Source organism: Calonectris borealis, chromosome 3, assembly GCF_964195595.1.
Source record: "Calonectris borealis chromosome 3, bCalBor7.hap1.2, whole genome shotgun sequence".
NCBI classification, from domain to species: Eukaryota; Metazoa; Chordata; class Aves; order Procellariiformes; family Procellariidae; genus Calonectris; species Calonectris borealis.
This window is the reverse complement of record NC_134314.1, coordinates 126,481,119-126,625,297: the sequence shown is the minus strand read 5'-3', so window position 1 is coordinate 126,625,297 and position 144,179 is coordinate 126,481,119. Positions and strand designations below refer to the sequence as shown.

General features: G+C 41.2%; 1 protein-coding gene across 4 annotated transcripts; it reads left to right on the top strand.

The window, feature by feature from the left end:
• The first annotated feature begins 61,793 nt into the window (after positions 1–61,793).
• CCDC85A (coiled-coil domain containing 85A) lies at positions 61,794–142,760 on the top strand. 4 transcript variants are annotated; one of them, XM_075147782.1, is made up of 7 exons: positions 61,794–62,565; positions 65,243–66,158; positions 125,800–125,876; positions 135,349–135,473; positions 137,887–137,896; positions 138,484–138,567; positions 142,561–142,760. In XM_075147782.1, exons 1-7 carry the CDS (start codon positions 62,347–62,349, stop codon positions 142,648–142,650), a joined length of 1,521 nt encoding a protein of 506 aa, XP_075003883.1. In that variant the 5' UTR covers positions 61,794–62,346; the 3' UTR covers positions 142,651–142,760. The 4 variants fall into 4 exon arrangements, with proteins under 4 accessions (XP_075003883.1, XP_075003884.1, XP_075003885.1 ...); XM_075147783.1 differs by lacking the exons at positions 137,887–137,896; positions 138,484–138,567 and having other exon boundaries at positions 135,349–135,468; XM_075147784.1 differs by lacking the exons at positions 135,349–135,473; positions 137,887–137,896 and having other exon boundaries at positions 125,800–125,880; positions 138,479–138,578.
• Positions 142,761–144,179: the final 1,419 nt, after the last annotated feature.

Here is a 144,179-nt window from a genome sequence, read left to right as displayed (position 1 = left end):
ATAATGCAATAAAATGTACGAAGAGATTAAAATTTTGTTTGTTGATCTTAAAATTGGAAATCTAAAATTAAGCACAGCGTTTCTGCTGCGCTGGATGAAGATGGAGGTAAAAATATTTATGACTTGTTGCTCAAATTATTGTTTGCTAAAGAAAATCACCCTGTACAAGCTGTTATTGCTCTCTTTTCTGGAAAGATTAGTGGAATATCAATCTCGGGTCTTCAGGCTGAGCTCAAGGCAAAACCTACTTTTTTCCAAACCAGATAACACTCAAGGCTGCTGTCAGTTATTCAGCATTGCTTACTGAGCAGCTCCAGAGATGAGCTGTTAGATGTTAGAGTTTCTGCTGAACAACTATTGTGATATTGAACAGCTGTGGACCTGGTGGGTCCACGACTTTCAGAAACCTACACTACTCGGAAGAAATAACACATTCACTCATCTCCTCCTGCAGTGGAAACCAACCCTCATCATCCTACACTCCATAATTTAATTTCCCTCAGGATGTAACTTCCTCTAAATATAGGGATAATCTTCGTCCATCTCTTACCTCTTGGTGTGTTCTGCTTGAATGACTCCATAGCTGCTGCAGTGCAGAATAGAGAGCAGAGCTCTGCAGCGCAGGGTGGAGAGAAGAATTGTCCTCGTAAACACTGCCATGTGAGTGAGGACTGTGCCAAACTCTGCGGGCAGTTGTTATGTGCCTATCTCGTGTACAGACCTTCAGCGGTATCTGTAAGTACATTATGAACAAATCTTCCCAATTAAGACTCCTAATCTGAGGAATAGTTTTGGAGAAGAAACTTGGAGTTAATATTCAACCTGGTTATGCTTCCTTTCACCTTTCTTCATTTGAATGACGTCCAGTTTAATTGCAAAGTTAAAATGTGCTACCCTCAGAACAAAATTACTTTACTATGAGGTAAATAATGTTGAGGAGAAATGGTAATGTTGGTTGTTTTCATTTAACATACCAAGTGGAATATCACAATTCATTTAGGTAATAGACTGCTACAAAGACTAATTAGAAACTGTGAAAGTCAGGAATCATAAGGAGTAGTGAATCTTCTAATTAGCCGGGATTTAAAAGCTGACAGAAAATCAAGATGCTGAGGGCCACAGGGTGGAAGAAAGTACTTGTCGTGGGTGAACCGCTAAATGCCGTGCCAGGGTACGTGGTTTTCCTGCGTGTGCTTTTCCTGGTGACATTCAAATAAACACACAGATACCACAGTCCACTTGCTATCTGCCTTTATGGCTTAAGGGGTTAAGCAGAAAAGATAGCTTATGAGACTAACATTGATGTCTTTCTCCTTTACCTGTTGTAAGAGAGAGTTATCCAGTCTGGGACATTACAGCTCTCATGTTGTTTATGGGATAGACCTTGAAAGAATGAAGTGGGAATGATGGAGGAGCAGTGTATCCTGTTGCTCCCTGTGTGTCGGGCGGGCATCCTAGACCTCTGTGATCTGCACTCCGGTCAAATAAATGCCAGGAAAAGCCTAAGTCAGTCTTGAGAAGGTTCAGGAACAAACATCCTTTCAATTAAGCACAAGCTTGTGATAGGCAGAGATTGCAGTAGTCAGTCCCAAGGCAGGTTATAAATATTTACTAGTCTTACTATGAAATGGGAAATTATTAATGAAGATTGGGTATTTCTGAGATAAGGTGAACTTCTCAGCTTGTTTTATTTGCATGTTTTCCAGTTTTACCATTTGGGAAACCTATTTAGCTTTTCTTTATGATACTTTGGGTACCACAGTTTTTCTTTCAGCTCCAAGACAGGTTTCCTAGCTGTTTTTTTCCACTGTGCTAGCAGTGACCATCTGCAAATGTGTATGCAGATGGATCTGTGTATTTCTGATTAAGAGCTACAAGATAAAAAATGTGTCTTTTAGTTTGAGCACCATTAACCATGCTTTTTGAAAGCACAGGTTAAATGCATCAGCTCTACACTACAGTTGGAATATACTTATCTTCGTATGACTAATACAACAGTACTTTTTATATAAAATATATTTAATACTTTAGGAGAAGTGTATTGCTATTGAGTGTATGGTATTGAGTGTCTCTCTGCTCAGAGAGACACTGTTTCTGATAAAGAGAGAGAGCTGTTTCTAATAAAAAGTTAGAGTGGTTCACTTCAGCCTTCTACTTGTATATGGCCAGTTGACATTTTGGGTCCAAATTTGGAGAAGCAGTTTAAAGCTTTGCTTTTTTGTTTTCAGAAAGCCTGTTCTACACTATTCAAAATAAGGTATTATTCCTAAAAACATGAGTTGGTTATAGAATTTGTGATAGAGAAGTCAACACACCTGAGGGAACCAATGGGAAAGAGAGAGTTTAAGAGTAGTCATGGAAATTACAATGACCAGGGAGGCTCTTGAAGATCAAAAAGCTAATGGACAGTCGCACTCACGGCTCACATTGTAACAAGAAGCTTTCAGCTGGTCATCCTCAGTCTTCCAGAGGTGCAGCTACTGGCCAGTGTAGGTCATATTTAGCAGCCTGCATCTGCAGCATAGGAAGGGTATGCTGTGCGGGAACTGGTGCTCACACATGCACGTACTTTGGTTAGTGTCCCAGCAGGTCATCTTTCTTTCCTCCCTATGTTATAGAAAATTTTTTTTTTTTCCTTCAGTGTTGCGGAAAATATTTTTCAAACTTTTGCAAAGCCTTTTTAGCTTGAGAGGTCTCTGCTGTCTGAAGACTTGAAAAGCTTTAAACTTAAGGTGTCCCACTCTGGGAAATATTTGCACTCAGAGGTTGAGAGCAGACATTATAGGAGAAGTTGGTGAAATGTGTGAAACATCAGAAAACAGCTTCAACATTTTGGGGTTTCCAGTTGTTCTTTTCACCTAAAACCTATGTAATTTTGGAGCTAAGTGAGCACAAACAGATTAACAAAGGAAGGCTGTATTTTGGAGAGGAGTGCATGTTTTTGAGGACTAGGTAGTTTTCAGAGATGCTGTTTTTCAGTCTCTGCTCATTATAAAACAATAGAAGCCCAAGAGGAAGATTTCAAAGCACAAAAATAACTGTCTATGCAGTCAGTCTTCTCCAAGTCTCTGCCATTTTCAGTCATTGTAGATGCAAAGTGTATCCAAATAACCATTTACAAATCATTAGTGATTGTGGTACCCTACTGCAGATTTGCCAAAGGAAAAGGCAGCTGAAATTTGTATTTTAGTAGTAGTTTTTTCCATTTCTGTCTTTTAAATCTATAAAAATGCTTGTAGCAATGTCATATCACTGTGGCTTTTAATTATTCAATACCAAGTATGAAAGCCTGCATTTGGCCATAAGAATGTTAAGTGAATAAAATTTTAATTTTAATACATTTTAAATTAATGATGAAAAAAGAGTGAATAAATGTTCCTTGGCTCTCTGGCCTGCCAATGTCAGCACTTTGTGGCCCTAGTCGTTGTTTATGTGTCCTAAGGAAGCAGGTTAATCTAGGACAGCTGTCTGAATTTGTCTGGGACTTCCCTGGATTTTTTAATCTAGCCCTGGATGTTTACGGGTTCTCCTGAAAGCCCAAATTTTTCAAAACAGATGGGACAGTAGGACTTCTACCACTACAGACATTTGCAGAGAAGTGCCCTCAACTCCTGTGTCTGTCCTGCTCTGTGTCAACTCTTGTATGCTGATGCCTTCCAGCAGGGTGGAAGGGAAAGGGATCGTGAACACTTCTCTTAACTTGAGTGAGAGTGAAAATTTGGGAAATTTAGAATGCATGGATCATTAATAGCTGGAAATTCCTAATTTCCTCACAGAAGAAAGACCTGCTGCTCCTTCCCAGACTGTAGAATTTACGTGGTGGAAATCTGATGCTAGTGAAACCTGGCCATTGGTAGTCTGTGCCTTTTTGCTGTGCGGGACCGACACACTTCCTAGTCACAATCAGAAAAAGATAAATGGAAATTCCCTTTCCAACAAATTTAGCATCTTAATTAATTTAGTGACGTGTAAGATTATGGAGTTAAGAACAAATTGTAACAATGTGGTTGCTATATAGAGTCATTTCATAATGGAATTAAGATTGAGTGGCTTTAACAAATAGCTTTTCATAACATAGTATATTTGGTTCTCTTACACATATATGTTACAGATGTAAGTTATATATGAAAGTCTAACTCTTGGATTCCTGTGTTTGAAGCTCGCTCTTGGTGGATAGCCCCTATAACGCATTTATCCTTAATTTAATGATATTGTCTGTAGTCCTGTTTAACATGATTTCTATTTGGGAATTAATATTTCAGCCTTTGAAGGTAGCGGTTGCTGTACCTGGGAAAGTGTAACTTCTGAACAAAGAAAGAACTGCCCTTGTTAAAACTGGAGAGAAGGTTTCTGAGGTCCTTTGGCTCACCACCAGTGTGCTGTGTGTAGCGCAGATGGTTAAACAGTGTTACAAGGCTAGAGTCTGATAATTCTGTTTTATGATCGTCTATATGTCTACCACCTCTTTGATGTGAAAGTGGTGTAGCAAGTATTCAATAATTTACATACTGTACAGTATAGCCAAATATAAATGATGCATTATTCTTCCATTTAGCCCCATTTGAATTGATTGATTACCAAATCTTCCATTTATCATTTATCAGCGTTGTGATTATTTATAACTTTTGCTGAGTTTACAAAGTAATGCATCAATCAAGAAGCTGAGTTGCACTTCCCTGATTTATAATGGATATTTTAATGATCAGTACCTGATCCTTTTATTGTTTATTTATTTCATTTTGTCAACATTGAGCTTGAAAAGGGAAGCTAGAAGATAGGAAGCTAAAGCTAAAGCTGAGAAAAATGACACCCCCCTTTTTTTTCCCCTTTCTTTGCATTATTGACTTTTACTATTGTAATATTTACTTAAAAGCGTACCACAAAAAGGAAAAACAATGCTGTTAATTTTAGTAATGAGATCAATGGTGCCTGGGAAGCCACTGGGGACATTCAGTTTCTAGTGGAGAGAGGAGCAGAGCATTCTGCCTGGCCGTGAGCGCTGGTGCAGGGGCTGCGAGTCGGGGCACGCCAACTTCCAATGGTCCAGGTGGCACTTGTACCTGGAGACCCGCCAAAGACCCCGAGACCCAGCCTGTGCGCCTCCAGTCCTGATGCCTGGTGATCTGAATCAGTAGTGGAGATGGGCACTGCTGGTGGGCATCCCTGGGACAGACGAGCATGCCACTGCGGGAGGAAGAGACTGGATTGGGGCCAGGTGGTTAGTGCCGCCTGGGCCAAAGCCCTGTGGAGGAAGACAGCAGGGCATCTTTCCATTTTCCTCCTACCTGTGCTGACTTGTAACAGCTGACCATGGCTGAGGTTTCACTTACTCTGAGACGTTGTGATTTTTTTATGGACTACATCTCTTGTGAGCTGTTTTACAATTTGAGTGCATTTCCACTCTTTAAGTAGGGCGAGAGCCAAACATGTTATGCTGGAGACACTGCCCGCTTTCCTTCCCCCAAATCCATGCAAAATCCTTATCTACCCCAATCGTCTCCCTGGCTTTCTCTGCACTTCAGGCTAGGGTTTCTCTCCTCCGTCCCCACCACGCACCTGATCTGATGGCTATTCCACGGGAAGCTCAAGGAAGGAGCCAGGCCTGATAGACTGAGCACTAACATCTTCCCTAGATCAAACCTCTAATCCCAATTCATTCTTTTGAGTGAAGCAAGTGACATCAGTGATGAATTTGAGGCTAGTGAAACAGAGAATATGGGGGTGCTGGCTCCCTAAAAATTTCTTATTTGAGTTGGAATATTGTTAAGATTCGTTGAATAGAGAAAGCACAGAATAGGTCCTTTTTGGCTCTTGATAGCTTTCATGTTTAATCACTATGCAGCCTTTTGTGGTTTGGGCTCATCTAATTGCTTTTTTGTTAAAAATTACACTAATGGTCAGTGGCACAACTGAAGAGTGTGGAGATGTACGTGGTGTATAGCTCGCTGGGCTTTTACCCTATCTGCTATCCTTATTAACATTTGCTCTGCTAAAAAAAAGAAGATTGAACATAAAAAACTGAAGGTCGGCCATACAGTTGTCTCAATAGCAATCTGTGTGACTTTAACCCTGTTGAGGAAAAGTAATTACCCTTTGGCTTCTGATGACCTCAACTAACCTTTGTTGAAGGACCAGAGAAAATAAAGGCTGACCAACAGCCTGCCCTTCCTGCCCTGTGGTTAACCCGCTCTGGGAATGAAGAACACCATCAACAATAGAACGTGAAAATGTTGCCATGGAAATATCATTGGAAGAAGAAACAAAAATCTATTACAATTAATAGTGTTTTATTAGGTGACTCCTATAGAACTGTTTAATCCATGGAAGTTGCTCTATCTTAAGATCTGGGGTCAGAAAATTTCAGGAGGAATAAAAGAGGGAGGGAGAGGGTACCTCTTTAAAAATTCAAGAGCTGTTGACAGAGCTGGGATGGTTTGCATGAGATAAAAGAATCGGTTAGATGTTGCACACTGTAAGTATGGGAAATGATAGCAAAGAATAAATGCAATTACAGTAATTGCAAATGATAACAGCCAGCTATCCAACTGGTTAGAAAGTGTATTGATACACAAATATTTTGGTTTTGTTATATGGCAAATCACAAGGGTCATTTATCTTTTCATATTTTTTTCACGATGCTAAGGCCTTGCCTAGAGAACACCAGGTTATTTGCAGAGGGTGTGCTGCTTTTGTGTGTCTGGCATTTTCAAAATCAGGTCCTATAATGCTTTTGTTTTGTTTTTTTTCTCTCCTTTTACTGTTTATTAAATTTGACACCTTGCGATACATATTACATTTCTGTAAAATTCACGGGTCTACTTCGGTTTGTGTTAGGCTGAATCTATGCTGTTCGTTACCTCCAGTAACTGGTAGTTTCAGCTGGAGCTGACAGTACCGCACATTTTCAGAAGTAGTTTAGTAGTTTCTAACAAATATTGATGGTTCTTTGACCAGACAAAGACAAAAAATTGTGAAGATATAAAAAATCTACATGTTGCTGATTTACAGTGTTCCAGTTTCTAGAGCATGATAAAGCATTTCAATTAAGTAAATTCTGTTACGTTTCCTTATTCATGTGACAAATTACAATACTTTAATTAATGTAGGAAAAAGTTTAAATGTGTCTTTCTATATCTGTGTACCTAAACAATTTTAAATTACCAGATTGCTTTTAAGAGAAATAAGAAATTTTAGCAGGTTTGTTTTAACACGTATTACACAGTTGTGTATGCATGTATTTTCTGGTATTGAAAATGAATTCAAAATACCACATTTGTTACAACACATCTTTTAAGAATGTTGCACAAAGACATACACCAGCTTCCTTTTTTTGGTTTGTTCCCAAAGCACAAATATTTAAAATACTAGGAAGATATCAACTGAAATACTTTCATTGGTGTTACTGATAATCTCACAGTTAGTGTAAATGGGGGAAGTCTGTGCCCTAACTGTATATTTCTTCTAATAACAGCTGAAAGCATGCTAAGGAAATGAGTTGCAGTAAACATCATATTAAAATATTTTCCTTCTTTTAAAATGGTGAATAAGCTTTTTTTTCTCCAGTATTTTTATGTGTCAGCTTCTATTAATACAGCTGTGGATTTTCACCATGAGAGTACTCTTCAAATATATTTTCAAATGGTAATTTGAAAAGAGAACATAGTATGCTGGATAGAAGCAAACATTTATTTGTGCATGAAAAAGACTTCCACGTGAAACATTTAAGTAATTTTCTGTATTGCAAATATGATAATATTCTTAATCTTTTCCTAATTGTAACAATATTATTCCATTTTTAAAGTTTGTTTGACATTTGAAATTTTTGAGCACAGAGTGCACGATATCTGGATGCCGAATTACAGTAGTGCCTTTTGTTTATAAAATGTAAACTTCTCTGTTGCTTTAAAATGAACTGTCTGCTGCTATATTCGTTTACAGCTGTCTGAACACTTAAAATGGCTTTGGTCAGATTTCTTTAACTACAGAAGCTTCTATTTCAAGTTATCAAAACAGTGTAGGTCCAGGATCAAGGCAATGTGCTTTCATTAATTTTCAACAATAATTTCCATGTCACTGGCTTCAAATCATTGTTTGCTCGTATAACTCACCTGGTCGTGGTGCTGTGGAGAACTATTACCTGTTTCGTTGACTGTTTCACTTTTTCCCTTGGGCTGGTGCCAAGATTTTCATGTTATTCCCTCTCCATTTCCAAATGCTCTAGGTCCATGGCATTCTGGCTGAAGCTCAGAACAAAAGTCAAGAAAGTCCATCATCATCCATGGAGTTTCTGTTGCTGTGTTTATTGAAGAGAGAGAGAAAGGAGGAGGAGGAGGAGAATTACAATGTGTTGTTCAAAGGTAAGCATATTGATAACCTGCTCTGTTCTCAGTACTTTGAGGAGTTTGAGAAATCCCTTTAAATTATGCACATCATATTATTTCTACGTTAGAAGTCGTTGTTAAGATGTCTTCACTTGTGGATTGTGTTCTCTCATGCTTTAGTTGGTACATAGGCTACATCTTTTTCTATTTTAGCCTAACATAATTCTAAGGCCTTAGAAATGCTTTAATTTATCAAGATTTTAATTTGTGGGATTAATAAAGATAGAGGACTGAGGGATCTAGGAACTGTTGTTGAGTGTTTGCCACAAGAAGAATTTTCTGACTGAATTAGTAATGAGCTGTATATACTTATTCTGCTTTATAACATGTTTCATACTCTTTCATTCTCTGAAATATACTGTTGTCTGCCATTGTCAACTGAATGGGAAATTAAATACAAACTCGATAGGGTATTATTTTACTGCATCACTGTTATTTTGATATGTCCATACACGTGTATGTTATGTTATGTTAACCATAGTATAACTTATATAAAAGAACTAGGTAGGTAATATCAAAGCAAAATAGTCAGAAATATTTTTAATTCAAATGCAAAGTCTGGTTACATGCAATCACATTCTTTAGAAAACAAAAAACTATTCATAATTAAATTAAATTTTGTTCGTATGTTCATTGATATTTTCACCATAAAACATACAAATGTAGTTTGGTAGCTAATGATTAATCTCGCTAGCATATTATCATACATATGTTGTGGAAAGTGGAATTATTTCTGTGTTATTCTGACCTGATAAATTCACAGACATCTATAAAACGCAAGGCTTTTAAACATACCACAATTCTTAAAGCTTTAATTGATCTAACATTGCATAACTGGTGTATTTAACTAGTGGCCTCCTATTGTTCTATAGCATTATCTAAAAATACTATGCCTTTCAAGAGAAAGACTGACAATACCAAGGTTTAAATGTTGTATAAATGTTATAGGGAGAAAAGAGAATTGATTCAGTCATTGGTGGTAATTGCGGCAGAAATATTAATTGTAAGAAGATTACTTCATGGCAAACTACAATATTGAAAGTACTGAACGAACATCTGATTCTCAAAAATGTAAATACAGTCTGAATATCCAAGGCATTGCAAAAATGTTTACGGATTATTTTAGCAATTTGCACAAACTACAGAGGAGGTATTTTTAATAAAATAGTATGACATTTCTGCAGCAAATTACTGTCACTTTAAAGTAATCTACTAGATATTTATTAATAGTACAGCAATAAAGCATTGAATATAGTTTGGATAAGTGTTTATTGGTAGCCTACGTCACACAAACAGATAAGTAAATTTTATCTTGATGGTTTTGTTTTTAAATCAACAGCAGTATTAGATATCCTAAAAGTTACCACAGTCATTAAATACCTTATAGTGCTGTATCCCTGGTAATCCAATTTACAAAACTATATTCTCAGCAGAAACTCCTGGGGTATACAGTAGTTCTCTTCAGTAAGCCCTTCCTGCTTTTTCTTGTCATGAAGCAGTGATGGTACATTTTTATCCTGTTGATAATTTGACTCTCTTTAAACTATTTCTTGTTGACCCACTGGATTGGTCTTTATTAGGGTGGAGGTAGCTGGAAGACTGAAGGACTGCAGACCATATATCATTCTTCCTCTTTTACTGTACCTTAATATTCAACATAGCATCATTATTCTGAGGCAAAAAGAGAAAAGCTGGTCCATCATATATTCCACACATTGCTAGTCTTTCCTCTAGGTCCTGCAGTGCTAGAGAGGGGGATTATTGCTGCAGAAAAAAAAAATCTGGCCATAGTGTAGGAATAATCACTGCAGTCCAGCTCACCCCCACACCTCTCTTTCTCTCTCTCTCTCCTTCTCTCTCTCTCCCTCTGTTTGAGGCCCCAGCTGATTCAGTCTGCATCCATCCATACATAAATCATTGCCCTTATTCTATTGGTTACATGGTACATGGCAAGTATTGATTTTTTCCGTTGCCTCATTGCTGGAGAACCCATGGTTTTTGTGAGACTGAAAATGCAAAATTTTTTGCTGGAGATCTTGTCAAGGTACAAAAATGACAAGCGAGGAGGGTGCTATTTTAAGGTTTGTGTGACTTAAAAATCTTCACCTTCTCTGTTCTACTCTACATTTGCCTGTGTCCCAAAAAGTCGTGGCTTGTTTAATCACTACTGCTTTAGGTAGGCTTACTGGCTAAGCAGCCGGAGAATAAGCAGCCGGAAGCAGGGCCTGGCCGTTCTGAGGAAGGCATTGCTTAATTATTAAAAGTTTAATTATCTTCTGAAACATTAACAGAAAGATAAAGGGTAATATGAAAATAATGCCATTTTAAGGGAAGAAACAAATCCTAGGCACAAGATGATAATATGCTGTAGACAAATGGACATTTGTTTCCTTTCTGCATAACACAGAGGTATAATATTGTGCTTAATTCTTGAGGTAGGTCTTCGTAGCATTTTGAAACATATTTGCTAACCCTTTATCAGTATGATTGCTGTATCGAGTTAATTTTTCTCAACATTCAAAGCTGCCTGAAAATGTCTCACAAAAGGTGGCACCTTGTTTCCTCAAAAAAGTGTTTTTGAGGAAAAGGAAGACTGGGTTATGAGACAGATTATGAGATGTTCTCCTTCAGTAATAGAGAATTCCCTGGTATAAGACTCTGTCTTACTAAAAGCCTGATCCAAAACGTACTGGACTCAACAGGAGTCTTTTCATTGACTCTGTAGGTGCTGGATCAGCTTCAGATTACACAGAAGCCAGTATTTTCCTTTTTTTGGATACCGCCACTTTCCCCCACTTTGAAGAAGAGGTGAAATGGGCTAGGATGGGTGGTTTATAGATGGGTGTAGAATATTATTATATTTAGTCTGATCACATCTTTTAACACTTTTAAATGAGGTGTATGCAAATGCGTGTATATTTTCTTTAATGCAACATCTGACCTGTGCCTACCCCATGTCATTCCCAATTACTGTATTTTGCTTCTGTGCTTTTTTGCATTTGAAAGCCACTGCCCATTCTTCTTTTTACCTACACTACCTTTAGACTGCAGTCTTTCACCAAATGTTGAGTGGACTCCATTTAAGTCATTTTACCTGACCTCTGCCAATTGCACATCCAAAGCAGGTGATATTTTCTATCTGCTGTTTGCGTGCAAATCAAATACCTTAAACAGTAATACAGCTTTAGAGCTTTTGTGTTTCTGGGGCTGTAGAAATTGAGCATAAAGCTGAACTTATCAATAAGAAATCCCAGCCAGACACCTTCACTTGCTACATGGCACACACAGGAGCTGAAAACGTAGCGTGCCGCTGGCCCTCTAGTTGAGAACCAGGGCTGGACCGTTCAACCAGCCCTTCCCTGAGCTGGCTCCACTCCTGCACTGACCAAAACCTTGGGTCATGCTGGAGTGAGCCACCTCCCCCATGTTTGACGGGGGCAATTGCTTCCTTACTAATGCACTTATTTTCTCCAAATGTGTGTTGCAAGTGTTTTGAATATGTAACTTAAAAAAAGTAAGACTGGCAGAAACATGAATTTTGGATTCAAAGTTAATTCATATCATTTTTTTTTAGGAAAAAGGGCAGGACATTGCCATCATCAAATGAGCTTCTTGCTTCACCAGAAATGTAGTGTCACTGAAAAATGTGCCTTTTGTCTCACTGTAAACCATATTTTTTCTGTTGTTTCTGTATACGTACAGGCCAGATCTTCATTATATTCAATAGTAATTTTTGTAGTAATTGAAATGGGAACACTTCTTTTGTAATCTTTGTGACAGTGACTGTGTACAAAAGGGTTTGTTACATGTCTGTGTATTACTCATTCAAACCAATTCGCAGGTTTAAGTTCACTCCTTTAACCTTTATTAGTAAAAAAGAAGGGTTATTTGGCTAGCTGAGGTATCCTTTATCAGCATAGTACCAGTGGTTCAGTGGTCATAACACAAAGAAAAGACACTGAAGAAATACTAGTCTAAATTTGAACATTACCAAGTGTGTTTCATCAGTTTCTTATAGAGTATCAGGACAGAAAAAGCTTTCAGAATTTGTCCCCATTTCCCAAGCTTTTAGGACTCATCTTCTCTAGGGGCATGGTTCCCTTATATATGTTTCCTTGGAGCCACCTAGCTTGAAGTTCGGGCATTCACAAGGCAATTGGCTTATCTATGTTAAACTAGTCTTGCTGTAGTCTGTCCTCTTCCAGCAAAGTGTCTTTGCATCACAGCTCAGGGTGTTTCGGTTGAAAGCTTGGCAGACACGGCACACACACAGAAATACTTTATGTACATGCTCCTCACCATCACCATTCTTTGCGGTTTTCTTTTCCTTTGAGATGCTGCGTTGTGTTTTCCGTCAGTCTTTTGTGTATAAGGATGGATGCTCTGCTCAGTGTAACCAGCACACGTGCATCGCACTCGCCAGTCCCCGCAGTACCGACTCAGGTACCGGCTGAGGTGGGTTTTTAGTATGGTGTGAGGAATTCACTTGTTACTGGTCAAAGGAATAAGGCAAATCTGAACGTGCTAAACTCACTGACAGTGAGGCAAGAATTGGTCTTATTCACTGGGGTTTTGTAGCAGAACTGGCTGCACAAATCATTCCTGAAAGTTCCTCTGCATGATGCCAGATTGGTAGCTCTTGAAAGCTTAATGATGCCATATCATAGGTGATTGTGTGAGGGTCTGGACAAGGCAACACCTTAGATTTCTTCCCCTTGAAAGGAACATCAGTCACTCGAGAGCCCTGTAACAGTCCTTCCAGTGTGTCTGGGAAGTCGTCCCAACATTGCTGGTTGTTTCCAGAAAGAAAGTGGAATATAGACAGCATGATCCCAGAGCATGGACCAACACGTCATCCTCCTCCAGGTATTATGGGAGAGGCCATGCCCAATGCTCTGCCAGAAGGTGGGAAGATAAAAGAAGTGTGATGGGATTTTCTTCATGCTGGTCAGAGACCCCTAGAAAGAGGAGTCAGCTACTCCCTGGGCTACTGTCACTGCCTTTGGTGGCCACTTATGCTTGCTGATAGAGACATGTAGGTGGATGCACTAATTTTGTGGACAGCTACACCATGCTCCTAACCCAAAGTCCATGCTGAACCTTTGCTGTGCACCCAGCAGCCAAACCCTAATCATAACCCTTTTCTGTCCTGCTTTGCAATGGCAAGATGGGGTGAATGCAGCCAATTCAGCCAACTTCTTTTTGCATATCTCTTTTGGAGGAAAGTGATGTTGATTTATTAATTTCCTTGAAGATGGACATGAGGAGTAATAAATAACACTGACAAGAGGTAGAAAGGATTTTTCCTGTAGCAACCAACAATAATATCTTTGTTGAAAATACAAATGAAAAGAACAGAAAATTGCAAAGCGTGTTTGTGTAAGATAGAGCTGAAGCAGTCAGGGACATTAACCGTTCCCTGAGCAGAGAGGGCAGAGCAGCTGCCCTTTTCCCCGTGACGGAAAGCCATCAGCCCACCCCAGGAGCCAGCCCACACTGCTCCGCACGGGGTCACACACAAATACCGCATCCGGAGTTAGGACGAGCTGCTGACAGCCGGCGCCAAGCTAACCCGGTCTCTCTCTCACCCATCGCCAGTGACTTGCCATCCCCACTGTGCACAGCTGTATCTCTGCTAATGAAACATCAGAAAATTATGACTCTGTTGGGCAAGAGCAGACTTTCATCCTCAAAGGCCTTCATAAATAAGGTTGTGATGTAGAAAAATAAGGCTTGCTGGTATCTCCATTTCATAGGTGAAGAAATAAAGGAACATCAAGAGCTGGCATTGAAGCTGAGATCATGTTCGAGAGTTCCTGCTTGTGACACGCATGTGGGAAAAATTGCTAAAGAACCGTGCGTACATGTGGAAGTTTGACCCCTATAGTGCTGCCAAGGGTGGCGAGGTCTTCGGTGGTTTGCTTAGCAAGCATTAGTCACAAAAGCACCTGGCTCAGCTCAAACCTGAATGTTGCATTTTCTTAAAAATAAAAAAAAACCAACCAAACCAAAAAAAGGAAGTAAATAGGAACACAAAGTCCTTTTTGCAAGAGGGCCTGCTTCTTTTTCTGTTTTCCTCAGCCTGTTATTATGTAAATCACTCTCTTATACCCAGCAAATTAACTACACCCGCTGCAACATGCTGTAGGAAGTCCGTTGTAGATGTATCCATTTAAATAGGAGCGGCATATAGTGCCACTTCATTTAAACTATGCTGAATGCTGCATAAGATCCTAGAAAAGTTATTCAGCAATAATTTTAAATCCCATCCCTGGGAAGAACAAAAAAAAAAAAAGAGCTTTGGACTATACAGTTGAAGCCTGTAGTTGCAATAAAATCCAGGAAAAGGTTATTTTACCTGAATTTATCGCTTAGCAACCGAGAATCTACCTCCTGAGATTGCAGTTCGTGGGTTACCAAGTAACTGGCTGTGACAATTACCAAACAGCTGTCCCAGGAATCTACATAGCCTTTAACCTCCGTCAGCTGAAAGATGGGCTGATGACAGCTAACAAACAATAGAAACACACCCTAATATTTTATTTAAGAGCTGAGGGAAGCCACAGCTGTATGGATCATTCAGCCAGCTGGATTTAACTGCTTCAAACTGCGTGTCCTGTCTTCAAGAAACTGCTCTATAGCCATGCTGTGTGCTTAAAGATGCATTTGGGTCTTTATCCTCCAAACTTCGTGTCAAATAATTGAATCCAAACTATCGGGATAGGTTTTGCTATTGTGCGGAATGGTAAGCAGCTAATTATCAAGTGGGATTTTTATTTATGCAGCGAGTGATTTACAAAATTTTCCCATTAATTAATTGTGTTCATCTTGGGTTTTTCTGAATGTAGCTGTTCCACTGATTATCAGTGAGGGGGAGAATATTAAATATCAAAGTAATAAAGGAGTAATTTAGAATGAGAGAAAAAGCATAATTAAGACTGGTAAGATAAAATTAAGGAAAAAACAATACTGAGCTTGGATATTGAGAAGACCTTCTTAATAACGAGGTGCATTATGTCTGGGGGTGGTTTCTTGAAGGAAACAAGGGAAACTACCATCAGCAATGTGTGAAAGTAAGCTGGAAACAGAAAAAAACACTGGAAGTGTTAGATATACTAATGCAGGTGTCAGCTCTGAGCAGTGGCAATTGTGCTTTTTTTTTTTTCTCCCCTGCCATTTTCACTTTCTGTGATTTTATAATGTTACAAATAGCAGTCAGCAAACTTGCAGCAAATTGCAAATGCAACATTTTTTGCTGGTGTTTTAGATGCCCTGAGCCTGGAGAGATTTATGGACATGCCTTCTTCTACAAGTTCTGAGTGGCTCCTTTTAGTTTAAAATAGAAACAGGAAAAAGGTTTTTGGAAGTTAAGGGCCCCGTTCACATTTACAAATCCCAGGCATGCAAGCTGTGGCTGAAATGGCAGCAAGCTCAGTTTGTCCCTGCAGGCTCGGTGCAGGTATCCGGGGCAGAGCGTTTGGACATCAGCTGTGTCTTGCTACTGCTAGTCTTCCTTTAGCGTATTCTAGTTGAGATATTATAAACTGCCCTGCTACACTCTCTTTTTTTTTTTCTTCCCCCCGCCCCCCCTCGTTTTTTTCTTTCTTTACTTTTTCCCCTGGCATGTTTCATACGCCACAATAGTAAGAACTGGCTCAGAAAATTCTTCACCAGATTTCCACTGGCAACAAGTTCACAAAGGAAATTTTCCCCTGGCCATTTGTGGCCAGAAGCCTCCTCCTTGGCACTGGAGGATTCTTTAACTGGCTGGTCAAATTAGCCTAGATTTAATTTGGCTACCTCTGGATTTTTTACATCATTTTTAAAGCAAAATTGATAACATTTACCCTTTCACTGCACACAACTGTAATAACTTTTCAGATACTCAGGCTATAGAGGGATGTTTGGTTCCTGAAATAGGTTAAAAAAAAAAACATAGCCGCATCAGCATCATTTCTACTGATAAAGGGACATCTCTCATGGCATGAGAGTGTTCCGCTGCACTTACAGACAGCTTTCAGATTGAGTCCATGCTGTCCTGCAAGAAGGAGGTGTTGAGGACTGCGACACACCTGCAGGTACCAGTACACACCTGCTTCTGTTGAGCAGAAGTGTGCAATGAGCTGTCAGCAATAACACCTTTTCCCTCAGAACTTAAATTACACCTTTTTACTATCAGTTGATTCAAAGTGAGTGATGATGAACATGTGAATGCTTAGAAAATGAGCAAAGACCTTGGAAATATTTATTAAAAAAACCCTGAAGCATAATCTCTTGATGATATTAATGACTTGTCATTGCCATCATTACAATGTCTTTACATATCTGCTGTGGACATTTGGCCAGGCTTGTAAACTCTGTTAACTGAGATGTCTGAGGGAAGCGGCACCGTGGTCGTAAGCAAGTCGGTGCATTTTTGGGGAGAGCAGAACGGGTCTCAAACTTGTCACTGCCCGGAGGGTGGTTCCTTTGCTGCTTTCATGTATCCCTTGAGCTAAGTACCAAAGGTGCTTTCACTCCTAAGCGGATTATTGGCTTATTTGGGTATCAAGGGCAGGGTAGGAGATCACAGCAACTGTCTTGCTTGCACCCTGTTCTGCTCATCATTTGTCTCCATGGTGGAATTTGATACAGGAGGGCTTTGCTGGGACATTCTCTTGAAACATCTGTCTCTTGATGACAGATCACAGTTGTCCTGTTTTCTGGCTGGTAGTTGGTTGGTTACGTTGACAGATGTTGCAATGATTCTTTTGGCAATATTCTGTTGTGCTGACTGTTCAAACAGGAAATTCATCTTTTAGTATTTGCACATGTTAAATGTTTGTTTTAGTAGGAATCGGCTCTGACAGCAGGCTGGTCAAACAGTGTATTTTTTGGAGCAGCAAACTCTGGAATTCTCAAAGTCCTCATCGTCCCGTAGGTCTGCTGGTGCTCGGCTTGGAGCCCTGCTCCCTGAAATACCACAGGACTGACTTTTGAGGAGAGGAGACGTGAGCTTTTGAGCTCCAGGTTGCTGCTGTTTCAACTCTTTTGGTGATGGGTGCCTGTGTGTGCTTGATGGCACTCGGTTCAAATCATACCATGGTACGGCACTTTGGGAGACTTCGTAAGGTTTGTGGTATGACAGAGTCTGTGCTGTCATTGTTCTCCCTTTAGTTTCTGAAGATTTGGTTTACTGAGCTGGCCTCTTTTCTAATGTTAACACAAGTGAACAGGAAGGTGGTTGTGGCTTGTGCTATACAGTAGAAAGTGAGGACATGCTCAGGAAATACGGCAAGAAGTGCTTTCCTCCTCGCAAGGACTAGCTGGAGAACTTCATCTGAGGAATTTAAATCTCCAACTAAATCTCTATTTGGTGATAATCCCATTTCAGATGACTGCTTTTTGACCTTGGTAGGCAGCTTCTTTGAAGGACAGTCTGCAAATGCTGGTGTGATTTAATGTGATATATTTTAACTTGTTTCCTCAAGGTTCATCAAACAAAATTGTGTGGACTATTTATTTGAGAGCTGAAAGTGGCTGGTTCGTTGTATGCAGCAGCATTAGGGATACCCTGGCTAAGACCTGTTGTTCTGTCTGTCAGAAGTAGTTTGTAAGATGTCAGAAGTTACAACATTTTCAGCACAGACAGCTTGCTTAAATAAGTAAAGACAAGCACATTATGAGAAGTAGCCACATGCAGACTTCTGGTGCATACGGTGGAGGAAAGGTTTAATCTGGTCAAGACCTCTCCAGACCCCTTCACCGTCACTTAGTAGGTGAGAAACAAGTGGCTGAAAGTCGCATGTGAAAGCTGCTTTGTGTCTTGCCAGACTTTTGGAAATACTTCAGAGCTACAGCTATTTTGAGTAATGGAGCTTGGAAGTGGAAAAAGGCTTTGTGGCAAGCCTAGCATATGCATTTCTGAGAAACACATTCGGTTCCTATATGGTTATTTTTGTGTAATTTGACAGGAAAAAACTAATGGTGAGGAGAACATGCTCAGGTGAGTCCGATTACAACACATGTGTATTTGCAATGTCTGCATTTGCACACAAAAGTTATACAATTGCATGAATAACTGTGTGCTTGTATAACAAAAATGTTTACTGATTTCTGCTTACAACAGTTTAGGTACAAAATACATGCTACTCATGAATTTATAAGAAAACCAGAGAATTTAGCTAGTGAGTCTTTGAAAATGTTACACCTGCAAGAAGGTAGAAGAATCCTTGAGAATCCAGTAGTGATTAGGAAATACAGTGAAATATATCCTTCAAAAACTGACATTTATGTATTCTGACATTTGGAGTGATGTTGTCAGTTTGGAACTTGCATTGATTGTTCACCAATTAGTTGAATTTTGAACATACGTGGGTTTTGAAGCTTTAGCATCTTGCATGTTTTTACAATTTTACTGATCACCAGGATTTTAGATGCTATCTTGATTTATTATTTTTCTTCTCAAATGCACTCATCCTAATCTCTCAGTAACAACACTGGTTCTGGAAGGGGCACACTCTTTCCAAAAGAAACTCAGAGGTGTTTTCATATATGTTGGGTGAAAGTGCATTGCAGGAAAAGGCACTGTCTTTTAACAAAGTTTAGTTTTAAGCACAAAATAATCAGGATTTGGATGTTATTAAAGTAACATTTTTGTGAAAAGGAACTGGATTTATAAAAATGAACCAACTCTTCAGCCAGACCCATTATGAATTGCAAAAGCAGCTGGGAGATTTGGCCAGAAAATCAAGGTTGGGGTTTTTTTCCTTCGTCAGAGTTTGTAAGATATTTGGAGGGACATAACATTTATTTCTTATTTCTCTGAGTTTCAGTCCAGGCCTTGGAAAAACCCATCTGACAGTGAGTTTGTTTGTATATTTTACATTTTTTCCCTAAGTATGCTAGGCTCATTAGCAAACCTTGGAAAAGGCATGCTTTGTTAAAGTTAATATGGAAAACAAGATACTAAGGGCTCAAATCTGTCTCCAGAATATAAATATGCATAGCTTCCTTTGGACCAGATTTTGACCGCAGTTATACTGGAACCCTTGTTTCAGGGAGAGTTACAAATGTGCGTTTGCTAGGAAATGCTGCTCCTTCAACAAATTTCCTAACAGTGGTCGCTAAGTTTACGCCTACAGGATATGCACATCTACATACAGAATGACTGCAGTGCATCCAAAATAGCTGCGTAGCACCGTATGGCATGAATAGGACATCACTTATTGCTGGGTGGGAGATACTTGCCCAGCAGATACAGTGCAGGAGGCGTGCGGACATCAAGGCTGTCCCGAATCCTCTTCTGTGCCAGGAGAAGGCCCGTGCTCCATTTCCTTTCTGACCCGCAGCGCTGGCCAGCAGCGAGCAGGCACAGGGAGTGAATAGTCTACCGCTGGCTATGGGCTCATTCCTCCCTGGAAAAGTTTCCTGTTCCTGTGGATCAAGGGAAAACAAATAATTTTTCCTTGCTTTACATGGAGCAGTTCGTTTGGTTGTGGTTTCGCCTCTAGCAGCATAGAGTACTCTACTGCTACACATAACAAAGACGTGGCAACGACAGCTTAACACTGACCGGGCTGTTTTACTTCATCCAATAACCAGTATGTGACACTGTATAAATACTATAGGATCCCCTCTGGCGTGGGGACCAAAGAAGACACTGCTCAGAATTATGCTTCAAAGACTTGAATGAGTAATAAAATTATGTCTGTGACATTGGATGAAGCAGTCATCTTTAGCTGAGCATCTTCATTTTTATGATAATTTTTTAATTAAAAGATTGGATTTGAGAAGTTTTTATGTATTAAACATCTGTCTAAGCACCGCTTAACCAGTTGGCACAAGGTGGATGTATCCTCATTAGTCAGAATTTATACCTCCCTATTAAGCCAAAGTCATTCCTATTTGCTATCATTATACTAAGCTGGGTCCTTTGGTGATCTCCTAATTCCAAAAGTACAATGGCCAAATAAGCCTTGATTAAGGCGGTCACTGTTTTTAAGCCAAGCATATGGTAACGCTAGAGAATGTAAAGAGAGCAGAGCTGCAACGATACTGGAGAACTTGGGATATCTTGAATTGCTGCTTGAGAAAAATACAGTTTCTTGAGGCAGGGCGTAAATTTTTTCATCTGAAACGTGCTCTGGAGCTCAAGTCTCCCCAGACTATGACATTTACTTGTTCTTGAGCTAACAGCCAGAAGAGTACTTACATGAATCTGAGCATGACACCAGGTGACACCTGTTTTGATTGCTGAAATATTTAAGGCTGCTGTGGTACCATGTGGCAAACTCTGTAAAATAATTTTGATTATACGCTGTTCTGGCTGTAAGTAGTATTTATTATATTCTATCTGTGGTAGCAGAAACATTTTCATTTTTACAGAATTTTATTTTTGTCAAGTTCATCAGCTTTATCCATTACTCTTTATCTGAAATCACCTTTTGTAGCATCATTTAGTTGCACTGCAGATAGCAATATTCTCTTTCTGATATTAAAGAAGAGCTAGATGAATGCTAAAAACTCTCAGGTAATCTGCTTTTGTGCGTGTCCGTAGCAATTTTAAAAGGTGGAATGGTGTCTTTTTTTATTCTTCATTATCTCTGTTTTGTGCACCAAAATTACATTTAGTTCAGTATAGCTACGTATCAACTTTTTAACCTTCATGAGCATATGCGTTTTATTATAGTTTTCACTTACAAGATTAAATGTTACGTCTTGCATATTGCAGTAGTGCAGCGGTGTGCCATTTTAGCATTTGGTGGTATTTGCTAGAAGAGCAATCCTTTTCCTACTGGAGGAGGCTGGTAGGAGAAAACTATTTTCCTGTATGCACAGACTTGCTGAGCAGCTCTGAAGTTGCAGGTGAGTAGCTCTTTTAACGGAGCGTTTTAACAAACTAGTAGGAGGACTCCCTGGAGCTCTGGGACCAGCAGAATTTGCCTTCCACTTTCCTCTCATGTCCACTTTGGCTGGAGCTAAAGCAAAGCGGACTGTTTTAAGAGTAGAAGGAGCATATATTAAGTGTGCAGACAGTAGAAGGAATGGTCTGCCTAAGTATCTGCTCAAATATTTTGGGAACCTTCTGTGTATTTGATTAAACCTTCCAGTAGTCAGCAAAGCTCGTCATGAATGCACGTGCAGCAAATCATTCATTACTTCTGGGCTTCACAGTCTTAGAGAACAGTCTGCCTCACTGCATTCGTACGCAGTACTGCATCTGAACTTGGATAACTGAAACCCAACATTTCTGGAATAAGCAAATTTCTGAGTTAACTGTCAGCTCTGTCTTCAGCTATCTGTCTGTGACTTACACTGTTCCTAGCCTTCTCTGAGGCACTAGTGTCTTTATTTTTATAATATCTGTATCGGATAATGAAGTGTCATTCTTCCTATTTTTAAATTGGGGAATTGGGATTCAGGGAAATTGCACAACTTTCCAAAGAGGAAGAGGTGTTTATTTCCCAGTCCATATCTTCAGTCACAGACCAGTCGTCTTCCTCATTTCATTTGCTCCAAGAAGGCTTTAAAACTCTTTTTATATTAGGAAATATACTTTCTTGGGCTTACTAGAGGCTAAACTATTTTATTCTAACCTGGTATTTGCCTGAAGATGTTTTGTTGTTTTCTTGAAAATTTTAGCCAAAGAGTCAGATAGGGTAGAAGGGTGGACTGGAAACTCTTGTTAAAAATCAATCATTACAGTTGTTGCTGTTCCTTCTACAGAAGTTCTGAAAAGATCTCTCCCATAATTACCTCATAACTAATTTGTCTCATTCCTTTGCAGAAATTAGTACACAGTAATTATTTCTTAAATGCTCTGATTGCTTCTCTAATCCGTGTTTAATGGATATGTCGTGGTGAAAGATTATCAGCGGACATGAAAGGCAGTATTGTCCGTACGCAAGCGTAATTTGGTTGGTATCTGGGCGATGGCAGTGCTCTGCAACGACAGAGTGTGGGAGAGGGAGCTATATGGTGGCACCAAAGACCAGAATAAGGGCAGAGGACCGACGGCCGAAGAATTAAACCCGGTGTGTTATGTGGCAGTGAGCATGCTGAGGTGAGGCACTGAAGGCAGTTGTACTCCAGGTGCTGCCTCCAGAAGCAGAGGTAGCAGATGTGCATTGGCCTGTGTAGGGTGTCCTACTGCAGAGACCTTGGAGGATGAGTGAATCCCATAGCACTGGCTATACGCTGAGCGAGACCAGCTCAAGTGAACATCAGCGGCGTGTAACCAGCCCTCTTGCATCAGGACCGCTCCGGAGGATGGCACTGAGATCCCCCGTTCATTTCTCATGTCATTGGGGTCCACTGAAGAGACCTCTCCTGGAAACCTTCAGGTGAATTTCCTGACTCTGCTCATTAATGATATACTAGTTTTATTTTCTTCTTTGTCTGGTATCACTAATCAAGAAGTAATTGAATTAGCTGAAAAGAAGGATAAGATAAATTACTAAGAAGAATTAACTGTGCACACTGAGGTCAGAAGGCTCCTAGAAAATTCAAGGTGAGAATTGGCTGGACTATAAATGAGATTTAGCAGGAAGATACCAAGTTCTCTGGAGAATTGAGATGCAGAAATACATATTACAAACAGCCGTGAAAATCTAGAGGTATCTGAAAGTCTTTGGGCAATTCCTTTCTGTTTTAAAATGAGAGAGCAAAGGATTGCGCTTACATTCTTTCCAACTGCTGTATTTGATGAAGGGAATTTCCCTGAAATTTAACTTTTCATCCTTGTGTGAATAGGCTTTGCCAGAAAGATATTTTTCCTTTTGTATTAATATTAAGGTAGTAAATTGTCTGTCCCTGTGTTCACTTGCTAGCCTTCCTTTTTTTCTTCCCCTGGTTGCTCTGTAATTTAAGTTCATCTTTCATGAAAACCATATGTTGGATTAAAGGCAGGGTATTATTTTCATGCATCGCAATATACTCTATTACCTCCTCCATTATAGTGCCATGTAAAAGTAATTATTATTCCATGTGTCACTGTGAACACATTTAAGATTCTTTAGGTCTTCTCTAGCAAGAGTTGATTCCTGATTCACCGGTCTCATTCTTTTTTTATGTCAGAATTAGCTGAGTATAAACATCTTATTTTTATAAAAGACTTTTAAAAATATGAAAAATGCATATTAAAAATAATTAGAAAATGAATTAGATTACAATTCAGAAAAATACTAAGCTAATAACAGTAACTTATTTTATACATTAAAAAAACCCTAAATAAATGTAATTAAGTAGCAATATAAAGAAAAGAAATTCCAGTCTTAAACACTAATGCCTTAAAACAGACAAAAGAAGCAGTTTATACAATTGCATTTGCTTTGACAATTGTATTTGCTCTTTTGAACAAAGGTTGAAACTAGGTGGCTTTTAAGAGTTTATGAATTTATGTTTTTGCAGCAAGTTTAAACTGATTATACTAACTCCATAGAAAGAGGCTTCATTCGATAAGTTTACTTTGTTGTTAGTATTCTCTTCCCACCCAAACTCAGCTGTAGCTGTATTAAATAAAAATACAGAAAATAGTATAGTAACCTCACCATCTGCTGTACAGCTTTGGTTTTTGTTCTGGAGTTCGAGTTGAAATACATTACTTGAAATCGTGGGTTAAGTCACTGAAATTAGATGGGACCCCTGCAGTCTAATCCATAGGAACCGGCCAATTCTTTTGAGTTTTCTGTGTTTGATTAGTTGTACTGTAATTAAAGAAATTACCAATAGTCTTCTGTCTGGAAGTGATTAACCCACCAGTGCTCATACCTATATTCTCTAAGCATCTTCAAATAATATAAGGCTTCATTTATGTTCCTTAATAAGGAAACAAATGAAAAATTGTCTACAGCCTTAATACCGTGGCTTGTGTGTTACAAGCTGTTGTCTTGTGCCTCAGTGATGTCTGTTCAATTGCTTCTGATTATGCTGCATTTTAATTAAAGAACTAAAATGCTATTTGTCTAAATGGAACATGCTTCTCAGTACAGCCATTAACTGTGGAGAGAAAGAAATCAGACTATGATGAGAGCCATCTAAGCAAACAGAATCTGGCATGTTGACCCTGCACACTCCTGGAGATGTGGATATGATTGCTTGAATTGTAGCTAAATTTCTCTTGGGCTCTCCAGAATCGGAGTTTTCATTCATTGAGGTACAAAAAGGAACAAAACCTAAAAAAAAAAAAAGGCCTCTCTAAATTCTGACTTGATGATGATGATCATTTTTGCTATTAAAAAAATGCAGATTGAATTGTTTGTTAGATTTGCAAACTGAAAAGAGCAGCAAAATGCAAATTCATCCTTATGTGGGTTCTCATTGGAAGGAAGAGATTCATAGACTGTCCCCCAAAAGAATAAAAATTTTATGCCTAGTGCAAAATTCCCTCTGTGCAGGGGTCTAATTGCTGTGGATTCAATGGGGAGAGTCCTCATGAGTTTAGTGGCGCTGGGCTGGACCCCAGTGTCTGGATTAGGAGGTACAGATACTAACCTCTGGCCATTTGCTGGGGTCACGCAGAGCCCTGTGCTGCGAGCGCAGCACGTTCCTGCCGTGCTGGGACACGCTGAGCCTCTTTGCACTGTGCTACCTACCAGGTGCCAGAGTTCAGCCACTCCCCTTGGACTCTTAACTTCTCTCCAAGTTCTCTCTAACTGTGAGCAGTGGAAGGGATCAGAGGAAAAAAAAAAAAAAGTGAGTTTTCCCTCCAAGAGCGGTGCAGCACCTGGTGGGATAATGCACAGAGTGCAGCTGCAGCACCGCTTGGTCCCTGCTGAATGCCAGCTTTCACCAGCAGCCTGCTCCCTGCTGAGATAACACAACAGTAACGTCGCGACACATTGTATTAAAAACAATCTAATTTTCTCCAGAACAGGGCAGAGAAGGGCTCGTGGAAAGGGACAAATGAAGAAGGACTGATAAGGTGGTTGTGTCTCGTTTGTGAAATATGTTCTGGGAATATTCCTGCGTGTGTTTTCACGGTAAATGAATTTCTGCATAGGCCTAGATCTTGAGCTGTGCCCTGCACATTAGTGAGGGAGACACAGATCTCTCCTGTGACATTCCTACAGTCTATCATTTAACTGTTTCTACCCATAAAATGAGGAAAAAAGCAAGATAACCTTTTATAACATGCGAATTGATACAACTTGCTTAAAATAATTAGCATGGTGTGTCACGTGTCACTTCAGTTTCTGAAGTGTTCTGCACTATTGTGGGTGAGACCACAAAGTAAAATCCACTGTACAAAATTCCTAATTCTGTAATTGGAATTTTTCCTTTTGATTCACTGTAAATTGTACTGTTCTCACAGATGCTTTTCAGTGGTTTCTCAAAGGTGATTATTCTCGTGGAATCTTTATTTAGCTTAAAAATCACTCAAATGTTCAGCCACCTTTTTAAAAAGAAAAAAAAAAACAAGGCAAAAAACAACAAACAACACAATTAACAAAGCACGACTTAAAAGTCAGTACCAAACTGAGTGCATCTAATTAGGTTCTATAGAGCTGTAATAAATCTGACATGAACCAAATGGGTATTAAATATGGATACTGACCCTGTATCAGCGTTGCTATTGATGTGTCAACTGCTTATCGCAAGGGAGAGAAACTACAGAAGTGAAAGCTTTGAAGAGAACCATTTGCTGAGCCAAGGTGTTTCATCTACAATGTTTCACAGCACAACAACGTCTGTGTAGACTAGTTTATTCTGAGAAATAGGAATATAAATGCTATGGGAGGTTTTGATGTACTTTTAATATTAAGGAAGAGCCCAGAGATGAACCGGGTCCAGGTTCACCTGTGCTGGGAACCTAGGCACAAAGCTCAAACCTATTTTAACCAACTGATGCATCCCCTTGATTTTCATGGACTTCAAATGGAGCTCATAGGTCCCAAGGAAGTGGCATTTGGAATAGCGAAGACTTCAGGAAAAAGGCAGTAAAAATGGAAACTGTTTAAAAATGGAAATAGGTTCCTTGCATCTTGCTGTTGGCATAATTGCTCTGGTAGATAACAGGGAGAAAAGCAATGGGGGTCAATGAATGTTTGTGTACCGGTTCTAGAAAGTTTTTCAGAAATAAATGAGTGGCTTATAAAGAGGTTTGGATTACATTTACTGTTAGCTACTAAAATAGGCATTAAAATAGTTGCTGAGATATTTGCAGGAGCTTTTATATTTGATCTCAGAATTATATTTATTATATTTTTATATTTGATCTCTCAAGCTTTCAATGCACAAACCCTATTCTGTCTCACCAAAAAAAATAATTGGTAAGAAAATCGCCCATCTGTGGACAGCAGCAGCATTTTCTTGGGACTTGATATATCACACTGTCCATATTTCCACAGCTCCTCCACAACCCTTTGCTGCAATGCATTTTAGTTGCATGCATCAGAATTTGTATTAGTCTGTAATATGATATATAGTAATGGGCTTTTACAGTAAATAGAATTTATGGCTTCATTTATTGCGGCATGCAAATTAAAGTTCTGTGTAATTTCATACAGAAAAAGCTGCTTACACAGCATTTGTCATTGGCTGTTGATTGTCCTCAGGCTGTAGAAATAAGTAAGAGATTAGCAAATAAGTCAAGTAAATTTGTGTGGGAAGTATTACTGTATCGTGCAAGGTAACACATTATGTATCTCCCCTTAGCATTCCGATAATTGAAGGTTTGATAGAATTCAAGAACTGGTGGGGTCCTGTAAGGCAGTCATAAACATTTTTTATTTGCTGTGTTTTTGAGCAACATGTATTGGCTGAGAAGTGAATAGAACAGAGATGCTATGGAAATAACATGAATTTTGGTGGGCTCTGAAGTCACGGGAGTGTCAAAACTGGAAATGTGATGGTCTGATTTGCACCACTGAGCCACCCAATGGCACCTAATACCCCCAAGTGCTGGAGAGTGGAAAAAGGAAAACAAAAGGGTAGAGGGAAGTTGCCTATTGGATCTTAGGTGGCCCTCAGAAAAGCTGCAGTTGAGTGCTTTTGCGAAAAACTCTCAGTTCATCGCAAGATAGCCAAGGCAGAAGACACTTGTGATTGAGCAGGCAGTACAGTCTAAAGTCTAGAAAGATTGCTGGCTTGTCCTATCTCACACAAAACCGTGTGGCAGAACTGGAAACTAGGGAAGATCCCCTGCCTGCAAAACAGGCTTCTCATCCTCTTGTTTCCTCTGTTTTGTCTGTTTTGATTGTAAATTCTCAGGAGGCAGAAGCTGTCTCGTACCATAAGTTACACAGTGCTTAGAACAGTGTGTCTTCATCATGGCTGGTACTTCTAGGAATTATTGTTTTTCCAAACGAATACATATCACAGAGAAATAATAATACTCATCCTTACTGAATGTCCTATCCAACATCACAAGGACTAAATGGAAATAGAGAATAAAGCTACTTTTCTGGTTCTAAAAATAATTCTTCTGGGTCATGTGGAAAATCATTGTGTAGGTTATTTGTGGGAGTTCAAATGTTCAGTTGTTCTGCTTTACTTTTTCTAGGAATTACTGCATGGCTGAGTGTCAGCCTCTGAAATTCTCAAAAAGCTCATGAAAAGAACTGCTGTGTTTCCTTTGGAAAAACTGGATGGCAGCGTAAGAAGAAAAAAAAAGTGTTAGAATGCATTACAGCTTTACTGGGATTTGGAAATATAACAGAGAGTTTAGGATGTACCTATTAGTGTCACAACTCAAACTGGACACGGAATTTGTTTGGGGATAGACTTTGTTATTCTTAATGTGCTGCGACCCACCGTGAGGACAGAAGTACTGCTCAGCAATGGAAACGTGTCAGTGGAAAATCATGAGGTTTTCCTTGAGAAACAATGAAATTCCTCAAAGGTTAGTAGTGTGCAATAAAGAAGGCTGATGAGATGACCGTTTGGATCATCCTCAAAGTTGAGGAAAGACGATTTGATGTGCTTAGCCAAGGGGGCACAGCCATGAGTGAGTGTTTGTATGGGCCCTGGTGACAATAGTAACCTGTAAAGCCTGAACCGAAAAAAAGATGGCTTTCCTGAAAGCCGCTGGCAAAGTCAGGATGCTGAAATAGCAAGACTGCTGACCAGCAATTCCTGCACTCTTAACTGTTTGCCAAAATGTAATAATTTTTTTTTTTATAGTCAAAGGCTGAAACTAGGAAAAAATAAAACAAAATAGTGCTGGCCCAGTGTAGAGCAAGTCGTTTCCTGATACTAAACTAGTTGTCAAACCACAGGTCATCAGCACTGCAGTTTGCAATTCTTTCTCTTGAATAAAAGGAAGTCAGAACTGATTAAACAACAGATAGGTTACTTCTAAGTACACCCAGACTTTTAAAGGCTACCTTCCTCTTTTTAGCTTGTATGCCAGTGTATATGTTTATTAAAAAAAAAAAGACAGGAGCTTCCATCTCTTTGTCCTCTCTAATCTTTTTTCAGCACAAAATGTCTTTTTGAGTCAGAGGAAGTAGTTATATCATATATGTCCCGGTAACAAGAAACGGAGATGTGGGGAGGGTAAACTTAGGAAGAAGGCAAGTGGTGGAAAGCTCTATAGGCATTTTTCCTTTTCTCCAGCTCCATCCTCTCTGTTGTGAGTGTTACATGTTAATAGAAATAGGGCAAAAAAAAAAAAAGGTTTTGTAGCCTGTACATTGCATTATTTGCAATCTGTATGCACTGAAGAGAAGACTCTGATGTTCATGTAAAACTTCTTTATGTCAAATAAGGGAAGAAATTGGCTCACCCATCAATGCTCATCTCGTTTCAAGAACTAACATTTTATTTCATGTTCTTTTGCCATGTGGTATGCAAGGATGAGGGAGGAGGACACTGCAGCGGTGCTCATTTGTAGAAGAATCCATTCTAGAAAAATCGGAGTGATCTTAGCCTGCAATTTTAAAATCTATTTCTTGATTTCTGTAAACTTCAGGAGCACAGCTTAAACTTTTCTCCCTCTCTTCTGTCATGTCAGCAGACTGAGAAGCTGCTGAAATATGAGTTGCTTGTCGCCTTCTTGAGAAGGACTGAGGCACAGCCAACCAGTGACTAAAACAGAAATCTGAACAACTGAAAAACTGTCTCTTCTGCCTTAATTAACTTACTTGGCTCTAATTTGTAGTCTGTCTTAATACATTTTAGCAACAAGGTTTGCAGAGCTGAAAACTGTTCGCACTATGAAACATAACTGTCTAACATGATATCAAAACCTGATAATAAATTTAACACTCTGGGAGGCAGAGGTCTGGGTGGGAGGAAAAATGACTTAGTTCTAAGTAGAACTAAATGCTGAAGGGATTTTGGCATAGTAAAACTGCCCATAGGCAGGAGAAAATTAGGACTTACCAAAGAAATAAGGGGAAAAAGAAGTTTTACTACTGGCTTTTAATCTTTTTGGCTTCTCAAATATATATAGGGCATGGAGAATAATTACTGAATAATTTGTAGTGAGAATTGGCTGTGTTCTGTCGCGTTAGATATATGTGCGGCATTTGCTTCAGTATCTTCAGCCAAAACTTCCCTTCGTGCTGCTGCTGTTCAGGATGCTGAATCCCGGGTGACTGCTGTTCATCGTTCCGGGCATGGTCGTTTGTAAATGCTGTTCTCTGAATTAGGCCCAGTCCTGCTAGAGGAGCTCTGGAAACTCGGGCAACCTCGCATACGAGCTCATCGGGGCCTTGGGCTGGATGCTGGAAATTCTTGTTTCCATGAGCAGTTTAAATCCTGTGGAAAACTCCCACTGACTTTGCAGGGATTATCCATTTGCGGAAAGTTATTTTGAGGGAGATGCATTCCTTTGTAAAACGACTGGCAAGAAGTCTGGGCAACGCTTAGGTCTCAGTTCTGGCCATGTATTTTTGTTGGTCTGAATTTGTCCTGTGCCTCGCACAATGGGAATGTACTCCATGACTAGAGCTTGCACTTTCCATTTTAGTGTAATAAAAAGTAATAATTAAAAAAGAAAGCAAGGCTTGAGTGCATAAGTGTTTTCAGATATTGGACCCCTTGGGCTATATCATGTTTGTGTCTTTGAACAACTTTCAGTAGAGATCAGAGTGCGATTCTGCTTGAAAAGCACAGACCCAGCATGACCTGTCTTTTGTCAGTGCCTTTGGACTCCCAAGTGAGGAAAGTTGCATTGTAAATGGAAAATAAAATTAGGTACAGTGTTTTTCATTAATTTTCTGAACATTGTTGTTATTTATACTCTTTTTATATTTTAATACCTTATATTTCTATTTATAGTTGTTTTGTGATCTCGTTCGTCTATGTATTTTCAAAAATATTCCAATATTTAATTGGAAGGTAAAGGAGAAAAGTCCCCATGCTAGCTTGTTTAAAGAACATGTTATCTGCTGTCTGGTCAACATATTTTCTGTGATGCCTCAAGACAGAGAATGCTGCACTGCATTTAAATGTAAGATTTTGCTAGTAAAAATACAGTTCTTTCTGTGGTTATTTAAAATGAGGACCTACATTTCTCACATCCTACTGTTGTCTGAAATACAAAATCCCATCCGATATTGCTATGCCAGAAAACGTTAGCAGATAAAGTGCAGAGCAGGTCACGGTATTTCTAATTCAGATTAATGACCCCATTCAGCTTGTCTCCTTAGCAGGAAATTAGAAAGTGCTAGGAAGGAGAAAATAGCGATTCATAATGCGTGACACTCTGTATTGGCAGTTGCACTCATTAAAAGCTAAGATATTGTTTTGATATAAAATAATTGAGTCTGACTTATTTATGGGATATGGCTGTCTCAGCTTTCGAGGTTCCTTGAGAAGGCTGCTGGCTGAATGTCCAGACTGAGGAAGAAGAGGTGACTGATAGCTGTCAGGAATCCCTGGCCAGGTTCAGTGCACAACTGTCTTCTCCTGCTGCAGAAATGACCACAACTGCTCTTCTCAAAGAGCCTAAAAGGGCAAACACCTTCTTCAGGAAGGTTTTGAGCAGTCAAGGAGAAAGCAATGAGAAACCACCTAGGAAAGCAGTTAATGTTTGTGGCATAATTTGATACGAGCAGTTACATTTAAGTACAGGGGTTGTGGCTTGAGGATCGCGGAAGAGTATGTCAGCAGTCAGCATGGCTCCTGGACACGCTGGACTAGATTTTGTCTGCAGAGGCTGGGTATAAAAGAGGTCTTACGTTCTGTGCGCCTCTGTCAGCCAGAGTCTAGGATACGGCTACACATCAGCTTCGCTCACCGGCCAGCCTTCCCTTCATAAGGGGAGCCAGCCTTCCTCCAAGTTCCTGCTCATGCGAAATGAATTTCTATGCAAAAGAAAGTAAAAATTTTGCCTGGAGAAATGGTTCCAGTTCAAGAGCATTTAAGTCCAAGCTAGTATGGAAGTGTGGGATGCATCTTCAGGGAGTAATATTCCTGCACGTCACATGGGCATGGAGTAGGAAGGAGGTCTGTGTGGGGGAGTACACAGGATTTGCAGCTCCTTCACTCTCCCTCTCTAACCCGTGAGGAGGGCAGTACGAATGGATTCTTTGTTGAACTGTATAATCTCTGCCCCTGCAGTGAAAGCTTTGCTATTGGGCTGGAAAGACAGCGGAGCTTTTCTGTTGGGTAGGTGAGGTTCTCACTGGTCACAAGAAATGCTTAAATGATCCTGAGAAGGAAGGACCAAACCTTCTGGTCTCTGGGGGAGTGCTGTAGCGCTCTGATATTAGGGTTTTGCTGCTGCATTTGAATTCTTTTTAGGGGCACAGCACCAGTTTCTGGCAGATACCAATCTGGAAAATGGCAAAAAAGGAGAAATATTTGTAGCAATGTCTCTGACGTGCTAGGCAAATCCTTAACCAGCAGGCTGTTCATACAGTGGTACCACCTTCGGCCATGGTCTAAAGAAAAGGGACTACCAGACTGTCATTTTGTGAGAAGCTCAGGCCAGTTTGTGCCTGTTAGTTTGGAAATGTGCAGTGGACCGAGACCCAATGTGCAGAAAAGGACTTTTGGATCAAAGGGGACCAGAGGGTCTGAAATGTTAGTGTATAGGAGGTTAGGCTTGTCAGCGGCTAGGGTGGAAATGATCTTGGATTTTCCGCACTGGCATTGGTAATCTATGTTCTGCTGAAATCCTGTATTAGGTGTCTTTTTTTATTCTGGGTTTGACTTGTAATCTTTAAGAACTGTAGTTACTAGATGCTAAAAGGTGGCACCGTGCACGGCTTAGTGTTGTCTTGATTGAAACACTGAGGTCAAAGGCCAGCAGAAGTCAAAGGTCCCTGCAAACTAACCATATGCATGGGCTCGCTGAGTCTTCTCCCTCTGTGTCATGAAGACAAATGGCATTTTTTAGAATTCTCCCAATGAACTAGCATTCATTTTCTGGCGTCTCTTCCTTCTTTATTGCTTCCTAATGAGCTTCATTCCCATCACCTCTAGCCTCCTGCTTTTGAACCTGCATTTACACCCATGCATAGAAGAGAAGCAAATTGAACAAATTAATTAAGTTGGTCTGTCTCATGAAATGGGCTTTGGTGACTTCTGGGTTTTTGCCTCTCACTTTTTACGGAAATCTTTGATGGCCACAATTGCTGGGCTTTTTCTGTCCATAGGGTTGGTAAGAACACCAAATTTTCTTTGTGTGGTGTCTCAGACTTAACTGAGAACATTTCATTCTCTGTCTGTATTTATATTTATATATATACATAAAGGTGTGTATTTTTACTTGTGATTTGTGTATTTATGGTGGTCATTTTACTTGCTTGTTTATTTTTTTAGCAATGGAATTTTCATGAAAGTGCTTTTCAGGAGCTATTTGGAATAACAGCTATTACTTGGGGGAGGGGATCTGTACTATTACAGTCCACAAAACTTCCTCTCAGCCCTGGACTGGTTGGGGTGTATTTTCTCTCTGTTCTTGCCGTGCTGCTTTGTTTGCTCTCTGGGACAGGTCAGCTGATTCAAAATCAAGTGTTAGCTTGATTTTTTTTTTTTGTTAACCTGCTAAAAGCTTGTGTGTGGGCTGGCACCTAACATTGCCTCCTGAAATGTTCCTGTTGAAATCTGCACCCAGATATAGTTGTGCTTATACTGCTTTTTTTTTTCCGAACAGTAGCACTTTTTTGCACTGGAGGAAGGCTGTCTTAAACTATAAAAGTCTGCTAATTTCAATGAATTGTGGATAAACTGAGGATCTGGCTGCGCACGTGTTTTTGTTGCTCATTATCACTGCTTTCCTCTTGGCCTCGGGTGAGGATCTTGACCTTTGTGCTGCAGGCTGCCTAGGGATAAAATGCACGCAGCATCTCCGTGTGCAAATTCATTATTGTCTTTACACGGCTTTGAGAGATTCTGTAGAAGCGTGAAAGAGCATGGTGAAACTGCTGAACTTTCAAAGGTGAAGTGTGGATCTGAGAAAGGACTCTTCCACTTCTGACCATTTACTGGTATCAGCTGTTGTCTGTAAACACCCACTGCATATGAAGCAGTCAGTGCGATGAAGCTGTTCTTTCGTATGATATCAGGTGTTCCCATCAGCCAATCCAAGCATGCCCTTGGAGAAGTCAAGTAACGGCAGCCACATTTCTGTTTTGTATCAGTAATACGTTTTATTCCTCCTAACATGTGCCCTTTGCTGCATATCATTGCAGGGGTTTAATTCTGGTTATAGGTGACTAGGACTAATAGTCTCCACCTGATTTTTAAAAGATAGCTACTTAATCCAGAATTCCTAAGTGCTGTTTCCTAACACAGTACTGCTATTACCAGATGAAAGTGCTATGGATTCTTTCCAAGGAATATGTGAATAATTTTAAATTCCTCTGCTGACACTGCTTTTACTGAACCTTTCCCCTTCCTGTCTGCACTGTGTTTTCACTTTGAAGTAATAAATACATATAGTCTTTTGGTATCTAGATAGTTACCTGGACCATTTTCTTCCTTTTTTTTCCACAGCTCATCACTTCATTATACCTGAAAAACAGTGATGCTCCTGTAAGTGAGGTTATATAAAACTCTGTTCTGGTATGAAATACTACCTGAAACTTCAATAGTGGTTAATGGAAGATCTAGAATGACATACGTTGAAATGTCAGGGGGAATCTGATTCAGCTTTCAGTGTTGGTACTCTGTTAACTTTAGTAGCATTATTGCACAATGAGAAATACAAATTTTAAACTCATCCTTCTGCACCTCTTAATTCACTGCACATAAGTGTGTCCAAGAGGAACAGTACAAGATTTTGTTCCTGCTTCTTCCATCGCACAGTTTATCATGCAATATTTACAATTCTGCAACTAGAATGTGTGGAGATGGATGATAAATATGGAAATATGAATTATTTTATATACTTGCTACAGTATAATCCAGATGATGGATATGCAACTGGTAGTACAGTCTCAGAAGGAACGAAAGTGATCCAGAATAAAGCAAAAGCCAGCAATTGGGAGTTGATACTGAGAGAAAGAGGTTCTCAAAAACTTTCAGCTACATCCGCTTCGTATTCTTGTGGATTTTTTATATGCTCTTGGTGTCTTTATGTGTTTCTAGTACCCCAATGATAGAAAGGCCATAAATGGCTCTCTGTGGGAGACTTAAAATGCCAGAAAGTGCTGCTGAAGACGTAGGCTGGGTCTGTGTTGCTAACAGTGTTAGCCTTTGGGATTCAGACTTGCTACTTGAAAAGCTGCATATCGGTGGCATTTTTATTTGTATTTTTTCCTTTTAGTTTGAGATACCAGAAATACATTATCTATGTTGAGAAGAGTGGCAAGGGTGACCTAACTTCTACGTGAGGTTTTGGACAGTTTCATTAGTCCTTCTGCGTTCAGGTTCACTGGCTCCAGCTTTCATAGTTGAAGGACCTCTTCCTGGCTGGAATTTCCAGCAGTCGAGGCAGTAAGAATTCAGGTTATTTTAGAGGGCCAAAGATTGTTGTTGACAATGAGGATCTGCATGCCTCAGGTTGCTGCAGTCCTGACAGAGGAGCTGTCATTCCAGAGATGTCCTCCAGAGATGGAGGGCTAAATCGGACAGTTTCTAATTGTACAGTTTACTTGCAGAACCAGAACATAAAATACACATTAAAATGGCCATGTGGTTTGTGTTTTTTTTTCCTTTAATGCCACCATCTTATGTAACCTAGAGTTCTTACAAATATTTCACTGCTTTGAAATGTGCCAGAAGCTTCTGTAAGACTTTGATAGAGCTGTTGCCGTTTGTGCTTAAGGGAGGTCTGGCTTGAAATTTTGCCAGAGAGAAGGAACAGTGCGGTGGTATCGGTGCAAGCCCGCTCACGCTGGCTCGCCAGGATGCTCCACTCCACCGCGTGGGCATCGCTGTTGGGAATTCTACAGATGATTTTCACGTGAACTCAAAAACTGGCACTAGGACTTAACATAGGAAGCACCTGATGGTGTCTCCTGAGATCAAGGCTAACAGGAATAGAGGCAAAATAACTTGTTTAAAGCCGTGCCATGGGAGTAATGGGCCTGGGAATTACCCTAGGCCAGTGTCTTAATTGCTGAATGATTCAACCTTGGCGATACCATTTCTTCCCCAGTGCCTTCTGGTCTAGAAACGAGGGTGTTAGACTGCACAAAGAGAGATAAATTCAACAAAACTTTCTAGATTCTGTTGCAACATATCTGTCATGCCTTAGGAGAAGCAGTTCCCTCGCTTGTGCCTTGGAATGCCTTGGGAGGGGCTCTCTAGGTAATGTTATAGTTTTATAGGGAATAATCCAATTCTTTTAGTCTGAAAGATCTCTTTAGGTAGTTAGGAAGAAGCCAAATAAGGGGGGAGATAAAATAAGATGTGCAAAGGAACACAAATAGCATGTTTTCTTTGCCAGTTTTCTTCAGGAAAGGAAGCCATGACAACTATATGCTCTACGCATTTGACGTTAATTCACTTTATGGGAGTTGGCACTGCAGAGAATATATATTTATAGGGATGTATTCACACAACTTCTACTTCACACAGACTACTGATTTAGATGTCTAATTTAGGAGCACAGGCTCTCTCTGTAGTCCGCGGAGCCTAAATTAATGTCTCTGAATTACCCCCTGAAAGGACGTACGTTTCTCCACTGCCTTCAGAGCGACCCGAGGCTCCTAATTTAGGCACGTAAGTCACGTGCCCGGTGTATGAGCCTTGTGTAAACAATATTCTGATTAGGCATTGGGCCCGGCATAATTCTCATTCATTGAGTAGGGCAGAGACTTCCTAGCAGAGACCTTGCTGTAAACCCATACTCGCTGAGTAAGGAAGGAGGGGGCTTTGCCAAACGTTGCCAGATTGTTGCTCTTTTGGGGCAGGGGACCTTCTAGTCGGCCTACAAGTCAAGAAACTGTCTTTCACCTAGTATCACAGGAGTGGAACCTCCTCACTGAGAGTAAATTGCTGGGGTGCACTGGGGGAACTGGCAGAAGACAGAGCTGTTGTTGGAGAGAGGGGTGCAGGTCCCAGCTGGAGGTGCCCTGTTCCACAGGGGACAGTGTGGCCAAGGTAGACTTCACCTCACCTCCTTGATGGTGGGAAGGCAGAGACTGTGCACAGGGGAGGCCGTGCCCATATCCAGTTGAAGAACAGAGTAGAGGCTGCCCAGCACAGACCCTGGGTGCCTTGGTCCTGTTCAGTGACTGTGGCCTGGCACAGACACCTTCAGACTCTCGTGTCTCTCCTGGCCCCCCTGCAGAGCAGCGGTGGTGGGGTTCCTCACCACAGGAGATGTTAGGGAGCTGCCAGGGCCATTTTTGCTTCCAGCTGAGGGCTGGAAGTGAAGTGCTCCTTGCCTTGGCACTGCTTTCTCTACACAGGCAGTGAACTCCTCAGGAGATCACTGTGTCAGAGTTGAGTGTGTCTGAAGAAAAGGATGATCTTCCCTGGCTGGATGTAGCCAGATATATGTGCCTCCATGACTTAAGGGCAAAGACACACTTGGATACAACCGTGCCTGAGATACCTTTTAGTCACTGAGGGAAAAGGGAACTCCCCACCACAGACCCAGCCATGCATGCTTGACTTCAGGTGGCAGAGCACGTAGCAGCAGAAAATGCCTGCAAGCTAATACGTGCACATACGAGCTACCATGGATGTTACCTTCGCATGAACTGAGCTAAAAAAAAAAAAAAAAAAAAAAAAGAAAGAAAAAAGAAAGAAAACGCCACCCCAAAACAACCCACACGTCTGCAGAAGTGGAGATTAATAAAGTGAGGACCAGAAGGGGCCTGTGAGCCCCTGGCTTCTACATCTGCCTCTGCCAAGGGCTCTTCCTGTGACCCTGCACAAATTGTGGATCTCTTGCTCATTCTCCACCTCTTTGCGATGAGAATGATTTTATTTACAGGAGGTGATGTCACGAGATTGTTGTGAGGGGATGTGACTCAATGTTTGTATAATGCTTTGAAGATGAAGAGTGCTAAGTATTGTTATTTGAGATGGCAACAAAATAAAACAAAATATGTTCGGTGCAGCTGTTCAAGCCAAATCCATTTTCAGTTAATCTTCCAAGCAGGAATTCAAAATCAAAGTAAAAAGCCTTGCCAACTGGAACTTCACAGCTTGATGGGAAAGTTAGAAAGAGAATTAATTGGGTTTTAAATAGTTGTAACTCTATTGTGATGGAGCGTGATCTGGAGCACTCATCTACTCCTGGTTGCCAGTCAGTTTGGAACTGTGAATTAAGGCTTGCTCAGGGGAATCTTTTTTTCGGAACAGAAAAATAGTTGGGCCATCTTGCATGGCATACTGTATAAACTGTCAGAAACGGCCTCTCTGCTCTCTGAAAACATGTGCTTTTTCCACTTTATGCTGCCTTTTTTCAGTAATGCAAAGCAGCAAAAGATGTGGAAAGCAACAAAATTGCCAAACGCCACCACAGAGCACCTCGGAGGGAATCACTGTACCCTCCTGGAAAGCTCAGTCTCTGATAACTGCCCCAAAGGGCTGCTCTGGCTGGGGCAAGTATTCTCCTAGCACCAGGCGAGCATTGCCTGGGAGAGCTTCGGGATCGTGTGCTGCCGCTCTATGCTCTGTGCTGGCCCTCTCAGCATCTGCTTCTGGTTTGCTCATATGCATGTCCATTATGACAGGATCTTCCCTTTGGATCAGGGTTATTAGTAAGCAGACAGTGTTTACTCACAGTGTAATATAGAAGAATTTGCTCCCTGGCCTTTGTACTCTTTGTGATGGCCTTTAGCTTCTCTTGCCTCAATTTTGGGAACACAGAAATTATTGTACTGAATCAGACTAATAGTTCAGCATTCCGGCAGCAGCAGTCAGCGTAGCTGACCTAAAACCTCATTAAGGACAGCTGTGCTTCAAAATTGTTTCTACCTCATGGTTGATGTTTTAAAATACGATAGCAAAAACCTGTTGCAAAAATCTGCTTAATATACGTTCTCTATAAAATGGGCATAATAACACCCTCGCTTCCCTGGAGCATTGCTAAGTCCAGATCGTTTGCAAAACACTTTCAAGTCCTGTACTGAATTTAGCAAAGTTCAACTATTTTTTACCTACCAGAGATCTGCCTCTTTTAAGGAAGGGTCTATGTACATAGGATTTAGATTTCTCACCTGATGTTCAAAGGGACTTGAACATGTCTCTCAGCCTCTTGTGTTTGATGGGATCTGTCAATATGAAGCACCTTTATAAGAAGGTTATTCATTGCTTTCTCATTTTCACTGAACGCACTGTTTTCTAGCTAAACCATACTGCTTGAATTTTGCTGTTCTGTGCAGAGGTGTGCCTTCAGATCCTATTTTTTTGTTTTCTTAATACTTTTGAAGTTACTTGTTCCTAAAATATGACTCTCAGTAAACATTTCAGCGCTTTAATTTGGCTTAAATTTACACTTCAATATTAAAGTTCCAAAATAGTTTTATGAGCAAATAAAAAAATTATGGCTCTGGGAGCCTTTCTTTTCAATATCTTTTAGTTACGCTAAGCTCTATACACAAGTAACTGCCTTATAAACAGCTTTATATTGCACTCTATTGCAAATCATTGGAACAACATGCTGTAATGGGTTACAAATGGCATAACATTATATGCCACAGTTTCTGCAGCCAGAATGAACAAGATCATTGGAAAGATAACATGTTGATAAAAGCAGGCACAGAAAAAATAATTTTAAATCTAATTTCTCTGTATCACAAGTAAAAGAACAAAGGAAAAAATACAAATCTATTTTTCTTCTCAGAAGCAACACGAGCCAACACAATTCTGCTTGCTGAAATGCTTTTTCTATCATATTCCAAGTACAATTTTTATTTCCTTTAAAGCTATGCTTGCTGTGACAAAAATGCTTTTTTGCATAAATCATTTTTGCTCACCTTTGGAAAGCTGATTCTCTCTGAGAATCAATTAGTTAGCTGTCAAAAGAAACTGCATATCATATATTCACAAACACTTAGTGGACAGAGCAGTGTTGAAACACTCATGGCAAACATTCATTACTTGAGGTCTGGCAATATTAAAAGTGCAGCACAGGACTGACATTTTTTTTCCCCCTTCTGGAGAGAAACCTATATAATTAGTCAGATGCTTGTATTTCATTCTGAAGTGTCGATGCAGCATTGCAATTTAAAACTGTGCCCTATAATTCTTATGCACAGCAAACATTGGACTAGCTTTTCGGTTCCTGTTCCCTAAAGTGTTCTTAGTGCCACAGGTGTGTCTGACACTGAACACAGAGTGCTTGTCCCAAAGGGCTAATCTTGCAAACCGCCCGTGCTCTAAATTTCCATTCTGCAATGCAGATCGCCTTGGAAGCCACTCTGCAGGATCAAGCCTGAGCTGAGTGCTCTGAGGAGAGACCTTTCAGAGAACGAGTGGAAGACGAAAGAGGCAATGGCTGCAATCTTGCTGGGGTGGGTCTAGTTCTGCCTTTGCTCTTCTGCCTCGATCATGTTGAGATATATATGTGTACATACATGTATCCTCTTAACCACATACAGACGCTCCCTTGGCTTTGTGACCACCATTCAGAGACTGACCGGGCTCCCCTGTGTCTCCAGGTGGGCTGGGGAAGGAGGTTAAGGGGAAATCACTGCCAGTGTGGTGCTACAACTGCTGGGCAGAGGGCAGGGCACCTGTCATGCTGGGGAAAATCTTAAGCCACTGTGTTCTGTACTATGGGAATGGTTGTTCTCTCTGCATCCTGAAATAGATGGAGAGGCTCTATAGGCAGGGGAAAATCCAACTGGAAAACTCTAGTGGCATGATCTGGGATTTTCTGCTTTTCCCCAAACTCCACAAAATCTTTTACTTTTGTATGAGCGTAGCAATCAGCTACAAAAATGGGAAACGGAGGAAAAAATGGTCAATACTTGTATGATATTTCACAAAATCTTGACCACAAAAAGATCACAAAATCACTAAAAGATACACATCTTTTCTGACTGTTATCTTGACAATCTTGACTTTTCAAGTGCTTTCTGAAACACATCCAGAAACTCATGAGACCTGGTTCCAGATGGGGCAGCTTCTTACGCCCAATGAATAGAGACACTGCCCACCCCAACAAAAAACCCCAACAAAAACCCCTGCCTGAAAAGTTTTGACAGAAAATAAAGCACTATTAACTGAGGGACATATGTGCTTCCTTTGTGTCAGCAGTGTTTTAGGTGTCAGCTGTGCGATGATCGTACATTTTAATTAAGGCAGGGCACATTGATGTGTGCAGTTTTATTTGAGCTTGTTCTTGTAAGCCTAATGAACTTACTCAGCCCCACAAGCATGGACGAGCCTGTGAGGTACCTTTGCCAGCGGTCTTTGGCAGAGATCCCTGTGCAGATAGTGTGAGGCAGCATCATTCAATAGAGTGAATTGTCCAATTCTACAGAAATCTAGCTACTGTACTTAGTAAAATACTTAAAGGGGCATATTTTCTTCCTACCTTCCTGCCTTCCTAAGGAAGGCAATGCATTGGGGGAGAAGGATGTTTCCCAAGCGCATTTCTAGGCACAAATGCTTTTGGAGAGGCAGAGGTGGCTATAGCATACAAATTCCGGCTTTCATGGTGCTTACTTTGTCATCTGCTTTCAGGCTTATGAGCTGTAGCTGGATGGACTCTGTAGCCCTTTCAGGAAACGTCCCTAAGTTTTCCTTCAGCACGGCTTGAGAGCCATAACTGTGAGTTACTGCCCAGGAATCTTCACAGGGCACTTCACTGGGCAGTAAAAGCAAACTGCTCAGTTTGATTTTGTTTTTTATTTCGATTTGATTGTATTTGAACAGACTTTCCCGACTTGCGTGCGAGAGAGGAAGAGAGTGAGAGAGGAAGACCGGGAAGTTTTCACAGTGATGGCCCGAATGGTTAGAGCGGCAGTCGGGTATGGGGATTTCTGTCCTTTCCCTGTCTCAGCCATGGCTCACTGTCCCTTGAGGCAATTCACTTACCCTTTCCAAGCCCACGTTCACAGGGATTTCTGTCTGAAAAATAAGTCTAATAACATTGACTCATGGTGGTGCTGGGGGGGGGATCGATGTCGTGTAGGTAAAGCAAGGAGTGAGAACAGGGTTCCTGTTCTGTTCAGATTTACAGATGTTTGCTTCAGTTCTCTGCCTGTAAGTGATGCCTGAGGTTCCTTCCTCCGTCAAACAATATTGTGAGCCGCGATTTGCACATTTAAAAATCACTTCAGCGATCCTTAAACTGAAGGCTGCGTCTAACCTCAAACTCCTCAGATGTATAAAATGCCGTTAGCAATACCTGCATACAGATACAGCGAGACAGGGCCTACGAAGAGGAAACCCTGTAAAATGGCTGTTGATTCTGGGTAAGCATGCCGGGAACAGATGGAAACATCTTTTCCGTGTCAGGTCACTGGTTTCACAGGAGGCGCGAGGCCTTTCTGCAGAGCAGGAGGGGCACAACCCGACCAGGGCCTACGGGCACCCGTGGGAGTCGCTCTCGGTGGTGCCATTTCCCCTTGCCAGTGTCGCCGCACGGGAGAGGAAGCTGGCGGCAGGCCTGAAGGCGCGTTTGCCCTTCGGAAGATCCAAAGGGCGGTTAAGAGGCACGGCCTGAGGTGAAGCCCCTTTGTTCTGAGGAGATCGAAGAGGAGGAGGAAGGTCTCAGGCGGCCGGGGAGGCTGCTGGTGGGTGTATATGCGTCTACATGTATATACGTGCATATATAGGCTCGCAGAGCGTTGCCTGCTGCCGGTTCCCAGCGCCAGCGCTCCTCACGGCACTGGCCGCCAGTCCGGCCCCCGTGGCGGCCGTGTAACGGCTGTGTGCGGGCGCCACCTGCCGGCTGAGCTGCCGCGCCGCGCGGCCCGGCGCCAACGCCGCCGCCGCCTTCCCCTCAGGTGGAGCGTCGGCGAGGGGCGGGTGTTCGGTGTTCGCGCCCGGTTTCGGACCGAGGCGAGAGGCCGCGTCGGGTTGTCCTGGCCCCGGCTTCTCTGAGGGCGAGCGGTCCGTGGCAGGCCTGTGCTCCTTCACGGGGCTCGGAGCCACCTGCACCCGCCGTCATCGGTTTGTGGCCTACACGAGTGCGAACCGTGAGGAGATTTGACTGAGAGAGGAACAAACGTGAATGCTGTTCAGTCAAGGGCACCGGCTGGGGCAGGCTTAAGGTATTTTGAAATTTGGGTGATTTGACCGATGCTGTGTTACATGTCACGCACATTTGTCCCGCCTTCTATTTTAAGTTTCTCAAAGGGAGAGCCAAGCTTTCAGCCCCAGGTGAAAATTTTAGCTGCATGAGGCTCTCCTGTCTGCTTTCTGTGAAGGATCTCTCTCAGGTGTGATGCCCAGTCATCTTCCACTATCTCTAATTGAGTTAATGCAGGCAGTGATTTCATTTAAGGGGACCTGTTTTCCATTAGCAGATTCATTGTTATCCCCATATAGGGCTGGACTTTCAGTATTCACAGTGTTTGACTCTGGTTTGTGGTGCTGGAAGTCACACGCTATTTGAAGTCACACACTATTTGAACTCTCTCTGGTGGGACCGTACTTTTCCTAAGCTGAAAGAAAGCTCTGGATTTGCCCCATCTAACTTGTGGGCACCCCTAGCCCTGTGGGCACAGCTGGTTTGGACCAGGTAGCCCCTCAGCCCGCTATCCTTAGGGATCTGTGTGCTGGGGACACGTCTGGAGGGCTCTCAGAGAGCTGAGCCATCTTCTCTCAGAGCATCTCTTTTTCCCTGGAGCACACAGGGTGACCGGCTCCATGCAAGCATGTTCGGGTAGGTGGCAAAAACTAAGGAAGATAAATCTGGGTCAGCATTTCTAATCAAAGCCTGGCATAAAGAAAGTTTATTTGGGCTGTAAAGCCAGAGAGGAATGTAGCTGTTGACTCAGCAATACGATCATATTTTATTTGCTATTTTATTTTTAATTTCTGTGCTAACTTGGAGTTATTTTTGAACATTTCAATGAATAACTGAGTTTTGTGTGCGTTGGGTTTTTTTTGGTTTTTTTTTGGTTTTTTTGTTTGGTTTTGTGATTTTTTTTTTTTTAAGTAAACAGATAAATAACGAATCCTCGAAATGCACTAAGCTGACTGAAGTCACTCCACTCCTGAGTATTTTTCTACTTCTCGTGCAGTTCCTCTCATGGACGGGTGAGGCTACCATGCAATTGTTTCTTTCGTTTTGTGGGAGTGAGATTTAGGGGACTGTCCCCTCCTTGCTAAATACTCCCAGAGGACTCTCACAAGCTAGATCTCTCTTGTCTCCCAATAAATCGCTAGGCTGCCTTCCTGGTTCAGTGTGTGTGAGGGTTTGGGGAACAACAGTACCGTATCCTATCTAGCAGGCACCTAGCTTTCAGCCAGTGCTCCTCGCAAGGTGCAAGCTGAAGTTCCTTAGTTCCCCTGTGTTTGTAAGGCCACTAGGAGAGGGCAGCCCTAGGAAAGCATGATGATATGAATTCAATTTGAAGACTAGGCATATAGGAATGAAAAGCGCTGGAGGCACTATGGGGAATCATGTCAGCTCTTGTTGTTGAAGAGGTTGCAATATTCTACAGTCTTGTTTTGTTATGTTAACAGCCCTGAATTCCTGGATGGCAGCATTAACGCCAGTGAAGGTTCTTCCAGCTTCCATGGGGCAGGGTTTTGCAAACTTTTCTTTCTGATGCAGTCCTTGCTATCGTTACCCCTGCCTGGCTCCTTCTAGACTAGATTACTATAAAGCAGAATAACAGAGGACTGTTACCCTTGAAGACCGCTCAGTGCCTTTAGTATTGCTGAAGATGGCCACCAATTTTACAAGCTGACACTAGCACTCTGTACCAAGGCTTCCATGTTCAGCACTGGCTGAGCACTGAACTCCCTGCATGCTGACTACCTCAAGGACACTCTCTCCCTTCTTCTGCTAAAACATTCGTGCCTACTTGAGATGGTCCTGCTGTTTTTTACCTTAACATTAAGCTTGTAGATGCTGGGGTAGAACACCGTCAGCCGAAATCCCTGGCTCCACAACTGACTCCCAAATTTGTAGTCTGGCCTTAACCTTAGCATAAGCAAATACTTACTTAGGTTGTTTTGCAAGTATATGATTTGGTGACATCACCAAATTTCTGGCTAATAGAGAACTTTCCAGAAGCAAACAATAAATGGCAGCAAAGCATATCCTTGAAGTAGGTTTTGGGTACAAAAACCTGAGCCTTAGCACATCTGTCTTTTCAGTAATGAGATAAAAATAACAGAATCAACTTTTAGGATCAAAAATATATCTCCTTGTTCTACACATAACACATGGTATAGGATGATGATATGTAATGAACAGCACCTGACATCATCTGTGGGTGAGCATCACCACAATGAAAATCACTGTCTCCAGGCAGAAATGTTTTGTACCCTTATAAATCCAAAAGAAAATTAGGTAGTTCAGTGCAATGTATTGTCCCGAGAAAGAGCTTCTAGTTACAGCAGACCAAAATGTTTTTTTCTCCAAGGGAACATATTGCATGAACTGTATTATTCTCTAGATAATGGACAAAAACATTCTTTATTAAGAAAACTTCATGCTCCTTCATAAGCATTAATAATGGTGGGGGTGTGTGGGTGGGAGAGCAGGTGGGTAGAAATGATAAATGGAAAAGCAAAATGGGATAGCTATGAGGCTGTAATTTCTTATCAAATATTTCTCCATATGATACCTCTTTCCTTTAGAATATTTTTATAAAAGAGAAATACTTTGCATTTCCTGCAGTCTTTGGGTTTTTACTGCTTTTAAATGCAGTACTTCTGAAAGGCAATGGGACGGGGATAGTTTAGGAAAGCCTTTATTTATCCAGATGATGTACAGTACTAAGAGCAATGGAAATTTCCTCGTGCTCTGGGCCAGTGCCTGAATCTTGCCTAAAAATCATCTCTTAGGCTCAGAGCATTATTCCTCTCCAATGCTCTTTTATTCTCCAGCAACTCTCTCCCAAGCATACCGAGATGGGACAAACTTGCTTGCTCTTCTAAAAATGTTTTCTTGTGCTTTAGAAATTGGAATGGTTTTCCCTCATTATCTTCTTCAGAGGTCACAGAGCGATAGTAGCAGCAGTAGTTGCTGCACACGTGGATGGATTCAGGTGGATTCCTGGGGTGGGCTCCACGTCAGAGTACCGGGAATCCTTCCATCTTATGTTTGCCTGGAAAATTCTGTCACTAAATCTGATTCCTACATTGTAGCAGCCAAATGTTTCAACTTTCAGAGTTCTGTCTCAGTGTGGCAGTAACGGTCATGAGCTTTTTCCAATTCCAGCCCCTTTGTCTCACTATTGCTATTGTAAAATCATCCTCACGGTTACTAGTAAGGGTTTAGGACCATCCTGCTAGTGAGACTTACGAATGAGAATTTCCATTCAGAGTCCAGAAAACTTTATTAACACTGAATAAGCACAGTTCTTTTTTCCACAGTGTGTACAGAAATGCTTTTCTGAAGTGATCTATTGCATTTTGATTGAAACTTGTCTTCAGAGTTATATGGATTTTTTTCATGGCTGAAAGTAAAATGCAGTGAGCTTGAAATATTGCTATGCAGATCTCACCAGCTAGCTTCTCTCTAAATTAAAGAGATATTCCATTTTAAAGAATAATAAAAAAAATTAACTAGTACAAGAATGGGTATTTGCAGCCCTGTTAGTCAGAAGCAAATGATGTTATGAGCAAGATTAAAGTCAGTGCTGGCCTTTCCTGCTAGAAGTTTGTGGGTATTTTATTAATTTGTATGAAAAAATTTGATAATTGCATTATTAGTACAAACTTTATTCAGCAGGGCTTGAGTGATTTCTGTTGGTTTTCCCTATTGTGCTCCCCTTTCTTTGTCACCTTGACCTGTATGCTGGAGGCATCAGATCTGTATTTACTTATGTAATAGGGAAAACGTGAGAAGTGTGCTATTCATTAATTGGAAATATGTAACTAGCACCAAAAAAGACAAGTTAGAATGGATACCAGCTGCTCAGAGGCTTCTACAGCCTGCTAAAGAGTTAAGACATGATCAGAAAAGTCATTTGAAAGAGGTTACTGTATCAGACTGGGTAATGCTTTTGTCCCTCTACACTTAAAAGTTCAAATATAATGCCTGACAATTATATGGGGACATGTGGAAAAAAAGAAATTCTTACAGGAAGCTCTAGCTGGGCAATTTGCATTGGTCTGTAAAGAAAAACAGAGAACAGCAGAGCAAAGACAGTCTCAGCCTACACATCTAGCAGGGAAAATGCTGCAGTACGAATTAATTTTCATTAAAAAGGTGTGTGAAACAGCAGGAGGACAAACTGAAACTCTCTGCAGATGGAGAGGGCAGTGGTAGGAAGGCATCAGCATGGAAACCCTGTGCTGCAAAGTCTCATTGTGGATAAAATGCATTTACCCTGTCAGCTGAGGGAAGTTTCGTTTTATTGTATGTGTGACAGCTAGTGTATATGGGCACTTATGGCTTTGGGGATTTTTGGTTTGGTTTGCTTTTAGTACCTGAAAACCCTTGAAAACTATTGGAAAAATCTAATGACAGTGAGTTATCTAGGCACGCAGTCTGACATCCCTGCAGACCAGTGCCCTGCAAAAAAACCCAGAAGGAACTTTTCCCTTCCCAAAAAGGTCAATCCGTTAGCCACAAAAACAACAGATGTTGAAAGGAAGTAATTTTAAACTGTAAGATTTAAATTGGCAGCAGGGGAAGATGACTTGCCAAAATGTGTCTTTGTTTTGCTGTTTCTGAAAGCCTCAATTCCTCCTAATGGAAGACTTCCACGTCTGGCCCCTGCACAGATATACTTGCGTTACATTTAAACTGCTGTGGTGCGATCAAAAGGCTCAGGCTAAAAAAAATGGCCCGTGAAGCAGGTCCAGAGCAGTCTCAGCCCATGGCAAGCTCTGTACTGCTCTGGCTTTAGCACTAGCGGTACCAGAAGTGGTGATCAGCGAAGGCTGCAATTGCTAGGTGAGAGTATTTGCCACATGGGAAGAAGCGATGGGGATTTGGTCCCTGTAACTTCCCAAATCCAGTTTTTGTGTCTGCATGTGAGCACTTCAGCCCCAGGGTAACAGCAGCTCCTATGGCTTTTCCTGAGGAGCTTCACCTTGTTTCTGCTGTGGCATAGCTGCTGTAGGATTGAAGTTACTGCACAGAATCCCCTGTGTATGAGCAAAGTTTAAGAAAAAGAGATTACGTTAATAGGGGTCTGTGGAAATCAACTAAAACCGCAGAATTTTGAGGAGAGTAAGGGAGCAGATGTGATTTCTCGTTGAGTGTATAGGATGGTTCAGAAACTCTATAATTACTTTCTAATAAGTTGTACAGAATCCTCTTTGATTATTACACATACATACAAAGAAATAAGAAGCATTTTGTAAATGTAGTGGTCAGAGAAGGAGAGTAATTGAAATGTTAATTCTAATCATATGCTATGCTCATGCATTGATTTTTAAATTCATGTTATCCATTCATTAGTTAATGCCTGTAAAGTACATTGAAGATAAAAAATGCTATAGATTACTATGCACTATTGTTACTATCATTATCCACTAGGTTTAATTAGTTCTCGTACATTTTAATTGGTTTATTGAGATGTAAACTTAAAGAATATGATTGCAGACCAAATGCTATCCTCAGGATCCTGGTGAAGTGAGCAGCTGCAGTGCCCGTACATACAAATAAGAAAACTTTTGTTTATAAGGATTGATACATAAATCTTTTTATATTTGTCCTACATGAACGTGTGCATCTGATGGCTTCCATCTCCCTTAAAATTATCCTTGACTAAGACTAGGCTAGGACACATTCAGCCCGGCCTAGTGATGGTATTTCTACAGAAGGATGTGTCACAGTGCTAAGCAGTGATTTATGGCCCTGGAAGACTAGAAACAAGAAGATTATAGCACAAAGATGAGAAGATTCTCAATTTCCCTGTGGGGCCAGCACGTTTCTGTCACCCTTTGAAGAAGGGAGGTTAGCTTTAAACCAGTACTATCTTTAACAGTATCTGGTTGTAGTTTTTCCATGTCTGTAATAAGGATGAAACCTGCTGACCTTGTCCTTCCTTCTTGCCTGGGGTTCAAAAGGATGTATGGAAAATAACTGTTTCTATTCAGCCTTATTTATTTATTTATAAATAACTGCTTTTGAGGGAAGCATCAACATCTGATCCACTTGGAAGAAAACCTTTGGGAGGTTTTCCTTTCAAATTGGTCCAAACTGCTTCCTCCCGCCCCCCTGCAAGATCAGGGACTTTCTGGGTTTGTGTAAAGTTGTAGATGATCTAGTTCCAGAACCCGCTTTATTTCCAAAGCAGTAATTGGGCAGCTGGCAAATCTTCCCATGTCTGCTTGCACCAAGGCTCTGTGTTCTGCATTTTTCAGGATGTTTTGGTTTTAAAGCTTATAAGACCCCCTGCTTAAAAATCCCCCTCCGCCCCCCCAAAAAAGCAAGCATTACAGTGGAAAAAGGAATACATTTGCTCTTATTATAAAGGACATTTATCAAAGTTAAATCAGCTGGGACTTTCTGATACGTGGCTGACTTGCAAAATTCTCTTTAACATCTTTGCATTTTTGGCACTATAAGGAAGTACTTACCACTTGGATTACTGGAACTGTAAGGGGATTCCAGCTGACAAGAGAAAAAAGTAGGTGATGTGATTTTTATTTCTTTTCTTAACTATTTTTTATTAGCTGTTTCCCTCTTCTACTTTTTTCTGTCATTTTCTCTGTGCAAATGTCAGCCTGGTTCTAATAAGAAATAGGGAATAAGGCTGATTGGTAAGTAATTGAGCAGGGTACCAATCCAGTACTCCTCGCAAATAATGGAAAGTCACCTATTGAAGTTAGTGAGTTTTGGGACAAATTCTAAAAGGTCTAACAGCTGTCTGTTTCCATAGCGCTGAGTTCCTGATAAAAAAATATTGAGGTTTGTCCCCTTTTTAATCATAGCTTTCTGTTAGTCGGTTCTGGGGTCTTATGTAGTGGCATGTTATCCCCAGTTCTTCAGACTTCATAGGACTGAACCCAATTGTCCCTATCTTCAGATATTAGGAAGTTAAAATCTTTTATTTAACCTTTGATGAATGTTTGCTATGTCAGCCTAGGAAATCAAGTTTCTGGATTAGATCCTCTGTTATTTCACATGGTGCTGCAGTTGCAGGAATTCCCTATGCAGTGATCTTGCTTTGTGCACATTGTTTATCTAATGTTACAAACAGAGCAAATACTCGTCCCCTGAAGATTGGGGAGGTTTTTTTGGCCTCTAATATTTCCTTGTCGGAAGCAATTGTTTCAACTGCAGCCTATCAGTTTATCTTCAGAAACACTTGCCCTTGGCAATTGTCATACGTCAGCTGTGACAAAACGTACAGCAATTTGGTTCTTTTTCCTTTCCTCTCTCTGTATATTCCAAATGTTACGGTGTATGTCATCCCTAATTGCTGCGAATTGACTGAGGTTGGCAAGATTTTGCTGGCAGTTCTGAAGCAATGGTTAGTGCTATACTTAGGTTAAATGTTATTTCTCAGAATCTCCAAATTGCCCTCCTCTCCATTTTACCTCTGTTTCATTCAGTTTAAAATTTCCACTATGGCCTGGCAGGCCTGTGGCTATACAAGCCATACACAGGGATTTTCTCTACCAATGAATTTCTGCTCTGCTTAAAAACCCAAACAAGTGAAAAGCCCCTGCACTGCAATGCCCACCTATTAGTGCACCAGCAGTTTCTAGAGTTCGTGCATCTCCTCCTGAATTGGTTAAATAATAATAGCTAAAAGGTACGCTTAGATTAGAAATCCTGATTCGGGTGTTAATTTTCTTTTTGCTTTTACTGTTCATAAGCAAATAGAACAGAATCTCCAATAATGTGCATATCATTGCAACACTGTGTTATGCAGAACATTATGATACAGCATGTAATGTTAAGCTAGCACTAGATAGAATAGTTCACTTACCTAATATATTGAACACAGCTTAATTAAATATTTAATGGATTTGTCCTGCTGAGAGGAATCAGCAGAATAACTAAAGAGTGTGTTCATGGAGATGAAAGTTGCAGAGGAAGGTGATCTGTGGGGATCACTGTTCATTCAATAACCTCGTGAGCTGCCTTTCCAATGACTGTATACCTTTCTTCCAAGTGTGGTATTGCATGCATTAATATGTATATGCATATCTCAGTGGCCCCAAATCAGTAAAGAATTTCAAAGTATTATTGCATGACATGATGGTAAATATTAAGTTGATTGCTGTTTGCTGAACTGACAATATAGTTCGAAGCCAATACATCATTTGAACACATTCAAAGAGTCAGAACAGAATAGGGAGCAAACGTTGAGGGTAGCTGTGATATGGAAGCAGATTAGATGCCTGTGAGCATGGGATTCATGGGCCATTCTCTGCACATTTCACCTACAGTACACTTTCAAAATGTTTTATAAAACTTCACCTACTGCAAGCAGCAGAAGTGCTTTTAGGAAAGTCAAGGCCAATGCACAGTGTCATTGACAAGGCCATCTCCGGCATCATTGCACCAGCTAAACAATCACTTCAACCAGACTGAGTGAACCGACACGAGAACACTGCCTGTTTGAAGACAGTGATCTTTTCTCCTCTGCAATCTCTACAGATCCTGTGGTCTCAACTCTTAAAGGCTGTTGTCATTTGGGACAGCATGCCGTTCTTCTCTCAACCATTTCACATCAGCAAATCTCCTTGGCTGCCCAGGTTGAGGCATACTTGCAGAAAGACCACCTTGCTTTGAGGACTTAAAGAATTCTGCATTTTCCCTGTTATAGCTCAATGCCTTGTGTCCACAACGGTTCAAAGGTTTTCATAAAAATCACCTGCCCAGGCATTTTGAGATAGCTGTTTTGCTTTTGCTGTCATAAACTTCATAGTCTTTTCAGGTTACATTACTGGGTTTATAACTGTTTGACATAATTCTCACTAATACACTCCTTAGAATTCTTCCTTGTCTCTTAATATACATTTTTCTTCTCCTTGCAAACCTTATAATCCTCCTGTTTGACTTTTGCTACTTTTTTAGTGTGGTTTGTTCCCTCATTAGTTTAACGTGTGTGTAGGTTTACAGTGAAAAATGACTATATATTAAATGGGACAGTCTTATTTAACTAGTTCACCCCTTCCCCTGCACTTTGCAGGAACCAGAGGTCTAAGGTGTAGCTTGTAAATTCTAGGAGCATTGTCTTTTTATGTACTATATTAAGGACAGTCTTCTCATTTTGTGGTTCTATAGTTCCAACTCAAAGGGGTCATACTCCATGGCTAGAGGTCTCAGATGCTATTGCGGTACAAATAAATAAATAATGCTAAGACTAAATATGCTACAGTCTTTATTCCATCCTGAATGGCATTGGCAGAACTGATAATTAATTGCTAGAATTGCTAGTTAGTGGTATCTGCATAAGGCTTGAGCAAGTGAAAAGTGTATCTGTTAGCAGGAAGCTTCCTTCTACATTCATGTAATTTCTAACTGACGTGAAGGCAATGACTGCATAGAACTGCTGTAGTGCCAGCCTACGCTTGCAACTTCGCTAGGCATCGTCATGGTTTCACTGACTTATCATTAACTCTTCTTTCTTCTCCAACATTTTTTCTTGTTTTTCTCTTAAAAAATAATCTGTGAATAACAATTAAAAAAAAAATTGACAAAAGGTGTCTGCTCTCCTGTGTTGCCTTCACTGGACAAAATGAGAACCAATCAATGTTTTGAATAAGCCCAAAGAGCTCTGAACTGGCTTCTTCATCCATAGCATGGATATATATTACCATGTTGCACCAGATCTCTGTGAGGAATTACCAGTGAACTGGAAACTGAGGGTTTGATCAGAATTGTGATATATACTCTAAAAAAAATTGCAATAGTTCTTAAACTGCTGTAGCAACACAGGGAGCGCATTCAATAGGAAGTATCGCTTTCTGTTAGATAAGCTCTGAATGCTTCACTTCATAGGAGTCCAAACATTGAAGGTTGTGTTGTGGATTTTCTTTTTAAATTAAAAAGGAATGGAAAAAAAGCCCAGTTCTAAAAAATAAGGAGAAGGAAACAGGAATTATCAGAGCTGCAGTTGGTATAAAGGAAGTGAATGTTATCACGCCACATCTGCTAGAGAGGTTGTGTTACTCCTGCTGCTTTTTATTAGATAAAAGTTGAAGGGTTTTTGTCTTGGAGTTCTGTCTTGCAGAAAGAGCTATACAGAACAAAGCACCCCTCAGATGAAGTGTGGGTTTGGGGCTGGCAACACTGCAGGTTAACTCTGAAAATACCCGCTAGGAAATGAACTGTTCCTGAGTTGCTGTCTTGGCTCTTGAACCCAAATAAGGCCTCTGAGAGGCCCCACTGTGGAAAAACAGCAGTCTAGATGCTGTTGTCTGGCCACTGGCTTTGAGAAGTGCTGGAGATGAACTCAGAGTTGCAGTGAGGACATGAGACTGATACGGACTGATGTGCGAATGTCTTCAGTATGGGTTCCTTGGTTTCATGCTTTGCTTTCGTTACTTGGTTTCCAATTTTGTACTCAAGAACCGATGCTTGGCTGGAAAGAATGGTTTTGTTTGCATTTTTAAGCTAGTCTAGTATTTAAAGTGAGTCTAGGGAAATATTCAAAAGCATCTAATTTTGCTTCCCTGTAAATAGGTAATCCTAGTAAAGATGTGAACACCTCAGAATGGGAAGTTGAGATAAGTCGGAAATCTCAACTTCACTGACACAGTAAGCTGTCACTGTGAAGCAGCAACATACAGAGAGAAATAACCTTTAGCGACAGACCACTAGTGTCCCTCTGGCAAAGGGGTAAGTGTTGGATAAATAACTGATGATTTCACAAAAGCCCACCTTATTGCAGAGAACAACTGAATTTTGGGGAGATTTGTTGAAACCACAGAGCCTATTTACAAAATACTGTCCTACCAAGGAAGGAGACAGGTATAAAAAGCCTTCATGTAGCCATGCAGCAGCCAGAGTGAGTGGGTGGGTGGCTGATTTAAATATTTTGGGATAAATGAAGATGATTCTAAATGAAAAGTACTGTGTTACAAACCATTGGAGAGCTGTCCCATATACTCTTGTTGTAGATTAGTTTTATTTAAGCCTACATAGCTTTATAAAAATACAATGAATAATCCCTTTTTCATAAAAAGGGTTTATTAACAAGTAACAATAATGCCGCTAAAGAGACAGATTAAAAAAGATGCTTTTAGCTTGAAAATACAGTCTTTTGTGTTGTAGATTCAGGGAAATAATAATTTCAGAGGCTTTCCTCTTCACTTCCTTGGATAGCTGGTTTGGATCACGGTTCTTGGGACTTAGGAAGTGTGGCTTATTTGGTATGATGGCTTATGTGAATGGACATGAAGTCTGTGAGTATTGGTTTCTGTACAGTTATCAAGGAACCCACTACTCCAGTCAATTTGTGTCGATTTTCATTCACGATAGAATTCAGAGCTCAAACTTGAAAAAAAACACATAGAAAGGAAGAGGGGAAAAAAAGCTCACTTAAAGTATTCAGTGTCCATCCGGGCAAGGGATTTTTCCATGTTGCTCCTTCCAGACAGTGGTACCTGTCTTCCTGGCATGGTATTGCTTAATTTCCAAAACGTTTTTTCTTTTTTTTTTTTCCCCCAAGGATTTATCCTACCTTAATCTCATTCCAGTGCTTGTGCTTACTGTGTTGTAAAAGCTTAAAGTTATGCTTTACTACAGTTATGTTGGTGTGCTAGAGGAGGGCAGAAGATTTCCATCTTCATCCCTGTAGATACAGTGCCAGTATTTGCCATTTTTACAAGGTTGGGGGAAGCAAAGGATTATGCTGTAGGGCATGCACATTTTCTTGCTTCCCCCCACATAGTCATCTACTTTACTTCCATCAGCAATAGTGGAAAGAAGCATCTGGCCCCTTATTAACTCACTAATCATATACGAACACAAAACGAAGTCCAGTGTTACCCAAACGATGAACAGGAGTACAATTAAAACAAAACCACAGATGCTCTGGTTATGCATCTATGTTGGATCCCAGCCAGAACAAACTGTTAGCTGTGCAGAAAAGTTGCCAAGCTCTTCACGATAAAATCAAGCCCATAAAAATGTTATAATTAACGATTTCATTCTAACATCTTTGGATGCCTTTAAGTTATTGTTTCAGGTATGTTTTCTGCTGAGTTGGAAAGGTGCCTGTTTCTATATTTCACTTTGTTTCTAAGGATCAGTCATCTAACCACTTGTTTAACCTTGCGCAGTTATAAAGCGTGTTCATTGACATGTACCTCACTGCAATTAACAAACGGTTTAGGAGTATTGGCCAAGACCTGCAAAAGCGATTTCCGAGTCAGTTTGAGTGGCAGTATCTTTTTCTGGCACCTCCTGTGAGTAATCCATGACCTGGGGCTCCCACGTTTGTCCTGGAGGAGGGCCACAAAAGTCTCCAATCAGTTTTCCAATTGAAATAAAAAGCAAAGTGCCCACATAAGACCTTTCAGGATTTCTCATTCTGTTATAGATTCCAAGTCAAATCGCAAGTCTGGCTGAGCCACAGTCACCACATAAACTCGAGCAGGAAGTGCTGATTGCTCTCCACTCCTCTCGTCTGGAACATCTTTGGTGGCTATCTTGAAGGCTCACTGTCGTGGTGTATTTAATCTGCTCTAAATGCAGGCTGCCATCAACAGCGATGGTCTTGCTCCGCCTCCATCCCTCCACCTCCCTTGCATCCGATATAGGTACTGTGAGCCAGATCAGTGCAATCATCCCCGGAAAACCAGTCATTATTTTTAAGTGGTTGATTTTTTTTTTTTAATTTTTTTTTCATTGACTCGTGAAGCTAATCCAGCTCACCACACAGTTGCATGATAGCTAGATCATGAGAAATGTGTAGGTGGTGACAGTAGGAGGAAGTTCATAGCAAACTTTGTTTTGTGAGAAATTCTTAATTTTTAAAAAATGAGATAAACTTTTAAACAATTTCAAGACGAAAAAAGTTTTTATTTTGTTTTTTTTCTTACAGAATAAACAGAAGCTATTTATCATAGGTAATTAATTAAAGGGTTTAAAGTTGAAACTTTATGAAGTTTTAAAAAAACCAATGACTAACTCAAGCTAAGCTTCCCCCCCCCCCCTCCAGATTGTTAATTTGAAAACACTTTTTCTAGATTTCTTCTACATTTTCTTGTAGCTGGGAATACATGAACTTTTTTCTCTCTCTGTCGTGGTTTAACCCCAGCTGGCAACTAAGCACCACCCAGCCGCTCACTCGCTCCCCCGGTGGGATGGGGGAGAGAATTGGAAGAGTAAAAGTGAGAAAACTCGTGGGTTGAGATAAAGACAGTTTAATAGATAAAGCAAAAGCCACACACACAAGCAAAGTCAAACAAGGAATTCATTCACTACTTCCCATTGGCAGGCAGGTGTTCACCATCTCCAGGAAAGCAGAGCTCCATCACGCATAACGGTGACTTGGGAAGACAAACGCCATCACTCCAACCTTACCCCCCTTTCCTTCTTCTTCCCCCAGCTTTATATGCTGAGGATGACGTCATACGGTATGGAATATCCCTTTGGTCAGCTGGGGTCAGCTGTCCCGGCTGTGTCCCCTCCCAACTTCTTGTGCACCCGAAGCCTGCTCGCTGGTGGGGTGGGGTGAGGAGCAGAAAAGACCTTGATTCTGTGTAAGCACTGCTCAGCAGTAACTAAAACATCCCTGTGTTATCAACACTGTTTCCAGCATAAATCCAAAACATAGCCCCATACTAGCTACTGTGAAGAAAATTAACTCTATCCCAGCCAAACCCAGTACATTCTCAAAAATATTTCTGGGATGAGAAAACTGTGTGTTGCCTAGTTCAAAAAAAAATGCTCATAGTTGCACTGGAAATTATATTTGTGGAATTGTTTGTCATTTTCATTGCGATAAAGCTGAAACATCAGCAAGTGGGTTTAAGAATTGCACCGTGGGCCCTCATGTAGCCAGCCTTGTCCTAGGGCTCTGCAGTCTCTGCTATTTCCACTCATTTTTCACTTTCGGCAGCTGTTAGTGGTGCGTTGGCTTTGCTGTGGTGCAGTGCTTGGTGGCCAGTGTTGCTTGGGAGGGAATTCGCAAATGAAACTGTGTCAAAGCAGGGAATGGTGAGAGGCATTCTGAAATGCCAAGGACACTTGGGCACAAGAGCTTTGAAAAACCAACCAGTATTTTGAGTCACTTTCCCTTTCACATAACATACTGTCTTTAATCTCATGTAAAGCTGGAAAGTGTGCTGGTATATCTATACCTGTTATAGATTTATTAAGAGATACAGTATAAATAGACCGTGCCGAAGCAATGGGTTTAAGCCAGAGAATGAAGAGTATCGTTCACATTGGGCGAACATAATGAAATTTGGGTTTATTCAAAGTTGGTTTACTTTTACCTATCGTAAAGTCAGGAGCAAAAGATGAGGATTCCATCTGTAAATGTTTTGAATACCAAGGTGTCTGTAATGAAGGATTTTGTTTCTGGGCAGCTTTAGCTAGATGGCATTATCCATAATATCCCTTGTGTGATGGAAGCGGGTATGCAATGAAGAAGAAAATATTATATGGACTGCCTAGTATCAGTCTATTAAATTTTATATGTATTAACACTCTATGAACACTGCATGAGACTCCCTTAGGAAAAGTTGTTCTATATTGTATTGTACAATATTCTTATGTGAATGCATTAATCTAATTTATACTGGTATAGTGAATAAAGGAGGGGCAGCCAGGGTCTGTGCTTGCCAGGTTGGAAAATGAAGACTCTTATGATGGTAAAAGAACTTGAGGAGGAGTGGATCGATCCTGTGGTCAATGAGTTTTTGCACAGCTGGTGTGGGCAGCAGGGATTTGGCTTTTATGACCATGGGACCTTCTTTGAGTGTTCAGGACTGTTAGGAAGAGATGAGGTCCACCTGACCAAATCAGGCAAAAGCATTTTTGCCAACATGCTGGCAAACCTGGTGAGGAGAACTTTAACCTGGGAATGGACAGGTTAGAGAGAGCTGATGACAGACAAGTGAGGAAATAATGGACCGGATTGGTAAGCAGGGGGTGCCGGGTGATGTGGACAAAAGAACCATCAGAAATTACACACAGGACTGAAGGGTGCCCACCTAAAGCATATGCACCTAAATGAGGAGGTGCAGAGAGGACAGCATTGCAGGGGAAGCTCTATTGCTTTTCCTGGGAAATCAGCACGACTGGATGTCTCTTTGAAATGCCTGTACGCTAATGCAGACAGCATGGGGAACAAACAGGAGGAATTAGAGGTCTGCAGGGCTATGATCTCATTGGGATCATGGAGGCATGGTGGGATAGCTCACATGACTGGGTGCTGCCATGGATGGATAGAGGCTCTTCAGGAAGGACAGGACGGGAAGGCAAGGAGGGGGAGTAATCTTTTTGGTTAGCAATGGGAAGGTATGGAGCTCTGCCTAGGGACGGGTGATGAGCCAGCGGAGAAGTGATGGGCTAGGATTAGAGAGCAGCCAGTGTGGGTAATGCTGTGTAGGGTGTCAGCTACAGACACATGAATGATGGGTAGAACATCTAGAAGCAACTATAACTAAAATTACTTGAACTTTTCATTTTTAAAGCTCTTTCCACTTCCTTCCAATTTGGGAATGACATTTTTGAAGTCTGAACTCTTCTCAAAAGTATTTTTGGAAAGTCTGAACAAAAACAGTTTCGCCATCTTTGTGTAAAATGACTGCTATGAAAGTATTCATTTGCTATGACACATTTTTGGCAGACAGCTATTGAACAGCTTTAGGGCCTCATTGGAAATATCCAAAAGTGTTTTTAAAATCATTGTATAATTATTATTGGTTATAATAATGCTTAGAGACTCCACCCAGCAATGGGAGACTTAAAGCACCAGGCAGTCTGCAAGCAGCAATGAAAAGCCACTGCTAGCTCTCAAGGACTTTGCAAGAGGATTTGCCTGCAGCAGTGGCTGCGTGTCTGCATATCCAGGGCTGAGCAGGACACAGCAGTGAAAATGTTACCGAGTTGGCAAGCCATGGTCAGCTATGGAGATTTAATTGGATGCGGGTCCATATTTGCTGCTAGCATTTGGCGCACGGCGTGAAAGAATTGAAAGGAAGGGGGACTGCCATCCCCCTTGCCACTGGACAAAGGCTGCAGCGATCCCAGTGCTGCAATCCCCTAGCTCATTTGCCTAGTCTCTCCACTTCAGCCTGTGAATGAGAATTATTCAGGGGGTAAGACAGTATTGCAAAAAGTCAGCTTTAATGTGAAAAATAAAGTGTTTGCTCTCACGGCAGTTGTTGTCATCGCCACTGATTATAACAGCCCAGGCATAGGGAGGTACTCGGCATTTGAGCAATAAAGTAAAGTTTGAAAGTAAAGTTTTAAAATTGCCAGGAGATGGGAATAATTATGTCGCACTTCCCACTCCCGTTTCGATCTGGTTACACAAGCGTGAATGAATGCGAAATTAGATCCTCTCCATATAGAAACGTTCCAGATTAGTTTCACTTGATACGTTTTTGGTTTCATTGTTAGAGCTACATTTGTCCCAAACTTTTGAAGTTTGACTCTATTAACTATTTCTAATGGCCGTACTTTATGAATTCTCCTTTCACGTTTGTGTCTGTACAATAAAGCTGTGCCTCATGAAGACACACATGTGGAGGTGTTTCATATTGGTGGAGAACGCAGTGTTCCTGAAGCTGTTCATCTCCGATCCATGCTTTCCATGGCACCCCGCGATCAAAAGCTGTGAAATGCTACTCCTGAGAAGTGCCGTTAACGTTGAGTTGAGGCAAGTGGACATTCTTTCCTGAAGCTCTTGGATGAAAAATTTTCAGACATTTTTCAGTCAACTGTTTATTTCATGGAAGGAAGTACATTTGAACTTTTAAAAATCTAACACCATATGACCTTTCAACTAATATACTGCTGAATTAGAAGAATAAGTAAAGCCTTTATTTATTGCTGCCTTCTCCCCAAGCTGTTCTTTTTTAGTTGCATTAAAATGGAATATATTTGGGGATAAAAGATGACAGCTCCTTTTCATGGCCTTTTACTGTATTTTTGCTGTGGCTGGTCAGATGCTTTTATCTAAAGCTTTGTTCTTTACAGTGGAAAAAAATGCAGAGGATTTAAGAGAGTGATAGAGTTTTCAGAGAAAATAAGATTTTCACACAATACTAAGTGCTGATCAGGAAATGGGACTTCATGATGGCAAAACTCCATGCTTTGTTGAAACTCTTGTTGACAGTGGTGGACTTCAGGGTTCATACTGCAGCTCAGCAAACATGCCCATCCTTTTGTGCTTCACTCTGCGGGACTGGTACTGTTTGTGGTAGGGGTGGTGGGTAATTCTCCTGCGTCCTGAGCAGCAGCCTGTACCTGTGGTAGCAGCTCAGGTGTGATTCCCATGCCAGGACTTTGGCAAGTGACTGCCAAAGTGACCCAGCTGGGTCACAGAGGGTCTGGCATGTCGCTGGGAAACTGGAGGTACATGAAAAATGGATCAGCTGAAAGAACATCTCTGAAGGGTGCTTGGGAAGGGAAAACATGTAGGACTTGTTGGCATGGTGAAAATGCAAAGTGTAGCCCAGGATGGGTAGGAGCAGGAGAACTTTTATTGTAATCAAGTGACAGCTGATAGTTCAAGGAGAAGATTAGGAATAAGAATAAAGGAATAGTGTTTGATTTAACCATTCTTGTGGCAACTTTTAAATAGGACCAGAGCAGAAAACAATCCGTGGCTAGTCTGGTCCTGTGGCATTGGCTGATCTTCCAGCAGGCAGGGCAGAGTGTTGCCTGAGGCAGCAAAATGCCAAGGGAGCCGGCTGGGGCGGTGATGGTGGGACGGGTAGGGCACGTCTTCTGCAGCTGCCTTCTGCAGAGCCAGCCCTGCTCGTGGGGCTACAGCTTCGTGATCCGCCAATGCTGACATTAAGTACTTTAAATTTTCCCCTCAAGGATGACGAATCTTCTTTAATGCTAAGTAATTGTAAAATTGCAAAACCGGAGGTAGTAAGGGCCTATTAAGTAAGGCACCCTCCTCTGCCTGCAGGGGATTGTTCAGGGGGAACTAGGTGACTTAAAAATGGGAATTCAACCAATTATTCACCTAATAGTTTCAGTTCATCCACTTCTGCCACTGAGATATATCGTATCATCTTTCTCTGTAAGCAGCATGAATGGATTATCAAGTTTCATTCTCAAATCATCTGCAAGGCGGATTTACGTAGAGTCTTTGTATCTCTAAGCAAACTGGGAAACGTAAGCCTCTCACAGCACTGCGACTGAATATTCTCAAGGAAGAAATATGAATGTCCCAATCTTAATTCCTGTGGGGAGCTCACTTCATGGCGTGCGACCTTCAGCTTGAGTAAAGAGTTGCAATAGGGAACTGCACCTAGTTCTGTCTGGTAACAGCTCTATCAGGCTTAACTATTCTGGCTGTAAATGAAAGATGAGGTGAAAGCTGAGGCGGCGCTGGCTTCTGGTGATGTAATGTGACCTCTCAGCCGCCGCCCCAGTGGAGGGATCAGACTGATGTGAGGGTGGCTGTGTTTGTACCTTTGATTTCCAAATGTGGCACTGCTCACCGAAGTGTCCTAAACCACGGGAGGGAGTCGTGGGGCTGGGGACCGCCGTGGTGCTCTCCTCCGGTGTGCCTCCAGCCGGCTGAGGGCAGCCTCGGTGCCGACAGCGGCGGCTCCCTCCCGAGCGTTCCCTCGCACCCTCGCAGAAGCAGCCAAGCCTGTGCGGGCGGGCGGGAGGGACCGGCGGTGCCCGGCCGGGTCCCCCCCGGGGCAGCCCCCGCCGAGCGGGCGGCGGCGCGGGCAGCGCGCGGCAGGTGGCGCCCGCGAGCCGCGCAGGGACAGCGCCGCCCTCCCTCTCTCCCCCCCCCGCCCGCACGTGGCGCGCGCCCCGCTGAAAAGCCGCGAGCCGCCCCGCGCCCGCCACTGGCGCCGGCAGCGCCCGCCCGCCCCGCTCCGCCCGCCCCGCTCCTGCCGCTGCGGCGGAGCCGGGCCGCGCGTCCCGGCCCGACCCTCCCTCCGCCATGGTGCCTTGGCTCGGTACTTCGCATCCTCCCCGCTCGGCGCGCCTGCATCCCTCAGCCCAGGGGCGTCGGTTACCGTGAGAGGCGCCGCTTCCAGGGCCGGGCAGCCCTGGCGCAGCAGGCGGGACGAGGCGCACGCTGCTACCGCTGACCTGTTGAAAGAGCCGGGCTTGTTGGGGATTCCTTTGTCTTGGTCTTTTTTTTTTCTCTCTTTTGTTTTTTTTTTTCCTTCCCGACGGGGGAAGTTTGCTCCCCAGACTGTGGCCCGGCTTCCTCCACACCCTTTCCTCCTCCTTTTCCTCCTTTTTTCCAGGATCCGCTGCCTGGGGCCAGAAGTATTTCCCTCATAACCGCCAGCCCGGCCCAGCCGCCGCAAGCGCTGGAGCGGCGGGCACCGCCGCCCTCCCGCAGGAGCTGCCCGCGGGCTCCGGGCTTGCCCTTTCCCCTGCGCACCGCGGGGCGGCTGCGGCCGCGGCGGCGGCGTGCCCCGGGAGGGCTGCAGCCCCGTGGCGGCGGGGTGCCCCCGGGCCGCCACCATGTCGAAAGTGGCGGCGGAAAGTTGCGGGGCGGCGCCGGCCGAGGACTTGTCCAAGGTGTCGGACGAGGAGCTGCTCAAGTGGAGCAAGGAGGAGCTGATCCGCAGCCTCCGCCGCGCCGAGGCCGAGAAGATGAGCGCGATGCTGGACCACAGCAACCTCATCCGCGAGGTGAACCGCCGCCTCCAGCTCCACCTCGGCGAGATCCGCGGCTTGAAGGTAGCGGGGTGGGCAGGGTGGGACCCCTGAAGTTTCTGCGGTGTCTCCGCGTCCCCCGCCCGTCCCGCCGGGAGCAGTCTCATCAGGTGGATGGCCTGGGAGGAGCCGTTACCGAGAATCGCATGAAAAGTGAACAAGGACTGGAGTGAATAGCGTTTGATCCCGCTTGAAAATCGAGTGTGCGGTTAAGAGATGACCAACTATTCGGCAGGCTGTGGAGCACAGCCGTTGTATGCTCTGCCACAGTATGGTTTGTGTTGATGAAAACACTTAAGTCTTGTCACTTTTGTGTTAGACTTCATCGGGTTTTAGTGAGGTTAAATGATCCTGCCTGAAGTGCAGGTGAAAGAATAGCGTGCAGAGCTGTAGACATTCAAAAGCTTTCATGTAGCTTATGCTGTTTTCTGTCACTATTTTAAGATGACTTACTCATCTGCCAGGCGGTCTGGTAAGCTGCTGGAGACAGCTGGGCATTTCCAGGATGCAGTGCAGGGTATGACAGGTGAAGGCTTGGTTTCAGGATGATCAGAACCAATCCCTAGTTTATTGTCTGAAAAAGAAGTCTGATAACGCATCTCTGATCAAACCGTTTTCGCTTGTATACTTCTGCAGACTACAATGAGAGGCAGACCAAGTCGGTGATGACTTATCCCTTCTTAAGTTAACTCTTGTTGGATGAAAAGCATAGTCCCTATTGTTTCCTTCCCAATTCCAAGGATTGGGAAGATAGCGTGACTACTTACAGATAATTACCCTGATGTAGCATGTACACGTGTATTATAGACCTAGAAAGTTACCTTAAAGTAGGCATGACCGCAAAACATTTTCTGTCGTGTTGCTTTGAGAAAGGACATTGTTTTTAGGAAATTCCTTCAGTGAGGTGAGGTTGGCGGGAAGGAGAGGAGAGACAGAGATGCAGTGTGGGCTTTGGAATTATTACGTGAGAATTACGTACATTAGAAGAGAGTTCTTGACTTGTAGAATGGCTTTAAACAACTAAATTATTGAGAAAGTGTCTTTGATAATAGTGTGGCATAAAATAAATAGTATGTGGGGGAAGACTGTTCCTGTCTCCCAAGTTTTCCTGTTTTGCAAAGTATGAGTGTGTGTGTGTGTCCCCTTCCTCTTTTTGACAATATATGGTGTCTGGGAGTAAAGATGACCCATCAATGATAGTACTTCAGTAAAAACAAAGCTTACATTTTAAATGTAAGTTAAATTACAGCAATAGTATCTTTCTCCAAGTTATGTGCAAAGGTGTTGTGACACCATACGGATTTATGCATCATCCAGATAAGTAACAAAACGCACCACGATGTGTAGGAAGGAATGACAAATTCCTCTCTCAATTCTGACCTCTTTAAGTGATGTTTAACTTCTGCCTTTTGTTCAGATGCCTCAGCTGGAACTTTTAAAAGGAATTTGGGAGAACGAGGTTTTGAGCCCTGCGTTGGTGTCTGGACATCCACCTCCTTTGTCCTGTGTGAAATAACTGCTCCATGAGTAACAGTGACCAGCCGCGCCTGGTTGTGGTGGATGGCTGCCTACTGCTTCTGACTGTTGAATTGTGGGCTTCCACTCAAACTTTTTTATTCCACCATGGGGTCATTTTAAATCTCTCTCACCAGCACAGATTTTTAAGGATACCTTGTAACCTCATTGAGATTTCTCCTTTGTCAAATATGGGTTGAAATTGGTCAAGTTTAAAGTTATTTTGAGGCAAAGATGAGACGAGCACATGCGCACAAATCCAGTGGAGTTACAAAAGCTTCCTTTTCTTAAGAAACAATGCTTTCCATAAGGCTAAACTTCTAACAGTTGTGGCTAATCTCTACTTCTAATATCATACATAAGAAGGAATGAATATTTAGATGGGAGGAAGATAAATATGGTTGCCAGCCAGTTTAGTAAAACTAGGAGGATAAAATACTGAAGAGGTTTTCTTTGGCATAGTATTCTGCTATGGTAATGGCTTGAACATTTTTGCTTCAGACTGTTCCTCACTTAAAGAAGGGTACGGTGCTTCATTTTGTAAGGAGTGAAAAATCTATTAAAGCAGTTTATTTCATTTCAGAGTGGTTGAAGCAATTCTGATTAAGTGATGACTGACAAGGTTCTTTTATGCAAATCTGAAACAAAATCAAACAAACCCCAAATATTTAAAATCCCTAAAAAGTTCATCTTTATATGTGACTATGCTTTAGGGAATAGAGAGTATAAATGTTTAATTATTAATTGTTTAAGTGCGATTACAATTTCTGATGTACCTTGCAGTTTTACTCAGCAATAACTCGCAGGTGAATATTTCTCAAGGGAGTGAGATCATCATGAGAGTGCTTATGCTCTTTGCCCAGTTTGGGAGCTAAATTATTCTGATATTTAGCATGAAAGTTAATTAAGCACCTGAAACTTTTATGCTCTATCAGAAGTTAGTCTTTGAACCCTTCAAGATTAACTCCATGTTATAGTCACTTTTTACTGGACAGCAGGTTTGTTTGTTTGTTTGAAGCATGATGCTGCTGTTATATGCCAGATCAACACATGCAATTATTTATGCCTCATTTGCGTGTTTAGATGATGGGCTTATAGCAGTGCTGTTCACTGGCTTGTATAACGGTAATGGTGTAATGTTAATTCTTGTAGGCACTTCTCTGTCATAATTATCTTTCTTTTAAAGGATATCAACCAGAAGCTCCAAGAAGATAACCAAGAACTGAGAGACCTTTGCTGCTTCCTGGATGATGACAGGCAGAAAGGCAAGAAGGTGTCCCGTGAATGGCAGAGACTGGGCAGATACAGTGCTAGTGTTATGCACAAGGAGGTTGCCTTATACTTACAGAAGCTGAAAGAATTGGAAGTGAGACAAGAAGAAGTGGTTAAGGAAAACCTGGAGCTGAAAGAATTGTGTGTGTTGCTGGATGAGGAGAAAAGTGGTGGAGCAGGCAGCCGGAGCTCTATCGACAGCCAAATCAGCCTGTGCCAGTTAACCGCAACGAGTACTTACATAAGAGATGTCGGTGATGGGAGTAGTACTTCTAGCACGGGAAGTACAGACAGTCCAGACCATCATAAACATCATCCAAGTACTAGTCCAGAACATCTTCAAAAAACTCGGGGTGAAGGAAGCCCTGAGCATCAGAAACACAGGAGCATCAGCCCAGAGCACCTTCAGAAGCCTAGGAGTTCTGGCAGTCCTGATCATCACCTGAAAGGACCAAGTCCGGAACATCACAAAACCATTGTCAAAGCACCTGAACAACAAAAGCACAGCAGCAGCAGTCCAGAAACTATCCCAAAGCACGTTCTGAGTAGTAGCCCTGAACACTTTCAAAAGCAGAGGCCTGGTAGTAGCCCTGAGCATCAAAAGCACAGCAGTGGCAGCCCAGATCATCTTCAAAAGCACACGCCGAGTGGAAGTACAGAACATCTCCACAAAGTGAGGGGTACGAGCCCTGAGCATCTCAAACAACATTACGGAGGGAGCCCAGAGCATCTCAAACATCTCAGCGGAGGCAGCAGAGAAGGTACCCTCAGGAGACAAGTAACAGATGACCTGTCACCTCACCACAGAAGTATATACAATGGAATGAATGGTGGGTCAATACATTTAGTGAAAAGTCACTTTGCAAATTACTAAGGTAGTTTCAGTGCTATTTCAACTATTTCTGGAAAAGGAATAATGTTTTATGTGAAATGAAAGGTAACAAGTCTGGTGTAAGCATTATTCCTTTAGCAAGTGAATTTACCGGAATATGCCTGTCCAGCAGGAGTTGGGTAGATTAAAAAAGTAGAGGAGAAGTGCATCTTGCATGTTGGTGTAAGGTATCAAGAAGCAGCTCTTGGCCTTGATCCTGCTCTGTCCTTGGTAGATGTTAACTGTTTGTCCCTAGGTAGATTTCTGTTTACATCAGATAGGAATTGTGTATGTTTCTTGTCCTGCTTATATTTCAGTCAGCAGAATGGAGGAGAATGTCTCCAATTTCATTTCCACGTTCCTAACCTACCCCGTCTGTAGCTTTAAAGATTTTAAAGTTTCCTGTTTATTGATGGAAGGCTTCTTAGATCCTTTTCCATAAACTTTGGAAAAGACCCCAGATGAAGAGATAGGCTCAATATAAATGAATCTGATAGCTCCTAAAGCTTTTCAAAGCCTTCAGTTTGCATGTGTTTAATTATAACAAATTAAAAATTAAGGAAGATCTTAAGGTGTTGGGGTTTTTTTTTGTGTGGTGTTATTGCTGCATTTTAGAAAGAGACCCAATAAACACGCCTAGCTTTTAAGAGCTGTGTATTGAAATTAATTACTTTTTTTAAGATGGTCACAATTTAAATATTTTGTTATTTTGAAAGACAAGTAGTTGCAACAACACTGAAATGAATGAAATACAGCAAATGATGAAAAACAAAGTTCAAACATCCTACTATGCTGTAGAAATAACTTTTTGTAGACTTAGCAGAATTTCTGTAGTCTGCTCCATTTTGTTTCTTCTATGTGCTTTGAGATGTTTTCATGAAGGAAATTAGTGTCATTAGTTGAAAACCCATTTCTCAGACCTTTACACTTAGATTTGAAGTCAAGCACTGAAGAAAGTGAGGATTTTGCTGTAGTAAATTGTCTTGGATGGACTTCATGTGTTTCCATTTTATAAGCAGCTGTGAGAAGTTGTGTTGACATCGGTGGAACTGACCACTTGTTGTTGGATCTGCTTGTGAGGTGGAGGAGACAGTGAGCTCTGTGCCGGGTGCTGTCCTCATCATTTATCACATCGCTCTCTCACATCAGTCCATTTACCTATTGTGATTAACTTACAGAATGCCTTCAGTTAAGATAACCTGCTCTGTAGGGGTAAATCCAGATTGCTTGCAGTGAAATGCATATGCTTGACAGGGCTGACGAACCCCAAAGTGGTAAGTGTAGAGACTCCTCTTTTTAATGATTTCAAAATGAATGTATGACAACTGTGTGAAGATGTGTAATACGTAAGTTATAAAAGTTGGTCTTACAAAACTTCCATAAAATACTGTATTTCTTTCTCCATTCAGTTCTTTCTGTTTAAAATTGACCTGGCTCTAAGTAGCGTGAAGTATGGAACCAGACTTCCTAAAAGTGGTTTCTTGTTTGCACTCATGATGTCCATCAGTCCAGTCACTGGTTATGTAGAAAGGTGATGTAAGGTTTTAGGTATATATTCTTAAAACTCATGCACAGACAAAGATACAGTTTTTCTGCTCCCAACATGGTAGGCTTTCAGATCTTTTTTTTTTGGTCCAAATAGTCTCATTAAGAACTTGGCCATATTATTAACAGTGCAATGAAAGCAGTTGTTACTTGAAACCTCAGTTGACTGGTGTCCTTTGTGCAGAGTATTTCAACTACCTACAATTTGGACTCGGGCCACAAGATGCTGGAGAGGGCAGCTGGTGATTTGGGAGTCTGTTTATTGACTTTAATCAGAGCTTTGCCTGTCCTACACTTTATATAAACATTCTTGCAGAGGACTTCTCTCACCAGTAAGTTGTCAAACCTCTCTTCTTTCATATTTATATAACTTGATGCAAGCATGAGGTTTAATTCTGACATTTGTCTGATCTTGGTCAGTGGTAAACTCTTGACAGCTTTGCTGTGAGGACGAGGTCTTAAACTTCAGGAAAATACTTGGTCTTCATAGTAAGGCTGAACTGTTTTCGGGTTTTTTTGTGTTTTGATTTTGTCAGCTACTGTAAAGTTGCAGAAAAGAACAGTTAATACGGAAGTGGTAAAAGTGCTGACCATTATAATTGTTATTGTTGTGAAAATAATGTGTAAATCTTAATTTGCATGTTCTGCATATATCTGCGTATATATGAACCTGCCAATCGAGTATAGAGGGGGAACTGTGCATTGAGCTGTAGTGAAAATCCTGATCTTTTGCATCTGTTGTAAGGAATGGTGAAATTGTGAAAACATGAGTTAGAAAGTGGCATGGAAAGCTGCCTTAAACTCTGATGAGCAATATAAAAGGATGCTATTTTTGATTCTTATCCCAAAATCAGGTAGTAAGTATACTATATCATGTTGGTGGAACCTAGTTTGTTTTAAAATTTGGAGTATATCTAGCTAGTAGGTGTTTTATTGCACATCTGTGTGATTATTTTTCAGGGACTTCTAATCTTATTGCAGTACTTGTGGACTGTCATTGGAGCAGCAACAGCAAGTGTTTGTGATCCTAAATGATGAATAGCAGAGACTAACATCTTTTGACTCCTTTGTAAATAAAGGAATAAAATAATATATTTTAAATATGTAATCAGAACTTACCAGACTCAGTACAGGCCTGTCCCATCTTCCTTGGTCTTGGCTCTGAATCTGGTCTGAGAGAAGGTATTCCTCTGCATGTCAAATCTCATTCTAAAAAGTACTATACTGTCTACCTGAAATTGCTGTTCCTAATTGGAAAGAATGTTTGCGAACAGCCTAGGTATTCCTGTTGATATGAGAGCTTCCATATGCTGCTAACAGCTCCCATTTACCCAGAGTTCTGGTCTTGTCAGCACTTGCGTGACCACAGGGAAGCAAAATATTCAGTAGCGTATAGTTATCTACACCAGAACTTTCACTGTACATAAAGTCGTGGGGAATGGAGTTAGAGTATTTGCAGGTTTCTGACAAACTCTTAAGCTGAAGTTAAAACAATTGCAATACAATGTTACAATGTTATCAGAAATATGATGTGTAGCTGTAGTCTGCTTTACAGGATATGGTATATGCATTAATCATTTGGGCTTCATGCATATTTTAAGCTGTCATGAGGTATGTGGGAAGTTACTTCAGTCTGAAGCTGTCTTTTGTCCATAGGCACAGCTGAAGGAATAAAGGATTAGGTGATAACATATCCTTTCATAATTCTTCTCATTTTCTATGCTCAAAGGTTTGATCTTGGTGTTTTTTCTTGTATGACATGTCAGCTTTCATTTATAAGATTTATAAAGCTTAAAAAAAAAAAAAAAACTTCAGGGTTCTCCTGCATATTCTTCTGAAATGGTTGTCCTCAGCCTTTGGAGTGACAGAAAATGGGATGTGAGAGCTAAATTCAAGTTAATTGGAAACATATGTATTTCATTTTAAAGGCTCAAACCAAATAAAACATGGTAACGATCTTTTGCTGTGATCGCACCTAAACATTCTGGGTAATGAGCACAGAGGTATTTGGGATAGAAAGATTGCTGAAATTAGAAGAGAAAATACCAGCGGTAAAAACATTTTAAAGAGAACATTTATGCAACCTAGAATAATACATGACAGTTTAACTCTGACACAGATATGTGGGGACTTATACCCCACGACTGTATATAAATGAATGTGCTTTCAGCATTTGCAATCTAAGTGGTGTTTTTTATTCTAAGCAATTTATTGTAAACTTTCTATTTTAAGAAGTCCTTTGTTTTACTCTGGGCTTTGACTGTTGTGTGAAAGGAAAGTATCGGAAGGCTTTCATATGTGCTTTTTGCTTCCTGCTGAGGTTATTAATGAAGAGAAGTAAAACTGCTGACTAGCATTATATGTGCTGCTGGAGGTGTGAGGATTCTTACAGAACAAATGCAACAGCACCTCTCCTTGAGCAAAGGTGTTTCTAGGCTAAATGGAGACTCAGCTTAAATTTTGAACAGTTTCTGCTATGAGTGTGCTTCTTATAAGGAAAATAAAATCAGAAAATACTGCGCTGTGTAAAAAGAGGAAACTGCAGTATGACTTCAGAGAGAAAAAACTTACAATAATGTTACAGTGTTAACTGATATCCTCTCTGTGGACATAGCTCACAGCCTGCTGGCCAAATAGTGAAATGATGTCATGTTTCGATGTAGGTTTGCTTACGTGTTATGTTTCTTAAAGTTGAAATGGAAATAATTTGCCCGTGACTAATAGCGGTGTCCAATCCTTTGTGTGTGAGCTGAGCTTTCCTGATAGCACCCACCACTGTGCATCTGATAGAGCATTACTTACTCTTGAGAGTAACCTGTTGTATAAACAAAGGCTACAGGATTGATAGAATTTTTTGGTTGCCAGTATGAAGTAATCTACTATTTATTTTGGAAGTTTATTATTTTAAGTGTAGAACCTTTATGTCAGTCCAAGTCTTTCCAATTGAATTCCATAGGTTTTATGTCAAACTTGTAAATTAGTTGAGCTATTACACGCTGTAAGAGAACTGGGGCATGATATGTGAATATGTATGTGACTAGAGCATGCTGCGTTTATTACCAAACTCATTTTTTGTGGAGTAATCTATCAAGTTGAAAATGTGGCTTGTAATATCAAAACAATGAACCTACTAGAAACTCATGTTGTAGGGCTTTTGGGAGAAGTTTACGCTTACATATCCTTAACATCACTGACGAAACCAGTTTTGGTTTGAATGTTTTAGTATAGGTGGATCATCCTTCCAGCAAAACTATAGGTATGTTAATGGGAAGACTGATGCCTCTCCTTATAAAGAAACATGCCTAGTTTCAAACAGTTATATGGATGTTCCAGCACTCTGGTTACTGAAAAGTTCAGTGAATGATCAAAGTGGCAAACAGACTGGTGCTGACTGCAGAGGTTGGCTTCTATCTCTGTCTATTTGACACTAGATAGGTAGTGGCACTACATATGGTGGGAAGTATAGGAAAGATTCAGCGAGACAACCTCTCACGCGTGACAACACAGCACTTTCTGTGAAGTCACTGCTTTCAAGTTTTATACTTTTTCCCGTAGGTTGCATATCCTGCTACACAGATGACTTTGTTTTGCAGTAAAGACTTGATGCTAATTCAGTCTTTCTTTGGTGGAAGCAATGACACTTTCACTGCAAGAATCAGAGTAGGGAATATAGATATATTATCTTCAAACCATCACCAGTATACCACGTATCGTTTAGAACAAGGTCTATGTTAGTTCGTGATGGGTGTGTCTGTGTTAATAAGGTGGGAGGGAATTGGTGATGACTATACAGCTTCTGCCAGTGAGTCAGTTACTGGTTTCCCCCAGTTCACGTGGCGTTACCACGGTTACACAGAAGCGCTGATACAGCCCATTCAGTAACTCTCCCTTCAGACCTGTGAATGGTGCCCTTATCTTCCAAGCATTTAACCAGTACGAAGTGGAGGTTAGCAGCTATGCTGGCTGGCTGATTAATTTGAGATATGTGGCCATATCTCTTGTTTTGAGTGTCTGTTGGAACTTCACTGACATTTGACCACAGACCTCCAGAAGTGAAAGGCTAACAATAAATCACAGTGCCATTATTGACAGTGTCTTGACAAACACTCTGCAAGCCAGAGCTTGTGCGCATCCCCTGCCTTTACTAGTGTTACACCTGGGATGGATCTGACTTTTTTGTTTGTTTGTTTCATTTATTTCATTGTATGTTTTCAAAAATAATGTATTTTCTGAGTAGTGAGTGGGAGTTTGTTTCGGTATGTACTGAAGACAATAGAAAAGCTTATTTATTTTTCATGGTGATTGGGTCAAGATGCAAGACATTTGCCCTTATCCCTGAGAGCTCATCGGGAGCTTGCACGGCTGTTAGTGTTGTCTGCCTGAAACATGTGGGCAGATCTTTATTTTATTTTATTTTTTTAGTGCCAGAATGGAGAGTCCTCACATTAAAGCCTTGTCTGAGTCCTTGCTTGGGGAGAATACCTTTAACTGACGACACGTAACATAGTCCTTTGCACAGCTTTCTGAGTTACAGTGTTATGATTTTATAATAGTAAAATATGTTTTTAGAAATATTACAGTGATTAAATTGTCAAATTCTCTGAACTCTGGCAGTTATAATGCAGAGTTAGAGTATTATAATAACTCTTGGTAAGTGCTGCTTGCTTAAGAACTTCGGCCTTGTAGGGTATATTATGTATGTTAATCAAAGGGTATCCTGTCTTTTCTGTTCTATTAATGGAATCCTTTTTTTTCCCCCAGTTTTTTTGTTTTATTAGGAAGTTAACGATGGAGAGTTGTTGCAGGTTGTGCAGGGATTGGATATGAATGGGTTAACATTTAGGGAAGAGCATCGCAGTCAGTGTAGCATGGGGTTAAAATTTTGTGCTACCATTCACACAGAAAGTGCATAAATGTTGACGGGTGTCAAGGACAGTGAGGCATTCCAAATTATAGGGTATTTAATGAGGTGTAATAAAGCTTTGTGTACATAAGAAAATGACTCTAACAATGAAAATTCATTGGCTTCTGAGTTAGTAAGTCATGTTTTAATTAGTAAACTGAAGCATAGCTTATCTTAGGTCTTATTGTCACATACAGAGATATATAGTTACTGAGAGAGCATTGAAAATTATCTTCAGGTCATGATCTTGATAGAAATCTTGTCTTCATGTGCTTCTCGGATAGTTAAAGGGTGCGCTCTGTTAAGCTGTCTCAGCTAGGACTGAGACACAGCTTTGAATTTTGCTTAATGCAGAAAGAAGTACATCTTAATATACCCCATCCACACTTGTGAAGAGATTAAAACCAAATTATACAGTGCTTCTGTATGATCGGTTTTACCACAACCTTACACTTGAATCTGTAGAAGAGTCCACTGTGTAACTGTCGGTATTCTTGTCTGTCTGAAGATAACTGCGGCGTTAAGCCTTAGTAAAGAAAAAGGGATAGAGCACTGTAGCATGGAATTTGGAGAAGTGTTTTAATAGGATGCTCAGTTGTAACTAAACTCTTAAGCTACACTAGCAGATTTAGCGAGACCCTCACTGCTGTGAAATGACACAGAGCCCAACAACGGTTAAAGTCCTGAGAAGTATCATACATTCCTTTGGATAATGCAAAATGAAAGATAATATGGAAATCCTTGGTGTTTGGGAGGAGAGATCCCATTTATTTGGTTTAAGGTGAACATCAGCTTCTCAGTAATAGAAACAGGGTGAATTTCACTCTGTGTGTTGTTCCACTGCTGTTAATGGCAAAAGTTTCTGTGTGCCTCTATCTAAAACAGCGGGTCCTGGCCCCTTTTGGGGGGAGGGGGGGAGAAGCTAAAATACTAATTGCGTTGGTCTGATCCAGTGTGGCAATTACTAATTTCTGTAAGGTGGTTCTTTTGGTTATTGTTCCTTTGTATGTGGATGCAATTTGCCCACACACGCGTTCTCCAGCTGTGGCTTGTAATATTCCTCAAGGACTTCACTGTTAGTGCAAACTTGAAGTACTGTGAAAGGTTTTAGTAATGTTCTTTGGTTCCTTTATATACAGGAATTAAGAATATTCTATAATCTTTGGGGCATTCACAGTCAAGAAATCTAAAAGCATATTTAAGTAAATGAGGAGAAAAATCCACCCTTCTCTTTTTCCCCTCTTTGTGCTATTTCTTCTTTTGAAATCTGATCACTTCTGATGGGATTTTCAGACAGTATCATAACAGAAAGATACCAAACAAAAAGAGAAGAAGGAAAGATTAGCCTGGAAGAGGCCTTGGACAGTGGGACTGAAAGACAGTAGTTATACTAGTAATAATGGTAATCTGTTTTGGAGAAAATTAATTATACGAGTATAACATGGCGGAGGGAAGGATATCTACTAAAGTCTTCTTTAAAAAAATAAATACACTAACGATACTAGTCTGTGCACATTTAGTGTTTTTGTAAATCTTTTTCTTTTTCTTTTTTTTTTTTTTTAGTACTTTTAATTCTGCAGGATACACAAAAAGGAGTCAGGATCGTGATTTGAGATCTGTCCATGAGCATTTGGTACACAGCATGAAAATGTTTGCAAATTTATTGATTGTGAATGGGAAAGCTGCTATCTTGAGCTAGGCTGTCTTAAAAGATGAACAGTTATGTGAAGGCTGTGAATAACAAATAGTCTTAGTTCAACTTGTCAGTTCTGCTATAAAACTTCTGGCATATTTGCATTTTTTCTGTACATCCTTGGGGAGCGGAAGGAACCAGGAGTTTTGCACCCATATACTTCAATAAGTACGTGTTTCTTCAACCTTTTATGTTTTATTTGCATGATTTGTGTGAACTTTGCACTGAATTATTACAAATATTATGTCAGGTTACAGAGGGGGAAAAATGGTGACAAGGTTTGTCATAGTGATTTGTAAAAGTCCATATAATAATTTAAGTGGTTATTTAGACTAATCAAACACAGGACTGTCAAGAGTAAGAGATATGTTGTAGCTGAAAGAGCGCAGTGAGCCATGTGGTCAGCAGCAATATTGAGTGGCTTCTAAAGGCCTCCGTTTTGGTACTTCCTCAAGGTTACCCAAATTATGCCAGAGCTTTTATGCCTGGAATATTAATAATATATTAATAATAGTAATATTAAACTTCTCTAATTTGATCAATAGTGAGATACCTCCTTCAAATATTTGGCCTCAAAACTCACTAGAATTCTTCACTGCATCTCTTTAAGTTCCTGTGAATTGTGAAAATTACCTTGATCAACGTTTGCTGTAGGCTTTTGGAACATGTACTTGTAACTTGTATTCAAAGAAAAAAATATATATGCTTTTTACAAAGGTTACAGGGCTGATTCACTATCACTAGGTAGCTCACATTTATGCGAAGCTCAGATAAGCCTGGGGAAAAGCATTGATTGGTGATCCACATCCCTTCTTGGTTTCTGAGTCTATTTTTGTTTTACAAACAAATCTTAATGATGTTAAAAATCCATCTCGCCGTTTTTGTGGTCTGAAAACACTACCGATGACATTAAGGTGGGTCTCTAAAAATACTGTTTGATTATGAGAGAGAAAAAGAACATTTCACTGAAGGCAGCTGAATACATCAAGCACGAGCATATGAATGCTAGGAGGTAGAATCTGAAAATTGGCTTAGATCCTTCAAAGTGGTTGAGCACTTCACTCCTCATGGGGCACCTGACTTGCATGGAAATTGGATGCCCAGGGAGAAGCAAGGTGCTTAAATACCCATGCTCTTGCAGTGCTCTGAATGAAGTCGCTTGTCTGTTATTGTCATTCATCTTGCTTGCTTGCGTCTGTTTTAGGATTTTTTGTAATCTGAAGTGAAATTTTGAGTTTTAAGTTTTTGCAATGTCATTAGGTCCATAAAGAAAACATGAAAGCAAAGCGATCCAACAATGTTTTTTTTCCTAACCAGCTCTCCAACCACCAAGACCAAAGGCTCTGCAGTCTTAACTAAACAGCAGAAGATACCAGAATCTGTGTCTCCTCCAGGTACAGGTGCTAAGAACTTTTTGATTTATTCCTTGTTGTTGGAACTTGACACCTGATCTACACTCCAATCAATAATGCTGAATGCTACATTTTGACTGCTTGCAACCGTAGCACGTGCAAATATTTTGGAGAACTAGGAGGACAAAAAGCATCCTGAGCATATTAAAAGAAATCCTAATTTCAGCATTAAGGCATTGGTATTTGCATATTTTACCTTCTCTATAGAAGTAATAAAGTGGAAAGATTTCTTAACCTTTTAGAGTGTACTGAAAAAGTTGTATTCAGGCTGCTAAAAATGAATTGCTGGATTGCCCTACAGCATGGAAGTGACTGATCAGACAATCTTGGATCTCAGAGTTTTATCCTCTCAAGTCACTCCATCGTCCTGGTTTTGTCAAGAATGAGTTGGATAGCGCTAACTCCTTGTATTGATCACACTACTGCAATTACATCCAGTTGTAGACCCATGGAATACTGAAAAGATACTTGGGGAAGCCCAAAAAGGGATGTAGCACAAAAGGACTTGCTTGACCCTCTTTCATGATAACTCTACAACAATCTAAATTAAACAAAGTGTATTGTACTTAAATGACAAGTCAACGCTTATCAGCTGTCACCTGGAAATGTGTACTTTGGGCACTAAGCTAAGAGTCAGTTTCCTGGGCAACATATTCTATTCCAGCTCTGTTGCTTGATGGTGTTTTTATTTTTTTTTTTTTAACTAACAAAATCAACAGAGTTGATTCTGATGTCAGTTTGGAAAATGGATATTTCAAGGATTAGTGAAGAACGTTTGAATGAGAAATAATTTCTGTTTGCTTTGAGAGCAAAATACCTGTTGAATTTATCAATATGAAAAGATACATACTTTAAATGTAGCAAACCTTGGCTCTGTCTGTGTTGTGTTTGGTAGAGGTGCACTTAGCAGGTGTATTTTTCAGTTAATTGATGTTAGATATCAATCCTACATGTCAATTAAACCTAATGTGAGATTTTTGGATATTCATTTTCCTTGTTACAGGAGAAATAGGGTGCTAACTGCGAAGATGCAGTCAAGTGACACTTGCTCTCAAATTTAACATTTTTAATTAAATGCTTTTAATACTCCCAAAATTTTGTTAGATTTTCATTGATTTGTTCTTGCAGTACTGCTCAGAAATACATCATGGTGCATAGGAAGCAAGAGGCTCTTGAAACTCATGGGAAAGAATCTGTAATGGAAGATGAAAGTGATTAGTAGATTTCCACTGCCAGAGTGAGAAAAATCCAGATAATGTTTGTATTCTGTTTATTGGAAAATGCTGTTTCCCAGGGAACCAGGAGCATCTTAATTCCAAACACTGAGCCTCACTGTGTCTGTGTTTTTACCTATCAGCCCAGTATTCAGGTGCCTCAGGAGTGTGAAGAGTTGTGCTAGTTAGATGATAAATAAACCAGCCAGGTGATTTACTCATCTAGCTAGCATGACTGTTGATACGGTGCTTACTAAGTACTAAATTTGTGTCCCATTATATTGGTGAAACACAGTGGGAAAAGTTCTTTGGGAGACAGTTTCTTCACTGCTCCGGAAATCTGATCAGGAATCTGGAGAGGATAAAGCTGAGAACATTCTCAATTTTAGCCACATCCAGAGACATTTGTTGCATACGTAAAGAAACATATTTCAACAAACATAGATTTCTCTATTTTAATGGGGTAAATCAGAAGTGGCTCTTTGACCTATGGATTGCAGGCCCAGTTCTCTTCTCATGTAAACACCGTCCCTTTAATTCAGGGCTCAAGCCAGCTGCAAATCTGTGGAGGTCTAGGGATGGCTGAGATTGTAGAGTTTGGCTTGGCATGATGCTGACTAAGTGGTTATCTGCGGGCCTGTCTGCTTTCAACTCTGTCGGTGCTTATCCTCCACACCATGCAAGATGTAGCCTGGTAGCTGCAAACCAGTCAGCTGGGCTAGAGGCTGACTGTGTGGAGGTGTGAGATTTTAGTGATAGCTAGTCAGATAAGGCTTGGTATCAATTTCATTGCATGCAAGTTTGCTTATGCCTGTTCCCATAGGGTGGGGAGTACTCTCAGAGAGATCTGAGCATCCTCTGCCCTCCTGAAAGCCAAGGTGCGCTCCTCAGAAGGCACCTTTCACCCTCTGGTATGGTAGTGCGATCATCAGACCTTGTATCCTCTTATCTCGCTCTGGTTTTGTGAACACATGTTTTAAATTGTGTACTGTGCGGAAAACTTAACCCTCAAAAACACAAAGCTGAACTCTGAGAAACCCAAGCCCAACTATATATCAGATCTGAAAGCCACCAAAATAAATGTTCAGTGATATCTATTTTGTGTGTCTGTGATATGTTTAAATTTTACTGAATTCATGAACATCTGGCAGAGGGAAATCTCCAACATGTTGGTCATCACACTAATGACATTTAGACATCTTCTGGAAATTGCCATTGCAGTATGTCTGTTCTTTTCAGACCCAATCTGTTGGGCCAAAAACTTTTGCTCTGGCTCGTGCTGCGTATGCTTGCTTCTGTGTTTCATTGAGTCCTGTGAGCTTCTGAAAGGTCCAAAGCAAGTCTGTGATCTCAGAGGTGGGGACTGTGGTACCAGCCAGGGGAGCTAGAGGTGGGGAGAACGTTGCTGTTTTTCTTTGCTCACTCGGTTGCTGTGAAAATCCATCAGAAAGTCCTCTCCTTGCTGCAGCTTCTAACTGCGGACTTTGAGCCTGCAGAGGCTTGTGGACCAGCCTTGCCTGACTGTTAGGAGATAAAGCAGCTCTGACTAGAGAGCCTTGGCTTTTCACCTGGAGATGGATGAATTCATGGCAGTTCTAGCTCTGGAGATCTCTCATGTGTTGACCAGGATAACATCAATGTGTGGAACATGCATTGATTTACGTATGTGAATGCAGCCAAGATATCGGTTGCACAAAGTCAGAAAAAACAGCTTTGCGAAGTTGAGACCTTGATGTGCATAGGGAGCTATGGATGTGCTGTTAAACTGAGGAATCTCTTACACCTGTTAGTAGTGCCCGGTTATTACTTAGAACTTTTTACCAGTAGTTCTCAAAACAATTTACCAAGGAAGCAAATACTGTGATCGTTATCTTGTGCGTGAAGAACAATGGGCTAAGCAAATGACAAGACAGGATTAATTAATCACCAACTAAACCTTAAATCCAGGTTTCCCGAGTCTTAGCTACTGATTATTCCATTGCATCATACCACTTTTCTAACAGCTTTTTTCTTAGATAAGTCTGTTTCGAGTGTGGTGTAAAAATTGGGGCTGAGGTTACTCACGTGCCTAGAAAACACCTTTATGAACAATTAGCTTGATACAAACATTTTCAATGTGTTTCCTTTCAAAATCAACTTTAAAGGCAATGTTTCCTTCCTTCCTGAATTATGCTAACCAAGCCAGTGCGGAACAAAGCTATTTTTAATTCTATTTTGTCTGTGTGTGCAGCAGGCATATTAGAAGTTGTTAATGTACCTTCTGCATTTAGTGGGGTGCTTAAAAGTGTCTTTGCACATAGAGAAAGTGATTTATAATGAATCCAAACTTCGAGTAAAAATGAAGTGTTGTGATAGCTCTACTAGAGGAAGCTATATTTTTCTGTCTTGTTTCTTGTGGCCTGTTTTTAATGTTGCAGTGTAGTTGTGGAACTGTAGTTGTCTTCACTTGGGAAATCAAGATGCTGATGCGAATCGGAGGCATGTCAGCTATTAGCTGGGGATTTCACGTTGCTAACTGGTACAAACAAAAGGAGTATTCATCTTTCATCAGAATAAAATTTGAAAATGAAAGCTCTTATACACTAAAAAAATGAGAACACAATATTTTAGCAAGATGGTCATTTGGCCCTTAGTATCAATCAATAGTGTGGCATCTTGTGAATATGCCACGGAACAGGGGAAGCGGTACTTGGCAGATACAAATCTCCATAGGTCTCAGTCTGAACATCTGTGTGATTTGCCAGATGTGGAAGATAGGAACTTGGTGAGTTAGCGTATGTTGAGGGATTTTGGCTGAATGCCGGTAGACTCATTTCTAGCAGGTAGGTGGTTGCTGCTGCTATCTATCAAGTACTGCAGTCTGAAATGTTTACTTAAAGTCATGTGAAGCAGTGGCTGTGTTTGAGGGAAGACTGGGTAAAGGTTCTCACTGTCTGCCAAAAGATGGAGGTTTCCTGTACAAAGTAACTGTAGCAGAGTCATTTCTAAAAATGTTTATGAATGGCACCGATCAGAATTCAGTCCAGGATTTTAAAACTTCATAGTAATGTACACTCAGTGGGGAATCAGGCTTTGACATTCAAAAATGACAGCCTAAACATTTCCAGTCGGTGATATGTGATGACAGGACTACAGTAACAATTCTTGTTACGAGTAGAAAGTTACTGCAATTACAGCAGCTTCCTCCCATGCCTCCCCTCCCGTGAGTTTTTAATGGCACTTCTTATGATGACATGTGGTCTGAGTGCAAGTTAATGTTTCAAACCTGTGCAGAGATAGAGAGACGTTGGTACTGTTACTATTTTAATCTTATAAATTAGAGCAAACACCAGGTTGTGTGTCCTGAGCATGATTTAGCAACCTGTTAGTCTTTTAATTATCTCCTTCCTAATTAGATTGGTCTGATTATTTGGTACTTGAAATAAGTGCATATTTTTAAGTTCTCAGGGCAGTAGCTTTTGGAAAAAATTCATTGCTTTTCATTTTACAGGCATTTTGTCTTTCATGCTGAAGTATGGGAACATATGGTGCTACTTCTGATGTAGCACTTGTCTAAATATCTTTGCTTGTAAAATTTTCTGCAGAGCCATATAATTTTCTCCTGTAAAAACATTCCTAATGTATTTAACCAATTTTATAACGACAGCATGGGATTATCATGTTTTTGTCATTGTAAACTTTTACTGGATGTAGGTCAAGAAATTAAACTGTGAATCTCGAATAAGAAAAATGAACAGTAAGTAGTTAGAAATTCAAAGAGACTAGTAAGAAATATAGTATTGATAATTGCATAAAATATAAAATAGTTTATCAAAACATTTCCCAGATATTTTGAAAGGGTCAAAATAGTAATTTTTTTTTTTTTTAAGCTGAGCTCTTGGGATATCACTGACAGTCAGTAGACGCGGAATCCTCTAATACAGTGTCCAGAATACTCACATGGTAACTGGTTACGTCTCATGTTTTGCGTTCAGTCTAGCGAACACGCTTTCCAAGTGATGGTGTTTCTTCTGCCTCAGCCACGTGAAGCTTGAGTCACGAACACGCATTAAAAAATGTAAAATAGCAACACGTTCATCTATATGCAATGAATGGAAACTGAAAATGTTTCTGAGACTGAAGGCTTTGGCATAGCTGGAAAAGTTAGAGGAGTAGAATAACCAGAATACTTTTGTACTTTGCTAGACTGTTATCCAGCATGAGAGATGATTAGCAGGAGACTAATTGGGCTGTTAAATAAACTTTAGAAATGAGCAAAAATGTTTCTCTTGGGGAATGATGCAGATCTAAAACTAGTCTTCTCACACAGCGGTGGGAAAGCAAGGATTCTCATTAATGTGGTGCTCCTGAAATAAAGTAAGTTGCCAAGATATGGGTATGTGATAAGCATCACCCGTATTACCTGCCACTCTAGGAAATGCTCTGAGGTGCAGGACTGGTGCCAGACTGATGACGGGGTCTTGTGCTGCCCTGTTGCTTCCCAGCAGCTGTTAGCCAGGAGCCAGCAGCTTGAGTGCACGTAAGGATGGAATTGGGCAGACTTTGAGAGACAAGCTGCCAGAAAATATCCTAGCATGTCTTCTAGGAATATGGGCAGGTTGTATTAAACCAATACCTGAAGCACCTTTTGCTACTTAGAATAAATGACCGCTTGCCTGTTTTAGACTCTTGTGTACCGTGCTATAGAAATGCACATGTGTGCGGATATGTGTGCTGTAATCTTGCTGCTTCTGAAAACAAAATGACTTGCCGTGTTGTCGTGTTGGAGATACTGATCTAGCTAATGAAATCATTTAGGGTTTGATACTGCTTTTGTTTATGCAGGTGGCTGACTTTATAGACTTGCATGTTCCCACTGGGTTCACAGGCTTTTAGAAGTAGTGTTTTTTTTTTCTTTTTTAAAGTGGTGTCAGGGAAATATGAGCTGGGATTTAAAAATTTATTCCAGGGAAAGCAGGCAGCAATCCCTTTTTGCCCATAATGTTCTGATCTGAAGGAAATCTGGCAACTTTTCTTTCAAGAAGTTCTATTGTTCCACTGCCTGCTTTCAATAAGATTGATATTTGACATGGAGACTCTCAGTCCAGGTTTGAAGACAGTGAAAAAATCGCTATGGCCTTTCTCTCCCTGGGGCGCTGCCTTCATTGATCACCCCAGGGCTGAGCTCCTGCCCTCACTGAAGACGCGGTAGGAGCTGCCTCTGCAGCTTTCGGCAGCAGGGGAAGCATGTCAGGCTCCCTCTCTGCTTCATTGGCAACACTGAACCCAGTGCAGAGCTCTTGACAACCCCTACACCTTGTAAAACACTACAAGGGATGAAGCATCTTCAGTCTCTAGGAAAGGAGAGAGCAGCTCCACCAGTCATGCCTGGGGGCTGGAGCGTGGAGGCAGAGAGCCCTCTTCCCCAGAGGGGTTACAGATCGAGTAGCAAGTGCACAATTGCTGGAAGCGGAAAGGAAAGAGAAGGACGAACGGAACAGGATCTCCTTTCTCCTCGCTTCTGAAACTGGGTTCAGAAGCTGATTGCCATCTCTAGGGAAATGTCACTCAGATGTGAAGGTAGTGTTGTAGCTGTGTTTGATGCTGAAGGTTTGAGTCGTACCCTAGTGAGCACAGATGATAAAGTTGCTCAAAAGAGAATTTGTAGTTTCTGAGGGTTTTTTTGAGAAAAAGAAACTAGATGAGGTTAGACAGATTCAGAGTTATATTAAGGAGTGTATAGGTTGTAAAGTGATCGACTCTGAAGAAAGGAAAATGTCAAAGTGAAGGACTCCGAAGAAGGGGAAATTTCATAATCCAGTTACCCAAAGTTGGATTATGGTGAATTTGTTTTTTAACAGTATGCCTGCTTGCAGAATATAGAAGTGCGGGAGAGCAGAATTAGATTATTGGGGCAACCAGACCTCCAGCATTTCTGAACTTGAAATGGTAGAAAATGATGTAGGCAATGACCACTTGTATATCACTTTTTTGTGGGTGTTAAACATAATAATTGAAGGGTTTTGTTAATGAGTTAACTGTTAATGCAGTTTTTTAGTCAGTCGCAGGTACCAGTTTGTTATCCTTCCCCCCTCATTCTGCTATCAGATGAAAAATAGGAGATTTATTACAGTATCTGCCACGGCGTAGCTGCCATCGCAGCTGACTGACTGACTCATGGTGGGCACTCAGGATTTTTACTTCTGTAGCATCTCTGAGCTCCCCATGGCTTTTGGCATCTTGAGCACTTGAAGATGCCTACTGCAAGTCTTCTCCTGTGATTGAGAGTGGAGAAGTACGACTGCAGCTACTTTAGCAATCTTAGCAGCTAATAGTGTAGAAATGTAAAGTTCTTTGTGTATACCCTCTACTCTTCTACCAGCGCTTTCTGTAAAGCAGGATTCTTCCCCTGCGTATTGGAAGGCAGAAGTCTTTTATTATTAAATATTTAATTTTTCAAACAATTGCTGCCATGACATCGGTGAAAAGTTTGTTAGTTGATGAACTCTGCCACTAAGTCTGAGCTTTCCTGTTTAAAAAGGAGAAAGCAAAATATGTTTTCTATCCACTTTTTACTAAATTAATTTTAACGATTTGTGAAAGTCATTACTATGAGTCCTTTGATTATTATTGCTGTTGAAAAACCAATTACATTGGAAGACCAACTAGAAGTCTATCGTGAGATTAAAAACTATAGTGCTAGTTTCTCTATCAGTTATGTGGGGCAGAGATGGTCTCTTGCTGCCTTATATAAATGCAGTGTAGACTATCTGCAGACAAGAAAGGAGGTAATCCAATTATTTGGATTCTCAGTTTTGCTATTAAATAGCTAAGTTCTTCTCTTTTTCTAATTTGTTGCTGTAACAATATATATTCTTAAAAATTAACTTTTCAGCCATCTCTCTTCAAAGTGCAAAATCCATTGCACCTGCTTTAACCTGGTGGGATTTGACCGAAGATTCAGTGGCGAAATTAGACAGATTCAGCAATGTGGCAAAAGTGGCAAAAGAGGTTGAGTCCAGCCGTACAGAAAGATCTAACAAAGATTTTCAGTGGAAGATCCAGATGGCTTTCAGTACATTGCTCTTTCAGCATTGTAGAGCTGCTTAAAAGCTTAGTGATGTGCATGTCAGCATAATGAGAATGATCCATCAGGACAGGGACAATGCACGGTACCTTGAAATAAAAAAATAGCTTCATAGATAGGTTTGGTTGCAGTGTTCTTAATGCATTGCAGTTGCCATTTCAATGTGTGTAGCCTTATATCTTTGGCCCTGAATTGTGGTCATTTACAAACAGCTCTAGCCTAATGTGCTAAAGTGATGCTGTTGTCTTCTGTAAGCTTTTCTGCGTGTTCCTCATTTTAAGTACAAAACTAGCATTTGCTGATTTGAGGACTTGGTCTTTTAAAGGGCAAAGTATTCCTCATTAAACTTGGCAGTACAAGAAATCATGTGGTTCAGGGAGTCTGATGCACACTTAAAGTTCAGACCATGTGTATAAGTAAGCTTTAATTAAATCTAGGTTTGGAAACTATGCTTTGGGCATTGCAAAAGAAACGTTATGTAGATGAAAGTCATAGATATTGTTGACCAGAATCCTCGAAAAGAAGAATGGTCTGGCCTTGTTTTCTTACACCACACAAACCCAGCTGAAAGTGTGAGAGTACTATCTGTCCTTGTAAAACACAGTGTCGTCCTCTGAGTGCTGCTTTAATACAGCAGTTAATTAATGTTTTCTATTTGGGTTGCCTTTTATACATTGGGTGCAGTGTAGTAAGAAATAGGCTTAATTTCTTTTGCTTATCAGTAAAAGATTTGTGCATGGATTTTCTACCTCTGTATAATACAGCTTGTCAGATAAACTTGGGATCATACTCAGACCTGACATGATTTTTGTAGTTTCAACAGCACCGTGCCTGTTCCCATGAAGGCCGACTTTCATACCAACACTGAGAAGTATCACTGCAAATCTGCCAGTGACTAAAATGATGAGACTCTTCCAAAATGTTTGGTTTTCCTTGATTTATTTTTGATAGTGGGTGATCTATTATTCAGAGTGAGACGGGGATGTAGGAATTCCTCCTGGTTCCTCTTGTTAGTCCTTGTCTAGCAGCTGTTTAAATGACAGAGTGCTGTATGATTAATATGGCAATATGAAGTTCCTATAGGTGGCTTTGCTTTAGCACTTGGAAAAAAATCTCAGATTAACTGAATGGGGGAAGAATCTCTTGCTTCGTTTTATGTATGTCCATACTTGGTTAGCATTTATTCATTTAGGGGGCCACTTGTCTCATTTTAAATCAAATAGAAAATGTTCACTCAACTGCACAAATAGGACTATCTGTCTGTATACCTATTATCATATCAGATTAATTAAAGTAAAAGCAGTGAATTTACTTCAGTTACACAGGCTGCCATGCATTGCTTGATAATCATTTAATTTTATGTTGCATAGATACAAGGCACCATGTAACTAACATGTTAAACTACAAATTTTTGGTCAATCATTATGAGGTTTTTTTTGTTTTGTTTTCAAGATTATCAAGAAACTCAGCTAAATAGTCTTACAAAGGTGGAAGGTTTGAAAGCTTTCTTGAATAATTTGTAATGCTTAGTTTTAGCCTTATGATTATTTCTAACTATAGCCTTAGGTACCTTTAATCTCTCCGTTTGTCTAAATGGTAATTCTGATAAATTTAACATGAACCAAAGGTACTGTGGGATTGAAAAATTTCCTGGAAGGTCACTGAGAAGAGAAATAGATTTTTTTTTTTTTTTTTTTTTTAAATTGCCTTTCTGTTTCAAAAAAGTGTAACCTCTGTCTGAGGCCGAGAGAGCGGAGAGTAATCCAATGCAGGTGCCTGGGGACTGCCATCCCACTGCCAGGGTATTTGGTGAAAAGTTAAAATGTTTTATCAGAGAGGATTTTTACATTTCCAATTTCATTGTAAGGTAATACGTGCTTCTCAGGAAAATATATAGACGTGGGCTACATACACACACACCGCACCTCCCCTTCCTTCCATGCGGTATATATACTTCTGTACAAAACTCCAGGTAGGACATGAACCTATTTGTGGGAAATTCTAAATCCATTCCAAAAGTATAGGTCAAGCGCAAGAAGGTACATAGTGTGGTAACGTATACGTTATATTGTAGCTACACAAATAAGCTCAATATTCAAATATACAGGCTGCCAGAGATTTAACAATAAGAGAGAAAGTAGAATTAATACAAGAGTGTTGCCAATCAATTGCTGTACTGAGGGCAGGAAATTAGACCTGCTCACTGCAATAAATTAATATTATGGACATCTATGAGACATCCTTGCTGTGCACCAGGCTATATCTAATGCTTCAAAAGAAGAACTGTATGTGAGTAGCACTCAAGCTGTCATGTCATGAACTGTGATTACATTTCTGGAGATTGGAATAATTTTTTGCCTGTTTCCTTTTGACATTGCGTTGGTGACAGCTGAGGGCCAGCAGTGTTTGCTTGCTAAATAGATAATGGTAGACTGATAAGATGACTTCTCCTTGAGGAAATGCAGATTTTAGTCACTGATATATTAAAAGTAACAATTACTGCCAATGTGATTTTGGCTGTGTGGTTTAGAGCTTTTTCCTCTTAAGTCAAGGAATTGCATGAAATATTTCACTGCTTTTTGGGAAAATAGAACTAGATGAGAAAATGTGACGGTGATGATTGCTGTTGAAGCTGTGGAGAGAAGTACAGGATTGTGCAGCCTTTAGATGAGGTTCTGCTGTGCTGCAGTTGTTCCTGTCATCGCTTTAAGTGAGGTTAAAGTCAGTGGAAATACTCGCGTTGACTCCTGAGTTTCTGAACAGTTGGCCTGTGAATAGGCATATGAAGAAAGCCATGTGAGCGGGACTTACCTCGCAGTGCAGAGTAAAAGGACAGGTGAACAGAAATTTGTGGTAGGTGCAAAGCTTTATAACTCCATATAGATGAAAAAGGTGTTTCTAAATTTATCAGAGACTTTTCTTTTGAAAACTTTTGTTTTCTTAATATCTCAGATTAAAAAAAGCCAAGAGAGTTGCCTTGGGTATGCTTTGGTAGCTTCTGACTGTCAGTGTGATGAGCATTTCAGATCCCAGTGCTGTGACCCTGGGTTCATCACAGTAACAGGCATGTTGAAAGGATAAGCCCAGAATCTTGGTGGTAAATCGGCAGAACTCTGTGAATTCATTGAACGTATCTTAACTTTAGATGTTCTGGTCCTTAAGTATCTTGAATGAAAAGAGCATGATATGCTTTTTCAGTCACCCCTTTTGCTACAGATGTAAAAAAGAAGAGAAATCCATATAGAAGTATATCCTGTATTATTCCTTATACACACACAGGACAGAGATTCAAAGTAGAATCAAGAAAATACTGAACCAGCACTGTTGGGTTTGTTTTCTTGCCAAACAGCGGAGTCCTTGAAGCAGGAATACGAATTACGATTGCCAGGAGCAACAATTGACCTCACAACACTTGGGGTGCTGTAGGTTAGCAGATGACATGGGTAGTTCCGAAGTACTGTTTCCAGCCTGTTCAACCCCATTTTGATTTTTAAGAAAAATGGAATGTCAGAAGGAGAGAGGAAATTTATCTTGCTGCAAAGAACTGGTCACACAAGAATTCTCTTTTGATTTTATTTTCACGGGAACGTATGTTTCATACTTGATAGTCAATTCCTTCCCTAAATCTTTGCTTCCCACAGTAGTTAAAAGTATGAAAAATCAATATGTATATAGTGAAGGAAACAGGTGGGGTTGGAATAAAACCTTGGCACAGTCAGTCACACGTTATACATCCTTTAGAACATAAACAGAGGAGAAAATTTATTTTCTTCCAGAAAAGAATGGCTAGTAAAGAGAGAGAGAAGGGACAGAGGGATTTGCAAAATGCTTAAATTGCTTTAATTTCATTTGTGGTTGGAAGAAGAAATGAATTTGAATGAGAAATTGATCACACACGATTTGATCCTTTTGTAGAAATATTGCCATTGATTTTTAGGGGAACAGGGTATAACCACATTGTTTGCCTGTGATTCTATGCTTTTCTGTTGGTATAGACTAATTCACTGATACTCAAAAAATACCCCAACCCAAAACAAAAAATGAATAAACAAAACCTATTTGACTGCATGGAGACTAAATTAACTTTTTAATTTTTAATATGATTGTTATGCCAGAGCCATGGGGGCTGAGGAGTGATTTTCCTTCAACTTTTAGTCCTCAGACTAACCACACACTTGCTGAGTAGTTCAGTAGTTGAAATGGTTAAGTCATTTTCTAAAAATCGCATAGATACATGAAGCTGAGACTTTTTGATTTATTTTGAGCTCTGAGGAATATAATGTGAAAACCTACTCAGGTTCTACTAGCTGGCCAGAGACTGCAGTCAGTTTAATAAGACACAGCTAAATTTACCATGATGAAGTGCTGCTTCATGCATGAAATAGATGCTGTGGTCCTGTGCTGGTGATGGATGATTTATTACCTTTAAAACTGTAGAACCAACATGCAGAATTAATTTTCAGTGCATTATTCATGTTATCACTTGTTTGTACCCCCTGGAATCTTACACGATTGATAAACATAATTTTAAAAAAAAACAAACTCTAAAATATGAGAGATTTTAAAATCGTGTTTTTCACAACAATACCCCCCTTTTCCCCAGGAGGTGTTTTACAAACCTAATCTAGCAGCAGTTCATGCTGCAAAAGATGTTTATAGTTCACTTTATTCTGCTTCCTTGTCAAATTACTGGCCTTATTCTTTAAAGCTCTCAGGGGATGGACTTAAGCTTAAGTGTATAGATCCTCCCTCTCTGCATGGAGCTTTGTTACCCACGGCAGTTTCTGGGCTGATCTCAGCTGACAAGCCTCAGTTTGAGACCCCAGGCAGTGGGAGACCAGTCATGGTGAAATGCCCACATTAGGGCTTGCTCAACCAGGGACATTTTCAGCTCTAAGTTACGTACCTGGATTGACCCTTTAACTTCTGGGGAAAATAACCTAAACAGGTTAGGCATGGGACGAGCAAAAACTAGAAAACTGAGAGGAGAATCCATCCAGCAGAGGATGCAGAGGGGAGAGGGATGTTAGCGGCATCCTCTCTTAAAGAAAATTATCAGCTGTGATACAGATATTAACTCTCTAGAGGGCAAACATCCAATGGTACAGAGTTTAGGGGTTTCTCCTGGTGCAAACAAGACTTGGGTTTGACTCTGGCACTGTGGGTATTTGAAAATACCCATGTTGCTTCCTGAGTGGGTTCCTTAAACTCAGAGCTACATGAATGTATACAGCTAGCCTGTGCTGGAAGTCTCATTTTGGTAATCTCGAATATATAAAATGAGCTGATGATGTGCATTGGATCCTGCAGGTGAGCAGTGCATATTTGAGAGTCTTGCTGGAGTGAAGAGCAGCTCAGCTGCTGAAGCAGCTTCAGGCTTGCACATGTCTGCTGGTGGAAGCATCAGTGTCAACCGCACTTCATAAATCCGTGGAGTTAGGCAACATAGGATATACGCTCTGACACTCTCAGTAACACCTAAATGTTGGAGTTAGGTGAAATTTTGCAGGTGCTTGGTGGTTTTGGTCCTTACCCTACAGAGATCAGGTGAGCGATGACTTCGCTTTGTTCAGAGGTTGTTTCATAATCCTCCTTTACACATAGGCTCTTGTGCAGTTCCAGAGTGGCAGAAGAGCTCAGCAGTGTCTTAGCTAACAAAAGCAAAGACTCAGTGTTTTATTTAATCCTGTATTTATTTAAAAGAAAAGAAGCTGTACTTTTGCAAGCAAGGCTCTTCTCAGCATTTGTAAACTGAGCAAGGTCAGTCTGGGTTGTTACCTGGATTTCTAACCTCTGGAAAGAACACAGGTATGCTAGACAGGGATGGAAAAACCATTATCTTTTGAGTCAGTCATAAATACTGTGAGGGTAAAGGTTGAAATATTAAGCTGAGATTCTTCCTACTTGTTATTTGAAGTCCCAAAGACCAAGAGCTTTAAAGTTTTACCAAGGCTCTCTGCAATGGTAGTGGTGGAATGTATTATCATTCACTTCTTGTCAGAAACTGCTGTATGATGCTGCGATGTGCTTCTAAGCAAACACAGCCCTGTATGCTCATCTGCTTCGAGTCCTGAAGCAGATTCACTTTCTCTTCTCTCATCACAGCACCTATTTATTCTCTTTATTGCAACCATCTTTTGTCTTATATCGTCTCTTTGCCCCTTGTCCCTACTGCGCTTCAGTGTTATATTTTCGGAAGATAAAATAGATTTAATTATAAGCAAAACTGCCTGCTGAGGGTGGAAATGGTCCAGGACTGTGTCAAGAAGAGATCATTCCCATTCTGGGGAAAAACTCCCTTCTCTGACCTGTTTTCACTCTTGGAAATGCTGTTTCCCTACACATCTCCATAAAATTCAGTGCTGAAGAATTTTAAAATATCTAAGCCAGATTTCTGCCTTTCGTGGCTGGTAAAGGAAATAACTACTAGGTGACTTTGCAATCCCACGTACTCTGATTGTGTGAGAACAACTGCGGTGCCCTCTGACTCGGAGCTGCTCACAATTGATTGCTATACATTACAGATACCAAGCCCTGCAGTGCAACAGACCAGCGAATATTCTGTTTGGTAAAAATCAATCATGGGTTTTCTTTCTACGTCTCCCTGTTTTGTTATCTGTCATCTTGGATTTATCAGAATGATCAGTGTTTGGACTTTCATAATTACATCTGGCTTGACTGTCTGATGAACAACTGTAGATGTGAGAGTTTCCTTAAAGGGCTGTTGGCATCTCAGTCTTCACCCTTGGAAAAATCGTAAAAAGTGAATGAATGTTGATGTTGCAGTAGACAAGGGTTTGTTTTCAAGGACTAAGCTTTATGCTCAGTATAGTCATAAAACAACGATTTCAAATTACTGACTTCTGGAATGTGAAGTCATCAAACTTCTGTTCTGGAAAAATCTTTTTATGTTAGAGAAATGTATCTTAGGTCAAAAAAAAGTTTTATTTGTCTTCCTCAGCCGCCAAACCTCTGTGGGCTCTTTTTTACCTCTCAGAAATGATCCTAACTTGGGTGTACTGGTACTGTATGGTGCTGTCTGGCCAAATCTGAGATCTGTTTGCTGTTCCCCGGGTATAGACTTCCCACATTTCCTGTAGGTGTTCTGCCTTATCGTTCAGGATGCTCAAGGCATGAACTCTTTCAGAACCACTCAGCCTTGGATTTGCTCTCAATGGTAGAATATGTTTTACTGTTTTCTTTTGCAAAATGCTACTTCAGTTTCTCTTTTGTCTCCATGGTGTACTCCTTACTTTCTTTACAACGTAAGTAATAATTATAATAATAAAGGGTTTTATTATTTATTATTCTTATGAATAATAGGGGAAATTTTGCATAATTCTGAATGTCATCCTAAGTTTAAAATACCTTATGGTTGCTAACAGAAGAGACACTAAAACTTGTTACTATCCTTTAGACAGGATCCTGTGATCACTCTATCAAAGTCTAGATGGGTGATGATCAAACTAGCTCTCTTTTGCAGGAAGCGTTAGATGTGGCAGATTGAACAGATGGCAGGTTGGGCTTAATTTTGATATAACACAAGAAAGATGCTGTGTATTTCAATGCTGGTAAAACTGTCCCTTCTTCGGACATTTCCACAGGCCACGTGGGTAGAAAAAGGGGTAAAAAAGCCTTTGGCCAAGAACAGTGTATGCATCAAAGATGTTACTTTTGGGAATAGAAATAATTAGTAGAATTAAAACTTCTAAAAAGCTAAAAGCGTTGTCAGACAGCAAGGAACGAGAGATGATCTTGAAACAGGATAAAACTTTGGAATAGAAAACAATGAAGGACTAATAGCCTGGGTTTTAGATGCCTGTGAGCGCAGGGAAAGGAGGTGGACTGGTGCCATGCATTGGCTTATATGAAGTGGTGTATTTCCAAAAGGCACAGGTATCATTCCAGCTTCTGGTCTGGCAATTCAGACAACTTGAGCATTACGCTTCTACTTTGTGATCTTCTTTAAATCTTGACAAAGTTCTCTCTCTTGTAGATACTTGCAGAAGCTTTACGCTTGCATCCCAAGGCAGGATTTGGATTTGATGCCTACCTGAGGATATACTGCACGGTGTATCACATGTCCACTTCGCACTATATGCTTCAATTTAGCTTTTCCCAGTTGAATGACAAAGGAATGGCAAAAATGTAGTAAAGAAGGAATGAACGTCTGTCTTGTATTGGAAATCCAAACCAAAGTCGGAACAACTCCATTAGCATGCGTGAAGTCACACTACCTCTGCACCCGCTGAGGCTGACACACGCTGTCGTGGAAGTTTGGGCTCTTAATCTGCAGGGAACAGAAATAGAGCTCTTGTATATGAAGTGCCCCAAAACGTTTGGGGGCTAATGAGTAAGGCAATTGATTTGATGGAGTTGGGTTTTTTCCCTTGCATATTCTTTTCCTTAGAGAAATCAAAACAAAATCCTTCCCCTGAGCAGAGGTTTCCCAGGTAGGCAGTGTCAGTAGGAATCATAAAAGCCTCTGAAGGGCAGAAGGATAGTGAAGAAGTGCAAGATACAGTTTATAGGCAGTGGTCCTTCCACATAATGCAATGAGTGGTTAAAACAATGAGCAGATTTGGTGTCAAGTTTTGAAGATACTGTACTAGAGCCAAGAAAAGTGGAGAAAGCTACGAAGCAGTGGGATGTGCTGAGCGTGATTTTTTGTCTAGATAGAAGACATAAATAGTAGCTGTTTCAAAGGTAAATAGAGGTTGCAGAACACCAGAACCTTAATCTGCTGGTTGAAATTCATATCAGGGCTGCTTCGAGTTATGCTGAATGTGCAGGACCTGGAAACACGTCCTGTGTCAGAGTGTAGAAGATTGGTGTTCTCTTCAAAAGTCAAATTCTCATGCGGAGTACCAGTCTGTGGGGATTACTCAGGGGGAGACATTCAATCACAGTAACTTGGTAATTGCTGCAACGTCAGATGCTGAATGCCACAGTCTGATACTAAGCTTTAGTGATGTTCTGGATGTCATGTCAGAAGGGATAGATCAGAAGGAAAGTGCCCAGGAATATGTTGCAGTGCAAGTGGTCTTGGTGCTGACGCTATTTTTGGAATCTTTTTACTTGCCTAGGCAGTATCTTGATGAAATCAAATAAGACTGAATATGTTTAAGGTTTTGGAGTGGGAAGGGAATAATGATGATGCTTTTCTTGAGGCCAGTTCTTATCTCGCAGCCATTTCTTCACTTCTCCTTTCTCCGATAGGAGGTGGGTCTGATTACAGGAGCTAGTTTAATCTTATTTAGTAATAGCTGGAAAACAGAGATTTTTTGTTTACTTATTAATACATCTTAATACATCTTGCTGCTTTCACTTTCTCTTTTCTTCCCAAAAGAGTTTTAACAAATGCAAAGACACTGTAATGAGGAGGGAAGAAAATGATTCCTGACTAAAGAGCCGTGAAAATTAAATCTCTCATTTCCTTTAGCAGTAGTAAGAGGAGGACCTTGTGAACGTGACTCCATGCAGCCAGCCCCCTGCAGCCATAGGGAATGGGTACCAGTTTGTGTTGGTGATCCAAATCACCAAATAAAAGTTTAAAATTTTAAGGGATGAGATGCCAAATCCTTAGCTAATATAAGGTGGCATAGTGCAACAGACTTCTGACTGATTGAGAATTTGGCTTAGATTTTCAGATCTTCATACATTACATCAAATAATGACAGCTTTTCTGAAAGCTGCAAAGATTTGGATAGTGGCCATCCCAGTGATGCGTAAGTTTTTCTTTTACATCTTCCTTCCATAGCCTGACTTTACTGCTTAATAAAATAAAAAAGTCAATTTTAACTGGTAAGCTCAGCCAGTATATTTTACGTAATTCATGATACAGACTTCACTAAAGCTGTGTTATACACAGTAGATCTGGTTGCAAGGTGAGGCATTATGTATCCATAACTCTTCTGTCCCTGTAGTCAAAAGCATAACTGCCTTAACCTCCGTCTGAAAGCAGACCAGTGCGGAACATTTTTTTAAGGAATCCCATGTGCGTAACATGGATCTTGTTAAATTTCCAATGCTTTTTTTTTTAACCATGGCACCTGGTGTGCATGCGTTGGCCCCAAACTCTTTCTTTTCTGCCTCCTCTATAGAAGCCTACGCAAAAAGTTTTGCAGGTGTCTCGATAGTGCTGTAGCTTTGAATGCACCCTCTTTAATGAGCTGACAGCTTAAACAAGGGCATGTGTGTATTTTATAGTCTGATGTGTAAGGAAGGCCTGATAGCAAATCCGAAGGTGAGTGATGCTGCAGCAGAACTTTAAAAATAAGATGCATTAAACTGTGGATAGAGTTTGCTGGGTTTGACCATTCAGCTTTGGGGTTCAAAGCTAGGGAAATCAAGCTCCATGCCATACTTCATAGGTTCTTTTATTTGTAAGTAAGTGGCTCAGCTGGGATCTTTTTAGCCTGACTTGAAATTCTAGCTTGATGGTTTTCTGATAAATAGTCTCTCCTGGCCTTTTCTGAAGCTTTAGGAAGAAATGCAAGCTGCATGTAAAGTTGCAAGAAGAATAAGCTGTATTTCTTTTTTACAGGGATTTTTATCAGCCGCTATTTTTATTGCGCTTATGCGTTAACACCATTAATTTTCAGTTTTGTTCCTTCAAGGTTTAAAACTAAAGCTTACTAAAAGACAACAGATTTTTCAGTATTTCCTGGGAATGATAAAGGAAAATTTGAGCGAAGAAGCATCAGTACTGGGTTAAAATAGAATATCCAGCATTTTGCAGCTAGTGGGCTAGGTGTGTTGCTTATGTTAGAGCCTCTCTCTCAGCTGCAGCTCGGACTTCAGAGGGGTCTGGATGGGAAGACCAGTTACCTGTTACCTTCAAAACAGATGAGGGCATGATGCAGATGCTGTAGTGGGGCTAAACAGCAGGACCCATCTCTTACTTAAAACAGCATCTGTATTACTCTGCATTTGATTTGTACCTGAAAGTATGTCTAACAGGTATGGGTACATGAACTTTTATATACCTTTGCTGGCGGGATGGTCCTTATTCTTATCTTGGAACATGTTAGGTTAAAGAAAAGGAGGCAAATACCTTCATATCTATACCGACTAAATCTCCTTTCCTTTAATTTTATCATTCTGCATCTTGCTAGCCGCTAATACAAGGCTGGCCTGTGAACTGCAAGAGCAGGTCTCCCAGCTGGCACCTGTGTGTGTTCCTCGGGATCACTGGCTCTTGCTATACCAGCGCAGGAGCAACCAGGGAAATAAATACCTACAAATTCACACAGAAAATGCTTTCTGCTATTGGCAAAGTATTGACCTTGCAGGTGAATGGGAGCTGCTTGATTCGTTGCTGGCACATGCTCCTAGTGGTCAGTTGCCTTTTGTGAACTTCACTGTGAAACTACAGCATTTCAACTGAGGAGAAATACTACTCCTCACCTGGAGTTGACCATAGTCTGCTGTCTGAAAATCAGGTATTTATAGTGTATGCACCCATGCAGAAAGTGCTGCTATTGTATTTGGGACACTTTAGTTCTATATTTAACACTGTTACCTCTAGTGAAAAACCTTACCTTTTGCTTGTTAATTTTTCTTAGCTGGCTCTAAGCTCATGCCACATATCACTTCTTTCTGCCTCTAGATGACTACTGCCAAATGTCTGTAGGTTCCTAAACAATAAGAATAAAAGGACTTTCAGGCAAGTGATGAGATTAAATTGACACAGTACAGGACTGGAACTGAAAATGTTAGACTACTGCTATGCATTCAAATGCTCTTTTACCAGCTAAGAAAAACTGCCTTTAAATAAATGGTTGGTACATGAAAAGAGTGACATTTGAAAGAGAACAAAGGGAGCATCTGCAGAGTTCACAACCAAGGAGTGAGTGAGTACAGGAAGAAAATCCCAGTTAAAGTAGCAATCAAACAAAAATATTCCCCAGAGGAGGTCTCAAACATTTGTCATTCCGTCACTTTTTTAGAAAAACATTCAAATTGGGAGTAAAAACATATTGTGGATAGTGTTTGCTTAATATGTGAGTCATGCCTGGAAAAACAAACTTACTCAAGATGCGCTCCATAGCAAAACAAACTTATTGAAGATCAACTTACTTGAATATCATAAATTTGTCCAGTTCCACTAGAATTTGATGTAAAGTCATCATATTGTATCAACTGAAATATTTAAAAAAAAGATACTCTGTCTTGTTATCGGTCTTGCTAGTGCTAGCAACCCTCTTCCATTTTTACATAATTCTTTCCTTGGTGGTGTGAGTCGTTTCCTGTTGCTTAGATTCATGAGGCGAAAAAGCACACGGGCCACTGTTTGTGGCCCCACTTTGACCACTGTCCAGCTAGGATAACTTTAATAGGAGTGTGAAATCACTAAGGCGTTTTTCCCAGTGCTAAAATGATGGCATCGTCAATACTGGTATTGCACCTGGGTGTTACAGCTGAAAGGAGGTCCTGTGCATGTGCAGCATTGGTTAGAAAAAGCAAAAATGATGCTAGGTTATGTGGGGTTATGAACGCTACAGACAACATGGTATTGCATGTATATTTTGTATAAGCTTTATTGTAAATAATAAGTGAAGTTCTGGTCATCTCTATCTTGGGGACAAAAAAGGAATTAGTTGGTGAAGGACAATCGGAAAAGAAAAAAATTGAAAATATATAAACAATGAGTAACTGTGGAAGACAGATTGAAGCTTTATTTTACTTCTAGAAAATGTAGGAGATACTCTATGAAATACAATAGCAGGAAATTCAAAATCAATGAAAGAAACGAACATGTTGTCTTAAATATATAAATAAAATTTACACCCAAAAGCAGTGGTTGATACTCAAAAGGTATTTATAATTGAAAGAAGACTGAAAGTGGATATTGGGAATGTTCAGGGTCATCATAATTGACTGGAACAAAACTGTGTTCCACAATAATTACATTTCAAGATTCTGTTTACTCCTGTCTACCAAAGAACAGGGTGTGTTCCCTACTAAGAGGGACACATTAACCTGCGTCAGCCTGTGGTGGGGTGTTTGCCTGTTGCTCTGCAGCATATTGAATTAATCCCTGAGAGCCGAGTCTGACTTCAGATCAGTGTGGTAATTCCTGTGTTGCTGAAACAGCAAGTTGATTTGTCCACTTAAAGGCTGCATTTACCCTTTTATGCTGAAGCTTCATTTCATACTTAAGTCCTATTCCATCAATTGTTTGCATTACTTATTTTTTTCAATAGATCACTTCAGTGCACAAAGACGAGCTTGTTTGGTGGGGATCCTTCTGTGAAGAGTCTGCCTGTATTTGCAGTATAGATACAGCTAGTATGCATCGTTTGGCTTGCGCTCAAAGTGAGCTCATCCTGAGGATGCTGTGATTTTGAAGTCTGTGAGCATTAAATATTGTAGCTTATTTTAGTGCGAGTGGATGCTTATAATTAAGGGAATTTGCAAGTAGAAACTTTGTTTAGGCTATATGTGCAGAAATAACACCATACGGATTGAATTCTAAAGATACACACAAACTTCTATGTGAAAATGTGGCTGAACAGTTAGGAAAGAGGTTGAGTAGATATAAACATAAAACAAGGGAGAAGCCCTCTAACAGTCTCTGCAAATGAGAGAAAAAGCATTCCTTATTATATATTCAGCAGGATCAAGCAGGGAAGAAGCTGCAGGACCAAAAAGGAAGAGGTGCCCAGTACAAGAGGTGTTTGGTTTGGGGTTTTACCGGCTCCCTCCCCTCAGTTCTGTACACCAGCGATGTGTTGGGGAGCACTCTGCATTGTTGTGTGCCTGGCAGCTCCCCTTTATGGCTCGTCTACAACCCCATCTATTTTTACAAAAGGTCTTTTTCAAGGATTCTGCCTGGCACCAGGTCGGAGAAGATCAAACCATCAATAGGGACTATTTTATCACCATTAGGAGTCAAAAGGTGCAGTAACTTCAAGTTATATCTTCTTGACCTGTGCGCTCTGCTATCCTGGCCCTCGTTTTCTGATGTAGTCATGGCTTATTCTGGGTAAAGCCTTAAGAGCAATACCCAAATCTGTTCAAGAACAGAGAAGACTAAGTAGCTTGGTTTGTACTTTCCTCTGCTGCAGCAGATGCTGGGTGCTGCCCTTCTGCTGCTTTCTCTCTTGGCCCTCCCTGCTGTATCTTCCAGCAGCCTTGTAGGTTCGCTGGGCTGGATTGCAGCAGCATCCCAAATGTGCCTAGCAATGTGAAAACACAAAGGAATATTGTCCTTTCCCCAAGGAAAAGAAAAACAATAAGAGAAAAAAGGGATGCAAAGAGCGCTACACCAGGCAGCTATAATGATCAATGTGGTGATAAATATGTTGTTTATTGATTATATATTTTCATATATTTTTCTGTACATTTCTGTACATTTTTCTGTACATTCTGCATGCATGACTAAACAGAGTGAATTCCCTCCCTTTTCTCATGAATTCACCCACTCATCTTCCACTCCCCTAGCTGCTTACCAGCTTTGGTTTATTTTATTTACCTTAAAATGAATAAATTTAAATGAAAAAATAAATAAAAAGGGACTAAGTAAATGATTTTGACTTGCAGTTTCCTGTAGGGTACAGAATTGGGTAATTTGAAGGAATTTGAATTCCTGAATAGGAACAAGTGAAAGGTTGGTGTTTGATTTCATTTGTCATTTTGCTCGAAGTGTAATAAACCCTAGGTAATGGACTAGGATGTTATTGTTCTCAGGTTGATAAAGTCTGCATGGAAAGTGCTGTTCAATTCTTTGAAATTACAGAACTGCCAAATTATAAACAAACTCAGTGGAACACAAGAAGTTCTTATGAATTTTATCTCTTTCATTTTATGATGCACAATATCCTGCCCTTTATTAAAGCACCTAAGGGATGGACAGTGAGGATCAAGGAGAAGTCTGTTACTGTTCCCAGGGGCCTACTCCATCCCTCATTTATTTGACTTCTCATTTTTACTAAAACTAATATCTCTCATCTAGAAATGATGTCACGCTGTCAGGCGCACAGACACAGACATGCACACTCTCACAGAAAACTCATATGGGAGGGACTCTACGGGGTCGGCTAACTCACCTGCTTGCCCAAGGCAGAGTCAGCTCCATCTCAACCCTCCCTGGCAAATGTTTCTCTAACTTTTTCTTCAAACCCCCAGTGACGAACGTTTCCCAGTCTCCCCAGGCTGTCAATACCGTTGCTTTGCGGTTACCCTTACGACGCTCTGGTGAATGGTAAGCCATTCCTACGCCTGCCTAAATGAGTAAGAAACTGTTTATTTGTTGAAAGGTGAAATCTGCCTTTGCCCCTGTGCTGGTAAGTGATTGTAGTGAAGATTTTTTTGCACATAAAGTTTACATTATGTCTTCTTTAAATACATACACATTTTCTATATCTCTCTATTAACATACACATTTATATACACACATGCGTGTGCACACACCATTAGCAAGTTGTATGTCAAGTCATATAACCACAATTAATGCACGTAGCTTTTCACCGACGTACACCTGCAGGTAGATGAAGTGGTGGCTTCCCTGGGGTGACAGTGGGTGTGCAGAGCGTGGCCCCTTTGCTGTCTTTTGAGGGATATGGTGAAAACCGTATTTCTGTGTAGCACTAGAGTTCTTTTCTGTTTTCCACCTATTAGCTCACGTACATGAGATAAATCTGATCTAGAGACTTCACTGCAGGAGAGTGTACGGAGCCCGTGAAAAGATGAGCAATGCTTTGGAATAGATTCTAGGTCACAGGGTTTTTTTATTTTCTTTTACTTCTTAAGATATAAATTTAGAAACTCATTAAAGCTTTGTCCTTATGGATTAGACATACTTAAAACAACTACAGGATTTTCTCTGAAGGATATGATAGAATTTGTTGACAAGATTAAGGACAGGCGAAGGGTGTCATCCAAAGCCCACAGAAGTCAGTGAGGAGCTTCGCTGACTGTTAAGGGCTTTGGATCTGGCCTTCAGAATTTTACAGGGGGAGGGAGCTTATTTTACTTCTTGGATAAGTAATAATACATTACTACTTCCTAATAGAAACCATGGGCATTGATTTCCCATAGATTTATGTGTGGTGGTTTATAAGACTAATTTTTATAAATGGTTTCTATTTGCAGATGTAAGCAATCTCTTGCTGCAGTGTCTGTACAACTACCATTAAGCAAATGGTTGTAATTAGCAGGTACTTTTTTTAAGCTTAATTTTGTTTAAGCATTTTTTTTTAAACCCAAATATCTGTAAAATTGCAAAATGGAAAAAAAAATCCGTATCTACTTCAGATGGCTGAGAAATCTTTGAGAAAATTGGTTTTAGGAAGCATCTTAAAAAGATGGACACAGCTCTACAGTTTTGACTATGTAATTCTAAATGTAATTCTAAATCCTATTAATTCTAAATGTAATTGCATGAAAAGAAAAGGAAGATCAGGGAGAAATATAACTGCATGGAATAAATGGGTCCCTTAAATACACATACATTCTGCATTGAACTTACTTGCCCCGAAACCTTATTTTTAGTCTTACCTCAGGTAATAGATCTCTCTTTAGCAGTTTCTTTTTAGAGTAACACCTTAGCCAAGGGAATGTGAAAATTATAGTCTTGAAGTCCTATTTCTGGGAGTTTATAACTCAAACATTGAAACATTTACTCTCAGGTGAAATCTGCTGTGTGAGGTCTCTGGTGTCCTGGCAGGGAAGTTTCGCTATTCCATTAGCTGCTCTTTGGGTTGCATGAGCTCCTCAGAAGTGGCTTTTCTGAATTCATCTGTGCGTGGGACAACAGTAGGGGAGGGCGATTAAACGGCGTATCGGCAATACTGTTGCTTTTCAGGCTTTTCACGGTTAAGATCTCAGCTGAGAATGCAGTTACAGATGGGAAATGCTCCGACCGTTGAGGGCCCAGTATTCCGGTCTGAAGAACGATTTCTGAAATGCAGAGATGTCTGCCCACCTTGTGCGCTTGAAAGCTGTGGCTGCTTTCCGGTGTCAACCCTTCCCCGCTCTATTTTGTAATGTAGCCTGTTGTCATGATTTACAGCAGACAGCAGTTGCTGAGAGCTATTGCACCTGAATAACTCTGAATGAGCAAGCGTTTCACTGCATTTTAAGTGCCCCTCATTTTACCTAATACCTTTGTAGAACCTCATGCAAGAAGTTATTTTAGTAGTAATTATTTATTAGATTCTTACAACTGTTAACTTTGCCTCGAGGGCAAGGAAGTCCTGTTAGTTCTGTGTGAATTGCAGCTGCTGACTTCTGCTCTTTTAAGTGCTGAAAGGAGCCTGACAGAGGCTCTTCTCACTGGCACTTCTTTTGGAAATACCTTTTTCATTAACCCAGATGTTTATGGGATCTAGCTTCCTGGATGTACCTAAATATCTAGGTACCAAGGATTACGTATGCTAGCAATTGGATGGGAGCTACTTTTGAAATAAATTGGGATTTCTTGAGGAGATGGGCTTTGTCCTGAGAGCTGTGATTCATGACTGTCGTGGTTTAACCTGGCAGGCAGGCAAATACCATGCACGGGGCACGCTGTGGTTTTACCTGCATGACCACGGAGAGGACATGAGGCAGCGGGGGTTTGGGTGGCTGCAGCGCCTGTGACGGGGGTTGGAGTACCCGCGGTGTAAACCTTTGTACTCGTAATGCCGACTTTGAACATATGTGCAGGATCGGGTCCTGAGTAAAATGAGCTCGGCATGAGTAAAGGTAGCAGATTTGATCCTTACTTACATTTAATAGAAAACAGCTACTTTAAGTTACCCTTAAGAAAACCCTATATTGAAAGTCTGGTTATATGGCAGCTACTGCTGTAAGCGCATTATAAACTGATAGATGGTTTTGTGAAAGTAAAAATTATTCCCTGCAAGTGGTTTACTGTTTACTACACTTTCGGTTAAGGGTTTTAAAACATGTATGTGATGCTATTTTCATGAAACCGATTATTTATTTAAGGTATCTATTAATCTCTTCTGAATTATTCATGTCATTTAGATTTTACATGTTACTGCCACAAGATATAGCTACCTTTTCTGTAAGAAACATTGTACTGCCGTATATTATACTTCGGGGCAAGGTTAAGACTCAGTCATTATGCGTTTTATCTGGATTTAAGAAACAGAAGAGTCATGAATCTCAATTAATTCTCTCTCTCTCTTGCTCCTTTTGGCTTTCACATCTGTTATGGCTTTGATGTGAAATACCTGCAAACTGCAAAATTTGGTCTGATGTAAATTTAAAGAATTGTTTAAGCAGTTTACATTTTTGTATACTCATTTTGTTTCAGTGAGCTTTTACATCTCCATATAATGAAGAATTTTTAAAAATCTTGAGTTTTCATTTCACTCTAGTGAAATCAAGAGAGATTTTTTCCTAGTGGCTTCAATGGCAACAGAGCTGGCACTTGGCTGCCTTTGAAAATCAGACCTGTAATTTATTAAACAACAAATCACTGTCAGCATTTACAGTGGATTTACAGTGGATGTCAGCATTTACAGTGGGTATATACAGCATTTACACTATAAATATACCCATTAGATTAATCATTACAGAAGTGGAAGAGTTACTGTTAGCTTCAGCTGGGACACTGCTTGGCTGCCGGCCAAGGCCAGGCCATTCAATTTTGGCTGGTTGCAGTGGGCTCGCTCTTAGGGAATTTGCCTTGATGGCGTGTGGTTTGCTCAGTGTCTGTGTATCAACCCAGACAGGGTGGCAGCTCTGCTGGAATAGGCAGTATGCAAAGACATAGGGCGAGGCAGGCCCTTTTGCTGAAGTGGTTGCCTCTGAAAGAGGGAAAGAGAGAAATGAAGAGGTCCTGTGATTTACAAAGAAAGCCGTGTCTCAACCCGGGATTAGCACCCATGTTTCCTGATGCCGGCGGCAGTTTATGGTCTGTTCTTGGGGCCGGCTCCCCTGTGGCTTCAGTGGGGCTGTGCTTCTGGACACAAGCTGGAATTCCTCTTATAGTGCCTGGAGCAATTACTAATACAGTAGTTGCATAGGAAAATGCAAATACATGTACATATTTGTATGGTATCTACATAACTTGAAGTGAAAATCAAATTGTTATGCTTTCACTGAGCTGAATGCAAGTGTTCTGATAGTGGAAAGAACCACAGAGAAAAGCAGTGGATCTGCTGCAGCAGGACTACACAAAACGTGCAGCTGTGTAAAACAGTTATTGTTCTGTGCTGATGGAATTCACTTCTTAGCATTCTGTCTATTTGGGGAGCCCAAGTCAGTGCACTTAAAGAAAAGAGTATGGTTTTGGATATAGTAGTCTGAGTTCCACCTAAATCCTACTATAGGTGTCTAAATCTGTTTTAAATCTAACTTGAAACCATAGGCACGTGTAGGCGGTAGAAGCACACTGTGGTAGGTGTCTCTCTTAAAAAGCATCACTTGGTGCTGCAAGGGGGAATATGTCAGGTCCAGACCCTCAGGAGGAGCCGCGGCTCCACTGCCTTCCCGTTTGTTGGGGGCCCAGTGGCTGTGGGCCAGAGATGTTTTCAGATTGTTGACAACTTTGGTGCAGCTGCAGCCAAGTCCTTAACTGACAGCACGTCCTCTAGGACGGCTTCGTGGACAGACTCCCGTCATTTCAGTCACTGACTTCACATCTACTGTAATTTAAAGAAGCTTTTATGGTTTTTTTTCTAAAAGGGAAGCTAGAAAGCTTTTCTGATTTTCTGACACAGAAACCAGAGAGAGAATAAAGAATACAGAACTTGTTCTGTATTTTTAGGGAAAATGGCTTGCATTGAATAATTCAAGTAAACAAATCGGGACCGAATTTTCACTCAGCCCCTGCACATTAATGATCTTATCCATACAGCTTCCCATTGTGGCTCTTTATGACGGGGACATTATTTGTTTGAACTGTTTTATTACAGGAAATCTATGTCATGAACATATATATCATAACGTCCATTACATTTATGACACTTTCAGAATTAGAAGCCTTTAAACGAAAATGCCATAAGTACTTTCTTCCCGTGGAGGTAAGTCAGTGAGTGAATAATCTTTGAAATGAGTGAGGAACTAGACATTTTCTCTCTGCAGGTGGGAAGAGGCCCCAGAGATAAATAGGGACAATTCCTGTTTTGAAAGGAGCATTTAAAGGAGAGGATCTGTTCTGGTCCCCGTGCCTACGGCTCAGCCAACCTACATGATGTCTGTGGGACAGAGGGGCATGCGGTGGGGCTGGGCAGATATTACCAACTCCTCGAACTGCGGTAAAGGAGGCCCTTCATGACTTTATTCTCCTTTTATTCCTTCCACACTATATAACACCAAGTGCAACAAGTTCTTGTAACTCCCATGTGGGAGGGTTATTACTTGCTCCTATAAAAAAACAGGCATAGTAGGAGCAGATAGATGTGACGACAATCTCTGAAAATACCCCTGCAAAGCTCACGGATGTTGATGTTTGAACGGTGCTCGTGCCCCATACAGTGACATACTTTTCAGGCTAAAACTTCTGAGTTGGGCAGAACTTCAGTCTCTGAGAAATGATGCTGGCTGGCTGCAAAGGGAGATGCAGAGAAACAGTCAAAATGGCAAAAGTACAAATGACAGGTCAGACAGGTAAAAGAAGTGACAAACCACGCTATGGCTAAATACAGGCCCTTCTTATCCTAAATTTACAGCTAAGTGGCAATTTCTACATGCATTGGTTGAAAATGAAAGTGCTGTGGAAACACTGGGATGGAAATACTGGTGTGGAGCTGGGTGTTACTTACCCGTAAGCGCTCTTGTACGCACTGCCCCTCTTGGTAAGCTGCGTATTGTGGGACTGAGGTTGGCGTGAAAGAACATCTTGTGCAGATCTTCAAAATGCTCCGATGAAATCTGTTTGTGTTCGGTGTCAAATATTTCATCCTCCAATACTTTTGTAAAGTGCTGAACTAATTCATAGGAATTGGCAGTAGAGCTATTCTCACAGCAAATACAAGATCTGCAGCATACTAATATTAAATGGCACATATTTTTTAGCGGTTAAATACAGCTACATAAGCATTCGAAAAGTTTCTGTGTGTATGCTAGCGCTTTGAAAAAGACCCTAAGTGGCACACTGGAAAATGGACTTTTTTCACTTTTTTGAAACTTGTCCTCTGACTTCTCTTTGCCACAGGATCTAACTTCATTTGAATGTTATTTTTGGGGTTTTTTTATTATTTAAAAAGGCTTGTTTTGCATAAATAAATCTTAATCTTAAATCTTCATTCATATGGCCTCGATCTTGCTGCTTTTTTCAAAGCATATTTGTTTTCTATGGGTTCTCCAGCTGCAAAAATATACAACGTGAATGTCTGCCCCAGGGTCAAAGTGATGCTTCTGAGTGTGAAATTTGACAATGTGCGTATTTATCCAGCTGATAAACATGTCAAATATAAGAGACGTGTTTGACAAGAAGATAGGAAGCAAAATTTTGAGGATATGGAGGCATAAGTCCACTCTTAATGTTTTCCGTGGGCTTTCAGCTATTTTTATTGGCGTATCTCTAAGTGTTCAAACTAATAGTTATGTTGACAGTGATATGAAGATGTAAGGAAGTTGCAGTGCAAGGAAAATATTTATTTATTAATTCTTAGTCTCAGAAATTGTCAGACAATGACAGTAGTGAGAATGGGATAAAATCTGAAGACTTTGTTGTGATCTTTAGTGAGAGTTTCTTCAAGTAAACAGAGTAAAAACTGAGAAAGGACTTAGGCGTTTGCTAATTATGATTGCCTTCATGAAGAGAGAAATCATATTTAAAAATGTGCATACATCATTTGTTCTAATGTAATAAGCAAAAACTATATAAAAGTAATTTTTATTGGGGGGGAAAAAACAGTAATATCTATCCTGTTACCATGAAACAGATTTTTTACTAGAGAGAGTTCTGCTAGCAGAATAGCAATCTTACCTTTGATTACGTGCTATTACATCATGAAAACTGCAGTTCAGTCAAACTTATCTTTCATGCAGCAGGTTTTCTATTTAATGTAGTATGAGCTTATTGAGCTTAAACTTGGTATGAAGATTGCTACAGGTGACATTTCAAATAAACATAACTTTTCTGCAGTCTTTTGACAGCGAAGCTAGAACAAATGAATGACAGACATGAAATAATCTTACAGTTAAGAAATATGACTTGTAAAATTTGGGTAACAACATCCCTAATTTCTTTTACGCTTCATTAACTTTTATACTGTGGTTCACAGGGCCAGGAAGGTTTAATTATAGCGTGAAGCAACTCACCACGCTTGGTTAGACTGAGTTCTTGGGAAGAAGCGTTTAAAGTCTCTTAAAGTCTGTAGCAGCAAGAGCAGCAGGTGAAAGCCAATTACTGGTGAGAATGTAAACTTAACAATTAGCAGGTAAAGACTAGTGTTTGGAAAGTGACTCTCAGCATGATGAAAATATATACCAATCCAATAATATTGATTCCAGGTTGCTGGCAAAGGAAAGGAGACTGTCCTGGGAGAGCTGCCCCAGCCCTGCTCTGAGGCTGCAACTCACGCTGTGAAACTTTTTTTACAACTGGACAGGGGGTGAGGGGGAGTCCAAATTTGTCCTTAGTTTTGGTCCCCACTTTGGGTATTTAAATTGGCTAATATGTAAGTTCTGCAAATAAAGAGTCATGCCTCCCCTGGGTCGTATGCGACCCATTGAGTTACGGGCAGTATTGCCACAAAGAGCAGCGAGCGTGCAGCTGAACTTGTGCCGAGTTGCGGAGAGGGAGTACAACAGCCCGCCTGAAGCGTATGTATCAATATACCCAAAAAATAAAAATACCAGAAGTATATAAATATACTATTTATCCTGTCTATCTGTCTCTGCCCAGGAGCACAACTAAACTTCGAGCAGGTCACACACCCCTTTGCCAGTTGTGCTGTGTGTTACAGCACAGGCTAGCTCCTTCCTTTCTGCCTTGGCATCCCTCGCGCCCAGCTGAGCCGTGGGCTTGGCCAGACTCGTGGTTTGTGCCCAGTAACGCTGCGTCTTAGTTCGTGTCTGCTCCGATATCAGTCATCTCCAAAGTTATATGAGCCATTTTACTGCACTGTAAAAACGGAAGCGATTAGTGGCAATACACCCTGCCAGGGGTGGCAAAGGAGCTGATCGCAAAGATACGCATCAGCAAGGGGAAGTAGAATTTAAACTCCCTTTTCATTTGTGCTGAGACATTAACTGGGAATTATGAACCAGCACTATTTAATGAAATACGTGGTCTTTAATAGAGTGGGGGTGTGTGTGCTTAACATGTAGGACAAAGTACGTGGTGTATCTGATCGGATTAGTGGCAAATTTAATTTAGTGTATGACACTGCTGATTCAACAGTCTTTTTCTTTTTTTTTTTTTTTTTTTTTTTTTAGGATCAAAGTGACTTTGACTTGACATGCGATCTATTCAGTGCACTAAGTGAACTGTAGGCTGTATGGGTTTGATCCATTATTTCAACAGGGAAAGGAATCTAATTTAAGAAGAGTCGCAATATACAGTATAGGTAATTATTTTTTTACAGTGTGGGAAGGCTTTTCTGTGACATGTGAAATTTCCTCAAATATGATCCCCGAGCAGGAAATAATAACTTGTGAAGACATTTCCCCAGAATATCAACGCTTGCTACATAATTTGTGAAAACTTGTGTTTTCCGTGATATTTTCCAAACCTGAATCCAAAGGACAAATATCCTTTTTCCTGTAAAGACATTTATCTGAATCAGCAGATTTGATTGAATGTTCTTACAACATGAAGGTAAAAGACTATGTAAATAGGTTAATGATGGGCTGAATTTTAGTCTTGCCTTTGTGGGAAAAGCATCTTGCGACTTCATGAGTATTTTTAAAATTGAAAGTCAAATTGCAAGTGTCCTGCATTAGTGCTAGGTCAGTGCATTAAACCTTTAAACAGTGATGTGTCTCTCATTAAAGATTAGGAAAACTGATTTAGATCTTAAAGCACTACATGTCTATGATGGCTTGTCCTGTTCCTAGGAAATCGTGTCAGATAGGCAGGATCTGAACACCTGGGGATTATGGACTGAGGCACCTTTGCAAAATTCATAGAAATGGACATTTCTACGTGTCCAAATGTCAGCTCTGGGCACAGTCACTCCAGGTAGCCTTACGGCATGTTCGCTTGTGGTTACTGTACTACTACGGTGTTGAGCGAGAACATTTCTGATGTGCTTTGGAGAGAAACAGAGTTTGTTTTGAGTTAGAACAGTCAGTTCTGCTGGTAGTTTTACTTATGTGTGTGAACATTTATATAGAAGTGGGGAAAAATGGTTTGCAGATGAAATTTCTGTATTGATCAAAATGGCAGAGATTAGATCTGGCTAATGCTTACTATAAACACATTGTGCAGTTGCACAGTATATACTTTTTTTTTTCAGCTTTCTATGTGAGAAAGTTTCTATCTTGAGAGCTCAGTTATGATAGAAGGGTTGCTGACTTCTGTTTTTGACACTGTTGACTAGAGTTGTTAAATATCTTATGTGCTAACACAAATATTTTTAATAAAACAGAGTAAAATGTCACTTTTGGCAGTACTGCAACTATTGTTGCAGTAAGTATGGTATTTAACAAATGTACAGTCATAAGAGCTTTCAACAAAAAAAACCTTTTAACTTATTTTAATATATTTATTTTACAGTTCTGGAATGTACTTAGTTGCCAGCTGAGGAAAGAAACTGGTTAAGTGGCACCAGCAGTGGATATTATTTAGGCTCTGGCAAGAGCTATAGAGAAAAGTAGGAATTGACATTGCATAGTGAGCGCTTCTGAAACAAAATTGGCTATTGCCAACATTTAACATGTTCAGTTTCAAATGCTTTGATGCTCAAGGGATTGTAGACTTTCATTGGAGGTAATAGTTGACTTCAAGAAAACTGTCTAGAAAAAAAAAAACCACTGCTTTTTAAGTTTACGTGGAATTCTTTACCATAACCTAAGAAACATTGTGTTCATGTTAAGAATAAGGCAGTAAAGATAAGGTGATTTTCTGAAAGTAAGTTTACTGATTATTACTTACTTCCTCTGATTTTACTTTTCCAAACAGGTCTGCATTCCTCTCACTTCCACTATAAGAGATTTGTCTCACTTGTTAGTTCAAATTGAGGTCGAGTTTCCTTTCTTCGACTCTGCCTCCCTCTCTTTCTCTTTTCCATTCTGAAAGCTTCAAATCCAAGTGTGAGTCTATCCTGTAATCTTTTTCTGACCAAAAGATGCAATCCTTTTGAGACCTGACCCTTTCATCTTGTATTCTTCTGAGACAGAGCAATGACTTGCATGTTCGTGCTTAACACAAGTATAAGCATTTTCATCAAAATGTAAAATGTCCTCGGTAAGGATGGTAATCAACGAGCAAATCTGGAAGTTGACAAAAGGCTCTTGTCATTACTGGTATTTCTTGTAAGGAAAGCTGGTGCCTGTTCAGTGACCAGTCTGAAATAAAAGGGTGGTCTTTGATCATTTATTGCCCTGGAGCAGTGTCCTGGTCACAGGATCGTCACCGTGTTTGGTGTCCGTGCTTGAAGTTTTGTGTGAGGTCAAAACCAGGAGAAGCTCGGGGCAGGTGAGGCTTAGAGGAAACGGTGTTGCTGCATGTTGTGCCTCTTCTCCCTTCAGCTGAAATGGTGCCCGCAACTGCAACAGCATTCAGTCATGTTTAGATGACGTTTAGATAACACTCTTGATGTTTAGGTGATGGTGATAAATGTTTCATTAACATGTTGCCCGGGCAACTCTAATTCTTTTTAGTTACAGACTCCAGCATAGTTACCAGGGTCGTACACCTGGGTAAGTCTGGTATAACGCTGTTGTTGAATCTTGGGCTTTTCCTTTCTCTCTGATCATGGGAAGCAGCCCTTGGAGTCAGGGTTCCTGGGAGCGTGGGTACGGACAAATCCAGAGTTTGCCTCTTAAAGCCATTTGATTAGTTTATAGAAAACCGAACCAAAACAGTGATGCCAAGAGCTCTCTCTGTCTGTTGTAAGAGCAGGTAACAATTCCCGTTGTGGGGAATAGAGAAACCAAGTCCTTCTGCCTATCTCCAGTATCAAATGCCAGCTTAGCGCTCTGTTCAGTGAAGTTAACCCTTCATAGCATCCTTGTATAGTACACTAAAGGCAGTACTTCATTCAAACCAGAAAAAGCCTGTGGCCTTTTAATACCCTCTCTCTGGTCACCACAGGTATTCTGCGACCGTAGCACTTCTTTTGCTGACCTATACAGTGTAAATTATTTCTGCGTGCTGTCTGTGGAGCCAGACCTCTGGTCATGATATAGCAAATACTCTCAGCAAAACTCAGCCAACTATGTCGACTGCCCCTGCAAGCATTCCCTTAACAAAGAGTGAAAATGAAACTTAGGAATATTGTGAGTCGTTGAAGTGGAAGGACTTTATCCACAGACGTACTTGTAACAAGCCAGTGTGGGAACAGGAGGAGACCACGGTGGGAAAAAAGTCAACTTACTACCACTTTCCAGCCTATGAAGTAGTTTAGACATGTGTTAAATGCCTTTTTTTCTTCTGCCCGTTTGTAACAGTGGGACAAAAAACCAACACCCCCCCCTCCACAACCAAAAAAACCATCCAAAACCCCCAAAAAAACCCCAAAACTAAAGCAGACAGTTCCCATTACTACTCTTCTAGCTCCATTTGCTGCCCAAGTGGTTTGGTCTACCAAATTCTGTTTGTCTGATGAGAAATGATGGAACTTGCCACTCCGCTGGAAGAGTTCAGTTCCCACCAGCATTGGATCCTGAGTGCTCAAGAAAAGGTATCTCAGCTGTCTGAGAAAAATGCCGTTTTCCTTGGAAAGCGCGGGCTGGCCCGGCTGTGCTGGCGGCTGTCAGCAGAGAGGCATGTAGCGTTTGGCGGCTGCTCTGCCTGATAATTCTGCTGCTGTTGTTGTTGCAGAGCCTCGTTGAAATGTGTTTGTGCTACAAGAAAGGCAAACTTATAATTTTCCTGAGCTTCTGGCACATTTCCAGGAAGAAGTTGTTTTGTGTGTCAATTGTTCCTGGAGTCAGTGTGTCGTAATTGCTGCTATTAGAAGAATGGGAGGAAAGGAGATTCCTTGTACTCTCCAATCCCATGCTTTGAGATTTTTCTTTTAGTCTTCGTTAAGACTGGAAGTTTCTGTTGAGTTCGTGAGCAGCGGTCTTTTGAGAAACCTTGCCTTCTCCATGGCCAGTGGCACAAGCCCTGCACAAAGCCTGCCCCTGAACTGTAACCCCAGTTTCTGCCAGAGAGGAGCTAAGGACAGTTCCCTGGTAAACTGCGCTGGAGGCCAGGTAGTTGTTACCATCTAGGAAATACCAGTGGGTTGCTGGGGTTGTCTTCTGTGTAAGATTTCTCACTGTATTTAGGGACTTTGGTAACACTTAACTGTAACGTGACAAATCTTGGTGCTACAGTACCTATTCCGGTACAGGTGGATGGAGGAAGCATCGCGGGATGTCCTCTGGCCAGTGGTTTGCCAGCTGGGGTGGACGGGTTTCCTTCTTGTGTGCAATGTGATGTAAATGAAGCGACAGCGGGTAAGGGATAGAGGTTTTCTCCTGCTGTTTCCGTAGGTGAACGTGAAAGCAGGGTTGTCCCTATGAATGGCAGGAAGTAATGCAGATGGGTTGGAACTGGTTGTCAGGCTTCACAAAAACCACAGAAATGGAGAGTATAATCCTCCTGCAGTAACTTATTATTGCAGATCTTACGTTTATGCCCTAGGTCGCATGAAAAATGTTGTTCATAAACTTAATTTTGGTCCAACTGTTTTTCCGTTTTTGCCAAAATTTTCTGTAGAGGAAGAAGCCCACAGACTTCTTTTGACCGTATCCCCTTCCAGCTGCGAAAAGGAAACCAGGCATTCCTGGAATTATTCTCAAAATTCCTTTGTCTCCGCAGGGCAGGAAGCCAGACTGCATTGTTTTAATGACATTTTTCTAGCCTTAAACCTCTGAGGCTGTCTATATTTCTCAATTTTCTTCAGAAATTTCAGGACACTGTCTGCATTTTGTTACAGCAGCTTCCCTGACAGCTCATTTATACACTTACTCTACCTTCCTTGCCCTCAGCACTATAGTATCTGAGCTCATCCCTGTGTAATAAAATAGTAGGTAGTCTGGGTTTGTTGTCTTTTTAACATGAATTGCAGTGGTCGTATGTATGTAATATAATCTGATTTGTAATTCCCCCCCGACTGTTTTACTTGTAGTTTTCCTTCAGTTTGTAGTTATAGTCACGTATGTCTTTTATTGCCCAGAACTCTGGGAATAATTATGTCTTTTTGTCTTCATTCTGGAAAGTCTCAGGAGATACAGTCCTAGTTTGCAGCTGCTGGGAGAGTAAAATGTTGGTATTTTTTTATTTTTCTAGAATTTATTACGTTTCACAACATTATTATATTTCAGTTTTAGTATTAGTATTAATCAGATAGACATGATAACTGTGACTGTGCTGTACCACCTGCTCAGGAAATGCTCAGCTAAGGAGCAAAGATCTCTCTTCTGTCTTTTTGCCTGCTGAAGGAGCAAATTTTTAGTCCTTGTAATTCTATTAAAAAAGCCTTCAGAATGTGGCCAGAATGAAATCCTAATAACTCTAAGGCAGGTGGTGAATAGAGAGACTCTCGCCTCACGTGCACGTGCGCACACAAACATGTGCAGTCTTGCTTTTTGAGGTCCGTCTCATTATTCCGTGTGCAGCCTGAGAGGGACCTGATGCTGCATGGGGCAGGAAAGGGGCCTCGGGGGTGGCGCAGCCCCTCTCCTTGCGCCGGGGCAGAAGGATTAGTCATGAATTGCTCTGTGTAAATCTCAGCGTGAGGGGCATGACAGTTTCCAACAGCCTTTGTAACCAAACGCCTTTCTCAATTATTTATATGTTCAGGGAGAGGAAATACGTAAATTGCTTTCCCATTAGTGAAGTAACCAGGAAATAAACAGAGGAGACCTTGTTTAAAATATTTGTTTTGTTCCGATGGTGTAGATAAGCAGCTGTGAGAGCTCTCAAGTTTGGCTGCTCCGTGAATCATTCTAAGCTTTGTCTGAATATCGAAGCCCCTTGTGCAACTGAAGAAAGTACTATATCCCTGCAGATGAATGCAGATGATTTAAAACCTGCAGAATTATCGCAACTGTTTATTTACCATTTTCAGGTTCTAGATTACTTCTTATATTTGACTGATTTCATCCCTGTTGAATTAAATGGTTCTTGAAACGCAAAAGGAGAAGGTGCAGGGGCAGCCAACAGCAGTGTGGCATCATTTCATGTATTTAAGAGACAGCTCAGAGCGAGAAGGGCAGATTCAGAAATGGCCTTGCTGGGTGGTTGATGGCAGTGTTAGCGACAGAGGCAGGCAGTTCTGCGCAAGACTTACTGCCCTTTATTTAGGGCTGCTTGGAAATATATTGTTTTGGAAGTGTAGTTAAGTGAAAGCACTTCATTAACCTCTTCAGTTAGGAAGATGATCACATGATATTAAAGCCCTTAGCTTCACTAGTACGGGTAAAAAGCCACATCAGAGGAGGGGCTGCCAGCAGGACAGGCAGTAGCATCCTAAGGGAACTGCCACATCTGCTGCCCCAGGACCTGCGCAACCTAGATGGGATCACTGGAGAAATCGGTTATGCTGACCAGGAAGAGGGCAGCTGGTTACTGAACACGCTGATGTAGGAAATCTCAGCTGGTTTTGCTATGAAGACATTGCAGATGCACGGCTAGCAGAAAGGGAAAGAGAGCACAAGGGGCTCAGCCACCACTTGCTGGGTCTGGGAGGTATATCGTTATACAGTCGTTGATAGCTTTAAAGCAGATAAATGTCTATAGTGCAGCCTATCAGTAATGATATCAGTAATGTGCTGTGCTTTGTTACTTGTGTTTGAGATTACTTCTAAATTGTTAATGTCTTAATCAGCATCACGTTAATATAATAGCAGCATATTATGATTGCAGTGAAATAACTGTGAAAAGGGACTGAGAAACCAGAAAACTGTGTTGTATTTGGTTTCTTCTGAAGCCCTGATAAAACATAGGTTCCCATGTTTTGTGCCTCTCACAAGTGTTATTGTTCTGAATCACTTAATGATGTGGGTTTATCTGTAACTCTCACAAAATAAAATGCAGCCTTTGATTAGTTCTAAGGCCCACCAGCCATAGAGATCTCGGGGAAGGCGAGAGAGGCAACGGGCCAGGGAAAAATGTGGGCTCAGGGTAGAGAGAATCCCATGTCTGACAACGTGAATGGGGAAATGTGTAAAAGGGACCTAAACCCTGTCCCTGGGAGAGTTTGGATGCCTAAAAAAGCAATGTGGCAGGGTTTGGCATGCAGCACCCGAGTCCCCACTGCCTGGCAGTCACTGCCCTGGCTGTGGTTCTGAAGGAGCAATGGCTGCTGAGAGTCTCACTGGAATAATGGCGTAATCTCAGCGTCATATTGGGACCCTAGAGATAGTGGGTCAGATCTCAGGAAATTAAGGAAATAAAGAGGTGAAGCTGAGGCAGGATCCTGCATTAGGTGGGCGCCTGGGCTGCTCTGGTACAGGCATCTCTATGCCCCTGAGGTCAGGTTTGGTTGAGGTATCTAGAACATGCAGGAGACATCTGCAGAGTTTTCCAAAGTGCTGAAGTAGTTTAGTAAGGTGCTGATTTCAGCCAGAGCTGGATATTTAGACTGATTCCCAATCCCGGACATCTCTCTTTGGGCTTTCCCCTCCCAGGGATTTTGTCTGGAGACCTGGATGCTCTAGCTGAGGAGGAAGTAGCCCAGGCTCTCGTGTTACATGGCCTGACAGACAGACTATTGGAGATGGAGTACAGATGGTGACATACTAGCACTGACAAATTTTGGCTTAAAAGCCATTTGAATACTTCTTTTTATTACTCCCTTCCACAATCAACCCAAAAAAGTCTTACAGAAGAGGTGGACGCTGTACAGACAGCCTTCTCCTCCGCTATCCGTGTAGCTGCCAGCATGAAATGGATAGTTAATTTTTCCTCAGAATTAGGTTCTGTGCTGAGATTGCCGGTGGAGTAATTTTACAAAATGGTCATCTTTCCTGCTTCAAATGTGACCAGGCTCAGTAGGGACAGGAAGGTGTTATATGACGGCTCTTTTATGGGCTGTGGGAACCAAGAGGGTGGTTTCAGTCTAGAGGATGTATTTAATCTTGCAACATCTTTTACTACATTTAATAGACTGTCCTACGTCTTAATCACGCTGTGTAGAGAAATTAATCCTAAAACCCCTTTCATCCTGATAATTTTGAATCTGCGCTGTGTTTGCCCACATTAGCCTGTCTTCCTCTGGCAATTCCCCAGCTTCTGCTCTTGCCTGGTCACGGGAATGCTCCTCATTGCTCATCCGTAGAGATGGATGACTGTATAAATCTAGCTTCTCTTTCCTTCTGAGTCCTGCTGTTTTCATAGTTTTCCCTATTGTGTTTCCCAGTAAATATCCATCCTGTACTAATACACTCAGGATTTTGGGGAGCACGTTCTCCCACTTCTTTTTGGGTGGGCGGAGTGTCCCAGCACTGCGGTGGTGACCTGCTGATGCTCTGCCTCTGAGAGGAGATGCCGCACTGCTGCCTGGTGCTCATTGCTCCAGGGACCGGCTGCTCGGACAGACACCTCAGCCACGCAGGCAGCCCGCCCTGGGGCAGAAGATGCCCGCAGCCCTGTGGAAACGCTGGATGTTTCTAGAGGCGGGAGGCGCGGGTGTCCCCCTTTGCCCTCTCTTTCCACTTAGGGATGCGGTCCAGCCCTCCTGGCGGCAGGCGCTGTGTGGAACTGCAGGCTCCGTCATGCCTTCCCTTCGCGTGCTACCTGGCGTGGCTCGTGCCCGAGGCAGGGGTGTGTAGCTGGGGGGAGACTGATGGACAGGTCTGAAATTCAAAATCAGATCTCGTGCTCATTAGAAAGTATGACTCATTATTCCAATGTGAAATTGTATATTGGCAGAGCTTTTAGCACAGCTAGGAAGACATTCTTGGAAATGTTTACAGCTCTGGCAATAAACCCAAATATTTTTTTTTCCTTTTTCTTTTCCATTCTGCGGTTGAGAATTCAAGTAAGGACGTAATTGAAGTAAAGCATCACAGAGAAACATCTCTGCAGTTCATCACTATTTATCAAATACATTTATCTTGTATGTGTATTTGAATAATGATGTCCCTTATCGACTCCTCATCATTCATAAAATACCGGGATATGTTTATTTCGTAACCACAATATTGTGAAAAGACTCTGAGGTCTTCTATTACAAATGAAGTGAAAGCTTTCTATAAATACGCTGAATTTCTTCTCTCCTTTATGGCATACAGGCCGTGTACTGACTTGGTTTTCTCAATGAAGGAGCATAATGTTTCTTGTGGATATCTGCAAGAGGTGTGTGTGAGATGGCTGGATGTAGCAGAATTTCTATTCTGTTGCTTGAGCATTGATTGAGGTCAAATGGCAAAACCATTTAAAACTTCTCATATTTTTACTTTCACATTTAGTTGGGAGACGATGTAAGCAGTAAGAACATCTGGGATATTAGTCTCTTAATTTACCTGGTTAATTCATGTAGCTTGACGTATTTTGGTGTGTTTGTGCAGAACTGATTGCCACTGTAACTTTACTTGGCATTTGGGACGTGTGCTTTAATTCTGAGTCTTAGGTGGCTTGAGCTGCAATGGCAACTCAATGCAAAGGTTCTTTGTCTGCGGATACTTGCGGAGTGGGAATAAGAGCTGATCTAAATTTAGTGTCTTGGCATTCGGCTTGCTTTTTCCTTCCTCTTCCTTCTCCTCTCTGACATTGGTTAAGGAATTGATTTCTTTATTTGGTTGAGACAGTTATTATCCCTCCTGTGTTTGCTAAATGTAAATGCTACTCTCTTTGTCCAGCATGCTGCATTCTGAAAGCCTTTCTGCCATCCAGATTGCTGTATCGCAGGAACGGTTTAGAACACTTAGAAGTAAGGGAAACCACAAAAAGTTTGAAAAAATGGTTGCATTAGGGCTGTATAAAGCAGTTAAGAAGAAGTTTCCCAAACTGTGTTGTAAGTGATTGGTTGCCTTTTTTCTGATCTTTGACATGACGGGTGTCAATTTGCACATCTAAGTTTAAGAGTGAACGTAAAAGACTCCTGACCCTCTCAGCAGCTTTTCGTGTACCCCTGAGACCGCAGAGTCTCACAGATAATAGCTGTATTAAATCCTACTATTTTCTTGGGTTATTATTATGTGATATTTTTCCCCCGAAGACCGGGTGTGCCGGCATTGTTCTGCACATGGGAGATGCTGTCGCTTGGGCGGACTCTCCGGCAGGGCTTACGCAAGGCTTCGTGCCGCTGTCTGCACACCGCAGTTCCCTGCGGGATGCTTGTATTGCAGGAAACGGAGCGGCGACAGGATCGGAAATGAGCCAAGGAGCTCGAAACAGAGCCCAAGAGAGCAACCTCACTGCCCCTCTTGCTTTTGTGGCACTGCCTGCTGCCCAAATATCTCTTGAAGCTGCGATCAGATGGTGAGACTCCCTCACTGGAGACCCCTCTGAGCAGGGAGAGGTGTAAGGGGTCAGGAAAGGACTCCTTGACACAACTTGCTGTGTGCCGTGCTCTGCAGCCTATAGACAGTAGGATGCAGTCTGCTGCCGAATACTTGCAGTCCGTGGTGACCAATTTATTTAATGGCGTACGCAGCGACGGGATCCTTTCCAGCCTTTTCCTCTCCATCCAAACTTGCTCCCCATAAACCCGGAATTTGAACTGCTGGTTTCAATCAAACAGGGAGATGCCTTACCAAGGAGGAAGAGTGTGGGTTGGTTTGTTCCTCCACATATTCATGTGGCTATTGATCTTTGTTTTGAGTTTTGGCATCTATGTTGTAGTTGTAGCAAGAAAAAGTGTGTATGCTGTAGTAATGTGAAAGCTTCTATTTCTGCTCTCTCAGGAGCATCATTTGAATTTGGTTTTGAGTCACACAAATAGTAACCCATGAAAAGGGAGTTTACAGGTTGGATAACTGCCTCCGAACGAGGCAGTAGAAGAGCATAAAAATGATTCATAGGTTTGATCCAATTCAGAATTCCTGGAGATGTAGTTTTCAGTTTTGGCCTACATTGCAGGCTTCCAAGTGGAAGCCAATATAATTATTAACTAGAGCCTGCTGTGCCAATACTAAAATTCTGAACCAAACTAACTTTTCTACATTATGTTTCTTCAACATCTGATGATTTGAGCCTGAAAAATATAATTGTACATGATCAGAAAGGTGGCCGTGAGTATCTGTGAGGAGTTGCAGGGATGCTAAGGAACCTTTCGTGCATGTATGTGGCACCCCAGTCAGTTTGAACCTCTGGTCCTCTGCTTTTTGCCCTAATGTTGCTGGGAAGCTTTGCATTTTCATTTATTGTTTTTTTCATTTCATTGTACCACAAATGGTCATTTAACATGGGCACAGCAGAACTGGGAGAAGCTGGAGGTGGCTATGTGGATGCGTGGGGCCATGAAGGCGTGCAGGGATTCACATGCCTGGCCGTGTGTTTGCAGGGGACCCAGGGCCTTTCCAGCGAGGGACCACTTAACATATGCAAATCAACGTGATCAGGAGGCACTGCCCTAAGGTCGAAATGTCTTTTTGTAGATTTCTTTCCATGTACCAGTAGTGAAACCCTCCCTTATTTATCTCTCCGAGCCAGCGCCCTCATCTACCTTCCTTCCCTAAGCAAAGCTATTCTCAGGCTTGCCTTCTCCAGTCTTTCATTTGATTTTGCACAGGGGCCTGCTGAACACCCCTCCTCTCCTGCTGCTGCGCTTCAGTCGGGGGGGTGTGCTGGCAGTTGGGGGACACCCCGAATGAGCAAATGAGAGTGCGGTGGCGTGGGGACAAACCCAAGCAGTTAAGCAAGTGGAGGATTTTACCAATCATGAAACAAACAAAATCAATACCAGCGCAAGCTAACAGCCAGTGGGAAAGGTTTTAGCAATAGCATAATGGATTTGATTTTCTCAGTTTTCATCAATAACGTGACAAATGCATTTAGCACAGGCTGAATGGAGCTAACAGGATATCAAGCAGGCCAGCAAGAAAAGCTTTGCCATTGTCACCTCTAGCACCAAAAAACCCCAAACAAACCAAGGTTAGTGTTACAGCAGACCATCAGCGTGACAGTGTTATCCAGCTGTTAGCAAGAGTGTTATGGATAGCTTCAGAGAAGTAGGAAAGAAAAGCTTACCTCGTCTGACATCTGGTACCATTTTTAGGTACTCCTGTAGTCGAATCCTCTTTCTCTATGAAAGTTTCTTGAACTTTTTTTTAAACTTTTTTCTAGATTAATTCAACTGGAAATTTTATTGCACCCTAAAGCTAAACATGCAACAAAACCTCCAACAAATGCCAACCTAAATCAGTAAAGTTCTTAAGTGGAAGCCAACCCTATATTTTTAGTAAGTTGTGTCACAGGCAGCATTTGGGTGACCTCAGGCATTCCTTGGGTGACCTCAGCAAGAGTGAAACCCCTGGGTGCGCCTCGCCATGGGGAAGCGTGTGCTCGGCAGCCTGGTCAGCCCAGACCTGCTCACTACAACTGCATAATCCGCGGGGTCGAAGTGGCACTTAAATCCAGACAAATGCAAACACATTGGCAGTCTGAGTCAGGCAGCATCGATGAGTCGTTAAAGGCATGGCTAGGGCTGCCTCAAGACAATGAGAAGTATGTTTTTCTTGTAATAAATAGATAATTTGTGATTAAAAGGTGCTGCAACTGAGAAAACACTATTTTTATATGAAATCTGTGTAAAAATTTCTGATTACAGAGATAACGTAATTAGCACATGTCTGTGTGTAATGAGTGCTGAAAAGGGGGAAACACAGCACATGTTGCCTGAGAAATAAAACTAAGTGGCAGGAGTAACGTGGCGTTCTGGATGTTTGAATTAGCATATGTAAGCTTTTCCCGTTGCTCAGAGTCAGTTTTGAAATACTCAGTGAACTAGCTAAGCTTAGTTAATTATATTTTTAATTACAGGGAGAAGTCAAGAAGTGCTGGATCCGTAATCACAAGAAATCTCAGCTTGGGGTGGGAGAATTTCAGACAACAGCAATATTGAGAAATGCAAACCCTATCTTAATGCTAATGCTACGGTGTTTGCTGTCCTAAAACTTCCCGAGAATATGTGCCTTAGCGGTAAATAGCTCCTAAACATTCTGGTGAGCTTAATAAGATTTTGCCTTAAGCAGACGTCTTTCTGTCTACATGATAGACTAATCCTAATGTCACTGCGTTACAGAGGAATTGGGCTGCACTTTAATAAGAAGTTCTCCAGCACTTACTCAGTAGGAGCGTTATGTAAGGTGTGCAACCGTAACAGAAAAATCATAGAAGACAGGGCTAAAAATGACCTTCAGAGGTCGTCTAATCCTGCCGCTGGGAGGCTGGATGCTGCCAGCTTCACCAATTTAGAGATGCAGGTGGTGTAAATTTGCGTTACTGTAAATCCAACAGTATGATTTTTTTTTTTTTCCTTCTATTCCAACAAGGTAGCTGAAAAGGGATGGATTGCAGTAATAACATGTTTTAGTCATGAATATTAATATTGAAGTAATTAAATCAGATGATGAGGAATTATAGGACAGGGAGATACTTTGCGTGTCATTGAATCTGCTCCCCAGTTAGCGTAGAAACCCTTTCATAAACGTATGGAGCTGTCAGTTAATTACAGGAGGGTTTAAAGTAGCCCTTGCACAGCCTTGTTTTTCATCTTCCATTTATTGAAAGATTATTTAGTTTTCATTGCGGGATGCTGGGTGTGGATTTGAATGAGCAAAATCCGATTTGATATGCAATTATTATATTCCTGCCAACACAGTGCAGGAAGAGCAGCGTAACAAATGACTTCCCCCATTGAAGTTGAGTATACTTAACCGAACCTTCATTGCCATACATCAAAGTATCACTACACATAACACGCTAAATTCTTTGCTGAGGTAAATTGTTGGCAGTTCCCCTCATTTATACTGTAAGTGTTTAAAATATGCGTATTGGGATGTGACAGCTCTCCGGATTCTGGTGACCTGCTTTAGGAACGTGAATACCAAATAGAGCTAAGCCAGTGGAAGCAGAAAATGTTGATGTTAACAGAACCGAGGTGATGTTTGCATTATGATGAAATCGTGTTTTTCCGTTTTCTGGCCGTGAGGATGTAAGGACCGGCTGCTGCTGCTTCAGCCTTCTGTCCAGCGTAGCATCTTTTCTTCGTGCTGGCCATAAGTTAATGGCTAGGGGTCAAGGGAAACAGCATTACTCTTTTGTCCTAATACCTCCAGCCTTCTAAGTATTTTCAGCTTGGAGGATTTTGCTCTACTTCCTCTGGGATGTCTGCTGTGCTCGTCCACTGTATTACCAGTTTTCTCCAAAGTTAAAAGATTCTATACGTTGTTTTTTTTTTTTTTAACTTCCATGAAGCAAGTAGCATCTTTTGCATTGATGGATTTATCCTTTAAAGTTAGTCAAAAGGAGGTCTGTGGAATCCCCATGCTCAGCAGACAGTAATTATAATTTGGAATCGGTGTTTTTTAAAAAGGCAGAAAAATGGAATTTTAGTCATTGAGTTAAAGCACTTCTTGTGCATTACTTTCTGAGTTTGTATCAGTACTAGAGGTATTGCATCTCCTACTCTTTCTTTACCTCAGATACTCTTCCTCCATATTGTGCTTCTTACTAAAGCTCATTTGAACAAGTGTAGGTTGAACCTTTGATTTTTTACTTTCTGTGGGGTTCTGATCTATTTGCTTTGCAGGGAGCTAATAGGTGGGTAGAGGGCCTCAGTCTTTAAGGAGTTCTCCAGTACAATCCCACAGTTGCCTGTGAGTTGTAACCCTCCAGTCTGCAAAAAAACAAGCCCAGAAAAAAAAGGAAAGTATCAGAATTTAACGTGACATCCTCAACCATTCTAAAATAGCAGAGGATAACCTAGCTTAGAGAACATTATGAATTACTTGTTAGACTGACATCAGGCACAGTCACGCAAAAATGGATAGAGCCAAAGCACAAATATGCCTTTGGCAGCAACGGAAGCATCTGGTAAAGTTTGACATAACCCCCAAAATATCTACTAGCTTCAAGGGTGTGGATGTCAAAAGAAAAAGAGATCAGCTACGTAAATATTGATGTTCTCTAATAATATGTTAGAGTGACAGATGTGGAGAAAGGGTGGATTGTCACTGAATTTCCTAAAAGCAAGATATTACTGTCTCTCTAATAATTTGGAAAAGAATTTTAGTTTCAGCCCTGGAATGAAGCACCACACGGTGATCACATCTTCAATGACGCTAAGAGCACGGGAAGCTCAAGTAGGGAAGCTCATTCGGTAGGAATCCATTCCTGAGAATGGGAATTGTTCAAAACTGTTGCTCCCGTAGAAGTGCCTAGCGAAGGAAGATGAGAAGGAGCGGAAATAATGTAACCAAGAAGCCCACAGGTGAGGAAACTGGTAGTTTGGCTACTGCAGTGTCATGTCTCTGTGGTCAGGTCTTGTTTAGATGTGGGCCCAAATTGTTGTCTGTTTTTATTTGAGTATGCATTTGATCTCAACATAGTTAACAGTTTCTGAGCTATTACCCAGAACATAGTAGTTGAGCTTTTATGGTGTTAATACAGATGCTGTTTTTCCCTGGTTGTGTTCTGGGCAGAGGAAGATCGGCAGATTTGTGTTTGGAAGTTTATCTGTAAGCAGTCTGCAACTCAAGTTTAAGATTCTGCAAATAAGGGAGGGTTTTTCTGTGTACTTGCAGCTCTGTGAAAATGAGCAACGTTAGATAAATCTGTTTGGGGAAGGATAAAACACAAAAAGGTTTTATGACTAATGACATCAGCTAAGGATCATCTTGTTTGCACAGGTTATGTTTCAGAGCAGTGGTTTACTGACACACTGTAGCATCTTATGAAATGTTTTATTTTAAGACAACAGTAATGTTATGGAAGCGATGCTAAATTTCTGTACTGCTTTCCTTTTGGGAGACATTTGTTTTCAGCTCAGATACTGAAGCTGAAGCATTACTATCATAAGTTCATTCTGCTTCAGTTTTAAATGGCTTCATTGTCTTGTGAAAATTTGCCTGGAATGACAATGGGAGTGGTATTGGGTAACCATTTTCTGGGTGGCAGTTGTAAGATTTGCCCTTTATTTAGAGCTCTTTACTGGTCTCCAGGCTGATTAAGAATAGATGGATCATATAGTCCTTCTCATAAATACTTTTAAGATGCAACTTTTTTTTTTTTAAGTTTGCTATTGGTGTTGCTGGTGACAGTGTTTCACTCTGTGTATTTTCAATTCCTCCATCTCTTACGTCCTTGATTGGCTTTTCTGCTCATTTTTTCCTCTAAGCTCATAGCATCACAGCATAAATATATTAACAGATACTGAAATATATATGCATCTAGTCTATGTGTCAAGACGACTCACATAAGTAAGGATTTGCTAGATCAAGCCTTTGGTAGATGACCTAATTTTCCATTTTAATCAGATTGAAAAGGAGATTTAAATAAAAGTTTCACGCTTTAGAAGGGTTAACAGGCACGGAGATTTCAGACCAAATCCTCAGCTGGTATGAACTGGCATTGGGAAGTTGTGAACTGACAGTAGAGTTGTGTGATGTGAAGCAGCAGAGATCTCAGGTCTGGACTCCCAACATACAAGTGAAGAAATAAAACTGAGAGGCAGACTTTGCCAAGAGCTATACACTGCATGAGGAGTTAGTAAATGGTAAACCAGAAAATTACAAGAGGCGCAGAGTTGAAGAGAATCCAGAAGGGAGCTTGCATGAAGTGGGCTGGTGGGCACAGCTGGGAAGTCAGACTTGAGCATGAAGTCCGAGCGCAAGCTAACGTAGCCGTGGACTTGTAACCAGTGAATTTAGAGATGGCTAGTGCCAAAGAAAGCGCCTCCTTCAGTCCCTCCAAAAAGATGGCTCCACATAAACCATCTTATGTAGAAAACAACAAAGAGAAGAGATGAGAGGTGCTGGGAGCTATTGCCTATGGTAATGGCCATTACAGTGAGGGAGCTTCTGCGGCTCCTCCCAAAAGTGCTGCTGCTGGGAAGGAAGCTGATTTGATGGGAGGGACCCTGTCGTATACAGTTCATTTAATAAGCTGTTCATCTTCTAAGTGCTCATTTGAGCTAGGCTGAGCGACTCTCTAGAGATGCACCCATCACTAGCTATGAAAATCCTTAATGCAGCGGAGCACGCAGAACCTCAGATTACCTCTTTCCCTTTTATTGTACAATGCTATTTTTAATCCAGTGCCTTGCTGTGTATTAATCATTTTTGACAAATTACTTCATGTTGTGTAAATTCCTGTGCACTATCTGTGCGTACATATTTTAGCCTATTGCAGTCTCATAAGAGCAGTCAGTGACACCTCATTTCCCATCACCTTTATTTTATGGGCAGGCTGGCATGGTGATTAGATATCAGAGGAAACTGGTGCACAAATTCATCTGTCAATTTAAACCAGTGAACAGCTCTGTTGTCAATGCAGCTTTGCAGGGTTATATCAACTGACAGTACTGCCCCGATACCCATGGATTCTGTACCATTAATCATCAGAGAGATAGTTTTAGTAGTTACATGGTGGTATGAGTACAAATATGTTACTGGAATTGACATCTCGGAGAAAGCTGAGTGGATCAGTGAGTCAGGAGTGAGTACATGGTGGACTTCCATCTACACACAAGGAGGTACAAGAGTCACAGCAGTGTTTCTGGACTGAGAAGGTATGTTTTCTCTTACAGTTCAGCGCTACTTTCTCAGGCATGTATTTCTCTTAGATACAGGACTTTAATAGCAGAAATTCTGTGCGACCCAAGAAATGCGTGATAAGAAAGCGCTTGGATGCTTTTAGGGATGGATCATGGATCTACTCTTCTTACATAAAGTTCTTGGGAACAGAGCAGACCAGGAGTGACTCATATTCTCCATAATCAACCAAATTATCTTATGAAGGTCAGTGAGGTTACTTATGAATAGAGTGGGCAGGGTTTTGCTGTTCAACCAAGCCCGCGTAGCAAAGCAGCGCTGTGGAAGCATGTCCTAGCACGGTACTGCCCTGGCGTGCGTGGGGTGAGGAGTACTGGCTGTGAGCAGCGCTGTGCCCCGGGCTGTCGTGCTGTCAGCCAGGCTCCAAACCCTCTCGGGGCCCTGGGGACACACGTCTGGTTTCTAGCACAGGCTCAAGTTGTGACAACACGTCTGATTCCTAGCAGAGGCTGAGGCTTGAGCCTCCATGCCGGCAAGCTGTTGTATTCCCCGCAGGCGAGATCACGGCTTGCGGGGGGAGGCTGCGTGTGCACCACCAGACCTCCATGGTCTGCGTCTTTGACTGCGTCTTCCTGCAGAAGACTATCTTCTCTTTCTGGGCTTTTCAGTGGTGACTTGGTGGGATAATGCATTACTCTCGTGGAGTGTTTCCAAATTACAGTACAAGCTCACAGAGCTTGGGGGATGGGTTGGAAGAACTCATCTGTGAGTCCGTATTGCCTTTCTGTAAGATACCTTGCACCTGAGAAGGGACCACCTTAAAGCGCAGCGATTTAGAATCACAAGCAACAAGGAATTGGATTAATTCTAGTATCGGCATTATTTGCGCTGCCCTTGAGAGGAGCACAGCTGAATGTCTAATGAACATTTGAGAAAGGCAATCTGCTGTGAGTACAAGTCAGAATGTGGCACAGGCTCTGACACTAGTATACACAAGCAGATCTCTGTGGATAATATGAGTTTTTTTCTTTTTGATTTTTAGAATCAACCTTGTCCTATGTTAGGCAGCTGGAGGCAAGAGTAAGACAGCTGGAGGAGGAAAATCGCATGCTGCCCCAGGTGGGTGACTTCTGTTGGTGGGAACAGTAGCCGGCAGCTAGACAGCAACGCTCGAGTCTCTGTGCTTGAGATAAAACCAGTATTACTTGACATTTGACATTACTGCATTTGAACACTCAGGCTGATCATTCAGATAATCAAAAGCACTCGCATCTGTTTGTTCATCTTGCTCGTGATTGAGTGGGGTATTTATTTAAGACTATGACAATGCTTTCATTAATTTTTCTCCTTTGCAGGTGTTGATACCTTGCTAAGAAAAATTCACTGGAAGCTGCTACTTACAGTTAATTAATTTGAGGGTTGAAAATCACAGTGAACTGACCCTTTACATTGTGGTTTTATTCCAAGAGCTTCTGATTATTAAAATATCAAGTTCTTTTTATAGTTAACCAAAATATTTTGCTTTAAAAATGCAACGTTTTAAGTAATAATAATTGGGTTATATTATTTTTAATATATAGAGGAATATATTAGATACGTAAATGCAAGACTGAAATTAAATTGAATAAATAAGCAAATATGAAGTTGAAGGTTTTCCCAATATGTTTTTAAGAATGAAAAATGAAAAAAGTTCATTAAGAATTAACTAAAGACACTTGTATTTTTTTATATATACACATATAAACCAGCGCATATTTCTGTTATCTTTCGTTAATTAATCCTTAGGAAAATCCATAAAGTCTCCAAATGAACTTGCCCACTAGAAGAAAAAAGAAGTTGCATTTTGTTTAAATCAAACACTAGTTTAAATGAAGACATTGGTCTGAAGAAGAAGAGTGCTTTTTATTGAACATAGTACTGTTATTTCAGTGTAAAATCCAAGATAGCAGTGAAATGTAGTAAGAAATAAAATCCACTGGCTCCGATTTATTCATTTATGTAAGCCAAGATGAGCTAGAAGATCTCAGCCCCAGGTTAACAATTTCCTTTCTTAAGGCAGATTTTAAGTAAAGTGTTGTGGTTTTTTCCCTCACCTATAATATGACAGTTGGAAGGGCCTCTATAGCTCTTGACTTGCTAGGTGACCTTGAACAATTTATGTAACTTCTCTGTACCCTAATTTGTTGATCTGGAAGAGGACAGCAAGAATGGTTAAATGTCTGTCCATTAACATGTATACAGTCTTCAATAGGAAAGACAAAGGTTGATCTTCAGTGATAAAGAATATGATTTTCTTGTTTTCTTGTCAAGAACGGTGTTCAGGGCAAATGTTAACAAACCTGCCTGGAAAATACCGTTGTGGTTTGTCTTGGGTCTGGAACAACACTGGGGGATAAATTGTGCAGAACATTCTTTGTGGGCAAAATCTTTAGAAGTGGCCATATGTTTTATTCGTCTGGGGTTTGAGGTGCTCAGGTGGAGACCCATGAAATGCATTACCAGATCTTGGTAAAGGCTGGAACACCCACATTGTCGGCGTTCAGTTCATCTAAAATATCTTAGACAGGGTGCCAAAACCAGAAAATAGTGCTTGTGAAAATAGCACCTAAGCCCAGAGCTGTTGCAAAAGTAATTGTAACAAAATATGCTGATTGTGAGGTTTTGAAGGGGAAGAACTAGGTGAGCAAGCCTGCAAACTTTTTGTTTTTAAATACAGAGGTCAGAGTTTGTCGTATGTTTGGTTTTGTTGGCACAAGGATCTGCAGTAGAGTTCTGAAAAATCTCCTAATATCTCTGGACACTTTATTGTAAGAAATAATGACTGACAAGGGTTCACGTTTCCTGGCACATCTTACTCACCTTTCCTCCTGAAGAAAGTCATTGCTTTGGGGAGAGGAAGGAAATGTAGACACCAAGCTTATTCTGACTTTGCATTCAATTACCTCGGCATTACATTTGCATGAGTTCGTTTTGGGGGTTGTTCCTGTGAGTAACACCCTGAACGTGCTATCAGCGGTGATCAGGCCCCGTCACAAAGACAAGGACGCAGGATGGAAATGCATAAGCTCCTGGCACTGGTTCGATTCCATTTAATAGGAGGAATGGGAGTTTGTTGGGCATTAAGCCAAACCGAGTGCTTTTGACAAATCAGCTGAAAATACACGATGAGCTCCACAACTGGGGAAGGTTTTTAGCACAGCTCTTACTCAGTTACAGTGTTGTGCCTTAAAATTTCACCAGTGCTTCAGTAAGGGAGTGCCTTTTGCTTTTTGCATAGCACCTCATTGATGGCGTACTGGAGCACGGGGGGAGTTTGGGAGTTGCAGGACTGCACTTAATATGAGAGAGGTGACAGCTCGCACTCGTGAGTGTGATGCCTCGGCGAAGTCTTTACTGAAGAGTCCTTGCCTTGCTTTCTGAGGCTTTCTTCTCTCCTCCTCCCACGTTCTTCTTCTTTTTCCTCTCTGCTTTCAATATCCTTTCTTTTCCCCCTTTTCTGCTTATGTGTCACTCATGAAAATGCACCGGCATTTGTTGACACCCTCTTCAGATAAATCATTCCTTTCATCTATCACTTAGGTGTGGTTCTCTTCCCATTTCTTTTGCTTTGCTTGTCTCCCTCCATACATATTAGTTTTCTTCTCAAAACCCCACAGATCTCTAATGTAAAGGTTTTATTAGTATTTAGTGGCAAGAACATTTCCAGAGAAAATGGTTTTAAGTGCTGCCATCACTGTTCAAATGGAATCTGAGTTTTAGTTCACTCTGCTGTACTGAAGGGCTTCTTTGTTAGGGGAAATGCAGTACCACTACTGAGTCAATATTTTAGTTTGATCAGGTAATAGAAAAGGTATAAAAATGCACATATTCACTTAAGCCTGTTAATGTCTCTTCCTATGCTGCACAGTTATTCTGGTGGCGGTTTATAGCCTAGTAGTGGGTTTAAGAGTTACGAGAAGCCAGAGATGTGTTGTAGGTTTGCTGTGTTGGTGAGAGCTGTAATTAGCTGTTCTTTTTGTTGTTCTTTTTTTCCTTCTGTCAGATAGCATGTAACAAGATATGATCCAGACCCATTCAGTTTCTGGCCACAAATAGGATTTTTGTGCAAGAAAGCAGATACTTTCCAAGATTTATGGTATGCAGCTGGGTCTTCTGTTGAGAATGCCGAATTGTGCCGGCTGTGCCCGAGACAAGGGGTGTGCAGCTTGCACTGGTGCTTCTCAAACGCTCATGTAGGTAAGGGTGCGTGACAGCAGTGCGTAGAGGCAAAAGGATTTGAGCGAGAACATTTCTGATTTGCTGGATGGATTTCAGGCCAGAGTAGTTCCCCCGTGGGGCTGGGGCAGGAAAGCTCTCTGCAGCACATGGGCTCTGGCAGTGCCGCTGCCTTCTGCTGCCTCAAAACGTGCATGAAACTACAGCATCACTGGGGATTGAGTTTTGCCGCTAACATTAAAAAAAAAAACCCCAAACATGATAATATGGCTAGTGCTCTAGCCAGAACATAGTGTCTGTGCATATTGTAATGAAGATACTCAGCAATAATTAAGAAAATACGTAGAGACCAAACAATGGATTCAGATCTCAGTTACAGCTTCCTGGGCTGTGACAGATCTGTTAAGTCAGTGAGTAACTTCAGCTAACTGAAAACAGGAGTGTCCTCCCAGACTGGATGTGGTGCGTAACTGCTATCCGTGCCTATGCTGGGGGAAGCGAGATCAGGATCTGGCATCCACATGTCAATTAACTGAATATATCCCTGAATTTTCATAGGGATAGTATTTCAGGGCTGATAAGCTCAGCTGAAATGTTACGGAAATGTGGACATCTGTCATATAATGACAGTGAATGCATTTGCAAAAGATATACTTGGCAAGCCACCCAATTTAAATTGCTTCAGTTTTTATGTGTTTCATGGGAGGAGGCAGCAAGAGGCAGAGATGGAGAATTGTCAGGCATTTCCCCCTTCTAACTCTTTGTCCTTGTAGTTTAGCTTTACCTTGTCATGAAGGGGAAAGGAAGTATTGCCAGGATGCTGCTTTCCGGGCGAACAAACTGCATGGGTCAGTGGGGCCGGAGGCTGGGTGCGGGGAGCTGAGCTCCCGACTTCCACAGCGTGCAGCACCAAAGCCACGAGGCTGGTGTGGTGCAGGGCTGCACCGGAGCCCTTCTGCTCCCCCTCGCGTGGGCTTTTCTGCCTCTGTTTCCTCATTCTTTCCTTTAGAAGTCTTTTGGTTCTTTTCTCTGTCTTTTTGTTGTTTCTCTTTCAATTCCACTTTGCTTCAGGCACTTTTTTGGGGCTTTGCATCCTTGCTAGCCTTTTCCAGTCCTGGTAGTTTAAGTGTGAAATAGCAGGCATGACCCTTAGGCACACACTAGTTTATTTTTAAGCACTTCCAACACTTTCCATTTCCCTCTTTCTTCCTCCTTCCATTAGATTATCACATTTTATTTCAACCCATTTCCAAATCTTTCAGAAACCTTTTTGCTGAAATCTGTGTTTTTTATTTTCCCTCTGCATGGCATGGTTTTAGTTATAAATCTAATTAGAAGATGAGAACTCTGTGGTTAGTATTTTTTTTGTAAAATCTGTGTCACTCACAGTCCAATAATGCTTGTCTTCTCTCTTCCGTAGCGTGTAGAAGAATAGGGAATATTTCAACCAAGATGTAATTAAAACCGATTGAACAAACCCATGTTACCTAATCATGTCATCAAATATTTGCTGAAAGTAAATCAACAACATCCACCCACCCTGTTCTTCCATGTGCTCTCATCCTCAGTTTAAATTAATAGGTCATTAATGGAGCAACTTCAGTTTACAACAGCCGAGGTTCTGACCAGAGTCTTTGGCTCAGGGTGTCCCAAGGGTGTCGCTTCCATCTTGGTTGGCATGGGCAGGCGGAATGGCAAGGGCTTATGGGCTTGGTGCTGCAAAGATACAAATTCAAGAAAAACCTGGTGTACAAAAAGAGCTGCAGTTCAGAGAGAAGGACAGATTATTATGTTTCCAGAGTAATTTCCGAAAGTCTGGAATTACTTTGTACTCCTGATTTTCTAGTAGAGGCCACAGAACCTTCCAGATTTTGAATAGTGGTGGTCTTTATACTTGTGGCCTCCAAGATTTGGAGGTGCTACAGTCCAGAGCCTTTTTCTCTTACAGGTTCATTAGCAAAAGAGGTTTATGAAGGGCCTGCTGAAAATGGTTGTTTCTGAAGGTGTGTAGCCAGCAATGGTTTTGGTCACAGAAATCTGAGTATGCTTCGAATACGCTGTGAGGATACGTGGGTTTCGGCAGCAATATACAGAAGTAGAGGTTTCTACTGCGGTCTTGGAGAACAGGAATTATGATGAATAACTGCAGCATTTTAAAACTGTGCATCTTAATTGACAGGAATGTTCCCTAAAAAAATTGTTGCCGTTTTGTTTAGTGCGTTATTAATCCCGGAGAGCAACATACTGCAGCTTATTGCTTTCTGTTTTTCCTTTCTCCTGCCTGTTTGAAACAAGCTGACAAACACAGCCTGTGTTTTCTTTAAGCTAACGGGGAAATTGAGAGCTGGGGAAATCAGAAAAAAGCCTTGAAAATTAGGTAGTGATTGAACTGGCGTGGCAGTTACCCAGCAGGAAGGATATACTTCCCAGAAACCACTTGCCTCTGGAATAAAAGGCAGGGGGAGAACGAGGTCTTGTGCGTTTGCTGAGGTGGGTCTCCGATGGTAAGTGAAGAGAGCAGTGCCCAGTGGACAGGAAAATCGTGTTCTCTCAGAAGCTTTGGTGAGGTGACTGCAAGTGTCCTTGGGGCAGAGATGGACTGTGTTTTTTCCTCCTCGGCTATCCCTGCGTGCCGTGGGGAGGTTGTGAGTCAGGCAGCAAGCAGCACGCTTCTTCCGGAGGGGCTGGCAGATAAAATGCCGCTGACTTGAGCCATGTAGTGTGCTTTGCGCTACAGTGGTTTTCATTCATGACTGCCCTTATCAACAGTATGGATTGAAAAAATGATGTTTTCTACTGGCTCAAGTAGAAAGGCTCCTGATTAGTTCTCTCCATCAAAGAGTATCCTGTTCTACACAGGGGTCTTTATTCTGACCGTGACCAGGATACAGTGCAGGGTTTGCCTCTGGCGCTATGGGAGAATGGCCTGAGTATCCTCAATATTTTGCAGTCAATGTGAGGGAGATGCTAAATTTCCATTTATCTAATTTTTTGTTATGTGATATTATAGGGTTGAGTCAGATTTCCTGTGCTTTCTTTTCACTAGAGTCGCGTGTTGGCATTAGATATTTTGTCGATTTACTTGCAACAGAAAATGGATCTGCACGTTTAGTGATTGCAATTGCCTCTGTTATCTTTGTGGCAAAACTTACGGGAGATATTATGTGGTTTTTCCGTGCTTCAGACAACGTGCTTTCTGCCGCGGTATAGTGTGCCCACAGTACACATGAGACTCAGGAAGCAACATGCAAACCTTGCTTTAGCTTGGGCACGAGGGCTGGACAGGAGCAGTAGGGAAGGTTAGCAGTGTAGCATGAACAAAAACCCAATTCTTTCTCAGACGTTGACGTGTGCAGCACTGTTTGTTCAAAATGACTCAGGATATTTAAAGTCGATACAGATTTCAGCACTGTGGAGCCACAACTTCATCACTTCTGTCTGATTTGGTTCCACTTCCATAACTTTGTTACTGGATAATAAATGAAAAGATCTGTCCAAAACGTGTGGACGCGTGGGGTGCCTACTTTGAGTGGCTGAATACAAGTGCTGTGTGCGGAGCTAGAGAAGAGGAGGAGGGGAACAGGATTTCTCCTCCCATCTCAAGGCCCTGCTCAGGATCCAGTTGTAATTTGGGTTGGGCAGTGGCAGAGAAGGGACTCAGTGCAAGGGGACTCAGGTCCAGTTTTGGTGGGAGGTTAAACGTGGCCATGCTCCCCACTGGCAAGCAGCAGCTGTGATGACAGGTCTGAAAAGCGCACTTTTCTAGTTTCCTAAGGCACCTTATTTTCAGACACCGCCACTTTGGCAAAGTGCCTTTTCCTCTTGTTTGGCCTCACTGCCTCAGAAACTCGTAATACAGTCAGTAGTGCTGAAGTGTCTGCAGGCTCACAGGACTTGCCGAGGAACAGGAGACCCACGGTCAGGCTGGTCCCCTCCCCACCATCTGCTGGAATAAGCTTCCTCCAAAGGTGGCAGAAGCTGCACTGCCTCTGTGGAGTGGCCTCACCTGAGATGAGAAGTCCCTGGGCTGGAGCATGGGGCTTCAGGGCTGCAAAACCTGCCTTATTTTTTAAGAAAAGCTTATGTCTCTTATCAAGAACAGAGGGAGGAGGGAGAAGGATGTCTACAGGGGAAATACTAATTTTCAATCTCCTATCAACATGTGTTGAGAACGCTGTCCGCTTAAAGCAGTGTGTTCACAAGAAGCTTCTCATTCTCATGAAGGGAGGCAAAAATGTGCTGCATACGGCACAGAAGAGGCTGTGGAGGACAGCTGCCTGGAGGAAGGCCTGAACTCTGGCAGCAGCACAATTCGCAGGACTTCTGGATTTTCTCATGTTCAGGAGGCTTTAGATGTGCAATCTGTACTAATTTTCACAGCCTTTTAATAGCAATATTTATATTTTACCATTCAAAACTGACCAAAATCTTTGCTAGCTCTGGAGCCAGTAAAGAAACAGAATACCTTGACTTATAAAAAACCCAAAGCTGCCTGAAGGAATTTATCCTAAACCAGAATTGCTCCAATCTGCTTTATTACTGCTTTTCCTTCCTCTTTCATTTCCTTTCCCAAAGTATAGCATTAAGTCTGCCCAGTCACTAACAGATCTATAAATCCTTCCCAAAGAAAAATAAGTTCTAAACCTCCCTCCATACATCATAGCAAATTGATAATAGTCATTGCTGCAGAGAATTGTAGGATGATACACTGCACGCTGCCCTAAGTGCGTGCCGGTATTGTCAGCCTAGTTATGAGACCCATTAGTGCCCAGTGTTGTGGTTTACACTGCATCCATTGCTTGGCAGGAGGGCGGCACTGGAAGACAAGTTCGTGTACCAGATGCGGTTTCATATTCAGACTCAAGGTACCTTTTCCGTGGGCTTAGCATATGCAGCATCATTTTTTTGAATTGTTTTTAGGGTTGTTGTTTTTTTTAATATGTGAGGTTCAGTCCTGCAGACGATTGCTGGGATCGAGGCTAACGTGTTCAGTAGTTGCAAGGGTCCTCTCGGCGATGTGCCCCTTTGGCGCTGCTGTGAGCCATGCAGCGTTCGTTAGAAAGGCCTGGGCAGGTCCTCACCAAGTCACGCGCAGCATATAAACGTGCTTTGGACTGGGGTACTTTTCAATTAAACGTTTTCAAGCAGGGTGGATCTGTGAAGTTCAGCCTCATGTTATCTCTCTCTGTGCCCTTTTTCTCCCACACCCACCTTCATCTTTCCTATTGTTTAGATTCTAGACACCCCCAAAAAGACTTCAACGTGCTATGTGCTTGCTCAGCAGGGCAAATTAGTGCACATCGGGGCACTGATTCTGATCAGAGGCTCTTTCCACTGTCATTATTTTTCCTTCAGAAATGCATTTCCCACACATTCCAGCAGGAATTACTGCTACATTATTTCTTAATGTTTCCTACAGTGTTTCTTACTTTGTAAGAAAGGAACTTCTAATCTCTCAATCTTTGAAATGTTTTTCTTATTTGTATTTCTCATTTTTTTTAAACAAAACTCTGCATGAAGAATGACAGTGAAGAGCAGGTCAGGTTGAAAGCACCTCGGAAGCATCTACTCGGGCCGTCTCTGTCGCTGCAGCTACCACATTGCTGTCCATGAATGCAGCAGGAGTATTTTTAGCACTCCTCCGAAGTAGGCTGCCTGCTCAGGTTACCTCGGCGCTGCAGTCGCTCCAGGAGATGCTTTACATCCTGCGAAGTTTGAGGTGACTGAGCTGTAAGAGTTTAGGAAGCTTGCATTTGTTTGGCAGTGTCCTGAAGAACCCTTCCAGCTGTTCACTGGGAGGAAGCAGCCCCTGAGGTGGTTACTGTTGGGTATAAATTGACGTCTCGCAGGCAAGCAGGGGGACATGCCCTTGCACCGGAGCAGCCGGAGGCAGGGAAGGAGTGAGCTGGCAGCCCAGAGCTCCTGGCTGCTTCCCTGGTCGGCTGCGGCTGAGCTTGTGCTGCAAACCTTGCAGCAACGTTTAAAAATATGAGTTTTGTTGAAGGAACAACCTCCAGAATTATTGGGATAAAATTAGACATTCTCAAAACCTTCCTCTGGAGTTGAAATCATCTCTCTGAACCTCACAGCACTTTTGTGAGGCAACGTACTTACATAAGAAATTTTATTACTGTATCCTGATTTTCCAGATAGACACCCTCGAGGGCCAGAGTGTTTGGATGACACTCAACAGTAGCGCTTGAGCTGCCTCACCTGGATCTTGGTTACTGTGGCACAGAAAGAGGGGGACTTTGGAGTGAAACATGCCTTCAGTGCTTCTCAGCTTTTTTTTTTTAAAAAAAAAAAAAAAATGACATCTGTTTTAATTAGTTACCAACCCTTTTCTGTATTAAATAGTTTTTAATTTTTTGCGAAGGATCCCATTAGGATGCCAGGAGGGGCGGAGGGGAGTTACTGCTCTGCAAACGAGCCAGCTAGCGTCAGTGGACATGGCTCAGCCTCTCAGCAGTCTGACTCAGTGGTAAATGCTCTGAAGGTAACGCTCCTCCGGTACAGTCCATGCAAAACGTCGTGTCTGTTACTCAACACGTGTCGTATTGTCCTGGCAACATTCCTGTGGGCACCACTGGGATGTTACTGTCATGAGCGGGATTGTTTCTCTGTTTGTCACTCATTGCATCTGTGGACTGTGTGTTTCTCGGGGCAGGGATCCGGCCCTTACAATGGGGGTGATGCCAGCTGTAGCTGCTCTCCAAATTACTTACACTTGTACAGTTTTTCTTTGAAGCTGAAAGCGGTGTTTTGCTGAATGAGGAAGTCTTTTTACCTCATCTAGGATGCATATTTGTTCTCCAGTGGAATATAATGGATTCTGTAACCCATGCACAGAGAAATACTTTAATGCAAAGATAAAGCCAATGCGCATGGTATATTCATAATAAAAATAGCACAACTTTGGGCTGAAGACCCCAGGTCAGCGTTGAAACTTCTGTGGGAGCAGATGTGATTTACTCTGAAGTCAGGGTTGTATTTCAAAGCCCTGTGTTGCATTGATAAACAATTGACACAAGCAATCAGAGGGGCAAATTTGCAAGTTCTTACCTATGTCAACAGTGAAACTGTTGCAGTTAATGAAACTTAGAAAGCTGTTACAAGATGCAATGGTTTACCAGGTGATCTGAATCAACAACTGGCTGAGTTCAGTCCCACTGCAGCGTGAGCGTCAGCGGTGTCCCTGCTCCTCTGGAGAGGATTAAAAACCGACAGTGAGCTGAGCAGAGAGCGTGGACTTTGTATTCCTGCCTCCTAACTCTGGCTCTGACATGATTGTTTTCTGGTTGTCTTCTCTCCTGTACTGCACTCATTAGCTAAACTGCTTTAATGTTCGTTTGGTTAAGTGGGTGTTATTCCCCACCTATCCAGACGTTGCAGGGACATACTGGTTACTTGGAGGGGGTAGGTTTGCCCTCCTTGAGGAGAGAACTGGAAGGGACTTTTGTAGACACCTGCTCTGTTTTTGAGCTTCGTGGAGATGCGCAGGGCACAGTAGGAGCTCAGTAGTGCTGTTGACTTGCCTGGATATCTGAGTTTATGCGCAGGGTGATTATCTTCCACGTGGCTGGGTGACATTGACGTCTCCTCCGTGAAGCCTGAGGAAATAGGTTTATGCAAGTGAACTGTGCACAAATTACAGCCATCAGATCCCTTTCTGTAACATAAAACCCAGGCGCAGGGCTTCACCGCAGCCACCTCGCCTGTTTCTCTGGCTTCCGAATGGGGGAAGCAGCAGCAGAGTGCTTGAGCCCCTCTCCACGTGCACACAACTGCAGGTTCCCCCTCTAACGGCCACCCCTGACACGTCCCCATCGGCAGCACTCTGCCTGTGAGCGCGCGGGTCTCGCCCTTGTACAGGAGAGGTACGATGGACCACCGTTCCCGGCTGCCCGGTTCAGCAGTGCTCAAGATCCTGTGTGCATCTGCCATATATTTCACCTGCCGTTGCCTAGAAAATAAATCTATGCCAAGTAATTTTGTCAAGAGATCATGCATAATTACCAAAAAAAGCCTCTTGTGGTTCTCTGAAAATACCCATTGGCAAAGACACTCCCCTGAATGGAACATTTAGCAACATGCTCTTGACAACCTGTAATAGCTGGTTGGTGTAAGTGAAATATTTGAACAATGGCTGATAACCTTGGTTGCTGAAATGGATTGATAAGAAATACACAGAATTTAGTTCAATATGATGTGAAAGCTCAGCTTTTAGTTTGCTAGGAGGTATTGCAGCAGGCAGAAATAGATATAAATGATACTGTTATATTTGAAATGGAAAGTGAGCTGTCAGCTAAACAGACTGCCCAACCTTCCCCATCCCCAGCCAGGGAGGAGACCCTGCTGTTTCCCAGAGTGAAGCATATGGGTTTGATCCTGCCTTTCTGGGGAACGCAGAGCTCCCGCTTGCATCACGTAGCAGAATCAGATGCAGGAGGAAGAACAAGCCAAAGTAAGGAGCCTGCTTTTCTTTACAAATTTGGCAATTTGGAATTCCTGCAATAAAAAGAATAGTCTTTGTTACAAAACCTCATTGTTGGTGCAATCCCCTTCTGCACAGCAAGAAATGTAAAGAGAGGAATGTATTTTAAAGGGACAGATCCATAAGAAAACACAGGGAGGTCATTGCTAAAAATAGTGCTGGTTTTTTCCTGAGTAATGAGGAGACTTTAAAAAAAAAAATTTGCCTGTGAATCTCCCACTGGTGGAGAGAGTGGTGAAAGAGAGAGAGGAGCTTTGCCATGCAGCTGGTCTGATAAAGGCTCCTCCACGGCCTGATCCGTCACGCAGGGTGGTTGAAAGAAGCAACTGCCGTGTGTGTCCCCGTGCCTGGGCCTTGGCGATCTTCCCCACCCTGCCAGTGGTTAGGGGATTCTTCCCTATGTGCAAGTGGTATCACGAGGGATATACAAGTAGTTATTTCATACGGCAGGTTGTGTTTCTTTCTTTTGACAAGTGGTATATGACCAAACTGCTTGTGCATGGAGATGTGCATATTCCACATAGGTTTGCTTTGCAGACCAGGGTTTATATTTATGGAATGACGATCGTTATCTAATCTGGCTGCCTGAATAACAAAGGGCACAGGCTTACCTGCGAAACTTGCATTGGATTTTCCTATCCTGAGTTCCGTGTCACCTACTGGAAACTCCACTATGCCATCTACAAATTAAATTGAGGTATGCTTTAATCGAAGACAAGGTCTGAGGCTAAGTGTAGGAGTTGCTGCAGAAAAGTAAGTGTTCTGTGGTACCCAGGAGGTCAGGCAAGAAGATTTAATGATCCCTCCTGCCCTGAAACCCAGAGCACTGTAATCAGTTTAATTATCTTTAAATGCAATTGGTCAGTTATATATGTATGCCCATACTCAGGAAGGACCCATGAAAGCTTAAATATACTACTGCTCTAATTTGTGGCTGCAAAACAAATTTGTAAAATAAAACTTCCTCTTTTTTTTTTTTTTTTTTTAAAAAAACATACCCTTGTCTTGGAAGCTCAGGAAAATATAAATCAGCGGGCTGTTAAAGACTCTTACCACTACCTTAGTGAGACAGAAAAAGCTGTGGCTGGAGAAATGTGCGCTGTAAGTTTAAGGTGTTTAATTTTCTATTCCATCTTGAGCCTGGAAACACCTGAAGATGCAAAGTATTTTTTGTTTAAATGCTGACAATACGCCCTTGAAGATTTTATATGGAAATGAAGTAAATTACTGTTTCTGTAATGCAATTACTGTTTTATTAGGAACACTATAATTTTAACATGTGGGTCAGTATTGATCATAAAAATCTATGTGTGATAATATATCTGGGATACAGTACTGTATGACTCAGCTGACCTGAATTTATCCTTCATAAGAATAAAATTTGGCAAGTATGATGAAGTCTGGCAGCCTCAGTTTCCCCATCGGTACACTGGCATCTATGTATTTTCTTGCCTACACTATTGCTTTGCAATTTATGGATAATAAAACAGTTTCTAACTAATACATATTTAATAGGAATCCATAAAAGTTGTTGTGATGTAAGTAATACTACTTCGAAAATACTAATAGACTAAATTTGACATTATCGATTCATTTTTGTACATCCCAAATATATACTTGTGTTCTGCCTTGTCTCTTTGTTCCCCAGCCATTCAAAGCTCTGCCGCTGGCATTGAAATGCTACATTTTCTTCTGACTTTTATGATCTGTGTCTGATTTGGCTATTGATATATTATTATACTTCTTAAATAGTTGGTTATTTCCTTTCTGGTTTTACTTTTTCTTACATTCATCTAGTCCATGTTAAAAGTACAGTGGATGTGTGATGAACTAATTATAATGTTTCTTTTCTTTTGCATTCTCATTGCAGTTCCTTCCAGTTTATAGCTCACCGTTTTGCTGCAGCTTTACGCGCTGTGGGTGTTTTACATGAAACATTTGCCACGGCATCATTTTGCCTTTGAAAACAGTGGATTGATGACAAGTTTCATTTTGGGTGCTATAATTTTGGTGCATAGTCTTAATTGGTACTGAAATGCGATTTGGATGTATAGCTCATGTTGTATGAACTTTATGGTGTTATATGATCAGGCTGATATTTTATCAAGATAACGGATGTGCGAATTCTCTTCTCAGGATGCGCATATGGTATTGGTATTGGTACCACCTCATCAACAACATATTTGGGAATGTTTTTGCTTTGTATTTATATACTTGCATTGTCTTAGGAGAATGTAGCAATACGTAGCAGCCGGTTTAGAGGCAGTTTATCATGTATTGGTGAGTGTGGAGGTAATTCCAAAGGACAGGAATGTTTGGATTAAGTCTGGAGGTTTGTTCTTTGTGATTTTCCTCAGGCTACCGGTAAGTTTTGTTCACAGGGCTGCAGCACGCTCTCTTGGGCTGGGAGCCAAAGGGAAGATGGGATATGCCATATGGGATTGGTGGGGCAGCTGCCCAAGAGGGGTCAGGGAGCCCAGAGATCTCCATGAGTATTTTATGCTGCACATGAAGTACCACGGGCCTCGAATGCTACCACAGCCGGCAGGTGATGTGGCTGCTGTCATCTGCAGTTAGGGTGCGGGTTTCTGCCTGGCTACCAGGGAGAAGATTTCTCCGTCCTTTTCACGCCGGTGTGTTGGAAGTAAGCTAGAAATGAATCGCCATGACTGTATCGTGAACCTTATAGCGGTCCTTTATTCAGTCAAGGTTTCCACTGAAATTTTGAGTGAAGTTTTTGGTACTGGGCTTTTTACTCTCTCATAACTATTTAAAACACATTCAGGAATACATAAGTATTACATTTTTCTCTTGAGTGCTTGTAAACACAAAGTAATTCCATTAGTGCTGCTTATGACAAGTTAGTGTTGAACTAGTGAACTGAGAAGTAAACAACCCTATATGCAAATCCAAAATGCACATACAATGCAGAGGGCCAAACAAATATGTGCGCAGAACACAGCGATATGTACAGCTATCATGACTGTGCAAAGAACTGCCAGCAAAAAGGAGAGTTTGGTGATAAATCTGCAGAAATTTAACCTATATCATCCCGTGTTTCTGAAAAAGAGGCAAATAAAATTACTGTGATGCCTTTGAGACCGAGGTATCTGTTGCACTGTATGCACAGGCAAAAGTGGTTGCTGACACAGATTTCTCCATTTCCCACCCATAAAAATGGCACGAGTATTCCTTTTGACCCCACCTTGTCAATTCTGCTTAGGATGTTGGCTTTCCAGGGCTGTCTTGTAGGCATTTGTCCCTTCCTAGCAATCAGGGGTCATTTGTTCACCTGGAAATAAAGGACTTTGGGAAGCGACACCTTTTAGTTTATTATTGTGTCAGCATTAGCTGCTTGTTAAATATTGTCTAATGTCTATTGACCAGAAAAATTGTTGAAATTGTAGGTACAATGTGCCTTCTCACAAAAGCTATCCAAAAGGTCTTACTTCTTGATAATATGAAGTTAGGAACATCACCAACCAAACGTTGGAAAGAAACGCTCGTCTCATCAAATCCAGCCCTCCGCCGTTTCCGATGGCTCAGCCATAGACACCTCATTTGGGAAGTTTCACTGAAAAGCCATTTTTTATGCTTTCCCCGTGGCACAGTGTTTCACGATACAGCAAACATAGCTAAAACACATGCATATTTTTATGATGATAACATGATTCCACCCGTTTTCCTTCTGATTTCAGGCTGCAAGATTCTAGTCGTATGGAAAGTTTGCAGGGTTTGGGTTATGCCCATCCATTAGTATTAAAGTCCCTTTAAAAGACTCTAATTTGTTTGGCCCTGTGTAGAAAGGTTGCTTCCGATCTTGGAGTGTTTGTTTTTCATGCTTATACTCATGTTTTTTTCAGCGAAGGCTCAGAGGAACTGGATTGTTTTCCCATCTCTTGCACAGAATAGGAGTAGGACCGTGGGGTTGTTCTGCCTTTGCTCATCAGCTGTAGGAACCGGGGCTGGTGGTGTCTTTTCGGGGTGTTAGCTTCCTAGGATCCAGCTGCTTTGTGTTTACTCAGTTCCAGCTAATGCAACCTCTGTTCACTCCTGGGCTTTAGGCACTCTTAAAATACAAATAATAAATAATGACAATGGAAAACAGTTTTTGCCTTTCTCGACAGTCATATTGCTATTGCTCCAGAGATTTAGTGGTTTAGTAGCAGTTATACTTTAGTTGGTTGCTAGTTGATTATTATTAAACAGAAATAATCTTAAATTGCAAAACACAGTGTGGTGGTAATCACCACTCTCGTTTCTGGTGGCCCCTGGAAGAGATGCCTGGTGATACGACACAAGCTACTGATTCTCCTGCTTATAATAGGTCAATCTTTTTATAAATCATTATAAAATACTTTCCTAATTTTTTTTTTTTTATAACTTCTCTGCATCTTTAATTCCATAATTGTAACATGGATGTTATGCAATCATGAATGGGAGTAGATGCGAGTATGAGGAAGGAAACCTTTATATATAATCCACACTAAGAAAAAAATAGCTGACTTCTACTAAATTGTAGGTTTCGCTCTGGTTCAACAAAACACACAAGCATGTATAGAACAGGGACTACATGCACAATTCTCCGATCTGAAGGAAGAACAAACGAAATAAAACAAACACTTTTAATACCTTGCTTGATTTTAAGAGAACAAGCAAATTCTTTGAAAAAGGGGAGAACTGCTCTGTGCTTTTTAAACTAGAAATGTTTAGACTCTTCTGGACTGAGCTTTGTGCTCCTGAATCATGTTCTGCAAGAGATGTGGTTGGGGAAATAGTTGAACAAAGTTTCAGTTGGGGCCTGTAAATGTCCTCAGTCTTGTATCTGAAGCACAAAATATCCTGGCGATGCACGTGCTAGTTCATTTGTCTTTGTTTTTAACCATTTTTACCTAGAAGCATGTGCTTTCTGTGTTCAGAAGGAATGTTGTATCCCCTGAGAAATATTCTTTTCTCCTGTTGTGTGTCCCTCCCCTCTGTCCTTACCTGCATGGTCTGCTTAATGAATGTGTGGTGTTTCCAGATGCATGTCTATATGAACGCCAGTACATCTTAACTGGTGATAATGAGATCTTTTTCCATCCCTCCTTTTAGGTTGTGTGGAGGAAACTTGGAGATGCTGCAGGGTCGTGCCCTGGAATTAGACAACATTTGTCAGGAAATCAATATAAAGGACCTATGTAAAAGGCTCTGAGCAAGTCCCCTCTCTGAAGAGAAAGAGTTTGAACTGCTGATAAGAGAGAAAGAACTGACTGTGTCCACAGCGACTTCCCAGCTGACGACGGGGTGTCTATATGCACAACAAGAGACTTCATTGGAAACTAGTAGAGATTCTGCACAGAGGTGTTTCAGAGGAGCCGTGTTGTCAGTGTTCCCCAAATACTGCTGTTTCGGTATACTGGCTAGTGAAACGCTGCCGCCGCCGCATTGTCACTTCAACACACCACATTTAGAAGCACGGAGGTATTTCCATCCTAACTAAAAGATAATTGGGATTCTGCAGGAGTTACATGAAATAAGTTTTATTTTGGTTAGTTACAGTGAATCTCTAGTAAGTCTGAACGAATTTCCCACTGGATTTAACAGAGGTTTTTCACCAGACTGGAGAGACGTTGATAAACTGTGCCTTTGGTCTCCACAGTTTTGAGAAGGTCACTTCTTAGTAACTCACACTTCAGTCTATAAAATATTGGTTAATGGTGCTTAGGCTATTTCCAGATGATTTTTTTGCTTTGGTAGAATACCTGCCTTTGGAGGTGCTAAAAGACCATAAAGTCTCCTAACCAGCCAGTAGTGTAGCATAACTACAGTACTTGTAGTGAAACACAATTTCTTTCTAAATGAAAGTAAAGATAGCTTTCTTTTCAATTCACTTTGATGCACATCTTCTGAAGACGTGTACGATGTTCGCAGCCCTTTAATGAACAGAATACTTAGGTATCAGTATTACAGGTCTCAAATCAGAATTTCCATCAGAGGTTTTTTTGGAAAGTATTTTCCAATTGTCGGGATGCTAATTTCTACTGTTTAATTTAGAGACATGCTGGTTTATTTAACAAGAGTCTATAAGGATCTAAAAGATTGCACTGCATTATAAAAAAGCTTTTCTTGCCACTGTAGCGTTCTTTCAAAGAAAAAGGTTTTATTATACTCAGAGCATGTCTTTCATTATTATGAGGCAGAAAGCTCTTGTTCAGATTGCCTGAGATTTGACCAGACGGCACCCTTGGTGTGCTTAGTTTATTTTTATCTACGTGTATGATACTAGTTGTGTGTATTGAATTGCAATGATAGGTATTTTGTGTATATCTAAAAGCAATGATAGTTTCATGTATGAATGTGCAACAGGCTTGTGATTGAATGCTGTTGCTTAACTTTTTACCATAGCTGAGCATCAAAAAGACTAATCAAAGTTAAAAAAAAAAAAATAGGAATGCAACAATTCCTGGGTTTCTGGTTTGTTCTTGGTTACTAAGATTTGAGCCAAAGTCAGAACCTCTGTTTTCTCTGCGCTTGCAACGTGCTGTATTCGTGGGCTATTTGCAGTGGAATGTAGCTCGGTTGCTGTACAATCTTTTGTTAACTAGGAGTATGATGTAAATCTGCTAACTGTCTTCAGAAAAAGTGTGTTAATTTGCAGCGGTAATTATATTGGTTTCTGTTGTTATTTTTACTTGGTACCATTTGATGTAAGGCCTCTGATCCAGCATTGC

What these genes read in the sequence shown, in the direction of transcription:
- CCDC85A (XM_075147782.1), top strand. Translation starts at nt 62,347, where the DNA reads ATGTCGAAAGTGGCGGCGGAAAGTTGCGGGGCGGCGCCGGCCGAGGAC. An exon ending in TATATACAATGGAATGAATG is followed by an intron (nt 66,159 to 125,799) that starts GTGGGTCAATAC and finishes TTTGATTTTTAG; the next exon opens with AATCAACCTTGTCCTATGTT. An exon ending in AAAATCGCATGCTGCCCCAG is followed by an intron (nt 125,877 to 135,348) that starts GTGGGTGACTTC and finishes TTTTTTGCGAAG; the next exon opens with GATCCCATTAGGATGCCAGG.